This window comes from Pelobates fuscus, chromosome 3, assembly GCF_036172605.1.
Source record: "Pelobates fuscus isolate aPelFus1 chromosome 3, aPelFus1.pri, whole genome shotgun sequence".
Taxonomy (NCBI): domain Eukaryota; kingdom Metazoa; phylum Chordata; class Amphibia; order Anura; family Pelobatidae; genus Pelobates; species Pelobates fuscus.
Window position 1 is genome coordinate 400,461,654 of NC_086319.1, and position 144,179 is coordinate 400,605,832.

The 144,179-nt window shown below is 41.4% G+C and overlaps 4 protein-coding genes across 4 annotated transcripts; all 4 read right to left on the minus strand.

Moving 5' to 3' along the window:
• Window positions 1–15,935: 15,935 nt before the first annotated feature.
• LOC134601916 (vomeronasal type-2 receptor 26-like) lies at window positions 15,936–34,061 on the minus strand. Its single transcript, XM_063446422.1, has 3 exons — window positions 34,002–34,061; window positions 21,870–21,993; window positions 15,936–16,840 (listed from the first exon to the last, which is right to left on the minus strand). The coding sequence occupies exons 1-3, from the start codon at window positions 34,059–34,061 to the stop codon at window positions 15,936–15,938; spliced, it is 1,089 nt and encodes a 362-aa protein (XP_063302492.1).
• Window positions 34,062–35,529: 1,468 nt separating this feature from the next.
• Window positions 35,530–70,009, minus strand: LOC134601917 (extracellular calcium-sensing receptor-like). Its single transcript, XM_063446423.1, has 6 exons — window positions 69,880–70,009; window positions 49,277–49,439; window positions 48,707–48,998; window positions 47,392–48,216; window positions 39,822–40,062; window positions 35,530–36,434 (listed from the first exon to the last, which is right to left on the minus strand). The coding sequence occupies exons 1-6, from the start codon at window positions 70,007–70,009 to the stop codon at window positions 35,530–35,532; spliced, it is 2,556 nt and encodes an 851-aa protein (XP_063302493.1).
• Window positions 70,010–71,124: 1,115 nt separating this feature from the next.
• On the minus strand, window positions 71,125–77,333 carry LOC134601918 (extracellular calcium-sensing receptor-like). The gene is made up of 5 exons (XM_063446424.1): window positions 77,076–77,333; window positions 75,551–76,375; window positions 74,420–74,647; window positions 72,125–72,248; window positions 71,125–72,029 (listed from the first exon to the last, which is right to left on the minus strand). Exons 1-5 carry the CDS (start codon window positions 77,331–77,333, stop codon window positions 71,125–71,127), a joined length of 2,340 nt encoding a protein of 779 aa, XP_063302494.1.
• A 31,418-nt stretch (window positions 77,334–108,751) lies between these two features.
• Window positions 108,752–116,081, minus strand: LOC134601919 (extracellular calcium-sensing receptor-like). The gene is made up of 6 exons (XM_063446425.1): window positions 116,037–116,081; window positions 114,654–114,986; window positions 113,502–114,338; window positions 112,013–112,240; window positions 109,939–110,062; window positions 108,752–109,662 (listed from the first exon to the last, which is right to left on the minus strand). The coding sequence occupies exons 1-6, from the start codon at window positions 116,079–116,081 to the stop codon at window positions 108,752–108,754; spliced, it is 2,478 nt and encodes an 825-aa protein (XP_063302495.1).
• Between the last annotated feature and the right edge of the window lie 28,098 nt (window positions 116,082–144,179).

Below are 144,179 nucleotides of genomic sequence, written 5' to 3' on the forward strand. Positions count from 1 at the left end.
CGAAGTTGATCCAGTGGTAATAGTGTCCATAAAATCACGATATATTGACCGACATCCTCCTTAAACTGTGCAAGGGTATGCACATGTACATACAGATCTGTGAGAATTTTCCACATAATAAAGATCATCAGACCACCTGAGGGGTATTGTACCCATGGTCTATCTCTGGAGTAGGGCTAAACCATAGCCAATACAATGAGTCTCCCTACATAACCTGATAGAATATCAGTGTTGACTGGTCTCCCATACCAGTTGAACCAAGGCCAGGCATGTTGGCTTAAAATATCTGTCATGGACAGTAAAATCATGCCAGAGGAGACTCACTTGGGACTCCATAGCTGGCCGGCCAAAATCTATACTGTGAAACACACACACCTAGCGCCAACCAGCAGTCTGGCTCTGAACAGAGCCTGCGCACTGAGAGTCGTATATACAAGAAACACCCAGATTGAGATATATACTGCCAGTAAACTCCCAGGAATCCGTGATATATACTGCCATAAAGCACACAGAATCAGTGACACATAGTGCCATAAGGCACACAGAATCTTATATATAGTGCCATAAGCACACAGAATCAGTGACATACAGAGCCACAAAGCACACAGAATCTTATATATAGGGCCAAAAGCACACAGAATCAGTGACACATAGTGCCATAAAGCACACAGAAACTTATATATAGTGCCCTAAGCACACAGAATCAGTGACACATAGTGTCATAAAGCACACAGAATCATATGTATAGTGCCATAAACACACAGAAACAGTGATACCCAGGGCAATAATGCACACAGAATCTTATATATAGTGCCATAAGCACACAGGACCAGTGATACATAGGGCAATAATGCACCCAGAATCTTATATATATTGCCATAAGCACACAGAACCAGAGATACAAAGGGCAATAATGCACACAGAATCTGTGAGATATATCCTGTCATTAAAAGATCTGCACTGTCCTACCAACTACAGAAAAACTGATATCTGTAGATAAAACTACAGGAACACATAGAGATCCACCGGGGGATCCCAGCCGGGCAACAAACACCGAGATCCGACCGTGGAAGGAGGAGGGACCGCAAGCAGGCGCCCTTTCTCCAGCCGGTCGGATCCACGTGGCTGAAAGAAACCCGGCCGCGGCGAGGCGGCCACGTGTGTGAGCAGGCCCGGTCGCGGGGTGCTCGCGTCAGACCGCGAGAAAACCCCGGGCGCCGGCAGGCTCACACTAGAGCTCGGTGAGTCAGAGGGGGCAGCCAGGTGGCTAGGCCCTTGACACCCCGAGCGGAGCGCCCGCAGCCCCCAGGGGGGGCTAATAGAACGGCGCCAGGGAGTGGGGTGGGAGGGCGGGGGGGGACAAACCGATAGGCATCCCCAGGGACCCTCAAATAGCGCTAGCAGACGCAAACGTCCCCAAGAAACAGGGGAAGCAGGAGAGAAAAAACGGGTAGAATCCCGATATAAAAAACCCAAAATACAATACACAACTAATAAATAAACGATATGAAGGAAAATCTAATGGATGGACAAAAAATATAGAAGGGAATATAAAAATTATATCAAACAAAGTAAATACAAAAATAAATAGTCTGAAGTAAACTATAATAGACAGAACTAAAAACCAGAAACATAAAATACAATAATAAAATAACACATAAACAAAAAATATAATTCTAAATAAGTCAAACTAAATCCCAAAGCCCCCAAATAATATTAGCAGGAGGCAGAGGTACTCTGACCTGTACTGATGCGGAGCAGCAAAGAAAGAGGGAATGATGCATGGGGAGGGGAGTTTTATAGTACCTAACTTTTTTCTGATTGGTTGTTTTCTGTGCTGCTGTGGAGTTCTAGTAAAGAGAGACTTAAGCAAATACGAAGCCTCCTGTCATGTTATAAAATTGGTATCATAGGATCCTTTGAATAACTGTCCACTATTAAGGATTGTTTTCAAAAGAAGAGAGACACAATTAATCTTTACAGAAGACACATTCAGATTATTGTACAAGATTTGTTGTCCCAAGCTACTCCGACAATACAATGTGAATTAAACATTAGGGTTATTTAAAAAAGTGTGAACAAAAAGTAAATTTAAAGAGAATTTTAAATTATAGTACAAAGTCTGAACGAAAAACATTTTAAATGTACTTCCCTCTACTGGACCAATGAAGTATCGGTATGATCTATCCTAGAAGGATATTGGCCAAAACCATTATGATAGTTTTTTTTCTGTCATACCCACCAAAACAGAGAGTAGCCTCCTTCTGAGTCCATAAAAGGAATACCATTACTTTCAGTAATAACAACATTAAAACCCCAGAATATATTTGAAAGGTTTTCTAATTATTGTTATTCTATTCAAATTCAAAGAATTTGTTATAGGTTTTACTTACATATGGCTGTCCATTTATACTCAGTTTGCTACATTCCTACTACCCTGCTGGAGTGTTCTCCTGAAGTGCTTTAGGGATTTGGAGAGTTTGTTTTAATCTCTCAAAAATCAATGGTTTTACTTATTTGCTCAATTCCTTTTTGAATTAAGGAAAACAAAATGGCATGTCATCATGTCAATAAAGAAAAAAAACATTTACTATGATATATAGAGGAGCCATGTAAAACAATATACAGATTTCCTTCTAGGATTTCAAGGGTTACTCCAAGCACCATGACCACTTCAGTGATTTAAAGTGCTCAAGTGCTAGAGTTGGATGTGCATTGCAGTTTAACCCCCTCTGCTGCCAGAGGTGTTATTCCACCTCCAGCAGAATCATTGAGGCATAAATAGCTAGCCAATATCAATTCTGTGCAAATTGCTATGAACACATGATCATTTACTGGCTGAAAGAAGTCAGCTGACATTCTCAGCCAATGAATGAGCAGCAGGATCAGCATCTGTCTTCTCCAGCTATGTAAATGTCAAAGGAGACCAGTAGCCTGGCAGGAACCGGATAAGAAGGCCAATCTAAGTCTTTATTGCATTTTATAGCAATTTTACAACTAACGAGAGACATACAAACACAGAGTGAGATAAACAAAAAACGACCTCTGTGAGAGAATACTGTCACAGAGCCCGTACTGGCTGCAGGGTCAAGGAGATTGGATCAAGGTTCAAAAGAAAACACATGATTCCAATAACATTATCCACAAACAAAGTAGATATTCAACACCAGTCTAAAAATAGAAAAACATATTTATTAAAAAGGGAATAAATGTATTTGGTAATTTGGCTACTTTATTGGCTCCCAAATGGGGGCAACACATGCAAACACATGACAAACTGTGCATATAGTGTGAAAAAAGTGAAACATTTTTAATAAAATTGTATAGCTACTGGAACTTTATTAGACAAATAGATATTCTCTCAGTATGGAATTAGATTATATGGCTCTATCAGTTACAACGTTGCAATCTAACTAGTTTTAGTTGCTACTAAAGTTATAGTATGAGTACCGAAATGAGGTTGCAACTAATGACAGCTAGATATGCTTACAAATGTAAAGTATTGGAAAGTTATTGTAAATATATAACAGTCAATTTGAAGTATTGTAGTTATTTCATTTCTATAAACATAAAAATAAAAGCAAACCGCTTAGTTGAAACAGGGGTGGTTTTAGCTCCTATTGGTACTCCTGAATATCACAATCCTCAAAGGGAAATTGTTGCAAAACTAACAGGTAATCCATACAAAAGTAGTAAGGATCAATAGTTAGACAATGATAATTAGGAAATATCAGGGACAATAAACTGCAGGAAGTCCCAAGTTAAATATAGATACAACTAGGAAACTAACAGTAATATTAGAAAAAGTACCTATTGTGGTATTAACTTAATAATGTAATTAGAGCATAACATTCTAGATAACTTAATAAGGGTGCCCAATAGGCTTAAATATGAACTTAAAAAAAACAAAGGAAACAGCGCTAAAATAAACCAATACTGTAAATGGGAAGAATAAGAGGCAGTAAACCTAAAAATAGGGTTCCTTCCAAACCCTATTAACAATGCTAGTACAAAAGACAAGACAAATAAAAGGTTGTGCCAAAGCTGACCAGTGTACAGCTACTGATAAACACAGTCCAAAATATGGTGGTAAATCTTAAGAAAAACCTTGAAAAAGAAAGATACCAAAACAAAGTCCTTAATAGTGCCTGATGAACAGCCAACGGCCTATGTAGGGGGATATTCTCCATGTGGACCAAATGGAGACGGCTTTTCTGGATACGTATGTGAAGAGAGGAGAAGATAATGGTGCAATATGTCTAGTACAGAATGTGACATTTTAAGAAATGTTATCCCTGAAAAGCCCAGCATAGTTTTAAGAGGTGCTCCAAATTTTAAAACTATCCTCACCAAGAATTACACAAAAGACCACATAAACAAAAATCCCACCCTTTTATCCAACTCTAAAGGTTTTTTGTAAATGCAATACTTGTATAGTGTGTAAAACCACAGACCACAGCATAAAGACAAAAACCACCCACTTCACATTCAACAAAACAAAAAAATCATATCCTAGAAACAGAAACATATAATGTGACGGCAGATAAGAACCATTCAGGCCAACTAGTCTGCCCAATCTTCTAAATACTTTCATTAGTCCCTGGCCTTATCTTGTAGTTAGGATAGCCTTATGCCTATCCCACGCATGCTTAACCTCCTATAAAAGATCTTGAGTTGCAATGTCCGTGCGGCTTACATAATGTGGGCATGACTTCAAGATGTTTAAAGATTAGACTGGCAGAACATTGCCATCATATTATAAAAGGCTATCCAAGTCACTCCGTATCAAAACATTTTTTAATGCTCGACAAAATTCCTAAATATTTAAAATTTATAGGAATACAAAGATGCAAACTCCCATGGAGAGGTGGGGATATTAAAAAGATTTTAGGTCGGAAAGAAATGTACTGTGTTTCCCTTTTAGAAACCCTTAACCCAAAAGGGTTAAATGCAGATTTTGACCTTTTTAACTTTTTATTACCCCTTATAAGCAATAATGTATGCAATTAATGAGCCTTATTTCTAAGATTTATTTATTAGAAAAACTGTATAATTTGTTTTTATTTATCCCTTATTCATATTCATATTTATTTTATTTCTATTTCTATTTATCTTATTTCTCTGCTAATGGTTCTTATATAAAGTATTATCTTTATTTGTATTCAAATCCACTGTTCACACAGAACATATCTAATTCCCCTTATCACATCCCTCTCTCCCTTACCTTTTATTTATATAATCTTTTTAGGTTTTAATTAGACTTAATAGACACTTTGTCTGTGCCTTATTTCATATATCTTCCCCTCCACGATCTTTTTACACGCCCACTATGTAATCCCTTACCCCAAATCTTCACAGCACGATCTGCTGCATCCTATTCCCCTGCTTGCGGCTGCTCACCACGCCACCGGCCGGAAACCGAGCCCCCTCACTATGCCAATAGCAATACTCTTTCACCCCTCCTCTCTAGCCCGGCCCATCTGGCTGCATATCACTACAATTCCCAATACACTTAGAGGTATGTCACGTGGTCGGCCCGATTCCAAATATGGATGCCGATCACTTGACCGCACAAAAAGACGATTTTAACTTATTTAAACCTTTCATTTAACTCCATATTTATTATTATTATTATTATTATTATTATTATTATTATTATTATATTTCAGGACTTAATGCCCTGCAATGTATTCTTTGTATGTGTACAATCTGTCTTGAAATTTGAAAATGTCAATTGTTTGTTTAGACGTCATTTGGGCGCCAAATCCTTAATTGTTTAAAAATCCGTCCCCCATATAAACCCCACCATACCAAGCATGTTTTTTTCTCCACTTGAGAAAGCTCTCATAGGTGAAATGCACTGTGGATATTTTATATTTTTACTCTGTATTCCAATAAAGGTATTTTGGCTACTTTTAACATACTATGATCGTGCCATTTTACTTTTTTATACATATCTTTTACAGAGGCGGCTCTAGACTTTATGAGGCCTTAGGCGAAACGCAAACATGAGGCCCCACTAACAAAAAAAAGTGTCACATATACACGTTGATGCACTGTCTACCTGTGTATGTGCCTGAGAGTGTGTCTGACAGAGTATCCTTGTGTGTGTGAATGTATGTCTCTGAACATGTTTGCGTTTTTGTCTGAGACCCTATGTGTATGGGGTAGCTGCTTGAAGTGTGTTGTGTGTATGGGGGGGGGTGATGGTGAGAGGGAGAGGCGGGTGATGGTGAGAGGGGGGTGATGGTGTGGGGGTGAGAGGGAGAGGGGGTGATGGTGAGAGGGAGAGGGGGGGTGAAGGTGAGAGGGAGGGGAGAGGGGGGGTGAGAGGGAGAGGGGGGGTGAAGGTGAGAGGGAGAGGGGGGTGAAGGTGAGAGGGAGAGGGGGGGTGAAGGTGAGAGGGCGAGGTAGGGTGAAGGTGAGAGGGCGAGGGGGGGTGAAGGTGAGAGGGCGAGGGGGGGTGATGGATAGAGGGCAAGGGGGGGTGATGGTGAGAGGGCGAGGGGGGGTGATGGTGAGAGGGAAAGGGGGGGTGATGGTGAGAGGGAGGTGGGGTTGATGAGAGGGAGCGGGGGTTGATGAGAGGGAGCAGGGGGTTGATGAGAGGGAGCAGGGGGTTGATGAGAGGGAGCAGGGGGTTGATGAGAGGGAGCAGGGGGTTGATGAGAGGGAGCAGGGGGTTGATGAGAGGGAGCAGGGGGTTGATGAGAGGGAGCGGGGGGTTGATGAGAGGGAGCAGGGGGTTGATGAGAGGGAGCAGGGGTTGATGAGAGGGAGCAGGGTGATTGATGGTGAGAGGGAGCAGGGGGTTGATGGTGAGAGGGAGCAGGGGGTTGATAGTGAGAGGGAGCAGGGGGTTGATGGTGAGAGGGAGCAGGGGGTTGATGGTGAGAGGGAGCGGGGGGTAATGTGAGAGTGAGAGGGGGGTAATGTGAGAGTGAGAGGGGGGTGAGGCTGAGGGTGGTGACAGAGGGTTATGCTGAGGGTGGTGGGAGGGTTATGCTGAGGGTGGTGGGAGAGTGATGCTGAGGGTGGTGGGAGAGTGATGCTGAGGGTGGTGGGGGTGATTCTGAGGGTGGTGGGGGGTGATGTTGAGGGTGGTGGGGGGTGATGCTGAGGGTGGTGGGGGGTGATGCTGAGGGTGGTGGGGTGATGCTGAGGGTGGTGGGGGGAGGTGATGCTGAGGGTGGTGGGGGGAGGTGATGCTGAGGGTGGTGGGGGGGTGATGCTGAGGGTGGTGGGGGGGGGGTTATGCTGAGGGCGGTGGGGGGGTGATGCTGAGGGTGGTGGGGGGGTGATGCTGAGGGTGGTGGGGGGTGATGCTGAGGGTGGTGGGGGTGATGGTAAGGGTGGTGAAGGGTGATGGTGAGGGAAGTGGGGGTGATGGTGAGGGGGTGGTGGGGGGTGGTGAGGGTGGTGAGGGGTGAGGCTGAGGGTGGTGGGGGGTGAGGCTGAGGGGGGTGGGGTGAGGGTGGTGGGGGTGGTGGTGAAGGTGGTGGGGGCTAGGGGTGGTGAGGCTAAGGGTGGGGGATAGGGATGGTGGTGAGGGTGGTGGGGGTGGTGGGGGCTAGGGGTGGTGAGGCTGAGGGTGGTGGGGGGTGATGGTGAGGGTGGTGGGAGGTGGTGGGGGATGGTGAGGCTGGGGGTGAGGCTGAGGGTAGTGGGGGATAGGGGTGGTGAGGCTGAGGGTGGGGATAGGGGTGGTGGTGAGGGTGGTGGGGGCTAGGGGTGATGAGGCTGAGGGTGGTGGGGGGTGATGGTGAGGGTGGTGGGAGGTGATGGGGGAATGGTGAGGCTGGGGGTGGTGATGGTGACTGGGAAGGTGAAAGGGGGTGAGGCTGAGTGTGGTGGGGGGTGAGGGTGGTGGGGGTGGTGGTGAGGCTGAGGGTGGGGGATAGGGATGGTGGTGAGGGTGGTGGGGGCTAGGGGTGGTGAGGCTGAGGGTGGTGGGGGTGATGGTGAGGGTGGTGGGAGGTGATGGGGGGTGGTGAGAGTGATGGGGGGTGGTGAGGGGATGGTGACTGGGAGGGTGAAGGGGGGGGGTGAGGCCTACCTTGATTTCCCTGGTGGTCCAGTGGGCTCCCTGGTGGTCCCGTGGCCACTGCTCACGGTCTGCAGCTCCTCCTCAGAGCTGCAGACCGTGTAAGCTCGCGAGATTTCAGAGCGTTGCCGTGGTAACCCGCGGCAACGCTCTGATTGGCCAATTCTCGCGAGTCACATGGTCTGCAGCTCTGCACACTGCGGAGCTGCAGACCAGTGTCTGCGATGGTGGCCGGGCAGCCAGGAGGGGCCTCGCACCCGGCGGCATACCGGGCAAGCCGCCGGGCCCCCTCCTGGTGTCAGGTCCTCGGTCACTGACCGAGGACCTGACACACTCTGCCAACAGGCGCTTTAGGCGGCCGCGAGGCCCCCGCCAGCGCGAGGCCTTAGGCGGCCGCCTAAACCGCCTAATTAGAGAGCCGCCTCTGATCTTTTATTTTCGATATTGCGGCTTGGTATCCTGATTTTATTCTTCCTACTGAGTATTACTCCAAATAAATCCTAGGTGGGGATTACACCAGTCAAGCCGGAGTCATTGAGCAATCCATCTGCTCAATCATATGTGAGTTTGCATTTTATTACTTATACTCCCAATATATTTTTATACAGCGAGCACTATCAGTTGTCTCTCTTCTCTCTTATCCTTCTTATGGTCTACACATTGACACGGTACTTACCACTCTCCACGTATCCTATAAGCGGGGATTATACCGCTGCATGGTATTCATACTAGAGCTGGTTCAAGCTCTGCTACACGTGAGTAGGACTTAAACAGATCCTGTTGTCCAACTATTTATCCATCTATACTAGACGTATTGCACCATCTTTTCTCTCTTTCTCTCCACATACGGATTAAAAGACCAATACGTCTCTACGTATCCCACAAGCAGGGATTGTACTGCTGTATGCCATCCACACTGGAGCTAGTTTAAGCTCTACTACACGTGAGTAGGATTACTATAGACCCTATTTTTCTATCACCTTCTGTACTAGACGTATTGCACCATTATCTTCTCCTCTCTTCACATACGTATCCAGAAAAGCCGTCTCCATTTGGTCCACACAGAAAATATCCCCCTACATAGGCCGTTGGCTGTTCATCAGGCACTATTAAGGACTTTGTTTTGGTATCTTTCTTTTTCAAGGTTTTTCTTAAGATTTACCACCATATTTTGGACTGTGTTTATCAGTAGCTGTACTACAGTCAGCTTTGGCGCAACCTTTATTTGTCTTGTCTTTTAAATATGAACTTATCCCGTAAATGAGGCAATATGATAACTGAAGTCTTAGAACATTAAGAGGAATATTGACCCTACAGAAATCCCCAGCTGTATGCACCTAGCTCTTGAAAAATATGTTGAACATATCCAATGCTTCAAAAGAAAACTAAGACTTAATCTATATATTTAAAGAGGACAACCTTTCAGATTAAGAGCCTTAGTTCCCTGATATTGTTATGGGCAAATGCAAATATTACAAGTTTTAGAATGAAATGTTGTATTTTTTAAACTGTGTACTTTGTCTTTAAGAGATATTACAAACTGACAAGGTGTTAGAAATGGAACATATTGTTTTTCATAACTGTCTCTTTAAGCAATAACCTCAGTGCATAATATGTTTGCGCCATTTGTCCCAGAGGAATTACAATAACAATAATGCATAAACAAGCTTCAAGGCTATACTACGACTCTTTCAGTACAAAATATACTGTGGTAACCCCAAGTTAATGGAACTTCCCCAAATCTGGGAATCTCCCACGACTGTGCTCTTACGTCTTAGTATAAACAACAGATAAGCTATTCAGACTTTAAGATGCCATCTTGAACTAAGTCAGGAAAATTTCCATGACGTATACACCCTTTAGTTATGGCCTTGTATGTGTGCCAAATTAAGGGAGGTCCTAAAATGAATAAAGTAAAATAAGTGTTACTTTTTCATATATGAACTACGATAACCCTAAAATTGAGACACCTAAGATATAAATAGGTGTACTTTTCAATGTTAAGGAACAGAGGAGAGACTTGGAGACAGACGCTGCTCCATCTTAAAATGACAGAGAGGCTGACATGATGACATGTTCAGAAGGGTATGTTAACCTATTAATGATATTTGCAAGCATTTAATTTCATCTTATAAACTCTGCTATAATGGATTTTATATATTTTATATATATTATATACCGTATATACTCGAGTATAAGCCGACCCGAATATAAGCCGAGGCCCCTAATTTTACCCCCAAAAACTGGGAAAACTTATTGACTCGAGTATAAGACTAGGGTGGGAAATGCAGCAGCTACTGGTAAATTTCTAAATAAAATTAGATCCTAAAAAAATTATATTAATTGAATATTTATTTCCAGTGTGTGTATATAATGAATGCAGTGTGTGTGTATGAATGCAGTGTGTGTGTATGAATGCAGCGTGTGTATGAGTGCAGCGTGTGTATGAGTGCAGCGTGTGTATGAGTGCAGCGTGTGTGTATGAATGCAGTGTGTGTGTATGAGTGCAGCGTGTGTATGAGTGCAGCGTGTGTATGAGTGCAGCGTGTGTATGAGTGCAGCGTGTGTGTGTATGAATGCAGTGTGTGTGTATGAGTGCAGTGTGTGTGTATGAGTGCAGTGTGTGTGTATGAGTGCAGTGTGTGTGTATGAGTGCAGTGTGTATGAGTGCAGTGTGTATGAGTGCAGTGTGTATGAGTGCAGTGTGTATGAGTGCAGTGTGTGTGTGTATGTGTATGTGTGTGTTGCAGAGCCTTGGGGGGGTGGGCAATTTTATTATTATTTTTTTACATTATTTTAATTTTTTTTTCATTATTTTTTTATTTACTTATTATTTTTTTTAATTATTTTCATATTTTTTATTATTATTTATTATGTTATTTTTTTTAATTATTATTTTATTATTAATTTATTTTTGTTTCGTCCCCCCTCCCTGCTTGCTAGCTGGCCAGGGAGGGGGGCTCCTTCCCTGGTGGTCCAGTGGGGTTGGCAGTTCAGTGGGGGGGCTGTGGGGGCTGCAGAGATGTTACTTACCTCTCCTGCAGCTCCTGTCAGCTCTCTCCTCCTCCGCGCCGTCCGGTCAGCTCTTCTGTCAGCTCACACTGTAAGTCTCGCGAGAGCCGCGGCTCTCGCGAGATTTACACTGGGAGCTGACCGAGGTGCTGAACGGACGGCGCGGAGGAGGAGAGAGCTGACAGGAGCTGCAGGAGAGGTAAGTAACATCTCTGCAGCCCCCAGTCTGTATTATGGCAATGAAAATTACCATAATACAGACTATTGACTCGAGTATAAGCCGAGTTGGGGTTTTTCAGCACAAAAAATGTGCTGAAAAACTCGGCTTATACACGAGTATATACGGTATATATATTTATATATATTTATATAATAAATATCTAAAAGACAAAACTATTGCTTCCAAGACAATCCTTATTTTATATTGTATTCTCAATTATTTATATATGTTAAATAGAGGATCTCTTACTAACTATATAAAATTATGGCTAAGATATCTGTATGGTTAGCCCTACTAAGTTCTATGCTTTAAGACATTATAGTGGTAAATAAGGGAACCGCTTGCGGTTACCATATGGATATTTGAAGAGAGGCTACAGCCTAATCTGAGGAGTCTCTTACAAGCTGTGTCATCCCCTATTTTATTCCGGTGTTTACTCAAATCCTCATCTAAGAGATCCACCCCCTATCTGTCTATAGTAACAAAGAACAACTTGTTAGAAGTAAAAAGAACAGGTAATAGCAGCATTGCTTTAAAAGTCAAAATGCTTGGGCTACACACAATCTACGCACAATCCATAGGGCAGAAATGTCTTTTAGAATAAAAAGAAGTCTGCTGGAGGAGAGGAGCTGCAGTGAAAGAGAGTAGATGTCAAGAAAACGATTGACCAAAAATCGGTCAGCTTAAACGCCATGGCTGTGCAGCTAGATAAAAAATGAGATTTACAAAAAAAAAATTCAACATACCGTAATTAATATAAAAATCATTAAAATACATAAAAGTACTAAAATGTTATAAATTGAAAAAATGTTCATGGGAAAAAAAAATATCAAACTGTAGCTGTTTATGTTTATGTTTAATTGCCTAATGTATTCAGATTTAACCTATTGCGTCTGAATTGCAGAGTAAAAGTCTGACATAGCTCAACTCTGTAGTTAAACATTTTCATATTTGGTATTTTGATATATTTTGGTTTCTTTTTTGAATAAAAAAAATCCTTAATTTCTTTTCTTTTTCTTTTAATTTCCACCATACTTTTATAATTTCATATAACTTTTTTACTTTTAGCCTCTCGCAGTTGGAAACTGTTTGCTTAGGGTCATTTGTTTCTTTTCTCAATGGTCCCAAACTGAAAGCATTTCAAAATACTACAAGAAATATAAAAAATGGGGGTTTTATCCAAATAAATATGTTAAGTGGTTTTACATATTACTACTAAAAACGCAGAACTTTCTAAAATACTAAAAGAAAAAACAATGAAATAAAATTGTCTTCATTTTGCATAATAATAAATGGTTAACTGAAGTGTCCCTTTAACACACATCCCTAATATTAAAGTCACCAAAACAGCTTTAGATTAATGAAGCACTTATGGTGTATAGATGGTGCCTCTTAAGTCTCACTGCTCAATTCTCTGCCATTTAGGAATTAAATCACGTTTGTTTCTGTTTATGCAGCCCTAGCCACACCTCCCCTGGTTGTGACTGACACAGCCTGCATGAAAACAAAACGGTTACATTTTTAAACAGATTGAAATTACTTTAAAAAACTTTATCTCCTGCTCTATAAATTGAGCTTCAATCACACACAGAAGGATCCTGCAGGGTCTAGCAAGCTATTAACAGAGCAGGAGATAAGAAGTTCTAAATTAACCCCTTAAGGACCGGCCTGTTTTTTGCGATGTTTGTACGTTAAGGACCAGAGCCGTTTTAACACTTTTGTGGTGTTTGTGTTTAGCTGTAATTTTCCGCTCTCTCATTTACGGTTCCCATACAAGTTATATATTGTTTTTTCAAGACAAGAAGGGCTTTCTTTACATACCATTATTTGTATTATGTCATATATTTTATTTAAAAAAAAATAATAAAATATGGTGAAAAATAAAAAAAAAACATGTTTTTGGACTTTTACTTGAAAAATCTTTTACTTATCTACAAAAGCTAATGAAAAAAATGCTAAATAGATTCAAAATTTTGTCCCGAGTTTAAAAACACCCAGTGTTTACATGATTTATTGCTTTTTTTTTTGCAAGTTATAGGCCTATAAATACAAGTAGGAAATTGCTGTTTTAATATATATATATATTTTAAATGTATCAATAGTGACATTGTAACACCGTTATCTGTCATAAATCCCCTAAACACACCTAACATGTACATATTTTTTTAAAGTAGACAACCCAGGGTATTCAAAATGGGGTATGTCCAGTCTTTTTTAGTAGCCACCTAGTCACAAACACTGGCCAAAGTTAGCATTTATATTTGTTTGTGTGTTAAAAATGCAAAAAACGCTAACTTTGGCCGGTGTTTGTGACTAAGTGGCTACTAAAAAAGACTGAACATACCCCATTTGCAATACCTTGGGTTGTCTTCTTTTGCAAATGGTATGCCATCATGGGGCTAATTCTCATTCCTAGGCTACCATACGCTCTCAAAGGCAACCTAACCAATCTGACAAATTTCAATAAAAAAAGTAAAATCAAGCCTTATATTTGACCCTGTAACTTTCACAAACCCTATAAAACCTCTACATGTGGGGTACTGTTATACTCAGGAGACTTCGCTGAACACAAATATTAGTGTATCAGAACAGTAAAATATATCACAGCAATAATATCCTCAGTGAAAGTGCTGTTTGTGTGTGAAAAATGCAAAAAACTTCACTTTCACTGACAATATCATCGCTATGATATGTTTTACTGTTTTGAAACACTAATATTTGTGTTCAGCAAAGTCTCCCAAGTAAAACAGTACCCCCATTTACAGGTTTTAGGGTGTCATAGAAAGTTACAGGGTTAAACACAGTGCTAGTAAATTAAATTATCTGGACTTTCGGCTTGGGTTTGCAGGCAGGTCCCTCAAATTGCAATCATTAAAATTACTTAATTAGGTAAAAATATTACATAAATACGCACGTAGAATTTTAATATATATACATATTTATATATTTGACATCTACGTGTATATTTATGAAATTATTTATGTAATTATGTATGTGGACATATGTATATTTCGTATTATTTTTATTTATTTATTTATACATAGATATATATATATCATTACATTCTAAGTGTATTTTGATATAAATATATATATATCAATATCAAAATACTGTTAGAATAAAATTGCATATATATAATTTTTTTTTAATTATTAAAAATTATTTTTATTTTTTGTTATTTATTTTTATTAACATATTATTTGTATTTTATAATAATATATATATACCATATATATAGTTATTATATATATTGTATATATTCGTGTGTAATTTAAATATAAGTGTATTTTTATATTAATATACGTATATATAAATATAAAAATACACTTAGTATGACATTATATATATGATATATATACATATATTATATATAGGTGTATATATAGATATAATACATGTATATATATCATATATATATATATATATATATATACACATATTATTTTATTTTTTTACACTGATTGATTTTATTTCACTTTATTTTATTATTTTACAGATGCAGGGAGACTGCCTGTCAGCACAGACAGTCCCCCTGCAGGCAGATACACAGGCACCTATTGCGATCGAGTGATCACGTGCCCGTGGGGTCTTGATCTGCCGAGGGGAGACTGCCCGGGCAGACAGGCAACCCCCCTGGACCGGGAGGAGAGCTGATCGCCGCAGTGGGACCGACGGCAATCAGGTAAGTAGCCCCAGACCGTTATGACGGTTCAGGACCGTCAGCGGTCCAAACGCACGTTTTACCGCTGACGGTCCTGAACCGTCAGCGGTCCTGAAGGGGTTAAACAGAATTTGCAATAAAGGAAGTGTAAACATAAATTAGCTCTTTACAGGAAGTGTTTAGGAAGGCTGTGTAAGTCAGAGTAAGACTAGGGCTGAATAAGTAATTTAACTCCTAAATGGCAGTGAATTGAGCAGTGAGACTGCAGGGGCATGAACTATACGACAAAGCTGCTTCATTAAGCTAAAGTTGTTTTGGTGACTATAGAGTCCCTTTAATTTTCTTTTCAGTAAGCCATTTGTAATAAAATATGGTTAGAATATATACCTGAAAGCATTCCAGATTTATCAATTTCCTAATTCAGTCTTCTAACATAGATATTACATGTGACATACGACTGAGAAAAACATTGAATGTAAAGTTCAGTAATGAGCAGATTAATGAAGAGTATGAAGGATTTAGATTGTGTGGCCCTTGGAATCAGTACATTCATTGAAATGTTCCAACTATGTGGAAATCTGCCCACTCATCCATAGGCCCTGAAAAGGTACCCAATAAATGTATCCATTGAATGTGCCTGTCCATCTGTAGGACTAGAGAGTCTTTCCCCAGACTCTCCCCATGTCCTTGAAATTCTACCTAAAAGGCACACCATGTATACTTAAGAGAAGAGAATATAAAAGAGAAGATGAAATAGTAATTTATGAAGTACCATACTTTAATTTACTAAGAATAAAGGTATACAAAATTAGAATGTAATTTTAATCAAACTAAACATAGTAGACAGTAATATCATGTAACAAAGTAGATGGTAAAATAATGTAACCAGTGTTCAATGAATATAATTTGCAATTAATATAAAAATAAAAATGCTCCACTCCATGCTCTGTACACAGAATCACCAAAGAATAGAAGATTCTTTTCATAGTTTTCCTAATTCACCCTCTAGTGTTTCCCATTAGTTGTTCCTTGGAGTTCAGGTAAGGCCGGAATAATATAATGAAACATTTTGGAACAAACGTACAGGCCACTAATGCCCAACTTGAAGATAGGATGGCAAAGATCTCCATGGCCACCGTGTACTTTCCACGGGCACTGAGAGAAGCTGGGATATAGGACACCCAGCCGCTGAGGAATGCCAACAAGCTGAAGGTGATGAACTTGGCTTCATTGAAGCTGTCTGGAAGTCTCCTAGACAAGAAGGCAACAATGAAACTGATGGTGGCCAGGAAGCCAAGGTATCCCAACATACACCAGAAGGCTGTATTTGAACCTTCGTTACATTCAACAATGATGGTCCCAGATTGCATTTGAGTGTTGTGTTCTGGAAAAGGAGTGGCACAAAGTAACCAAGAGGTACATAATAAAAACTGTAAGAAGGAGGAGAAGACAACAATCATGTAGGCCACCTTGGGTTTTGTCCATTTCTTCAAGCTACTACCAGGTTTTGTAGCCATGAAGGCAAAAACAACCATGATTGTTTTGGCTAAGATACAAGACACACATAGGGTAAAAAACATGCCAAATGCAGGCTGGCGCAGCAGGCATTTCTCAGGCATTGGGTAACCAATGAAAGCCAAGGAGCTAAGAAAACAGAAGCATAGGGAAACCAAAAGAAGACAACTTAGATTGTAATTATTTGCTTTTACAATTGGGGTATTCTTATAACGGAAGAAAAGACCAAATATATGGATGGGGATTATGGAAGAGAAGACACTAAAAGCTGTTAATGTTGCACCCAAAGCTTCTTCATGGGAGAGAAACTCTATGGTCTTTTGGAGGCATCTATTTTTCTGTAGATTTGGCCATTGGTTCCACGGACATTTAAAACAGTCAACTGAGTCTAAAATGTAAACATATTTTTTTTTTTACTGGAAAACAATGTAAAGTAAACACATACATGTTATGCTATTAAAGGGACACTATAGTCACATGAACAACTTTAGGTTAATGAAGCAGTTTTAGTGTATAGAACATGCCCCTGCAGCCTCACTGCTCAATCCTCTGCCATTTAGGTGTTAAATCCCTTTGTTTATTAACCCTAGTCATACCTCCCTGCATGTGACTTGCACAGCCTTCCATAAACACTTCCTGTAAAGAGAGCCCTATTTAGGCTTTCTTTATTGCAAGTTCTGTTTAATTAAGATTTTCTTATCCCTTGCTATGTTAATAGCTTGCTAGACCCTACAAGCAGGCCCGCCACCAGAAATTTGGGGGCCCCTAACTGAGCTCAGGGTCTGGGCCCCTGGGTGCCCGCCTTCAAAACCGCCCACAGAGACCGCCTCCAAATCCCGCCCACAGGAATACATACACAGATGCAAACACATTACTGATACAAAAGGACACAGATACACACACACACACACACTGATACATACTAACAGACACACATACTGATACGCATATATGCATACATACTGACACACACATACTGAGACATACACACATATACAGACACACAGGCGTACATAGTGACAGACACATACTAACATACATACAGACACACATGCATAAGGACATACAGACACAGACACATTCATAATGACATACAGACAGACATTCATACTGACATACACACATTCATACTGACATGCAGACATACATACACTGACATTCATACACACATAATGACATGCATACAGATAGACATGCATGCATACAGACATACATTCATACAGACACTGACATCCATACATACACACATTCATAATGACATACAGACATACATTTATACAAACAGACATACACACATTCATAATGACATACAGACATGCATTCATACATGCATTCATACAAACAGGCATACACACATTCATAATGAAATGTAGACATACATACACTGACATTCATACACACATAATGACATGCATACAGATAGACATACATGCATACATGCATGCATACCTACATACATACATACATACATTCATACAGACACTGACATCCATACATACACACATTCATAATGACATACAGACATACATTCATACATACATTCATACCAACAGACATACACACATTCATAATGACATACAGACATACATTCATACATACATTCATACAAACAGACATACACACATTCATAATGACATGTAGACATACATACACTGACATTCATACACACATAATGACATGCATACAGATAGACATACATGCATACAGACATACAGACATGCATACAGACATTCATACAGATATACATACAGACATACATAGTTACATACATACAGTCATACTGGCATACATACATCCATACATACACACATTCATAATGACATGCAGACATACATACACTGACATTCATACACACATAATGACATGCATACAGATAGACATACATGCATACAGACATACATACAGATATACATACAGACATACATAGTTACATACATACATACATTCATACTGGCATACATACATTCATACAGACACTGACATCCATACATACACACATTCATAATGACATGCAGACATGCATACACTGACATTCATACACACATAATGACATGCATACAGATAGACATACATGCATACAGACATACATTCATACAGACAGCCAGACATACACACATTCATAATGGCATGCAGACATACACTGACATTCATATACACATAATGACATGCAGACATACATACAGACAAACACACACACAGACATACTTACACACACAGACATACACACAGACAGACATACATACAGACAGACATGCAGACAGACATACAGACAAACAGACATACACACACACACAGACAGACACACAGACATACATACATACATACACACATACACACAGACAGACATACAGACACACAGACAGACATACAGACACACAGACAGACATACACACAGACAGACATACACACAGACAGACAGACATACACACAGACAGACATACATACACACAGACAGACAGGCAGGCATACACACAGACAGACATACACACAGACAGACATACAGACAAACATACACACAGACAGACATACACACAGACAGACATACATACACACAGACATACATACACACAGACATACATACACACAGACAGACATACACACAGACAGACAGACATACACACAGACAGACAGACATACAGATATACAGACAAACAGACATACATACACACAGCTCATTTTCCAGCCACCCTCCTGTTTCTTACCTTGTCTTTGCAGGAGGGTGGCTGGCTGGGGGTGATGGGACTGGCAGTCGGCTGGCTCTCCCTCTTCACGTCGGGTGCGAGTGCTCCTTCCGCGCGGAGTGAGCTGGGAGGAAGTGACCACTTCCTCCCAGCAGCACTTGCGCTGCGGCGGCATTTTTTTTTTAAAGGGGCCCGGTCGCGCTATACCACGGGCGCAGCGCTGACCAGGCCCCTGAAGATATGGGGCCCATCGGGTGGCCCTAAGTGCATGGGCCACCCGATGGGCCCCATCAGTGTGCGGGCCCCGGTGCAACTGCACCGGCGGCAGTTCTGTCGCTACACGTGGGGCCCGGACGGCCGGGCCCCCCAGGGCCGCCGGGCCCGTGACAACCGTTATGGTTGTCACCCCCTGATGGCGGCCCTCTCTACAAGAGCCTCCTGTATGTGATTAAAGTTCAATTTAGAGATTGAGATACAATTATTTAAGGTAAATTACATGCAGGCTCTGTCAATCATAGCCAGGGGAGGTGTGGCTAGGGCTGCATAAACAGAAACAAAGTGATTTAACTCCTAAATGACAGTGACATGAGCAGTGACATTGCAGGGGAATGATCTATACACTAAAACTGCTTTATTTAGCTAAAGTAATTTAGGTGACTATAGCGTTCCTTTAATACTATTTAATCAAACTTCTGAAAATACATTAAACAGATTAACAGTTTAAAACTAGAAATGCAATTTTAATTCTGCAGTCTTATCCTAAGCCAAACTTTTGATTTTTCGCATTAAACTCAGTTTTGTGGACTTGTTTGTCTAAAATTATTTAATGACTTATTAACCTCTCTATAAGTGTCAAAGAAAGCCTGTGAAATAAAATGAGCTCTTCAAAGCTAAACAGGCAATCCATGAGTTTTTTATTTTGATTTAGACATGTGAGATTGTTTTACTATACTTGCAAAAAGCATTGCGTTAACTCCCACTGAAATATTACTTTGTAATCTAAATAATGGTGGGTGTCACAACTACAACATAGTAACCAGGATGCTCAGCAAAATATAAAGGGGGGAATTAAAGGGACACTATAGTCACCAGAACAACTACAGCTTATTGTATTTGTTCTGGGGAGTAGAATCATTGCCTTCAGGCTTTTTGCAGTAAACACTGTCTTTTCAGAGAAAATGCAGTTTTTACATTACATCCTAGTGATAACTACACTGGCCACTTCTTAGATGGCTGCTTGACGTGCTTCCTGGGGCAGTGCTGCACAGCATGACTGCCATTTATTGTCTCCACTTTCTGCATGCAGACACTGAATTTTCCTCATAGAGATGCGTTAATTCAATTAATCTCTATGAGGAGATGCTGATTGGACAGAGGTGTGTTCGATTTGTGACCTGCCCCTGATCTGCCTCCTTGACCGTCTCAGACAATCCTGTGGGGAAGCATTGTGATTGGCTCAGACCACCACTTCCGATCTTGAATACAAGTAAGACTTTAGCCTGTAAGATTCCAATGTTGGGAGGAAGTGAGAACTGTCACTTCTTCTCTGGTACATATAGAATGCTACACGGGAGGCAGACAGGAGGAGGAGGCACATACAGCATGGACAGGGAGAACATGGAGAGAGTCGGCTCAAGACCCCTCTCTCCCATCAGTCTCAGCCAGCAGCAGGACCCCAGTGAAGCCACTCTCCTGCACATAAAATGTATGTTAACAGGAGGGTGGCTAAACATATAAGAATTATGATATGTGTGAGTATATGTCAATGTTTGAGTGTGCATGTTCCAGTGAATGTATCTGTGTGTCAGTGTGTGTGTGTATGTGTCACTGTGTTTATATGTGTGTCAATGTGTGTATGTGTCAGTGTGTATATCTATGTGTGTGTCATTGCGTTTATATGTGTGTATCTGTGTGTCAATTTGTGTATCTGTGTGTGTCAGCATGTGTATGTGTCAGAGTGTGTGTATGTGTCAGTATGTGTGTCAATGTGAATGTGTATCTTTGTAAATATGTATGTATGTGGCAGTGTATGTCTATATGTGCATACATCCCAGAAGGGTTATATACAAACAACCTTATATTCATACACCAACACTACACACAGATGTACACCTGAACTTTAAGGGATCCTATAGTGTAAGGAATACAAAATTGTATTCCTTACACTGTAGAGTCCTCTGACCTGCCTTGCCTCGCGGCCCCCCACAGCATTGAGAGGGTAAAAACGCCTTTTAATACTTGCCTGATTCTCTCAAACTGCAATGATTTACATTTTAGGACTAAGTGGGACTGGGACAATGAGCTGAAGTCGTCTGTGTGCCTAGTGTGTCCCTATAAACATTAACACTAACACTATATAAAAACACACCCCTGCATTTAAACAAACACAAAGATTACATAGATGTAAACCACTGCATTCCAATGGCAACAGTACATACAAATACACACCTACATGCACAAACACATACTCCATACAAAAACATGATTACATTCAAATACACAAACAATGCTCACATATACCACCTGCAAGGATGGTCAAATAGTATATACCAAGCTGTCATAGTATTGTGGTTTTACGACAGATGGGGATCGACCTTTTGGCCATCCTTGCACTAGAGGGCAGCCAAATAAAAAAAATATTTTATTTCTTGTGAGGGCTCTCACTACATTAATCCTGCCACTGTTTATAATATTCTCCCACTGGCTATCAGTCTTGGACATGTTGTCCCATATTACCTGTCTGATTGGAGATCTCTCCTTGTGGACAAGGGACACATTGAAAGCAGCAGACAGGCTCTCCCTTTCTCCCCACTCGTCTGGACCCAGGAGGGCAGCTTTGACTGCAGACAGAGACCGGAACCTGGGATAGAATTCACATAGCTTAGCTCACATTTCAAACATTTACAAGCATAACAAACATCTTAATTTTACATCTTTTCTCATCACAACTAAACTCCCCCTTTCGAAATAACAATTAGCAAACACACAGGCTTATACACTTAAGTAAAAATTCAAAGGGCATTCTAAGAGACTAACACATTTAAGGCCAAAATAGCTATGTTCATCTTCATATTCATATTAGATATGGATGTGTAATGGGTAGAAGAACAGATGCTAATCTGCAATGCTGGTATGTAGGTGTGTACAGAGGAATGAGGGTCTACTTACGTGTCCTTATACGGACAGATTTTAGTTAAAATTTCTGATGTCATTATGTTCATAGCTATATAGAACTGGGACAACGGACCAGCTCAGTTATCTGTTCCCTAATTATTTGGACAAAAGACTCTTCCTTCCTGAGTTGGCCAATTAGCATGTGCTATTGAATATCCATCATCCTGTGGCATTCTATGTTATTTTCTTATATATTAGTCATTTTAGCAGAATAAACCTATTGAAAAAGTAAGTCAGATGTGTACTGATATTTTTAGATAACAAACAGAAGAATTATAATATATATGTAGATTAACAACACGGCGAGAGTTATTCAATATATTATGAAAAAGTGTTTTTTTCTTCTTTGGTACTCTTTTCCCAGTATTCATTTTAAGAGAGCGGTATTAGGGGGAGAAATGATTACTGTTTAGTAATATGAACCTATAATAATAAATCTGACTTCAGGTCACTTTATAGAAAATAACATTTTTTTTTTGCATAGCGACAGCCAAACTGCTAATGTATAAATCTATAGGATTATTTACAAAAGAGAGAATTGAAAGGGAATTCAAAATTAATTTAAATTCCTATCTAGAAATAGTCAAAATGGAAACATTCTCTACGTCAGCTATGTTTTCAGTTCTGCTGTTTTGGCCTTAAGTTTTAAAATCATATTGAATTCAGTAAAAAAAAAAAAAAAAAAAAAAAAAAAGAACAATGAAAAGGAGTTTTTTTTAACCTCGGAAAGACTACTAGGACCTAAATATTTGCTAAATACATCACAATAGTTGAATAAAACAACTTTTATTGGTAAAGATAAAAACTAAATAAATATATACAAGCAAAAAAAGAACAATATGTGCATACAGAACCAATAACATAATGTAAATGTCATATTGAATTCACTTTAAATTCTTATTTTAGTGAATAACAATGTAAAAAAAATTAGTTTCCTAGCACATATATTTTAAACACTTTATTTAGGATTTAGTTTGTAAATGACAAGGATTCAAAAGTATCAGATAACATACAATGTCAACCAACACACTGAGAGAAAGAAGAAATAAAAATAAAAACAACTCCAATCTGCCAAAAATCTGAACAAATAAGTGAAAAAAAAAACAGACGGAGAAATGAAGGAGGGGTGAAAAGCAAAACGTAAAGGGACACTATGGGCACCCAGACCATTTCAGCTCATTGAAGTGGTCTGAGTGCAGTAACCCAGTAACCCCTGAAACCTGCCATTATAATTATTGCAGTTATTTTTGAGATTCATTCAATCCGCCTTTTTTATCCCATCTCTGCTAACATTGTGGTTATCTATCGTCCCCCTGGTTCCCCACTTCTCTTCCTTGACCACTTTGCTGCTTGGCTTCCTTACTTCCTCTCCTCTAACATTCCATCTGTAATTCTTGGAGGCTTCAACATTCCCATTAACTCACCCTTGACCTCAGCAGTCTCAAAACAACTTTCTATTACCTCCTCCCTTGGGCTATCACAGTGGGTATTCTAGACCTTATTTTCACTCATGATTGTACAGTCTCTACCATCTGCAACACTACATTTCCTCTCTCAGATCATAATTTCCTATCATTTGCTCCCAATAGCCCCCTCCCCCAAAAACCTCAACTAAACCCCCCTCAACTCAGAAGGAATCTGAGTTCTATAAACCTCCAGCAGCTGTCAGCGCATATCAATTCCCAACTATTATCCATTCCTGCTCACTCATGTCCCTCACTGGCTATCTCCTCATATAACTCTCCTCTCACCTCAGCCCTGGACGCTGCAGCCACTCTCCAAATACACACCGCAAGGAGGACACGACCTCAACCGTGGCACACTAAATCAACACGCTACCTGCAAATATGTTCTCGTTCTGCTGAACGCTGCTGGAGGAAGTCTCACACCGAGTCAGACTTTCTACACTACAAATTCATATTGCGTTCATACAGCACAGCCCTTGCCCTGGCCAAACAGTCATACTTTTCTTCTCTTATTCGTTCATGCTCCCACAATCCCAGGCGTCTCTTTGATACCTTTAACTCTCTTCTTTGCCCTGCTGTGGTCACCCCCCAAACTAACCTTACAGCTTACAGTCTTGCTTGCTACTTTACTGAAAAGATTGAACAGATAAGGAAATTATTCTCATCACCTTGCCCCTCACCTTTTCAATCTCCCCTGGATCATGCCTCTCCAACCCTTCTGACCTTCTCCCAGGCTACTGAACAAGAGGTGGCTGCACTTATCCTTTCCTCTCGCCCCACCACTTGCCCGCTTGATCCTGTCCTGTCTCACCTTATTAGATCTCTCTCTTCTTGTCTTGTGCCCTCCTTACCACACACCTTCAACTGCTCTCTTTCTTCTGGCACTGTTCCTGCTGTCCTGAAACATGCTATTGTAGTACCCATCTTAAAAAAACACATGTCTCAACCCATCCTCCCCCTCTAACTATTGTCCTATATCCCTTCTCCCTTTTTCCTTAAAGCTTCTTGAAAGACTAGTCTTCACCCATCTGGCCTGCTTCCTCAACTCCTACTCTCTCCTTGACCCTCTTCCGCCCCCTCTACTCTACTGAGACTGCCCTTATCAAAGTCACTAATGACCTTATCACAGCTAAATCCAAAGGTCACTACTGCATATGAATTCTTCTTGACCTCTCCGCTGCTTTTGACACTGTTGATCATTTTCTCCTTCTCCAAACTCTTCAATCACTCGGTCTCTGTGACTCTGTCCTCTCATGGTTTTCCTCCTATCTCTCCCAACGCTCATTTAGCGTCTCCTTTTCTAATGATACCTCCACCTGTCTCAGTTGGAGTCCCTCAAGGCTCTCTCCTTGGTCCCCATCTATTTTCTCTTTACACTGCTTCTCTTGGCAAGCTTATTACCTCTTTTGGATTCAAATACCACCTGTATGCTGATGACACCCAGATATATCTCTCCTCCCCAGACCTCTCCACTAATGTCCTGCAACATGTCACCTCTTGCCTTTCTTCTATCTCTGATTGGATTTCCTCCCGCTTTCTGAATCTGAATCTTTTCAAAACAAAACTTCTTGTCTTTCCTCCTTCTAATATTAATCCTCCTCTCTCGCTCTCCCTTCAGATTGGTGGTACCCATATCAGCCCATCCGTACAAGCACGTTGTCTTGGTGTTACTTTTGACTCTGGCCTCACCTTTGAGCCTCACATCTGGTCTGTTGTCAAATCATGCCAATTCCACCTCAAAAACATCGCCCGCATCCAACCGTTTCTTACACAAGATGCTACTAAAGAGCTTGTCCATGCTCTAGTAATCTCTCGCATGGACTATCGTAACTCTCTCCTAATTGGACTTCCCAATAGCAGTATGGCCCCGCTACAGTCTGTAATGAATGCTGCCGCCAGACTGATTTTCCTCTCTAGTCGGTCCTCTCACACCTCACCCCTCTGTCAGTCCTTACATTGGCTTCCTGTATCCTATAGGAGTCAATTCAAAGTCCTAACCCATACCTATAAAGCACTGAATAATCTTAGCCCCTCTTATATCTCCTCACAGATCCATAGGTATGCCCTTTCGCGATCTCTCCGCTCTGCCCGTGACCTTCTTCTGTCTGCTGCTTGTACCCGTATGGCCAACTCGCGCTTGCAGGACTTTTCACGGGCAGCTCCCGTCCTATGGAATAGTCTGCCTACCGCCATCAGACTCTCCCCTAGTCTTCAATCATGTAAGAAGTGCCTAAAAACTAATTTCTTTAGGAAAACCTATGGCCTCCCAGACTAACCTCTGCCTCACATACCCGCCTCTTGCTCTCTCCTAAAGGGCAGCACTCTACTCTCTCCTCCAGCTCTGCTTCACTCCCACCTAATTTGATTTCTATTCCCTGTCCTAATGGGTTTTATACCCCACCTCCTATAGACTGTAAGCTCGTTTGAGCAGGGCCCTCTTCAACCCTTCGTTTCTGTGAGTTTTCTTGTAATTGTCCTATTTATAGTCAAATCCCCCCTCTAATAATATTGTAAAGCGCTATGGAATCTGTTGGCGCTATATAAATCATAATAATAATAATAATAATAATAACTATTAAGAGTACAATTCAAATTTTATTGAACAAACCTCCAAATGATAACAGTATTTTTTTTAAACATAAAAAACTTACAATGCACTGTTCCAAATTATTACGTACAGTAAGTTTCAAAACACTTTATAGGTTGTAAAGAACTGAAAATTGTAATTTGTTGTGTTGCAGCATATTTACTGAAATCAAAAGCTATTTCAATCAAACTTATAACATCTACTAAATTGTAAATATATATATATATATTTCTATTTGAGTGTTCCTTAGTTATATAGAGGAAATCAAATAGGTGGGCTATTTTGGGCTATTTTGAGAGTTACATAGAATGGCTGAATGTTGACAGAAGAAGAATTCCATGTCTTATTATTTTGTTATGTCTCATAGTACTATCAGATAGGTTATATGACATGATAGAGGGAGGTTTAAAAATTAAATAGAGAAAATGTACAAATAGTATGGGATAAAGGGAACAGTAGCATAGTGCAATGGTAAAATATGATCAAACTCAAAACACTTGTCTTCTGAACAGTTATTTGCTTTATCCAATGTCCAATGATTTATCTAAAATCCGTTTTTACAACCTTATGAAAACTCTAAATTTGTGCAAAATCATATTTGTGAACAAACTATGTTAACTATTCGTTACTTGATTGTTTTCTAATATATGAGAGTCATCTTTTTTAAACAAATCTGGCACCTAAACAATGAGACATATAGCACAATTGCAATAATACTCAAGGATACAATCTTTCAATGTAGGGTAATAACTGCTTGATCCAAGGATAAATCTGACTACCATTCTGGGGTCAAGAAGGAATTTTTTTCCTAGCTTGTTGCAAAATTGGAAGTGATTCAAACTGGGTTTTTTGCCTTCTTTTGGATCAACAGCAAAAAACATATGTGAGGAAGGCTGAACTTGATGGACGCAAGTCTCTTTTCAGCCATGTAACTATGTAACTATGTAAAAGTCATACAGTTCAGCTTTTGACATACAAGTTTATTTTGTATCAAAATAGTTATATCTGTTGGTTATATTTTCATTGAATTGCAAAATTTAGGAAACTAATAGTCAAACTATTACTGTTAGTGGAGTTGGAGATTTTTTCTAAATCAACTATTTTTGACAACATTTTGAAATTCAGTTGTCAATTCACACAATTTGGTGTTTGGTCAATAAGCCTTCAATAGTTTATTTTCAGGGTTAATGAGTATCTTTGGTCAATTATAAGTGAAAGATATGTGCATAGTGCATTTTCACTTTTTGGTTTTTGAATTTTGAGTAATTTGTTTTTGTTTAGTTTTTTCTTGCCAGAAAATGGGCATACAAGTAAGCACCATTTAACCCCTTAACGCCGTTACGACGTGCTATGCCGTCACGGATTAAGTGGGCTTTAAAGCCGTTGTGACGGCATAGCACGCCGTAACGGCTGAAGCCCCTGGAGCGCCCGGTATACTCACCTTCCCGGCGCTCCGCTTCGGGAGGACTGCCTCACAGCCCAGGCAGCCCTCCCATGGCAAATCAGGCCCCCAGGGGCCATGTGATCACTCTCAAAGAGTGATCACATGGCCCCCTATAGCTGGCTGTGGATCTGCCAGCAGGGGGACTGTCTAAAATATTAGACAGTCCCCCTGCTGGTAGGAGGTGTAAAAAAAAAATATTAGACAGGTTATAAAATAAATTAAATGCATTTTTATATATATAATATATGTATATATATTATATATATAATATATATGTATATTATATATATTTAACGTCATACATAGTGTATTTTAATACTAATATAAGTACATATATTAGTATTAAAATACACTTAGAATGACGTTACATATATATAATATACATATATTATATATATATAATAGATATATACACATATATTATATATATAAATACGTATAATTACAATAATAAATAAATAAAATAATAAAATTAATAAATAAAATATTGAAACAAAATTTTATATAAATTATATATACATATGTAATTTCATTCTAACTGTATTTTGTTATTAATATATATATATATATAACATAAAACCTGTACATAAACATAAAACCTGTACATGGGGGGTACTGTTTTACTCGGGAGACTTCGCTGAACTCAAATATTAGTGTTTCAAATTGGTAAATTGTATTACAACGATGATATTTTAAGTAAAAGTGAAGTTTTTTGCATTTTTTACAAACGAACGGCACTTTTATGGACTATATTATTGTTGTAATATGTTTTACTGTTTTAAAACACTAATATTTGTGTTTAGTGAAGTCTCCCGAGAATAACAGTACCCCCCATGTACAGGTTTCATGGTGTTTTGGAAAGTTAGAGAGTCACATATAAGGCTTGCATTTCATTTTTTTGACATTGAAATTTGCCAGATTGGTTATGTTGCCTTTGAGAGCGTATGGTAGCCCAGGAATGAGAATTACCCCCATGATGGCATACCATTTGCAAAAGTAGACAACCCAAGGTATTGCAAGTGGGGTATGTCTAGTCTTTCTTAGTAGCCACTTAGTCACAAACACTGGCCAAATATTCGTTTTTTGCTTTTTTAACACAAAAACAAATATGAACGCTAACTTTGGCCAGTGTTTGTGACTAAGTGGCTACTAAAAAAGACTAAACATACCCCACTTTCAATACCTTTTTGTTGTCTACTTTTTCAAATGGTATGCCATTATGGGGGTAATTCTCATTGCTGGGCTACCACACCGTCTCAAAGGTAACATTACCAATCTGGCAAATTTCTATTTGAAAATGGAACGTTCTATATTTGACCCTGTAACTTTCCAAAACACCATAAAACCTGTTAATGGGGGATACTGTTGTACTCGTCGTGAGACATCGCTGATCACAAATATGTGCATTTTTGTGCAGTAAAACAGTATTATGACATTTACAGCTAAAATGTCAGACGGAAATACAAATGTAAAAAAAAATCTTATTTTCTCAATTTTTTTTTAAATTTTATTCATAATGAATTATGTTCCATATATGAATAGTTAATGATAAATTAAAGCCCTGTTTCTCCTGAACAAAATGATATATAATAAGTGTGGGTGCATATAATATGAAAGAGGGGAACTACGGGTGAACAGACATATAGCGCAAATTCCAGTTTTTGTTTACGTTTTGTTTTGATCAGAACGTGCACTATTGACTCTGAAGGGGTTAAAAGTGATTTTTTTCGGTTCAAATGAAATAGCAACATCAGATAGAAAATGAACAAAAGACACGGTTAAAGCGGCACTGTCACCTCTGCCCTTCCCCCAAAAATGAGTGTTAAGGATATCATTTTTATGAAATACTCATATTACCGCATTGGACTACTTTGTCTCTGTACATATTATTATTATGTTATTATTTATATAGCTCAAACAAATTCCACAGCGCTTTACAGTGGGTGGGCGAACAGACATGTAGTTGTAACCAGACAAGTTGGACACACAGGAACAGACGGGTTGAGGGCCCTCCTCGATGAACTTACATGCTAGAGGGAGTGGGGTAAAGTGACACAAAAGGTAAGAGTAGTATTAGACTAATGACAGTTGCAAGAGAGGAATCAGTCAGGAGCTATTAACAGTTTCATTGATACGCTTTTATGAAGAAGTGGGTTTTTAATGATTTTTTGAAGGAGTGGAGACTGGGTGAGCATCTAACGGAGGAGGGAAGAGAGTTCCACAGGAACAGTGCAGCCCTGGAGAAGTCTTGAAGGCAAGCATCAGAGGTGGGAGAACACAGAAGATAGACGTAAGTCTTTAGCAGAGCGTAAGGGCATAGATGGGACATACTTGTTTATTAGGGAGAATAGATAGGTGGGAACAGCATTCTGTAGAGATTTGAAAGCAAGAACCAGAATTGTAAATTGAGCACTATATCTTACAGGAAGCCAATGTAGGGACTGACAGAAGGGTGAGGCATGGGAGGTGCAGGCGGACAGGAAGATGAGTCTCGCCGCCGCATTCATTATGGACTGTAATGGTGCAAGTTGGGAGCACGTAAGACCACTGAGAAGCGGATTACAGTAGTCAAGACGAGAAAGGACAGTGGAATGGACCAGCACCGTAGTCGCATCTGGCGTTAAGTAGGGTCAGATGCACGCAATGTTTTTGGCGATAGACTGAACATGAGGTGTGAAGGAGAGGTCGGAGTCAAAGAGAACACCTAGGCAGTGAGCCTGCATGGTGGAGCTGATGGTAGCACCGTTGACTTGGAGGGAGGCAGACACAGGAGTAGCAACACTTGAGGGAGGAAAGACCAGAATTTCAGCTTTGGTCAAGTTGAGTTTAAGGAAGTGGGCAACCATCCAGTTGGAAAAAGCAGAGAGGCAGTCAGAGACACTAGTCAAGAGGGACAGGGAGAGATCAGGAGAGGACAGGTAGATTTGCGTGTCATCCGCATAGAAATGATATTGGAAGCCAAAGGAGCTAATGAGTTTACCAAGGGAGGCAGTATAGATAGAGAACAGTAGGGCTGACCCTTGGGGGACACCAACAGAGAGGAGTTGGGGAGAAGAAGCAGAGCCAGAGAAAGAAACACTGAAAGAGCACTGGGAGAAGTAGGAGGAGCACCATGAGAGAGCAATATCTTGTAGACCGATATTGCGGAAGATGAGAAGAAGCTGTTGATGATCAACAGTGTCAAAAGCCGCAGACAGGTAAAGGATAATTAGGATAGAGTAGTGACCATGAGATTTTGCAGTGAGTAGATCATTGGATACTTTGGTCAGTGCCGTTTCCACAGAGTGCTTAGCGCGGAAACCAGACTGAAGAAGGTCTAGCAGAGAGTTGGACTCGAGGAAGTCTGTCAATCTTGCATACACAACTCTTTCAAGGATCTTGGATGCAAAAGGCAGTAGTGAGATAGGACTGTAGTTGGATGGGGAGTTAGGGTTAATGTTGGGCTTCTTTAGATGCATGTTTGAAGGGCGATGAAAATATGCCAGAGGAGAAAGAGAGATTGAGCATTTTAGTGAGAGGAGGAGAAAGAGAAGAAGACAGTGTAAGGATGAGATGTGAGGGAATTGGATCTAGGGAGCAGGTGGTGGGGCGGGAGGACTGGAGCAGAGCAGAAACCTCTTCCACTTTAGCAGGTGCGAATGAACATAGAACAGCAGAGGGAGTGAGGTTAGGGGAAGTATTGTAAGGGGAAGAAGAAAGATGAGAGATCTCTTCCCTGATTGTAGAGATTTTGTCAGAGAAGTGAGTTGCAGAGTCTGAGGCAGTCAAATTAGTAGGTGGAGGAGGAACAATAGGGCAAAGAAGAGAGTTTAATGTGTGAAATAGTCGTTTGGGTTCATGGGAGAGTGTGGTTATGAGGGTATTGAAGTAATTTACTTTTGCAGAGGAAAGAGCCAAGCTGTATGAGTGCAGCATACATTTATAGTGGAGAAAGTCAGATGCACAGTGAGACTTTCTCCAACATCGTTCAGCAGTTCTGGAGCATTTTTGGAGGTATCGAGTCAGCTTGGTGTGCCAAGGTTGTTGTTGGGGGCACACGCTGCATTTAAATGTAGGAGGTGTCATGATGTCTAGTTGAGAGGAGATGGTGGAATTGTAGAAGCAGGTTGCAGAGCTAGGACAGGTGAGGTATGAGATAGGTAAAAGAAGAGTTTGGAGATTAGTGGAGAAATGTTCTAGGTCAAGACATTGGAGGTTTCTGTGATGTTCAGACGGTGGTGTAAATTGGGTCTTAGGTATGCTGATGTCAAAAGTCTGCATATGGTGGTCAGATAGAGGAAAAGGAATTTTGTAGAGATTAGATGTGGTACAGAGATTGGTGAAGGCGAGATCAAGAGTGTTTCCCACTGTATGGGTTGCTAAATTGGACCATTGCGTAAAGCTCAAGGAGGAGGTTACAGAGAGCAGACGAGAGGCATCAGTGCAATTGGGGTTGTTGATTGGTATATTGAAATCCCCAAATATAAGGGAAGGAGTGCTAAATGAAAGGAAGCTAGGAAGAAAAGTACTCAATGAATAGTCTAGCAGGGGCTGTAGATGATAGCAATTCTTAACCCCTTAAGGACCAAACTTCTGGAATAAAAGGGAATCATGACATGTCACACATGTCATGTGTCCTTAAGGGGTTAAAGGAATGGGTTTAAATCGGCAGACAGTGTGAACTTCAAAAGAAGAAAAGGATAGGGCAGAGGGAGTTATGATTGGTTGAAAGGTACATTGAGGGGAAAGAAGGATGCCCCCACCAACTCCTTTACATTGATTCTGGGAGAGTGAGAGAATTGTAGCCCACCAAAACATAAAGAGGCGGGAGTAACGCTATCAGAGGGGGACAGCCAGGTCTCTGTAAGTGCAAGCAGTGTGAGTGAGTTTGAGATGAAAGTCGTATATTGCTGTTGATTTTAAATTACTGCAGCTGGAGCAGGCATTCCAGAGTGCACAATGAATGTTGGTAAGTGAGGGTAAAGGGCAGGGTATTGTGATGAGGTTTCTGGGGTTTCTGGTTTTCTTAGTGTGTGTAGAGAAGGTGAAGGGCCCTGGATTGGGAGAGACATCACCAGCTGCTAGAAGTAGGAGGAGAGAAAGTGACAGGAGGTGTGAATGGGTTTTCTATGCATGAAATCATTTGTGGGTAGGAGTGAGAGAGTAGAAAAATGAGTACAAGGCATGAGATGAGAGAAGAGGGGGTACAATGTAGCAAAGAGGGGCATATGTAAATATGGATGGGGATGAGTGAAGTGGATGTAAGGAGATATTTTTATACTGAGGGAGAAGGAGGAAATAAAGAGTAGGAGAAGACAGGTCATTGCTAAACTGTGAAAAAGTAAATTGGAAATAATTGGAATATTAAGAGCATGTGAAGGTAGGGTAAATATTATGTTTTATGGGTTAAGAAAGTGCATGAGTGTACTAATAGGAGGCAGTGTGTACACCTGTTGTTTTACTAATCTAAAATTTGGGAGTGACAGACAATCTATAAATGTAATAATGAGCATGGGGTGGGATGGTGGGTATCAGACTTTCTTACAGCAGTATTGGGGTTTGAAAGTTTGGAAATCAGGCTGTTGAATAAACATTTGTGAGAGTCAGAGAGCTTGCAATAAAGCTGAGGGAGGGGATATGTATCTAGGCACAGAGATGAAGGGATGGTTATTCAAATAAAAACAAACATATCAATTAAAGAAGGGAGGGGTCAGAGGTCAGTCAGAAATCAGAGGGGGAAGAGGAATGCATATAGGTGAATAAAAGAATTACATACAGGGCTAGCAAAACTATACTTTAGCATAACAGACAAGATATAAAGGCAAGAAAATATACAATATATAAAATAAAATAAATGTACAGGGTGGTTAAATGAAATATAAATGATGCTGTGCAGGATAGAGTCTTAGTGTGGTCTTTCAGAAGGCTACCTTTGCTTATTGCAGACGATCAGCTGATGGAGCACTGACTTTCTTACAACAGTATTGGGGTTTGAAAGTTTGGAAATCAGGCTTTGCTTATTGCAGACGATCAGCTGATGGATATTCATGGAATATGTTTTATCACTTTTTACTTAAGTAAAATTTCTCTTAATTTCTGCCAACTACGTTTTTGAAGTGTTTTAATATTTATATTACCTTATAATTATTATACATAAGTATTATACATTATTATATAATTATTTGGTTAGGTTCTAGTGTAAATGTTTCTGTTCATACCTCTTTCAGAGTTTTTGAGGGATCAATGGGTGTTGGGGTACCAGTTGTTAGATAGATCATTCCCATCAGACTAGCAAATTAAAGATACTTTACCTATTCTGAGCACAGCTATCAGAATTTACTAAACAAAAGTTACGAATAATTAAATAGATTGGAATCTCAAGTATAAAATATGATGCCTCTCTACTAAAGAAGTGTTAACATAGGCCAAACTAATGTCAGATCTCAGGTTGAAGTTGTCAAGACCCATATTGGGATTATCCACAGGAAATCTCCCTTACACTCTTAAAGCAGTTCCAGAGGATAGCACACTCCACCATAATACATGCCAGGCCAAAGAACCCATTCCTGGTTTGTGGATTTTCCATAATTACTTTCAAACAAATGAAACATGGCATGCAAGAACCTTCTTTACTGAACAAAAAAATGAGACTGGGAGAACTGAATGTAGCACTGTCAGACTGTACTCAAGAGACACTCATGATTAGTGAGCAGTGTGTGAGCAAAAATGTACATATTAACCATGTATTTAATGTTTCTACACTGTCCAAAGTACCCCTGAGATCCATATTGCTTAATGAATCTGTTTTCTGTCTTCTTTAAATCCATCTATATGCTGTCCAGACAGCAGTTTCTTTGTCTCTTTCTGAGACCCAGTAACGTCACCTCTTTGTGACACGAATAGTTGAATCTCCTGGCTGTTATAAACAATTTACCCTTGGCTTTTGTATTTCGTTGGTAATATTTATGTTACTGGAAATCAATTTTCCACAATCGAGACTTAAAATAGAAATATCAAGTTTATATTGTCGCATTCATCCCGAAATGTTTGATAAATCAGTGAAAGAAACATAAGGTCCCATAAAAGGTCTGAGTCAGTTTGGAATGCTGGGTTCTGAGTTAATGAACAATTTTACAAAATGTTGCATGTGCTAAATCTCAAAATTTTAATAACAAAATGAGAGCAAAATATTTAAACATACACATGAATTTATGAATTAAAATTCACACACAAATGGTTTTTATTTGATTAACATTGTTGTCCTTGTGTTCTTTTACTGCTCCATTAACCTAGGCCTCATCAGTTTGATCCAAGCACAAAAAAACTTTCAAAATTTAAGAAAGAAAACAAACCCAACATAACTTTAATTCTACTATGGTTACTTAGGTGTAAATTTTATAAATTTGTTTTTCAGTTCACCACTAAAGTGAGAATTACCAGGAATTGGGAAAAATATATAAATGAGCTGTGTTTCCAGCTCATCTATTTTGACCTTAAATGTGAAATACCACATTGAATTCCTGAAACAACATCAATTAGGAAGTAACCTTTTGAGTATATTTTCTGGTTTCTTTTTTACACTTTGGCACTAGAAATCAGTTATTCATACATATTTTTGTTGTCAGGAATTTGCAAGACAAAAATTACCATTTAGTGTAATTTGTTTTGGCAATAATGAAGTTGCTTCTTCTTATAGAAAATGGACAAAGGACCTTAATCTTTACAAAGAGTTTTATTGAAATAATGTTAATTTTGTGATTTCCCCATCAGATGTACCTTAGAATTCAGTTCTGGTCTGAACAATATAATAAAACATTTTTGGACAAACATGCAACTCAACAGGGCCCAGCTTGAAGACAGGATGGCAAAGATTTCCATGGCCACCGTGTACTTTCCAGTGGAACTAAGAGAAGCTGGGATGTAGGAAACCCAGACACTGAGGAAGGCTAGCATGCTAAAGGTGATAAACTTGGCTTCATTGAAACTGTCAGGAAGTCTTCTGGCCAAGAAGGCAACAATGAAACTGATGGTGGCCAGGAGACTAAGGTATCCCAGCATGCACCAGAAGGCTGTGGGTGAACCCTCATCACATTCAACAATGATAATTCCTGGTTTGGTTTGTATGTTGTTTGTTGGGAAAGGAGGGGCAAATGAGATCCATGAGATGCACACAATTAATTGTAAGAAGAAGGATACAAAAATTATCATATAGGAAACCAGAGGCTTAGCCCATCTCTTTAAACTGCTACCAGGTTTTGTGGCCATGAAGGCAAAAACCACCATGAGCGTTTTGGCTAAAATACAAGATACACAAAGTGTAAAGACTGTGCCGAATGCAACTTGCCGAAAAATGCATTTCTCACGCTGAGGGTAACCTATAAAAGCTAAGGAGCTGAGGAAACAGAGGGACATTGACATTAGGAGAAGACAACTTAGGGAGAGGTTGTTTGCTCGGACAATAGGGGTATTTTTATAACACATGAAAAGCCCAACAATAGAAATTGGCAGCAAGGATGAGAGAACACTTGTAGCAGCTAGGGCAGCACCCAAAGGCTCTTCAATGGAGAGAAACTCTCTGTTCTTCAGGAGACATGTGTCTTTCTGGTCATTGGGCCACATATTCCATGGACACTTGAAGCAGTCAACTGAGTCTAAAAGAAAAGATACAAAATATAGTCACCCAATTAATATGAAGTATTTGACTAGGCCTGGCATGCTTCTGTAAATAACTGTAGTAAATGCACCTGTTGTGTTGGAAATCTCTCCCAAAGGACACAGAGCACATTGAAAGCAACATACAGGCATATCTCTACTTAACACTTTCCTAAATCCTGCAAGACAACTCTGAGTGCAGACTGAAACAGGTATCTGCAGGACAAGATAGAACATGCATTAAACATCAATTGACAATATATTTTTTTTTAAACCAGCAAGTAAACCCTTAAGCAAGCAAAAATTATGCAAACCAACATTTAGCAAAAATACACTTGAAATTGAGAATGTTATAAACATTTAGAAACTTACTATACACTTGGTCAGATTGCATTGTTGGGCACACCTCTCACTAGCAGAGACTTTTTCAGCCTCCCCCTCTCCCTCTTAAGGACACATGACATGTGTGACCTTCTTAGATTCAGACTAGTTCACTAATGACAGAAACAGGGAATAATTGTGATCCAGCAGAAGAGAGTGAACCAAGACCCGAGCCTGCTCTTTATGATCACACTGATAAGATTCCCTCTCTTCTCCACCTGTCAGGATGTTGCAAGGTGAAGAGATAATCCAACTACACATGTGTAAATCTGACAGGCATGCCAAATATACTTTTCAAACATTCCTAGGGATAGGACACTGATTGGTTAGATCAGTGTCTCATCTGTAGCAACTTAAAGGATCACTCAATTGCCCAAATGGGCAAAAAATAAATAAAGAAAAAATATCACTGCTTAGTAGACATCCTCATGTCTCAGGGGACCTAATGGAAATAGGCTGCAATCCTACCTGGCTGTTTGATGGCCAGTGGGTTGTTCCATAGTTAATTTCTAAAAGTTTAAATTTGTCATGGCCCATCAATTGAAACGATATTAGTGATTATAAAAGAAAAGAAATGTAAAAAACAAAACAAAAAAACATTGGGCAATCCATCTTTCATTACACAAAATAACTAATATCAGATTATTTTCCCTAGAACAGTGGTTCTCAACCCAGTTCTCAAGTACCCCCTACCAGTCCTGGATTTAAGGATTACCCTGTTATGTCTAAAGTGTTTTTGTTTTTTCCTGAAAACACCTTAGACACAACTGGGTAATCCCTAAATCCTAGACTGTTAGAGGGTATTTGAGGACTGGGTTGGGAGCCACTGTTCTATGGATTACCTGGATGAGGTAGCTTGTTGGGGTGAAGGAATCAGAGCAAATAAGAATGAAAGTAGTGTTACTGTTGTTTGTAAATGTTGTTAGCAAGAGAGTGGACATATTGGTCATATGCTGCTCTTAATGGGGGGCACAATTTTACTGAGATTTTCGTTTTCTTTTAATATTAATTCAATTGAATATTGATTTTTCAACTCAATTATCTATTTACCTACATGACAGCCACTAGTTAAGGGATGTCCACTTCTTGCCCAGCTGCTTTACCACAGCAGTATAATTCCTCTTCAAGCACTAAGTAGCACAGAAACTGCATGTATACAGTATCTCAGGCAGCAGTAGCATATTACCCATAAGGTGACCAAGGCGGCCATAAGGTGAACGTAGGGCACAGTTTCAGACAGGTCATTTAGTGTACTTTTCTTGAGTCGCAAGTAGATCAACAGACCTCCCTGCATGGCCCTGTGCTCTCTCACTTCATTGATGGAGGATTGTGGTCAGTACCAATATCAGGTACAGACCACTTTTAGAGCAGTCCCTGATGCTTCTGGATAACATAACAATCATTCTCATACACAATATTCAGTCAACACACTCACCATTTACAGAAACAGTCCAAGGCTATCGGAGGATCCGCAATCTTCCACCCTGCCTAGGGCCCTCAAACCTTAAAAATCCAGCTATGACTTGCAGTGGAGGGCCCTAACTTATCTAATTGATAAGCAGTGCTTCAAACTCTAAATCAAAACCAGCAAGTCCATCACAAAACTCTGTTAGGTCTGTGTTGGCCTTTGTTGTTGTTTTCTATCTAGGCTAACGCTGATTTTTTTTCTGCAAGAACCAGAGCCATGCACCCTGCTTGTCAGATTTTCCTCTTATGTATTATATATAAGTGCTTAAACCACTCATTGTCGATTACCTGGCTATAGGAATAATGACCGACTAATGAGATCAGTATTATTTCTGGGTAACTGCCTGGAACACAGATATTTCAGTGTAATGGATGGAATTACTATATGAATGCAATATCTATGCTCATATTACAACAAGCAGATTGTTTTGGTTTCTGGATAACCATCAGTGGCATTTCTGAGGTGTCTGCATCTGACATCATTTCCCATTGTCACTCTGGATGCATTCCGTCCCTTTTTACAACACCAAGGGTGTTGTGCGTTTTTTTCAAATAATATCTCCTAATTTTATCAGTGACTACGTTTTTTTTTTTTTGCACTGTTCATTTTCCCATATTACGGCCTACACCGCCCAGGGTTTATTGCCATTTTTGCGTTCTTTTAGCTGTTAAATGAACACTTGTGGCACTGTAAACACTTTGTATCATCTTTAACCCCTTAAAGACCAAACTTCTGGAATAAAAGGGAATCATGACATGTCACACATGTCATGTGTCCTTAAGGGGTTAAGGACCACTAACTCTCCTTGCTGTTTGTTTCTCTCATTCCTGTCTTTAATAGTTGATTCTGTGCTAAACCTTAAAATCAAAGTATTCACTGACAGCCTGGAATTGAGAGCTCAGTGCCTGCTGCCCAGTGCCATAAACAGATGATGGCAAAATTAAAATAGCAGGTGATTGCTTCATGATAAACATTATATATATAAAAAAAAATGCTGCCCCACTTAGTTGCAGTCCAGCATGGCTGCTAGGTTTGACTTTAATTTAGCCATATGCAGTATTAGTCATAATTTAGGATAGCTGAAATTGCAGTGCACTTCTTTGTACAACATAGCTATAGTTCCTTTTAAATAGTTGGTGATCATTTATAATCTATTACTGCAATCCTTAAACACAGTGTAGCTTGTAGCGTGCATAAGTCCCTAAAAGTACCCTTATATTTTGTGAAGTCACCTTATGCCCCAGAGGGATTATTAGCTTGCAATATTTTTTTTGTTTACTGTAACTTTTATTTTTTATTTTATTTTAAAACAAAAAAAACTAATGTTGCATGCATTGCTACTATTGATGATTTGTTATCATTGCTAATGATTTATGTGTACTTGATATCAAAATGCTACTCGTTGTGATGCAAATAAACAATTAAAGAAAAAAGAAAAAAAGGTGTGGCTTTCTGGATACCACCCTGCTAGCAGAAGACCTTATGATGGTAACACAGCTTGTTGGAAATGCAAAAGGAAGAGTCCAAACATAATTACTTTCACAGTATACCTGTCCTTCATAAGATGACCATTGGACAGCAGTTGCATTGATATGAAAGACATTCTCTTTAGCCTTTGTGGTATCATAGCCACCAACTTTTATGTGCCTTATTGTGCCATCTGCCCTCATTTGCCAGTTTACAATATCATACACTGCAGGTGGGTCACCATTCATGTCGAAGAAGTGTTCTTGTCCATTGTCAAGCGTCAACCGTACTTGTTGGACATAATATGATAGCTGGAGGAGAGATCAAAAGACTATCATGCAACATTTATTATGAAGTTACATTCTATAAAACTGAAAAACATATCTCTGAATTTTGAAAAGCAGTTAGCAACCAATCATTGTATCCATATTTCCTTTATTCATAGTCTAGTCAATCACATCCAAGTAGGAATCTTTTCCAAAATATTAGAAATACATATTTTGGGTTTGAAGAACTTAATCCTTCAGACTTATTTTAGGTATAGTGAAGGGAGGGCTAGAGTTTTAAAGAGGATGGTGGGGGGCGTTGGTGGAATAGAGGATAATTCGAGGAGGCACAGACTTAGCTAAGACTGAACTGGATCTAAAATCACCAATTTCTTTTGTTCAGTACTACTGCCAGCTGTGATGTTGAACTTTCTTTAAAACTTTTTTTTATCATTTATTTATTTAAATGTGGGAAGAGCAGAATATTCTAGAAAAAAAAGTGTTTTCCATGTTTTATAATTAATTGAGTTAACAACTGTTATCACAGAATTACAGCAAAAAGCAGCTTCTGCCTCGCTGTGTCATTCCCATCATTCTTATCGCAATGAGAATAGGGAACCCACTTATCACTGTGTCAGTCGAGATTTGAAAACCACTGTGCTAAGTATGCCTGTGATAATTAATTGACATGGATGATGAGTGGTTTAATCAAGTTACCAGCAAGGACAGTGCAAGAATAAACCTTTCACTGCCTTGGCTAGACTAGTCTTTGCCATGAGTGGTCACTGGATAAAACCGTCTCTGTTGGGACTGTACAAAAACTATATGTAAGCATTATGAGAATCTGCAACTAATTATATGTCAAAGGAGTAGTCTATGCTCCATAACCACTACATGATGGTGCAATTAGGCTGCAGGGACTGTCCTTTAGTTCCTGGTCAAAATAGTTTTCACCAATACTAGGAGTCTCCAAGGCACCTGAAGCTTAGGCTCCTGCACACAAGCATTGCTAATTCAGAAATTCCATTTTAACATTAGCAGTATTCATTTCATCTTTATTTGTACATGTCAGGGTACCTGCTGTTTCTACCTCTGTGGAGGTGAGAAACGTGGACGTTCTTCCTCGCAAAAGGGTTGAGTCACTCGTTCCTCGCGGTTCCCTCGGTCGTTTACACGCCGGCCGCGAGGGATCCACTTCCTTTTATGACGCGGCGTTCAGTAGCCGACGTCATGACGACAACCCAACCCGATCTGTCAATCAAGACCCAAGCACGAATGAGGATTCGTCGGGGGCGTGATTACCTGTTTAGAATCAGGGTATAAAAGAGGGCTTTCTACGGTTGTTCATTGCCCTGTCGTGGTTCTAGCTTGTCTAGTCACTCAGTGCTCTCGTATTCTGTTAAGTTTCTTTGGTTTTGACCCGGCTTGTCTGTTCTACCTCGTTTACCTCTATTACCCTTTGACTCGGCTTGTCTCTCGTTTACCTGCTCTCTCGTTCCCTCGACCTCGGCTTGTCTTTAGACCATTCTTTTCTACTCTTATGTTAGTCCGGCCATTCTAAGGTCCGGTATACGTACCCTGTACCTGTTTGTACTCTGCGTGTTGGATCTGTCAGGGTACTCACCTGTGAGACAGACGGCCAGACGTGGTCGCTCCTGGAATTCCCAACAGGGGACTTGAACCGGGGTACTTATCTATCCCAGTCCTGCTCTCTGCCTCTGAGCCACAGCAGCTTTACCAGAGACTTCTGATTCCGGTCTTGTTCACCCTGGCTTGGCTACTACACCGGGGGCTGCACCTTGACTTGTCTGCTTCTCACCTGACTCTGATCTTCATCAGCAGGGTATTTAAACCCAGCCTCGCCCTGCACTCATTGTCAAGTCTTTGATCTGTGTTCCTGTGTCGTACCAGTGTTCCTGTTTATTCTGCTTCGTATATTTGACCTCGGCTTGTGACTACGTTTATTCTAACCTCTGGCATCCTTTGACCTCGGCTATCCCTCGACTATCCTGCTGGTTCTGCCTTTGCCTGTCCTGCGAATTTGGTACTGCATCCTGCACAGCCCCCGTGCACAGACCCACAGGCCAGGTGAATTCTTACCTGACCACCTCGGCCTGTGGCTATCTGCAAGGGTGAGCGACATATCTGCGCTACAGACTCCCAACTCAGGTAAGACCCTGACAGGATCCCTGTCCCGATCCTGACATTACGACAGGGCCATGGATCCTGCAGGTACAAACACTCAGGTTGGTCCTTCCGATTCTAGATTTGATGCCATGGATCACAGAATGGACCAGATGGCTCTAGCGCTGCAAGCTTTATTATCTCGATCTAGTAATCCACCGGAGGAGATGCGAGCTACGTCCATCTCTCCTGTAAGTTCAGGTCTAGAAGTAGCCACTGTAGGTGCTTCTTCCCGTATTACACCCCCTGTACGTTATGGTGGTTCTCCGGAGAAGTGCCGTGGTTTCTTAAACCAAATTGGTATTCATTTTGAATTACAACCTCGCTCTTACCCTACAGATAGGGCAAAGGTTGGATTCATTATCACACTCCTCATTGATAAGGCTCTGAGATGGGCTAATCCTCTGTGGGAGAATGAGAACCCGTTAGTCTATAATTATAATGCCTTTGTCGCTGCTTTTAGAAGAACTTTTGACCCTCCAGGTAGAAAGGTCAATGCAGCTAGATTACTATTGCGCCTTAGACAAGATAACCAAACCCTTGTGGATTATGCACTAGAGTCCAGGTCTTTGGCGGCAGAAGTTAAGTGGAATGAACAGGCCTATATAGACGTATTTGTAAACGGATTATCTGATTTAATCCTAGACGAGGTGGCTACTAGAGAGCTCCCTGAAAATCTGGAGGATCTAATTTCCTTTATTTCTCGTATTGACGAACGTTTAAGAGAGAGACAGAACACTCGTGATAATATTCGTAGACCTTCCTTTAAATTAGCGCCTTTATTTCAAAGTCCTAAAACCACTATCCCAGTTTTTTCTGAACCTATGCAAATAGGCAATACTCGCCTCTCAGAAGAGGAGAGACAGTACAGAAGAAAGGAGGGATTGTGTATGTATTGTGGAGTAAGAGGGCACCTTCGCCTAAATTGTCCCAATCGTCCGGGAAACGCTCGCACCTAAGTTTCTCTAGAGGACAGGCCTTGGGTGTTTCTATTTTGTCCTCTATACACAATTATAAGGATCACTTATCACAGGCTTCTACTACCGGTTTCTTTAGCATGGGAGAAGGGAGTAATAAAGACTATGGCATTGATAGACTCCGGAGCTGCTGAGAGTTTTATCGACCAAGTTTTTGTTTTGAAACACTCTATCCCATCTCAGCTAAGAGAAACTCCCTTGACCGTTGAGGCCATTGATGGTAGACCATTATCTGAACCTGTGATTTCTCATGAGACTATACCTGTTATTTTGACTGTTGGTATCTTACACGAGGAGGATATATCCCTTATGCTTATCTCTTCCCCTTCTGTTCCTATAGTTCTGGGGTATCCATGGTTAAAGAAACATAACCCTATTATTGATTGGGAGCTAGGGGAGATAACTTCATGGGGCCAGGGTTGCCAGGACAGGTGTTTACAAAAGTTCTCACCACTTTGTATAGGTAATACACCGGTTAACTCCACCCAGTCTACAGACTTACAAATACCGTCTCGATACATAGATTTAAAGGCAGTCTTTGACAAGAAAAATGCTGATACTTTACCTCCACACAGGTCCTTTGATTGCAAGATTAATCTCCTACCTGGTACTATGCCCCCGAGGGGCAATGTATATCCTTTATCCACTAAGGAGAACTTAGTCTTAGAGGAATATATCCGTGAGAATCTAGACAAGGGATTCATTAGGAGATCATCCTCGCCTGCCGGGGCCGTTTTTTTTTTTTGTGAATAAAAAGGATGGCACGTTAAGGCCTTGCATTGATTACCGAGGTTTGAATAAAATAACTATTAGAAATGCATACCCAATTCCCTTGATTACTGAGCTCTTTGATCGTTTAAAGGGTTCCAAGATTTTCACCAAGTTAGATCTCAGAGGGGCGTATAACTTGGTGAGAATTCAGCAGGGAGACGAGTGGAAAACAGCGTTCAATACTCGATATGGGCACTATGAGTACACGGTAATGCCTTTTGGGCTCTGTAATGCACCGGCAGTATTTCAGGATCTGATCAATGAAGTTCTTAGGGAGTTTCAACAAGATTGTGTTATTGTATATTTAGATGATATACTAATACACTCTAGAGAAATTGAGACTCACCACAGACAAGTCAGAAAGGTATTGCGCAAACTCCTACAACATGGGTTATACTGCAAATTGGAGAAATGTAGTTTTGATCAATCTCAGATAAACTTTCTTGGTTACGTGATTTCTGGGGAAGGCTTTAAGATGGATCCGGATAAACTCCAGTCTATTTTAGATTGGCCATTACCTAGGGGTCTCAAGGCCATTCAGAGGTTTATTGGATTCTCCAATTATTATAGGCGCTTCATTAAAGGATACTCTTCCATTATTGCTCCTATTACCAATATGACCAGACGCCTTAAAGGAGTGGAGACACTTATTGTAGGGGACCTTGCATCCTGTTACTATTCTGACGGATCACAAGAACTTGTCTTATATTGGGGAGGCCAAGCGCTTATCCGCCAGACAAGCTCGTTGGTCCTTGTCCCTTACCCATTTCAATTACGTGCTCACTTATAGACCTGGTTCTAAGAACTCTAAGGCCGATGCTTTGTCTCGCCAACATGAACCTTCTACTATATCTGAGACGGTTTTCTCTTCTATAGTTCCCAAGTGCAATATTATCGCCAACACTAGCCTCAGGATTCATTCTCCGTTGCTTGCCGAGATTATGAAGCTACAACATCTGGCTCCTAGACAGAGTCCTGAGTCACGGCATTTTGTTCCTGCTGAACTCCAACTGGAACTGCTACAATGCTTTCACAATAGTAAGGTGGCTGGGCATCCTGGTATTCGTAAGACATGTTCCTTAATAGCCAAAGATTTCTGGTGGCCCACCTTACGTAAAGATATTAGGGATTTCGTTGAAGCATGTGAGGTCTGTATGAAGACTAAACGACCTCAGACGCTTCCATGTGGGCTTTTGCATCCCTTGGAAATTCCCGAGAAACCATGGACCTGTCTGGCTATGGACCTCATTGTCGATTTACCTGTTTCTAAAAAACAGACTGTGATTCTCACGGTGGTTGACAGGTTTACTAAGATGGCTCATTTCGTGCCCTTACCTAAACTTCCATCTTCCCCTGAATTGGCTGAGATATTCGCTAAAGAGATATTTCGTTTACATAGGATACCTTCCGAAATTGTTTCTGATAGAGGTTCCCAATTTGTTTCCCGTTTTTGGAAGTCATTCTGCTCTCAAATGGGTATCAAATTGAATTTCTCTTCTGCCTATCATCCCCAGTCTAACGGAGCTGCTGAACGCACTAATCAAAAGATCGAACAATATTTGCGTTGTTTCGTTTCCGAACACCAAGACGATTGGGTTGGTCTGATTCCTTGGGCAGAGTTCGCACACAACAATCTCGTTTGTGATTCTACTCGTTCTAGCCCCTTTTTCATGAATTATGGCTTTCATCCCTCCATTCTTCCCTCGGTTTCTCCTTCCCAAGGAGTACCGTCGGTTGATGTTCATGTTGCCAATCTGAGGAAGTTGTGGGATCAGACTCGACAAATTCTTCTGCATAATTCCATGTTGTTCAAGAAACACGCTGATAAACATAGAAGGGCGGCTCCAGTCTTTGCTCCAGGGGACAGGGTATGGTTGAGTACCAAAAACATTCGCTTGAAGGTTCCGTCTATGAAATTCGCTCCTCGTTACATTGGACCTTACAGGGTTCTGACTCGAATTAACCCAGTTGCGTATCGCCTGGCTCTTCCATCTGCCTTACGCATTCCTAACTCCTTTCATGTTTCCTTGTTGAAACCCCTAATATGTAACAAGTTTTCCTCCACGGCATCCTCTCCTCGCCCTGTTCAGGTTGAGGGACAAGAGGAGTATGAAATCAATTCCATCATCGATTCTCGTATCTCCCGGGGGAGGTTACAATATTTGGTTGATTGGTAGGGATATGGTCCTGAGGAGAGGTCTTGGATACCTCAGGAGGATGTGCATGCGCCTCGCCTCCGCAGGGCTTTTCACTCCCGTTTTCCATCTCGTCCCGGTTCCTTCCGCCCGGTGGGCGTTTCTGAGGGGGGGGTACTGTCAGGGTACCTGCTGTTTCTACCTCTGTGGAGGTGAGAAACGTGGACGTTCTTCCTCGCAAAAGGGTTGAGTCACTCGTTCCTCGCGGTTCCCTCGGTCGTTTACACGCCGGCCGCGAGGGATCCACTTCCTTTTATGACGCGGCGTTCAGTAGCCGACGTCATGACGACAACCCAACCCGATCTGTCAATCAAGACCCAAGCACGAATGAAGATTCGTCGGGGGCGTGATTACCTGTAGAATCAGGGTATAAAAGAGGGCTTTCTACGGTTGTTCATTGCCCTGTCGTGGTTCTAGCTTGTCTAGTCACTCAGTGCTCTCGTATTCTGTTAAGTTTCTTTGGTTTTGACCCGGCTTGTCTGTTCTACCTCGTTTACCTCTATTACCCTTTGACTCGGCTTGTCTCTCGTTTACCTGCTCTCTCGTTCCCTCGACCTCGGCTTGTCTTTAGACCATTCTTTTCTACTCTTACGTTAGTCCGGCCATTCTAAGGTCCGGTATACGTACCCTGTACCTGTTTGTACTCTGCGTGTTGGATCCCTGTCCCGATCCTGACAGTACATTGGTTATTGGCTGAGTGAGTCACCTATCAAAATGTAGATGAAAATGATAGTGTTAATGCAGAAGTGGAATGTTGCCATTAGAAATTCCATTGAGATGCCTCAAAAAATAATTGAACCAAGGACTATAGGATGGTTCTTGCTGCCTAATGACAAAACATTCACATGTAGTGGTTATTGTGCCTATACTTTCCCTTTTAAAGGAAAGCTGTAAGCACTATAACCATTTCAACTCATTAAAGTGGTTAAAATGGACAGTGATAGACTGAATATGGTCAAATGACACTCTCAGACGATCACTGCCATTGTTGCTCAGGAGAATGCTTCCTCAGTAGGACAAGCTACACAGAGGGGATGGGCTGCTGATATATCTCATTAAGCATTAAAACATTAAAAATAGTTTAATGTTCAAATGATGGCTGGCACCATAGGACTTCAGACACAATAAGCAATTCAAAGTGATGAAGCAATTACAGTGACTACAGTGCCCCTTTAATGATTAATTTACACAAACCCAGGCAATTCTGCAGAATGTTAAGTTATTTTCGCACATGTAGAGATCTGTACCTGCCATGGTTTAAAGTCATGAAAGTCAGGGCAGCTCCCATTATAAAATGGTCCTTTGTCTTTTCTGCATTTTTTCATATCATCTAAAGATTTAGCTATGACATGAACTGCCTTATAAAGGTTATAGGCACTTCGTAAGTTAGATACATCGTAGAAGCTGTCCTGGATACTCTCCATACTCTCATTTCCTGTACAGAATGTGAAATTATCCCATGAAACTGTGACGTTTGTGTGGTCACATTTTTTACACCCTAAAGCTTTTTTCCAGAATATGTTTGTCCATGGATCCTCTGTGTTTTTAAAGGGGTTAATGGAGTTCACAAATTGTCCAAATCCTGGGATTGTTGAGCTTTGGAAGGATAAACCAATAGCTCCAGACAGCAGTGAAGAATATTTGTTCACTGATAACATTTTTGAGATGGACCAAGCTTCACTGGCCACAAAAAGTTTGCTTGTTACATTTTGCCTCAACATCTCATCCAGAAGTAGCATAGTCTCACCATCTGTAGTAAAAACAATCACAACTTTTGCTGTTGATTCTTTCACAATCTTTGTTAAGTGAGGAATTTGTTCCATACGATTAGTTGTTATATATTCTGTGAATGCCACACAAGCTCCACCCCTGAGGATTTCCTGCTTAAGGGCTGGAATGCCTTGATGCCCATAGTCATCATCCACAGCCACTAACCCAACCCACGTCCAGCCAAAGTGTAACACCAACTGTGCGAGACCCTTGATTTGAAAGGCATCACTTGGGACAGTACGGAAGAATGAGGGGAAGTGTGTTTTGTCACTCAGGACAGAACTGGTTGACAAGTAACTTACCTAAGGCAACAAATAAAAAAAAAATTCAATTATACCATGTTCATTGGTGCCATATGATATTAAAAGTTTGTGCAATGTACCCAGTTTAGAGATATCTAGTAAAACTTGCTATTTTTGTCTAAATACACATAGATATAAATAGATGTTTAATGCAAACATTTGACAGTACGTATAATTAAAAAATAGATTGTTTAATGCAAGTCAAGAGAGGTTAGCTTTCTGTATAAGATAGAATAATACAGGAATTATCATATAAAGACTACCAAAAAATTATTTCCACTATATAGTTATTGGTTTAATGATTTTAAAGTTTTTTTAGGCCTTTTTGATGTGTTAATACAACTGACTAGGCATGGTTCTGCCTTTTTTCCACGTGATATTTGGATCCAGAATAGATCACTAAACCATTGTTATAACTGATAAAATAGCAGTTTGAATAAAACAGAGCTGGGTATGTCACAATCATAATATACTATTATTATTCTAATACCTGTGGGTATCGGTATAAGCCCAGCACGTGAGCATTGAGAATAGAGAAAGAAGACATGGAATGTCCAATGATGGAGGACACAGGGGATAATTTCTTGCAAAGGAAATTTGGGACTCCCTGCTTCTGACCTGTTAACATCTTTAAAGTTCCATCCAGCTCTTCTTGGATTCCTGAACATGAATCATAGACTTGGAAACCCAGAGTTAGGTTAGGAAGTAGAGTGGGGCTCCGGTTGATCTCGTCAAAAGCAAACTTCATGGCATGAAACTGCTGAAATACTTCAAAACTAAATCTACGAATATAATGAGTAAAATTTCTTTATACTCTGCAAACAATATTATTATTTGGGCTTTAGAATAAGTATTATATCTAGAATTACGCCATGGGTAGACAAATGGAAAATTAATGAACTACTATGTCCTATGGGGTTATAACAATGTGTACAAAAAAAGTTGAAATAAATTAGAAAGGAATGTGTTACAAAATAAGGACATGGTTAGGTGTTAGGGGGAGTGACAATGAGCCAGAATGGAGGAAACAAAGCTGTACAATACAAGACAGAAGTCTTACATTTTGCAAGATCCCTGTGGAGGACGTTCCGTAAACATGATTTTATGGTATTCTTTATAAATATGAAAAGGGAGCACTACACCTATTAAGATATCACCTTCCTCCAACATCTCAACCAAATCAGATCCGTGAAGACTGCATCCTTGAATGTCATAATGGGATGCTGGAAAGAGGTAGGACAGGATAATGGACCACATAGACATAAATATTTTAAATTTCACCCTGAAACAGATTTAAAATATAAGTGTGATATGGGTGCAACGTTTTATATATTCTCTATGACCACACTTTATGTGTAAATACTGTCAGTCTACCTAACAGTTATGCTAAAGAACCAAGCCCACTTCATTGTTCAAAATCAATCTCTTTATTCTTCTGTATTATTATGTCTTCTCCATTGAATTCTTTACATTCTACAAAGGTGTGGTAAAGTAATACAATTTCTTGAGCATTCAGCGCGTCCTTATTTAGTTTGCTTAGAAAGTCCCAGCCACTTAAGTATGAAAGACCTAGACACCTACCTTCTTTTTACGTTGAAAACCTTATTATTTATGATTTCAACAAGGAAATCCAAACAATAACTAAAAACAGCCTAAAACAATGCAAGTTATATGCAATATATCAGCCTTAGTTTCCCTCACATTCCAGCCCTAGTGTACTTTTGTCTGGAAAACAAATGTGTCTACTGTAGTTCTACTCTTTATCTCTTTCTCACACAGAGAGGCCTCACCAGTTTCCCAGCCCAAACAACTGCACAGGCGTACATTTATCAGTGGGCTCTGGTCTCCTGAATGGAGTGAGTACACCCCTTACATTTTCGTAAATATTTTATTATATCTTTTCATGTGACTACACTGAAGAAATGACACTCTGCTACAATGTAAAGTAGTAAGTGTACAGCCTGCTTAACAGCGTACATTTGCTATCCTTGCTAAATAACTCAACACACAACCATTAATGTCTAAACCATTGGCAACAAAAGCGAGTACACCCCTAAGTGGACATGTCCAAATTGGGCCGAATTAGCCACTTTCCCCCCCTAGTGTCATGTGACTCTTTAGTGTTACAAGGTCTCAGGTGTGAATGGGGAGCAGGTGTGTTAAATTTGGTGTTATTGCTCTTACACTCTCTCATACTGGCCACTGTAAGTTCAAAATGGAATCTCATGGCAAAGAACTCTCTGAGGATCTAAAAAAAAAAAAGAAGAATTGTTGCTCTACATAAAGATGGCCTAGGCCAGGGATAGGCAACCTTCGGCTCTCCAGATGTTGTGGACTACATCCCCCATAATGCTCTTACACACATAATGCTGGCAAAGCATCATGGGAGGTGTAGTGCAAAACATCTGGAGAGCCGAAGGTTCCCCACCCCTGGCCTAGGCTATAGGAAGATTGCCAAGACCCTGAAACTGAGCTGTATCACAGTGGGCAAGACCATGAAGTGGTTTCACAGGACAGGTTCCACTCTGAACAGGCCTCGCCATGGTCGATGAAAGAAGTTGAGTGCACGTGTTCAGCGTCATATCCAGAGGTTTTCCTTGGGAAATATACGTATGAGTGCTGCCAGCATTGCTGCAGAGGTTGAAGGGGTGGGGGGTCAGCCTGTCAGTGCTCAGACCATATGCCGCACACTGCATGAAATTGGTCTGCATGGCTGTCGTCCCAGAAGGAAGCCTCTTCTAAAGATGATGCACAAGAAAGTCCACAAACAGTTTGTTGAAGACAAGCAGACTAAGGACATGGATTACTGGAACCATGTCCTGTGGTCCGATGAGACCAAGATAAACTTATTTGGTTCAGATGGTGTCAAGCGTGTGTGGCAGCAACCAGGTGAGGAGTACAAAGACAAGTGTGTCTTGCCTACAATCAAGCATGGTGGTGGGAGTGTCATGGTCTGGGCCTGCATAAGTGCTGCCAGCACATGGAAGCTACAGTTCATTGAGGGAACCATGAATGCCAACATGTACTGTGACATACTGAAGCAGAGCACTATCCCCTCCCTTCGGAGACTGGGCCGCAGTGCAGTATTCCAATATGATAACGACCCAAGCACACCTCCAAGATGGCCACTGCCTTGCTAAAGAAGCTGAAGGTAAAGGTGATGGACTGGCAAAGCAAGTCTCCAGACCTAAACTCTATTGAGCATCTGTGGGGCATCCCCAAACGGAAGTTGGGGGAGCGCAAGATCTCTAACATCCACCAGCTCTGTGATGTCGTCATGGAAAAGGACTCCAGTGGCAATCTGTGAAGCTCTGGTGAACTCCATGCCTATGAGGGTTAAGGCAGCGCTAGAAAATAAGGGGTCCAATTTGGACATTTTCACTTAGGGGTGTACTCACTTTTGTTGCCAACGGCTTAGACCTGTGTGTTGAGTTATTTTGAGGGGAAAGCAAATTTACACCGTTATACAGGCTTTACACTTACTACTTTAAATCGTAGCAGAGTGTCATGTCTTCAGTGTTGTCACATGAAAAGATATAATAAAATATTTACAAAAATAGATACTGTAGGTAGCCTTAGAACAATGACTCGTGAAACAAAGATTCCATTATTTATACAGACGACCATATTGAGTTTATGTTCATGTAAAGTCATATTTGGTTATCTGCGTTCACCAAAAGGCCATCATATACCTTACAAATACCCACAGTAGGGTATCTGAGCATGGTTTTAGCATCTAAATTAGATTACTATTGTTACAACAATGTGTCATTCTGCGATTATTTTAATATTAAACTATTTATGCCAATGATGAACACACAAATGAAAAACGTAAATTATATGAATTTTTATTGCTTTTATGTATCCCTGGACACAAATCAATACATAAATGTGTCCTAATTGTACAAGTTAGCTGTGAATAACATATCTAAAAATATACGTAGGGTTCTCTGGAGCTCTCTGGAGCTTCATACAGTCTTCATCTTTTAGAATATGCGAGACACAGACAAAGATACGCACATCAACTCATCTCCACATTATCCTCAATATATATCATAACTTCATTAAACATCATTCATACTTACTTCATGTTATCCTCTGCCTGGATCTCTGTCACTTTTGGCATGGTTGAAATGAATTGCCATTTTATATAGACATAAATTCCCTTGATGCTGTAAAGTAACTTGTGCTCATCTGTTAATTATGTAATTTATGCTATAATTTCCCATAGCGATACATGTAAGGGACTCCGGGATAGCTCAGTTCACATGAGTAAAAAAATGGGCAAAGATGTGGAAATGAGCAGTGTAAGTGGCATATAATAGAATGATGTTCATATGTCCATGTTTAATAAATTGCATGATTTGGTTTACTCATTATACATTTTAGCCATCAGTGACCTTGCATGCAGGGACTCCATAATATTTAATGGACTTGTGAACTTGTTGAAGATTTGGCTCGGTCCAGACAGTTTTTCTGAAAATAGAATATTTTTTGAGACCCCAGTATTTTGGCCAAATGTCAGTACAGTTTGGCAGAATTTCAGAACAGAAATTCCGATTCGGAATTTGAAACAGAAGAACAAAAGAAGACATGCAAAAGGGCAAAATTGTGTTTTGCTAAATGTATACATGACATTTATTTTGCAGTACAATGGTAGGAGCATTTTACCCCATTTTGGTCACAGATCAAGTGAGAAAAAGTAACCAATAAAGTGAAAAACAGAAGGAGCAGTGTGTTAGTGTGTGTGTGTTTGTTAGTGAGTGTGAGTGTGTCTGTTAGTGTGTGTGTCTGTTAGTGAGTGTGTTAGTGATTGTGTATGTCTGTTAGTGAGTGTGTATGTGTCTATCAAATAGTGTGTCTTTCATGTTTTTGTCAGTAAGTGTGTATGTGTGTTTGTCAGTGATAGTGTATATGTGTTTGTCAGTGAATGTGTTTGTCAGTGTGTGTATGCCTGTCTGTCACTGAGAGTGTGTGTCTGTCAGTAAATGCATATGTCTGTCAGTGAATGTGTATGTCTGTCAGTGTGTGTTTGTCAGTGAATGTGTGTGTCTGACACTGAGTGGGTATGTGTCTGACACTGAGTGCAGGGACGTTTTAGCCGCGAGGCAAACAAGGCATTTGCCTTGGGCGGCATTTTCCAGGGGGCGGCAAAAAAAGCCGCCCCCAAATGCCCAGGGCAAATGTCTTGTTAGCCTTGCGGCTGGCGAGGGAGCACTTCCTCAGAGCTGTCTGCTCAGCTCCCTCGCGCGCCGCAGAGTGAGGCTGGGAGCCGGAATATGACGTCATATTCCGGCTCCCAGCCTCACTCTGAGGTGCGCAAGGGAGCTGAGCAGAGTGCTCAGGGAAAGTGCTCCCTCGCCAGCGTCGCCCGACCGACAGCCCAGCAGCCACTGGACCCCCAGGGAGATAGAGAACCCCCCCCGCATTCCCAAAGGTAAGGAGGCTGGGGGGGTAAATAAAAAAAAATAATAAAATGTGTTAATGTGAGTGTGTGTATGTATGTCTGTTAGTGAGTGTGTCTGTTAGTGAGTGAGTCTGTTAGTGAGTGAGTGTGTGAGTGTGTCTGTTAGTGAGTGAGTGTGTGTCTGTGTGTGTATATGTCTGTCTGTTAGTGAGTGTGTGTGTATGTCTGTTAGTGTGTGAGTGTGTCTGTTAGTGTGTGAGTGTGTGAGTGTGTATGTCTGTTAGTGTGTGAGTGTGTCTGTTAGTGTGTGTAAGTCTGTTAGTGTGTGAATGTGTGTGTATGTCTGTATGAACAAAATGTTCATAAATTTAAGAATCGATAATTGGATAATTTTGCAAATGTTGAAATCAATTAATCCAATAAAAAAACTATTCTTGGCTCATAATCAAATTCTCTCTAAAGCTCCTCTAGAAACGACTAAACTATTTATAAGGGACCTTGAGTTAACCGAGTGGCTAAGAAAAAATATCGTAAAAATTGGCCAACTAGGATCTAATATTTCTCCTAATTCTTTTTATGAACTCCAACAGAAATACGATCTGCCTAATAAAGAAATATTTACATACTTAAGAATTGTCAACTTTCTTAAATCAATCCAGATAATAGATCAGTCTCCTTTGGATACGATCTTGTATGGATAGCAGCCTTTAAGATCATCCAAAATCAGACAGATCGTTTATAAATCTACCCCAAAAATAAATACTATCCTAAAATGGGAAGAAGACCTAGATTTTACCATCCCTCACCACTTATGGACAGAGTCTATAGACTATCTCAAAAAAGTCAGTACATTGTATAAATATCTTAGAAAATTTCTGTAAAATTCTAGAGATGGTACTTAGTCCCTTCCAGACTATATAAATGTATGCATCAACATACAAATCTTTGTTGGAGATGTAATGGGGAAGTGGGAAAACATATATGGTGGGACTGCTCAAACTTAAATTCGATAAAAGACTTTGTACTACACCTTTCTAAAGAATTAGACCTAAAGATATCAGACTTGACTATTGAGAACTTTCTCTTCCATATAAATATTAAAGGTCTAAGGAAATATGAAAAATACCTAATGATAAACGTACTAATGGCAATAAAGGTTTGTATCTCAAGATATTGGAAGAATACAAATATTCCGTCTGTAACAGAAATTTTTGCTCAAATTAACCATCAAGGAGTTATGGAAAAAGCTATTTTTTTAATAACAATAATATTTTGAAATACAATAAAATTTGGTCCAGATGGTTTGAATATTATAACAGATTTGATCGATCTTAAGCTATCCAACTGGGCACGAAAGGTAAACTTATAGTCGCGTCTGGTTTTGATCTTAATCAATCTTAATTATTTAACACCACTAAACGATATTCTTCTCTTTTCGCCCCCGCAGCGTGCTAGGGGGTCACCCCTCCCCCTCGACAGATGTTATCTAAGGCACATTATATCCATGTTCTGTTGCCTATTTTGTATTTTATGTGTGTATGACTCTGTGTAGCCTCTATGACAATGAGAAGCATAACAAGAAAAACTGTTACAGTCCCTCCTTGTTATAGGAACTTGGAGGAACCGTAGTCATATAGCCTACTCTTATTTTAAAAAGTGTCAAATAATAATTTGTACATTGCCATTATTGTATGTATAGGTAGTTATTCATGTCATGTAAACATTAATGTATAATGCAAAAAGAAAATGTTTACCTAAGAATTATTACTGTAACATGGACACTTTTGATTGTTATGTTTTTTTATATGGAAATATAACATATAATACAAGAGTACATGAAGCATTGCCACTGAGGGCATGACTTTCCAATATTTTACAATGTATGGGTATACTAAGATACACCCTACACCCACCCGGTTCGGAGCTACCAACGACCTCGAACCTACCAACAGGGCCGCCATCAGGGGGTGACAACCATAACGGTTGTCACGGGCCCGGCGGCCCTGGGGGGCCTGGCCGCCCGGGCCCCACGTGTAGCGCATGCTGATGGGGCCCATCGGGTGGCCCACTCACTTAGGGCCACCCGATGGGCCCTGTATCTTCAGGGGCCCGGTCAGCGCTGCGGCCGTGCAATAGCGCGACCGGGCCCCTTAAAAAAAAAAAAAATCCCAACCGCAAAGTACTGCTGGGAGGAAGTGCCCATCACTTCCTCCCAGCTCCCTCCCCTCCCCTCAGCACCGCGCGGGAGGGAAGAAAGACAGGCCGCAGCCCGCAGGAGCCACGCCGACTCCCATCAGCCACAGCCTTCCACCTGCAAAAAAAGGTAAGAAAAATTAGCTGTATTTGTGTATGTATGTCTGTGTGTATGTCAGAATGTCTGAATGTCTGTATGTATGTCTGTATGTCTGTATGTATGGCAGAATGTCTGTATGTCTGTATGTATGTATGTATGTCTGTATGTCTGTATGTATGGCAGAATGTCTGTATGAATGTCAGTATGTATGTTAGAATGTCTGTGTGTATGTCAGAATGTATGTATGTATGTCTGTATATATGTATGTATGTCTGTATGTCAGTATGTATGTTAGAATGTCTGTGTGTATGTCTGTATGTCAGTATGTATGTTAGAATGCATGTGTGTATGTCAGAATGTCTGTGTGTATGTTAGAATGTCTGTGTGTATGTCAATATGTCTGTATGTATGTCAGTATGTCTGTATGTATGTCAGAATGTCTGTGTGTATGTCAGAATGTCTGTGTGTATGTCAGAATGTATGTGTGTATGTCAGAATGTCTGTGACTATGTCTGTGTGTGTGTGTATGTCAGTATGTCTGTATGTATGTATATATGCCAGTATGAATTAATGTATGTATGTAATGTCGTTGTATGTATGTGTAACTCCTCATGCATGTGTGTCTGTATGTATGGTAGTATGTGGCTATCTGTCACTATGTATGCCTGTGTGTCTGTATATGTGTGTATGTCTCAGTATGTGTGTTTCAGTATGTATGCCTATATGCATGTATTTCTGTTTCAGTATGTGTGTCTGTTAGTATGTATTTTTGTGTGTGTCTGTGTCCTTTTGTATCAGTGTGTGTTTTTGTGTCTGTGTGTATTCCTGTGGGCGGGATTTGGAGGCGGACCCTGTGGGCGGGATTGGAGGCGGGCCCCAGGGGGCCCAGACCCTGAGCTGAGTTAGGGGCCCCAAAATTTCTGGTGGCGGCCCTGCCTACCAATACCAATTCCAACTTAACTGTTCTTAGTGAACTAAAACTATCGTACCGCTGAACAAGCGACCTACACCCAAACTTTTCTGTCCATCCCCCGCCAATGTGAACAAATGGGTACTCCATACCAAAAAGGGGAGTGAGGGTGGAACAACAACAGGTAATTGAGGATTAGTTAGGATGGCCTCTAATCTAAAATGGCTCCTACATATACTCCCATAGCCAAAACTCTTTCTCTACTTTCTCTTAGCCCACCCCAAGCCTTAACCACACTCTTTGCCTGTCTCCTAGCCATGTCAAGACCCATTCCCCTTAGCTATGCTGCTCCATGTGCTACATTCTTCCTGTAATATTGTATAATTGTCTCATTTATTGTTAATATAACATATTATTGCAATACAATATTGTAAAGTGCTGCGGAATAAGTTGGCACAATATAAATGTTAATGATAATATTAAAAATAATAATACATGTAATTGCCTATTAATTGAATTTGTAATTCACCTCAAGATAATATTTTTTTTTAAATATTCACACTCAAATACTTCAGAAAACCGCACTGTTCAAAAGTAAGTTTATTAATTAGAAAAAAATAAATCTAAATCCTTTTAACCCACTGTATTGGACTGTGCAACAATAGCTTTGTGAAACCATTTAGCAGTGTGGGATTGCAATAATATTTAACATTTAGTTCCTGGGATATGAATCCAAGAGTGTCTGTAGGGGGCAGTGTTTTTTTTTTTTTTAAAGCGGCACTGTCATGCCGAATCCCGTTTTTTTTTTTTAACCCCCCTCCCGCCTCCACTACATCCAATTGACCCGCTAGTCACCCCAAAATGCCCCAAAGCCCCCCACATTACCTATTTTTTATTCTTTATTTTCTGCCCCGATCTTTATTCAGGGCGCCGCCATCTTTTTATGGGTAGGTGAAGTCCCTGTGGGACACGTCATCTGCCCACACTAGACAGACTGTGAGATTCCGGCACATGCCCAGTGAAACACCTGGACATGCGAACGGGAATTTCACCTATTCATTCATTCATCAGACAGACGAATGAATGAATAGAAAAAATCAAACGAACAAACAAACACCGAATATCAGTGTTTGTTTGTTTGTTTGTTCGGTTTATTACAAGGAGGGAGCTACCGGCGTGCAGCTCCCTCCTTGTAATATGTAAAGATAGAAGCGGCAGGGAGCTCTGCTGCCCACCACTTCATAAGCCCCCAGGTCCCCCCCTCACTCTATGGGGGTCAATATGACCCCCATAATAGCATAAGGGAGATTAAAATCTCCCGAATGCCCCTACACGCTATACCGCGAGTAGGGGCATGTCCACTAAACAGTGAGCAGCCTGTGACTGCTCACTGTAAAACAAATGGTAATAAGGGGGGGACCTACTGTCCTCCCCCTGGCCCCCACACCTGGGCGGCGGGTGGGGGCCATAATAGTAATAGGGGGGGCTACTGTCCTCCCCCAGGCCCCCACCCCTGGGCGGCGGGTGGGGGCCATAATGGTAATAAGGGGGGGACCTACTGTCCTCCCCCTGGCCCCCACACCTGGGCGGCGGGTGGGGGCCATAATAGTAATAGGGGGGGCTACTGTCCTCCCCCCGGCCCCCACCCCTGGGCAGTGGGTGGGGGCCCTAATAAAACAATAAGGGGGGACCTACTGTCCTCCCCACCTGGCCCCCACCCCTGCGCGGTGGGTGGGGGCCCTAATAAAACAATAAGGGGGGGACCTACTGTCCTCCCCACCTGGCCCCCACCCCTGCACGGTGGGTGGGGGGCCCTACTAAAACAATAAGGGGGGGACCTACTGTCCTCCCCCCCTGGCCCCCACCCCTGCGCGGTGGGTGGGGGCCCTAATAAAACAATAAGGGGGGGGACCTACTGTCCTCCCCCCTGGCCCCCACCCCTGCGCGGTGGGTGGGGGCCCTAATAAAACAAATAAGGGGGGGACCTACTGTCCTCCCCCTGGCTTTGGAATTTTCCCACGCTGTGCAAAATGACAAAGAGCACTCTGATTGGCTTAAACCCACCAATCAGAGTGTTCTTAGCCTAATTGCAGGGCGGGGCAAGGCTTTATAAGCCTTCCCCCCCCTGCGGAGCTCAGTATGCGCGGAGCCCTCCATGGGTGAAGATGGATTATTTTTTTTGCGCTCTGGTTTTTTCTTTTTCGTCAGGTTTTTTTTTTGCGCTCACGTTTTTTATTTAATTTTTAGTTTGACGGCTATGATGGATTTTTTGGGGCCTTTTTGGGGGCTGAAGAAAGAAGATTTTAGAAAAAAGAAGACGTCAAATGGTAAGTTTAATTTTTTTTTTTTACAGGTTAGTTATTTTATTCCCCCCTCACTATTTTTAGGGTGAGGGGGGTAGGTAGGGGATAGTTTGTTTTGGGTGGGGGGGTGACTAGGGGCTTGGGACCCCTAGTCACCTTGATTGGGGGGGCTGTTTCATTTAGGGCCCCCACCCACCGCTCAGGGGTGGGGGCCGGGGGGAGGACAGTAGGTCCCCCCCTTATTGTTTTATTAGGGACCCCACCCACCACGCAGGGGTGGGGGCCAGGGGGGGGAGGACAGTAGGTCCCCCCTTATTGTTTTATTAGGGCCCCCACCCACCGCTCAGGGGTGGGGGCCGGGGGGGAGGACAGTAGGTCCCCCTCTATCTTTATTTAGGGCCCCCACCCACCGCTCAGGGGTGGGGGCCGGGGGGAGGACAGTAGGTCCCCCCCTATCTTTATTTAGGGCCCCCACCAACCCCTCAGGGGTGGGGGCCAGGGGGGAGGACAGTAGGTCCCCCCCCCTTATTTGTTTTATTAGAGCCCCCACCCACCGCGCAGGGGTGGGGGCCAGGGGGGAGGACAGTAGGTACCCCCCTTATTGTTTTATTAGGGCCCCCACCCACCGCGCAGGGGTGGGGGCCAGGGGGGGAGGACAGTAGGTCCCCCCTTATTGTTTTATTAGGGCACCCACCCACCACGCAGGGGTGGGGGCCAGGGGGGGTCGACAGTAGGTCCCCCCTTATTGTTTTATTAGGGCCCCCACCCACCGCGCAGGGGTGGGGGCCAGGGGGAGGACAGTAGGTCCCCCCCTTATTGTTTTATTAGAGCCCCCACCCACTGCACAGGGGTGGGGGCCAGTGGGGAGGACAGTAGGTCCCCCCCCTTATTGTTTTATTAGGGCCTCCACCCACCGTGCAGGGGTGAGGGCCAGGGGGGAAGGACAGTAGGTCCCCCCATCTTTATTTAGGGCCCCCACCCACTGCGCAGGGGTGGGGGCAGGACACCAGCCGCGCAGAGGGGGGGGGTATTAGGTTTTTTGTTTTTTACAGTGAGCAGCTATAGGCTGCTCACTGCTTACTACACATGCCCCTACTCGCGATATAGCGAGTAGGGGCATATTATTTACTAATACTAAGTAATCTTTACTTAGTATTAGTAAATTTGGCTGAAAGACCAATTTAGGTCTTTCAGCCTTTTAGTAGATAGCTCCCTGATACCGTGGGAATTAGGGAGTTATCTACTAAGCGGCTGCAAGATGCAGCCGCGGCAATGAATAGGATCGGAGTTTCATTCATTAGAATGAAATTCCGATACGAACAAAGTACCGAATTGCATCCTAACACCAATGGAGAAACTCTTCTCATTCTGTTAGGATGGAATTCGGCCATTTTGCCGGCGTTCTGTCTAAGTGACAGGATGTTCGGCAATACTGACAGGAAGTATTGTGGGAACTGGGAGGAAAGCTAGGGATCATGGGAAAATTGCTCTGACCAGTGGAAATTAAGCACACTTTGCTCCTCCGCTGGTCAGAGCTGTTCAAGTGGAGGAATCCTCCATAAGGCAAAGAGTCCCTACTTTGTCTTATGATTTTAAAGAAAACTAAAGAAGACAGGAAGAAAAGAATAACAGATCCCGAGAGAGGGGGAGAAGAGGAAGAGATTGAGGAAAGGTAAGTTCGGCATGACAGTGCCGCTTTAACTTTACTTAGGGATTTCACTGTATATCAGGGTTCCCCCTTCAATTATCGCTATTGCATAGCCACAGGATTTTTCTGCAGGGTCTATTTATCTTGGGGCTAGTCATAGCTTGGCTGACATACTGTAAAATGTCTTCAACGGATATAGAAGCACTCTGGGTTGGGAATAATGAAGACCTCAAACATGTCTCTGCAATATGTATGACAGTATGTGTTTGGATATGTGTAACAGATTATGTGTATGAGTAACATGTTGTGTGTATCTGTGAATCAATGAGTGTGTACATGTGTAATATTCTGTATGTTATATTATATATAATGGCAGATTAAGAAACATCATTAACAACAATTGGCACCTTTTGTTGAAGGACCCAATATTACACAGCTTGTTACCCGCCCAACCAAAAATTGTACATAGAGGAGTCCCAAATGTTAAGAATATTTTGTCATTTAAACACGTTAAAGGGGTTAACAAGACTTTAGGGTCATAAGAAAAATTTGCAGGACTGAAAAAGGGTTTTTATAACTGTGGGACATGCAATGCGTGTAAAGCCACAAGCTCCCATAGAACTTTTAAGGACCATTTTACATCATCAACTACAATTTATAAGATTAAGGATTGTATAACATGTCACACCAGCAATGTAATCTATATGCTTATCTGCCCGTGTGGATTAAGATATATAGGTCGCACGACACGCCAGCTACACACTAGAATAGGTGAACATGTGTACAACATACGTAGGGGTTTTGCATTACATCAGGTGTCAGTACACTTTAAAGAGCAACATAACAGTGACCCCTCTGGTCTATCATTTGTTGGAATCCAAAAAGCACTTTTTAACTGGAGAGGTGAAGATCATATAAAGAAAGTAGGCCAAATGGAAATGAGATGGATCTTTGAACTCAACACTCTCATTCCATTTGGCCTCAATAATGACTTTGAGTTGTGCCACTTCTTATAGTTTTTTTAATTAATATTTTAATTTTTTACCTATATTTTAAGGAAAAAACTGGTTTATATTTTATGGTTTACATTTTATATTTTATATTTTGATCCAGGATAATGTTAATATTTTGTATACTAACATACTTTGTATTTAAATCATAGTACCTTATAATTGGGTTTGGTCACTTTAATTATGTGCATGTCTTATGAAAAGGGGCACTGTAGTTAAAAAGGATCTAAACTTGATACAAACAACATGTTTAAATTAAGTGTCAACACTAATTCTCTTTATTTCTCTTTTCTTGAAAATTCCCAGATTTTACTAGTAACATGACGTAAAGTCATGATTTTATTGAAGACACGGAGGCGAGTATTATGCATAACTCTTTCTTTATTTCCTCAGCAGCAAAGATAGAGGAATATAAATATTATCGAAATTGAAAGCAAAAAACTGTACAGGCATAACAGGCAGCCAATCACATAACAGAGGAAGTAGCTATATAAGTCCTGTGTCTCCCACAATCCCCCTCTTTCTCGCGAAACCGAAGACCAGGTAAGACGAACGATGCTCCATTAGATCCAAACAGGAAACGGGAGACAATGCGAAAACTTCAAGCTACAAAAGATAGAAAAATATGGTAATTTCCAAACTCAAAACTGTAGACTTACCAAACATAACTGTGAGGAGCCATACATAAAACTGGATTCTGAAATATAAAATATATAGAATTAGAAACCAGCAAAAGCGTTCAAAATCATCCAAAACATGATAAAATACATGATACAAATACATGATCTAAACACATGATATAAATAGAGACCTGATTGAAAAAACATACCTGAATCGTATCGAAGCATCTCCTATCCCAGATCCACACCAGGAGGGTGGGAGGGAATAATACTCGCCTCCGTGTCTTTAATAAAATCATGACTTTACGTCATGTTACTAGTAAAATCTGGGAATTTTATTAAAGACACGGAGGCTCATATTATGCAAGTTCAAAGCTGTGCCACCACTCGAGATGCGATGTGTTCAATAGGTCTGAAATAGAAGTCTCGAAAGGTCGATTCTCGGGACCAATCTGCCGCTCGCATAATATCTTCCAAACGGCATCCGACTGAGGAAGCTTTCGAAGCCATCGCGCCTCGCACAGAATGAGGCGTAAATACAGAGGTGTCTATACCCGCAGAGGCTAACAGCCAACGCACCCAACGTGCCAGAGTAGGTGTCGAAACTGGCCGATGAGGAGACTTAAAAGATACAAACAAATCGTGCAGATCGGCTGAGCGAAGAGAGCATGTAACATCCAGGTAAACTTTGATGCAATCCACCGGGCAGAGCGCCGGACACTCAGAAAATCTGGGGTATGAAAATTACTTGGATGCAGATTTAGTCCTCCTGGATATGTCAAAAGTAACACCCTCTGGGGTGAATGCAACGGCGTCCCACTCCATGGCCCTGATGTCCGAGACCCTGTTGCAAGAGATCAAACAGAGTAGCATCACCAACTTGGATGACAATCGTTTTAAAGTCAGTTCTTGGTTAGGGTACCACGATGAGAGGAACTGCAACATCACGTTGACATCCCAAAAGGCCGAGAAACGAGGCCAAGGAGGACGAGCAAGGCGAATACCCTTTAGAAGACGACATACAAAAGGATGTCTGCCTACAGGGGAACCATCCAAACCCTTGTGGCCGGCCAAAATAGCCGAACGGGAGAGATTGATCGTGCGGTATGCCTTGCCCGAGTCAAACAGGGATGTGAGGAATTCCAGGATCAATTCCAGCAGATACGGGATCCACTGCCCGTTCCATGCACCAACCAGACCACGATATCCATGAAGCTCGATAGGCTGTACGGGTGCCTGGGGCCCAGGCGTTATCGAGGAGCAGGAGAGTTGCCTGCGGAACGTCTGGGACAGTCCAAGGTCCCCTGAAAGGAACCACGCTATCAGGGGTAGCTGGTGTTGCAACACCAGCTCGTGTGAGTTCCCATCCGGATCCAGAAGGAGGTCCTGGAAGACAGGTATCAGCCGAGGGTAATCTATCGATAACTCCATCAAGCGAGGGAACCATGGTCGAGATCTCCATAGAGGGGTGACCAACGCCAAACGACAGTCATGGCGAACCATCTTCGAGATCGTGCGCGCGATCATGTTGAACGGGGGAAAAGCGTACAGATGACCCCGTGGCCATTCCTGGAGAAAGGCATCTGTCGCTACCGCTGCTGGGTCCGGCCTCCAGCTGTAGAACTCCGGCAGCTGAGTGTTCAGCCGAGATGCGAACAGATCCATCTGGAATCTTCCCCACAGCATGTCCAGGCTCTGGAACACCGAAGCGTGTAAACGCCAATCTCCAGAGTCTCTTAAGTGTCTGGAATTCCAATCCGCTCCCGAATTGTCCAGACCCGGAATGTATTCCACTGTTACCGAAACGTTGTTGTAGAGGCAGAACTGCCAGAAATCTTTTGCCAGAATCGCCAACATCTTGGACTTCGTACCCCCCAGGTGATTTATGTAGCGGACCGCCGATACGTTGTCCATCTTGAGGAGAACGCAGCAATTCGCCCGTCCTGGGGTAAGGCTGCGGATCGCGAACGCCCCTGCCAGGAGTTCCAAGCAGTTGATGTGTAACGACTTCTCCATGTCGGACCGTCTGCCTCCTGTGGAAACGTCGCCACAACGAGCACCCCAGCCGTGCAAGCTGGCATCGGACTCGATCACTACGTCTGGGATGGAGCCGAAAATTGCTCTCCCGTTCCAAGCCTCCATGTGTGCCAACCACCACACCAATTCATCCCTGGACTCCGCGTCCAAACGTATCTGAGACTCGTAGGAGTGACCTGACCGAAGGTGTGACCCTTTGAGCCGTTGGAGGGCCCGGTAATGTAGCGGGCCTGGGAAGATCGCTTGAATAGAGGCCGCGAGAAGGCCAATTATTCTCGCCAGTTGTCTGACGGATAAGTCTGAGACACGAAGAGCCCTTTGAATTTCCTTCTGGATGGCTCTTACCTTTGAACACGGTAGGAACAGAAATTGTTGGACAGAATCCACTCTGAAGCCCAGGAACTCTATGGACTGGGCGGGAACTAGGACCGACTTGTCCCAGTTGATCAGAAAACTCAGCTTCTGTAGCAGGTTGGTAGTCCACTCCAGATGTAGGAGGAGGTCCTCCTTTGATTGGGACAAAATCAGAATGTCGTCCAGATAAATAATGAGGCGAACCCCGCGGGTTCGGAGGAACGCCACTACAGGCTTCATGAGCTTGGTGAAGCACCAGGGAGCTGATGAGAGACCGAAAGGCAGGCAAGTGAAGCGCCAACGAAGCCCGTGCCATGTGAAATGGAGGTAGTCTCTGAACTCCAAAGCAATGGGTACCGTGAAGTAGGCGTCCTTCAGGTCCAGTTTGGCTAGCCAGTCCGACTGGCGTAGAAGGTCTCTGAGGCAGTGTATACCTTCCATCTGGAAGTGTTGGTAACATAGGAAGGCGTTGAGGGGACGAAGATTTATCACAGGGCGAACTCCGCCCCCTTTCTTGGGCACCAGGAACAGATTGCTCGTAAAGCCTACGGCGGCGAACGGCAATTCCTCTATAGCGCCCTTGGACAGCATTTCCACGACTTCCGTGGAAATCATCTCGTCCTGATCCGGTGGAAGAGACAGTTCTCTGGGGGAACAAAACTGGACAGGCATGGAAACAAACTCTAGGCGATACCCCTTTACACATTGCAGAGCCCAAGCATCCGAGGTGATATTTTCCCACTCTCGGTAAAATAAAGCCAGCCTCCCTGCCACTTGAACGGGAGGGAAAGAAAGGGTACTCACCGTAAGGACGTCTGCTGGGGGTACCACCGCGGGGGTATCTGGAGCCCCAAGCCCGGCCTCTGGCTGGGAAGAAGGGAGGGGTTCTCTGATCCTGAAATCCCCGGGAGGGAAAAAAGGAACCTCTGGTTGCGCGGAATGCGCCTCGGAAACCACGGCCGGGTGGACGGTTCCTGCTACGCCCGGCCCCTCCGAAAACCTTAGGCGCGAACACGCGCTTCATGTTCGCCTGCGCCTTGTCAATAGCAGTGAAGGTCTTGACATACGACCCCATGTCCTTAACGAAGGAGGTGCCGAACAGCAAACCCTCATCGGTCGGCTCAGGCTCTGCCACATTCATGGTGACCAGCTTAGGGTCGATCTTTAAGAGAATAGCTTTATGCCTCTCAGTAGACATCGCCGTATTGGCGTTCCCCAGTAAGCATATGGCCCGTTGGACCCAACCTATGGCCACATCAATATCCAAGACCGAGTCGCCAGTCCTGGCAGAATCGAGAAGCTCGTATAGCTTCGAGAGGGGTCCTAGCGTATCCAGGATCTTGTCCTGGCATCCCTTCAGGGAATGGTCAAGGCCCTTCTTGGGCTTCCAGCCCGACTTATTTAAAAACTGGGCAATCTGCGGGTCAATGTCTGGGGTCTTACAGGCAGCGCCCGGGAGGGTAGGGCGTGGGCATTCGGCGCGCAGTTTATTGCGGCCTTCTCTAAAAAGGGGCGTGCGGATGCGCTTAGCCACATACTGGGCAATATGGTCCGGGGGGACCCATTCAGCGGACCTGGGGTGACGCAGGTCGTCTGGATCAAACAGGGGGTTACCCTGCGGGTCAAGGATTGCTTTGTCGTCCCCAGAGGGGCCTAATATCTGACCCCGGGCCTTGGCAGAGGACCCCGAGGGGTTCACGCCCGTAAGGGGCAAATCCTCGCCAGATACCTCATCATCAAAGGAGTCATACTCCATAGCGTCGGATTCTTCCTCCACACTCCAGTCGGTATCCGACCCATCATCAAGGGCTCTAGCCCGTTTCCACAACCTAGCCTTTTTTAGCCCGGCCAGGGGCTCTTTTGCGCGTGGGGTGCGCGCCATCTGTGACCGCCTCTAGCGTGTCAGTCATGGCAGGCATAGCCTGCATCGAGGAGTGGGAGCCGACATTTTTAGCCTTGGCCCTAGCCTTACGGGCCCCAGGCACAGTCTGGGCAGGTGAAGGGGACCCCCCACCCTGGGGGGCCGGGGAGGCCATTGCAGGCAAAACCATAGAATGGAGGGAGTGGGTAAAGGAGGAGGAGACAGCCCCCATGGCTGAGGCAATAGCCTTCTGCAATGAAGAAGCCATAGTGGCCTCAAGCAAGGCTTGAAATTCCTGAGAGGCCATAGCACTCCCAGTATTCTCCAAGTTAAATTCCCCAGAGGGACTAGTAGGCCCATCATCCCTATCCTGCATAATGGCAATCAATTGTAAAGACCAGAAATTGAAAACTAGTGAAGTGGGGCAGGAGAGAATTGAAAGGGTTGAGTAACCCACAGCACAGAAGAACAAATATTAGCAATCAGACCGTTAGTGTGCCCAGGAGAGATCGAGGCGACCGACCGCACGGCAGCTAGGATGCAGACCTCGTGGAGGACCGTCCAAGATGGCCGCCGCATGCGAGGGAAGTGCTCGCGGTCGTGCACCCGTGGGGGAAGGGGCGCGTGCACTCAGCCCGCGCGGGAGTCCGTGAGCGGGTAGGGGAGTGCACGGAGCCGCGGCCGCGAAGAAAAGAACGGCCGCGGCAAAAGAACCACTGCAGGTACCCGCGGAAGACGCGGGGAGCAGGGGAGGGTAGGGAGAGAAACTCCTGGCAAAGGGGGAAAAACCCCGGGGTCCCCAAGGCACACTAAGGTGTGAAAACGAACAAATTATGATAAGAACAAAACAAATAACAGTCAATAATAAATAATAATAATAATGATAAAGGCAAAATTCAGTAAAATAACAATAATCACAAGCACAAACACTATGATAAATTGCAATGAGTAAGAGAGCTAAACAGGATACTTAGCTGTCTGAGGAAGCAGCAAAGAAAGAGGGGGATTGTGGGAGACACAGGACTTATATAGCTACTTCCTCTGTTATGTGATTGGCTGCCTGTTATGCCTGTACAGTTTTTTGCTTTCAATTTCGATAATATTTATATTCCTCTATCTTTGCTGCTGAGGAAATAAAGAAAGAGTTATGCATAATATGAGCCTCCGTGTCTTTAATAAAATTAGGGTTCAAGGTGTAAAACAAAAGTTTTTTATATGTTTGCTAGTAATGTATCAACTAGCTATGTGCAATGTGCATTTTATCAATTAGCTATGTGCAATGTGCAATGTGTATTCTTTGTTGGTTAAATATAGGGTTAACAGAGATTGCAATTTTAAATCACCATGTTTTAATAGAGACTATTAGAAACGATCCAATTAGGAATGAGAGGATCGTATAAAATAACGAACAATTGACAAGATAGCATCACTGCATCACGTCCTGAGGAAGCTTCGGCGACGCACGCCACGCACGCTGATCACGTAGTGACGTAGAGACGCAAAAGGGGCGGAGCACCCGGGAAGCTCGGAAACCCTTACTGACGCCCAGGACTACCAAAGTGGTCTGCTTTCACCGCGATATCCGTGGAGGAAAGAGGAGAAGCCGGCTGCCAGCTAACATCATACCTGGGCTCAGACAATTTCAAAGCGTGTGTGAGTAGCAGCTGGGACTGCATAAAACTCACTTACCTTTATCTTGTAAGAGGCTTACAGTTCATTTATTCATTGTTTATTTTGTTCATTTCTATTTTGTATAGTATGTTTTAAGTATTCTATTTGAGATTGAATTATATCAATCCTCTTCAGTGCTAGGAGTGTTTTATGTCTAGTTAATAAAATTGTGTAATTATTTGAAACTGTGCTTCACTATTATATGCACTTTATCTATTTTTTCCATATATTCATCTGAGCTGAAACGATTTAAAGGATCATATGGGAATGAAGATCTGACTTTGCGCTCCACCTTCATAAGTATTTTAATATTCTGTATGTGGTTGTATATGTGAGTATGTGTAACAAATAGGGTTTCAACTTTTTCAGGGCCCACACCACGGCCAGGCATTCCTTCTCGATGGTGGCGTAGCTTACTTCTCGAGGTAACAGCTTGCGACTGATGTAAGCCATGGTATGTTCTCTGTCATCGGGCCCGACTTGGCTTAGTACTGCACCCAATCCAAACATAAAAGCGTCTGTGTGGACGAGAAAGCGTTTAGTTGGATTGGGGGAAGCCAAGACAGGGGGATCTACAAGTGCTTGGTTCAACTGTTGGAATACCTGCTCACACTCCGGGACCCAGACTACTTGGCCGAGAAGGTTCTTACGGGTAAGGTCGGTAAGGAGTTTGGCCAGGTAACTATAATTTGGCATAAACTTCCTATAGTACCCTGCCGTCCACAGAAAAGCACATGTGTTTTCGTCCTTGGGGTTGGCGACTGGGACATTGACTTAATTTGAGTAGGCTCGGGCTCGGGATGCCCGCACCCCACTCGGTGACCTCGGCCATGCCTATATGGCACTTAAGGGTTAAACCGCTTCTCTAATTCTATCTAGGACTGCTCCTACATGGGCGAGGTGTTCCTGCCAGGTATGGCTGAAAAAGGCAATATTATTGAGATACACACAGTCATAGTCCTGGAACCCATCTAGGAGGCGGTCCACCATCCGCTGAAAAGTAGCTGGAACATTTTCCATCCCAAATGGCATGACCTTAAATGGTACAGGCCGAATGGTGTGACAAATGCCGACTTAGGGATGGCTTCGAGGGTTAGAGGGATCTGTCAATACCCCTTACAAAGATCAATTGTAGTGAGGTATTGGCCCCTAGCCATCCGGTCTAAGAGCTCATCTATCCTAGGCATTAGATAGGCATCTGAAACAGTCTTGTCATTTAACCTCCAGTAGTCCACGTATAACCGGGTTGTAGCATCCCGCTTCGGTACTAGGACTACTAGGGAGGCCCAGGGGCTGGGAGAGGGCTCAATCACCCCCGGTTGGAGCATCTCTTGGAACTCCTTTTGCATACTCTCCAGAACTGATTCTGGGATTTGGTATGGTGGTTGGCATAGTGGGAGTTGACCTTGTGTCTCTACCCGGTGAGTGGCCAGAGGGGTGTCCCCGGGTACATTGGAGAAGGTGACTTTATTCTCCTATAATAGCTGTTGTACTTGGGAGCACTCCTGTGGGCTCAGCCGGTCTCCCAAATTGACCTCCTCTATCTCACCTGATTGACTCCCATCCCTTAGGAGGTTGGGTAGGTGAAGGATGTCAAAGTCCTCAGAGGCAGGGGCACAGATCACTGCCACCTCCTCTGCTCGCTTATGGTAGGGCTTCAGCATGTTCATGTGGAGCATGCGTCGCCCTCTCGAACCAGAGCAAGGGCCGATCACTTAAGTGGTATCACATTTTTGCTCCACCACTTGGTATGGGCCCTGCCAGGCAGCCTGCAGCTTGTCATTCTGGACAGGTTTTAAAATCAAAACTAACTTAAAGCTACGGTCCCTGGTGCCCTGATTGTACAAGGTGCGCTCGTGGCTCTTTGCCGCCTAGAGGTTCTCTCGTACTGACCTAGTCAACTCCTCCAGACGGTCCTAAACTTTCACCTGCAGTAATATCTGATACCAAATCTCCATTTGTTAACACTAAATCTAGTATGGCTTCTTTACAAGTTGGCTCCTCAACGACTTGTTTTAGAGACAATCCCAGTAGGGAGTTTAGAATATGTGTGCTCCTGGCACAAGCAGCTATTTTGGTTTTCAAGTTCACATCAGGAAGATAAAAGTCACCTATGATGATAACTTTCCTCTTCATTGTCATTTTAGCTATTTCCTCAACTAGTAGATTATCTAACTATTCTATTTGTCCTATAAGCCCAGCAAACCAATCTGGCAAATTTCAATGTGTAAAAGCTGAAATGGGCAAGCTCTTCATTTGATCCTGTAACTTTAACAAATATCATTAAATCTGTACATGGGGGGCATTGTTGTACTTCTGGGACTTCACAGCATACTAATATGTGTGTTTTATTCTAGTAAAAGCTACATTCACAGTTAAAACCATGAACCTGGAAAATAACACACTTAATTTCTCACACTTTTTTAGATTTTATTTATATTAAATTGTGTGCCATATATAAATATTTGATGGGAAAAAAGCCCTATTTCTTTTGAACAAAATGATATGTAATAAGTGTGCATGCACTTAATATGAAAGAGGTAAATTATGATTGAATATACATTTAGTTCTAGGTTTTATTTTGGATTGGTTTTGGTCAGAACGTGAACAATTGCCTCGATCCTTATGGGGTTAAGACTTGGTATCTGAGAAATTCCATTTTAAAGAGTAAATAAGTAAATATTTGTGCTGGGATTTTTGGCAATAATAAATAAATTATCTATTTTTTCTTTATGTAGAAAAGCTCCAAAATAGTTTAATCATAACATATTTAAAGAAGATTATTGCAATGATGTTAGCTTTTGGATTTCCCCAAGAGATGTTCCCTTGAGTTCAGCTCTGGTCTAAGTAATATAATAAAACACTTAGGGGCAAACAAGCAAACAACCAGGGCCCAGGTAGAGGACTGAATGGCAAACACCTCCATGGCCACCGTATACTTTCCAGTGGAACTAAGAGAAGCCGGGATATAGGACACCCAGACACTAAGGAAGGCCAGCATGCTGAAGGTGATGAACTTGGCTTCATTGAAACTGTCAGGAAGTCTCCTAGCCAAAAATGCAACAATGAAACTGATTGTGGCCAGGAGACCAAGGTATCCTAACATGCACCAGAAGGCTGTGGGTGAACCATCGTTACATTCAACAATGATAATTCCTGGTTTGGTTTGTATGTTGTCTATTGGGAAAGGAGGGGCATATGAAATCCATGTGATACACAAAATGAATTGTAAAGAGGAGGATGAGGTAATAATCATGTAGGAAACCCGTGGTCTAGCCCATCTCTTTAATCTGCTACCAGGCTTTGTGGCCATAAAGGCAAAAACCACCATGATGGTTTTAGCTAGAATGCAAGAGACACAAAGTGTAAAGACTGTGCCAAATGCAACTTGTCGTAAAAGACATTTCTCAGCCTGAGGGTTACCTATAAAAGCTAAGGAGCTGAGGAAGCAGAGAGACATCGACATTAGGAGAAGACAACTTAGAGAGAAGTTATTTGCTCTGACAATTGGAGTGTTCTTATAAAGAATGAAAAGTCCAAAGATAGAAATTGGCAGCAAGGATGAAAAAGCACTTGTGGCAGCTAGAGCAGCACCCAAAGGCTCTTCAAAGGAGAGAAACTCTCTGTTCTTTTGGAGACATCTGTCTTTCTGGGTGCTGGGCCACTGATCCCATGGACACTTGTAGCATTCACCTGAGTCTAAAAGTAAACATAACAGTAGCATGGTCAACCAATAAATATTTTTTTATTTAAGTGGGTTAAGCATGCTTTTTCAAAAATATTAGTAAACGTACCTCTACTGTTAGAAATCTCTCCCACAGGACATGGCACACATTGAAAACAACAAACAGGCATATCCCGCCTTAATACCTTCCGAAAACCCGCAAGGCAGCTCTGAGTGCAGACTGAAACAGGTACCTGCAGTTATGGATTAGAAATATGTAAAAGGGATTACTTTTGTCACTGCAATGCAGAACATTCTACGTTTGTAGTTGACATGTATCATGTAGTTGACATGTATCACTGTTTTGTTACTGGGAAGATCATAAGTAAAAAAATAAGCCTAGTACGGAGTTTTCTTTTTATACTTAGTGTGTAAAACATACCATTTAACTTAAGATCAAGTTAGTCCTGCTATAAATAGAAGTGTATGAAAAGATTTCAAAGTTGGTGCATCGACCAGCTGAGCTACATCTTTTGCCCATTTGGAACTTCATATCTCAGCGAGGTCTAGCTTTCTAGAAATCATGTGAAATTAAAACAGCTGTTGTGTTTCATTACGCTTTAATCATCCATCAAAAAACAATACATTAATTTAGTAAAAAATGCTATATTTTGTATAGTAAAAAAAAACTAAGTATATGGCAAAAAAGATGAATAATAGCAGCAATGGTACAATTATACCTGTGTATACAAGCTATGGAGCAAATCAGAAGTCATCCAAATTTATGCAGATTCGTCTATTTGTCTTAATTGCAAACGAACGAACAGTGAAGTGAACAAAAAACAGATCACAGCTGTTAAGAGCCATTCATTGTATTTATTCATTTGGATGATGGACCTGAAAAGCTAAGCTTTCAACCTTAACCAATAATTGTGTTGTGCTTATGAATTATTAAAGTGCAATAAACACTTTGTGTAAAATAGTGAAGATAACCGGATGTTGTGAGTTTCATTCAGACTGAGCTCACCACTCCCCAGTATAAGCCTTTTTAATCTTTTTTATAAGTTTAAATAAATTGAAGATATTACACTATGTGGGAACCCTGGGCTTGAAGAGTGGACATTAGCTTCCGATCATTATATTAATAGTAGAGCACTCACTTGTCACCAATGGGGGCTTGGATCGGGACATTAGGTACCTCAATTTAGATCATTGTTAGATCCATCTTCCAAGGCTTTTTTTCCTTCCATATTTTTTATGTTATATCTTCTAGTTAATCTGTTTAGTTAGGCAGATAGTTAAGAGAGTTATGATTATTTTTTGCTAGAAATTTATATCTTCTAAACACCAAATAACAAATACAACTAAAACGCCAATACACATTGCTCCGTATTTTCACAAATATGCTATGGCACAGATTTGATGCAATTAAACTCTTAATAATACACCTACATTCAACATAATTTCAGTACTCTCCATTTCAAATGGGAATGGATCCCCAAGAGAGTCAACTGTCATTGAAAAAGGCCAAGATTATGTCCCCCACTTACATAACCTACCACCAAGAGAGTAACTAGTCAACAAACTTTAGATCTTTCATGTACTTGGCACTTTGTTTTACTTGTTATTATTTGTAGTTATATTTTCATGTTCTTATGTTAAAAACACTAAGCTGATACCAAACATGCCGAGAACACCTGGAAACCACAGCTCTCTCTCTGTTCATTCCGCTCTAGAATTCGCAACTCAGGCCCACACACCTGGTATATACAGTGAATGGGGTTTTCTTTTGTATCTCTTTCATTAACTACTGCAATGAACACTTTGTGAATTAATGCAATGGGTTTTAACGGTACCACTTGTCACGTATGTAATTTGTACTTACCTGATGGAATGTAACCACCTCATATTCTCTGTTATAATTGTACACATTTCCTTATTTCGTGTGAAAACAATAAAAAGATAATGAAATAATAATAATAAATAATAATAATAATAAAGAGAAAGTAACTAGTGGTAGGTTATAAAGGTGGAGGCCATAATCTTGAGGTCCTCAAGAAATTGTATGGGTTTAGTTGAGCATTAAGACCTAAAAGTTTTCATCGACTTAAAATGATATGAAAAAAATTAAATCATATAATAGAAAATATGGGAAATAAAGAGTTTACAGATTAAAAATTACAGTTCTTTATGCATTTCACTAGGGGATGTATGTTCAGTCCAAAGGCGGAGTGGAAGTCGGTAAACTAATGGTCATATTTCTCATTCGTTTGCAAATTCTAATTCTTATTATTTGTAAAACCTAAAGAGAGTTAAATTCATGTTTTTTATTTTATCAATGATCAAAACTGCCTTTAAACAGTGTGCTATATTAAAATCTAGTCTAGGAGCAGAATACATTATAATGATTCTTGTAACAGTATACCTGTCCTTCGCCATATGCCCATAGGACAGCATTATGGTTTATTTGAAAGGAGTTCTCATCAAACTTAGTGGTATCATAGCTGCCCACTTTGACGTGCCTCGTAGTGCCATCTGAATTCACCTGCCAGTTTACAATATCATACACTGCAGGCGGGTCACTGTTCAGGTCAAAGAAGTGTTCTCGCCCATTGCTCAACTTCACTCGAGCATTTTGGATGTAGTATGACAGCTGGAGAACAGAACAAGTGCATATATTATTGTTTAACGGTTCCACATGCATATTATCAGTAGATAGAAGTTGCCTAGTCTGCTCCTTGCTCTATAGAGGTTTTATTCTGATTTATCCGATTTAGAAGCAAATTAACAAGTGCTGGGGCTTTAAATGCAGAATGTAAAAAAGACATGTTAAGTATATAAAAATACTAATAAGAGTTCTGCACAGAGAAAACATTTGGTTACTTTTTTGCATCTAGATGAACATTCCGTTCATCCTTGTGGTCCTTCCTTGTGGCTTTTCAATTTGTCAGAATTTTGCCCATGTGATAGTTTCGGGTGAAACTAATTCAAATCAAACAAATCAAAAATATCTTAAAGGCATTAGCGTTAATCTTGTAGCAGGTGGCCAGTGCTTGATAACAAGCCACAACATTACAATTAATATTTAAAAAAAATAATATTAAAAAAACAAATAAAAGCCTGTAGCAGTCAAAATGAGGGAAGTGGACTAGTATAGTATAGGGAAGGTATGCTTGCTGCCATATCCAAATCATGAAACAAGCAAAATGGCTCATCTATGGCACATTTTGTTTGTTTCATGAGATGACCATATGGCATTTTGGAGGTATTGAATTCGAATGAATTGATGATCTTCCAAAACTAAATGCATAAGTCTCATAATAATGTATATAAATCAATAGTCAATATTTGCACTAGTGTCAAATAGCTTCATCCAACACAATATTTATCCTTTCCTAATATAATTACACAATATTTAGTCTTTCCTGTATGTGTTTTATGTGTATATATATGCATTTATATATATGCTATGTTTGTGTTTACAGATATAGTCAGTAGGATAACAACTCTATACATCACTGTTATTTTGTGTATATATTTATTTTGTGATCCGTACCTGCCATGGTTGGAAATGATGGATATCAGCACAGCTTCCATTGTTAAATGTTCCTTTATCCTTCTGGCATGTTAGCATATCATGTAAAGATTTAGCAATGACATGAATTGCAGTATAAAGGTTATAGGCACTTCTTAAGTTTGATACATCATAGAAAGTATTTTGGATATTCCCCTTAGTCTCATTTCCTGTACACAATGTGGAATTGTACCAAGAACCTATCAGGCTCATTTGTTGTAAAAATGTACAACCAAAGACTTTTTCCCAGAAGATTTTAATCCATGGATTATCTCTAGTGTTGATGGGATGAATATTGTTCAGGAGCTCTCCAAATCCTGGGATTATTGAGCTATGGAATGAGAAACCAATAGTTCCAGAGAGTAGTGAAGAATATTTGTTCACTGTTAACATATTTGAGATTGACCAAGCTTCACTGGCCACAAAAGATTTACCTGTTACATTTTGCCTTAGCATCTCATCCAAAATTAACATCGCCTCTGCATCAGTAGTAAAAAGAATCACAACTGTAGCTGTTGATTCTTTGAGAATTTTTGTGATGTGAGGAATTTGTTCCATGCGATTAGTCATTATATATTCTACAAATGCCACACAAGCTCCACCCCTGAGGAGTTCCTGCATAATAACCTGAATGCCCAGACGTCCATAGTCATCATCCACAGCCACTAACCCAACCCATGTCCAGGAAAAGTGTAACACCATCTGTGCTATACCTTTGGATTGAAAGACATCACTTGGGACAGTCCTGAAGAAGGAGGGGAATTGAGTTTTATCACTCAAGATAGAGCTGGTCGATAAGTAACTTATCTAGAAATAGATTGAATACTCTTTAAATGCAATGTGTAAAGTTTATATTAATTATACAAATATAGATATAATTATATGTAACTTTCTTGATTTATGCAGAATTAAGTCAGCATATACATATCAGTGTGAGTTGCTTCTTAGAAATATAAATGTAAAACATTTATAAAGTAAATAAAATAAAGTTTGTTGCAACTGTTCTCTAAACATTTAATTAACCCCTTAGTTGAAAAACAATGTCACATCCCTGTATATATATATATATATATATATTTCATTTTCCTAAAAGAAAATTCTTGAATTTTTAGGAAATAGTTTTCCGAAAAAAAAAAAAATATATTAGAAACAAAACAAAACCTCCATATTAAATTTTAGAAAATTAATTGTTGGTGTCATTTTCCATAGTGTACTTGAATAACAGCACAGTAATAATTATTTTATAAATATTTTAAAAAAAAAATACACATGCTTCTACATTTAAAATAATATTGTCTTCCCAAAAATTTCAATGAAAATTTCTATACTGATTTTTTCAATAAAAAATAGTAATTGAAATGTGTTATTTTGAATTTTCATCATCTACAAATGTATGCTAAATATGCACAGGAATAAAATATCTATAAATACAAATATTGCAGGCAATTTGAAAGTACAAAACAAGCTACATTGTATAACTATCAACAGTTGGCAATATTATTTATACCTGTGGGTATCTGTATAACCCGAGTACATGAGCATTGAGTATAGAGAAGGTGGAAACGGAGTGTCCGATAATAGAGGACACACGTGGTAATTTTGAGCAAATGTAATTTGGCACTCCCTGATTTTGACCTGTTAGCATCTTCAGGGTTCCATCCAGCTCTTGCTGAAGCCCAGCACACGAGTCATAGACTTGGAAGCCCAGCGTTAGGTTAGGAAGTAGAGTGGTGTTCCTGTTTATTTCCTCAAAAGCGAACTTCATGGCATAAAACTGCTGATATACTTCAAAACTAAACCTAAGAACAAAAGGAATTAGTTTTTGTTTACATTCAGAAAATAAAAAGTTTTTTATCTGAGAATGATATATAATAAATCCCTAAGGCTATGTGAGAATAAAATAAGAGATATATGAACAACTTAAAAATAAAATGAAATTTAGAGAAAATTCCAAGAGTGGAAAACAAGAAAGCAAACATAAATAAAAGGATTAAGAATGTGAGAAGAAATCAAATGACGATGGGTTGAGAGGAGGTTCCAAAGAGCTTGTACTGAGGAGAAAATAAAAAATGAACTGTTACGCTATAGTCTTACATATTGCAAACTGCCTGAGGAGGGCGCTCTGTGAATAGAATTTCTGGGTATTCTTTATCAAGGTGAAAGGGTAGAATTGCACCGATTAAGATATCTCCATCCTCCAACACTCCAACCAGATCAGATCCGTGCAGTCTGCACCCCGAAAAATCATAGTGGGATGCTAGCAAGAGGTGGTACAGGACAATGCGCCATATAGTGATATACATTTTGGATTTCAGCCTGAAACAGATAATGTATACATGTAGAACACACAGAACAGTGATTTTAACAAACGTACATACACTGCTCAAAGGAGGACAACTAAAATGGTCTAAAAATCAAACTTACGAAGTGAGAAAGGTGATATTGTAGAAATTTTCAAGTATATTATTATGCTTGAAACCAATATTCACAGAGATAGCAATACCAGGACAAGGTGAAATGCAAAAGGGAATTTAAATATTCCAAGGATATGGATGAAGATAGCCTGTGTTTTGTTGTTTTTAACATTCAGCTAGTAATTAGTAATGCTGTTTTGCTGTCCTACAGACATTTCTAGTCTCTGTTTTTACTGAATTACTTCTTTACTTGACTTCTTTAAAAATAAAACCTGCTTTTCTTTCTTTTGAATTATTATACCTTGCATAGAAATATGGCTATTTTATTATGTTTAATAACGAGAACTTGGTACTGAATGGGTTAATTTAATGATGTTTAAAGTCTTAGCCTTTGGGCAATGATTGCTCTGTATGCAGCACGTAACTGTACCTATTCTCTCTCCAGGAATGATCCGTCCATCCTGCTTTGTGTCTGCCCATCAGATCTTTTTTTTTCTCATTATTCTCTTTGAGAAACAGAGATTACTCTCTGTTTATCAAAGTAATGTCTCATTCAGAAAGCAGTGTATGTACAGATGATACTCGAGAAATTAGAATATCATGCAAAAGTTCATTTAACTCAGTAATGCAACGTGAAAGGGGAAACTAATATATGAGATAGACACATTACATGCAAAGCAAGATGGTTCAAGCTGTGATTTGTCATAAGTGCGATGATTATGGCTTACAGCTCATGAAAACCCCAAATCCACAATCTCGGTAAATTAGAATATTGTGAAAAGGTGCAATATTCTAGGCTTACAGTGTCCCACTCTAATCAGTTAAGTAAGCCATAACACCAGGAAAGGGTTTCTGAGCCTTTCAATGGTCTCTCAGTCTCTCAGTCTCTCAGTCTGGTTCAGTAGGAATCACAGACTGCTGACCAGACACTTGTGGCGAAAACCATCATTGACACGCTCCATAAGGAGGGAAAGCCTCAAAAGGTAATTGCGAAGGAAGTTGGATGTTCCCAAAGTGCTGTATCAAAGCACATTAATAGAAAGTTATGTGAAAGGGAAAAGTGTGGAAGAAAAAGGTGCACAAGCAGCAGGGATGACCGCAGCCTGGAGAGGATTGTCAGGAAAAGGCCATTCAAACGTGTTGGGGACTTTCACAAGGAGTGGACTGAGGCTGGAGTCAGTGCATCAAGAGCCACTACACATAGACGGATCCTGGACATGGGCTTCAGATGTCGTATTCCTCTTGTCAAACAACGTCAGAAGTGTCTTTCCTGGGCTAAAGAAAAACAGACCTGGTCTGTTGCTCAGTGGTCTTTGATGAGAGCAACTTTTGCATCTCATTTGGAAACCAAGGACCCAGAGTCTGGAGGAAGAATGGAGAGGCACACACTGCAAGATGCTTGAAGTGCAGTTTGAAGTTTCCACAGTCTGTGTTGATTTGGGGAGCCATGTCATCTGCTGGTGTTGGTCCACTGTGCTTCATTAAGTCCAGGGTCAATGCAGCCGTATACCAGGAGATTTTGGAGCACTTCATGCTTCCTTCCGCAGACGAGCATTATGGGGATGCTGACTTCATTTTCCAGCAGGACTTGGCACCTGCCTACACTGCCAAAAGCACCAAAGCCTGGTTCAATGATGGGATTACTGTGCTTGATTGTCCAGCAAACTCGCCTGACCTTAACCCCATAGAGAATTTATGGGGCATTGCCAAGAGAAAGATGAGAGACATGAGACTGAACAATGCAGAAGAGCTGAAGGCCGCTCTTGAAGCATCCTGGTCTTCCATAACACCTCAGCAGTGCCACAGGTTCTATTGTACATTGTTCTATATACACACCTTGTTTTATTGATTGCATGTAATATTTAAATTTACTGAGATTGTGGATTTGGGGTCTTCATGAGCTGTAAGCCATAATCATCGCACTTATGACAAATCACGGCTTGAACTATCTTGCTTTGCATGTAATGCCTCTATCTCATATATTAGTTTCCACTTTTACGTTGCATTACTGAAATAAATTAACTTTTGCATGATATTCTAATTTTTCGAGTATCAGCTGTATAGGTGTAGGACAGGGTTTACAGTGTGAGTTAAGCCCGGGTGGAATGCTCATGAAACATGGACAGAGGGATTTAATTGAAAGAAAATCTCTAAAATAATCACACATTGAGCATTGCCCGTTATAATAATGCCAGCTGTGTCATTACCCCATGTCTGGCTTAGCAGCTCAGCAAAAACAGCTATTTCTACTCAGCTCTGACAGCTTCACTGTCCTAATCTTCCACCTGCACCCATCTCTTCCTAGTCCAAGTAAATCAGAATAAAACATTTAAGTTCAACATTTAAACTCCTTCATCAGCAGATAAACATCCTGGGTGTCAAATTATTATCTAAATAATCAGAGATTAAGAATATATGTCATTTTAAAATAATTTACCCATTAATGACAAATGTTATGAAATAAACAATTTTACATGATCCTAGTCTTTAGAGAAATTATTACATGTGTTTGCTAGTGAGGAATTAAGTATTAAACTAATTAATGAGTTGCCTTTCTAGCCCTCGATATCTGTGGTTTAATAGCCCTGTTTTAGATCCTGTGTATCGTATAAGTGTGAGATGTCAATAGCATAAAGTCTCTGCTCTAAGAAAGTGTGATCGAGCCAGACAGACATACAGATGTTGATATTGCGTGTAACATCATTCCACTTACTTCATGTTTCCTGCTCTCCAGATCTCTGTCTCCTCTCTCCGTGGAATGAAATTTCCTCCAGTCTTTATACAATAGTGAAACCCCTGTGAGGCACAAACATTTTAATTATATCATCACTGTCATTTTCCACAACGATGTATGTGAGGGACTTAGAGACTTCCCGGGACACACAGTTATAAAATGAGAGAAAATAGGATAATTAGCAAAGTGAAGTTGCAGACAGGGCCAAATGTTCCGGCTGCAGAAACTTTTCATTAGAATAAAGATGTCCTAAGGAGCTATCTATTCCACCATGTTACCATCACCATGTTACCATCACCATGTTACCATGATTATTTAACGTTATGTGAGTGTTTCATGTCTATATCTGCATATTTTTTTTTACAGTATTTTCTAAATACTAATACAGTATTGATTAGATTTGTTTTGATTTAAAACAAATCATGATTTGGCCACATTTTGGACAATCAGTGACTGTTCCAAATTTTGCTACTCCATAACAACATCTGGACGTATCACAAAACAGGAAATGGATGAGCCGGAATTCTGTCCTGGCTGTCTAAAATAGAGGTAGGAAATGGAAAAGGAGCTGATTTTTGGGGGGCAAACATGCAGATTAGTTTGCCATGATGGGCAAGAGATCTGCCCAATGACGTTGGCTGTATTACCTGAAGTGAAAAAAGATCATTGATGGGGAAAAAAGATGAATGATGGTTAGGGGACAACCACTAAGTGTGCTATAGAGGGAGAAACAAGAGGAGCATTAAACAAATATATATTTTTGCAAGCAGAGTTCTTCCAGAACACTTTGACTTCAACTATTTAGGGATACAGATCAACAGTGTGTTTTACCATTGCTATGACTGGGTGGGTGTGTAGCCATTAGCCCCGGCATTGATAAAATTCCTGCAAACCAAACTGCCACATGGACAAAACAATTATTTTTCTTATATTTTGCATTGCACAAGTCCAGTTGTGATGCGTATAACATTGTATCACAGAGACAGTACCATCAAATGCTGGACCATTTTCCTATTGAAAGGTGATATTTGTTGGCAGACTTCCAGAGTAATTTTAATCTCTTGAGAAGCAGAACGGCTGCAAAAAGATATGCCCATCTCTGGTCTTTAATAGAAGCAGGCTCTTTCTAGAAAATAAATTACAACACTATCCTTACATTGGGGATAGTAAGGAGAATCCATGCCAGCATATTTGAATCCTTACTTATGTGGCCTGGCGTTTGTTACCTATGCCGGTGGGTTGCTCCTTTTGCTATGGGGTGCTGATCTAGCACTACTGGTTTCCTATGATGGCCTCAATTTATATATTTTTGAATACGTTTATTTGGAATAGAAGTTCTCGACAGTCTGGAGTCTACTTACCTCTACCACTTGGGGAGCTCTCCTATCCAGTTCTTGCAAAGTATATTTTCTTCATCCTTAATGCTTCACTTAAATGATGACAGTGTATTTTACAGTGTATTGAAGGGCTACTAAACTGGTTTATGGATCGCAGGATAACCAGGATTTAACCAGGAAAGGTTAAAGGATCTTAAAATGTATAGCTTGGAGGAAAGACGAGACAGGGGGGATATGATAGAAACATTTAAATATATAAAGGGAAGAGAATCAACACAATGAAAGAAGAGACTATATTTAAGTCAATTTACAATAAGAGGACGTAGTCTTAAAAGAAGGGCAATGGTTGAAAAATAATATCAGGAATTATTACTAGTGGTAGTGGACGCATGGAATAGCCTTCCAGCTGAAGAGGTAGATGTTATCACAGTGAGGGAGTTTAAGCATGCGTGGAAAAGGCATGAGACTAACCTAGATATAAGATAAGGCCAGGGACTAATGAAAGTATTTAGAAATTTGGGCAGGCTAGATGGACCGAATGCTTCTTATCTGCCGCGTCACATTCTATGTTTCTATATTTCCATGTATTTATTTTGTTTTCATGTCTCACTACTAGAGATGTCCCGAACAGTTCGCTGGCGAATAGTTCCCAGTGAACATAGCTTGTTTGCGTTCGCCACGGATGGCGAACATATGCGATGTTCGGTCCGCCCCCTATTCGTCATCATTGAGTAAACTTTGACCCTGTACCTCACAGTCAGCAGACACATTCCAGCCAATAAGCAGCAGACCCTCCCTCCCAGACCCTCCCACCTCCTAGACAGCATACAATTTAGATTAATTCTGAAGCTGCATTCTTATTTTTATTTTTATTTTTTAGACAGAAGTGTGTTATATTTGAGCATGCTAGGCTGAACGTGCGTATATCATGGCTAGTTGCACTGAGGGTATGAGTATATAGCAGTACATTGTTGTGAAAGATGGCTGTCATGTTTAGGGTGTAGCTTGCACGTTATCAACTGTGTATTTATATCAGCAGCTCCACCACTAGTTATAAATCAAGTGTGAGTCGCCCCATGAGATGAGACTAGTGAATAACATAATACATGAACGGTTAAGGTAAAGGCATGTAAGGAACTACGACAACAAACTCTTTAGGAGGGGAAATAATTACATGTTTAAACACTTGCTATTTTACGATTAGTTAATGTGCAGAGAGCAGTTCATGTGATCAAAGGCATGGTGTGGAGGATCGGCTATAGTGGGACATTCTTGGCAGGCTGCTGTTTACTGCTTGCGCTCATCCAATCCCTTCTGGGCACCAGGTGCAGACCCTGGGAGTCCCTGATACCTGGAACAACAAAGGCAAGTCTGAGTGCTGGGTTCACGGCTTGAGGTGGTGGAAGCTTGTTTTGTGGGTGGTCGGTTCTGTCCCGGTGTTGCTTCACGTCCGGTGCGGGATTGTGGTGGCTTAAGGTGGAGGCGAGTGCTTGACGTGGGGCAGGCTCTGCATTTCTGTTTGTGCCTCCAGTCCCGTCTTCGACGCCTTTTGCATTGGTGGATTTTAATGGGGACTGCTTCGCTTAGCTGTGGTGGAGCTTGTTGGGGCTGTGGTGGAGTTTGTTGGGGATTCCTGCTTGTTATTTGCCTCCAAAATTGATTAAATAGTCTGTCCAGCTTAGACTCAATATCCTGCCATGCTTTGCTGGTACCAGGAGGAAACGCGGCTGCCGCCATATTGGGAGAGTCGCAGATGAGTATGTCAGCCTGGGTGGCTGTGCTCTGTCCGTCCATTAGCTCCAGACAGCCTCTCAAGGGTGGACCGGGATAACCCCCACCGGTCCGAGGGGGGGGGGTAACGGAGCTCCTGCCGGGAAGTAGCTGCTCCTGGGCATCCCAGGATCGGGAGATCGGCTGCCTCTCCCGCCTGGTGAGCACCAGGCCACACTTGCCACGTGGAGGTAAGTAAGATTCTGTCGAGTTGCTGACGGCTATTAAGCATGTCGGGTCGGTCAGGTAGGAGCAACATTGCTGGGTCATCCCCTTCTGGGGTGAAATTCGCTTGTTGATAGCTGCTTAACCCCTTAAGGACCAAACTTGTGGAATAAAAGGGGATCATGACGTGTCACACATGTCATGTGTCCTTAAGGGGTTAAAGTGAGATATTGAGGGAGCTCACACGAAGTGCGTCTTTCCTCCATGACAGCTAGGCCCCGTCCCCCGGAAGCTGCATTCTTAGTTAGAGGAGGGACAGTGTAGCTGCTGCTGATTTAATAGGGAAATCGATAGCTAGGCTAGTGTATTCAGTGTCCACTACAGTCCTGAAGTACTCATCTGATCTCTGCTGTAAGGACAGCACCCCAAAAAGCCCTTTTTAGGGCTAGAATATCAGTCTGCTTTTTTTTTTCTGTGTAATCTAATTGCAGTTGCCTGCCTGCCAGCATGTGTGTCAGGCTCACAGCGTATACTGTTCCCACTTGCCCAGTGCCACCACTCATATCTGGTGTCACAATAGCTTGTATTTAAAAAAAAAAAAAAACTTTTTTGACTGTAATATAATAGCAGTCAGTTTCCTTCACACGTGTGCGTTTCAGGGCCTGCCAGGACACAGTGTCACACAAGTGCGACTCATATCTGGTGTAAAAGTAGTGTAAATTTAAAAAGAAAATACAGGGGGCTTGTTGACACCTTTCATTGGACCCTTGGTGTTGTACGTGGCTGGGTGGAGGAAGAGACCTTCAATGACATCAGTGAGGACAAGGAACGGGACATGGCTAGCTTGGTATCCAACCTTGTGCAAATGGGGAGTTTGCGGTTGTGCCAATGGACTGTTTGCGGTTGTTTGCAGTGCGTTAAACGGGGAGTTTGGTCTGTCACTGTGAAGCGGGCGTAACCCTTACACTACCTGATCGATACAACATCATACCTGATATTTTAAAGCACGTTATTCCAAACAATTTAGGAATGTTAGGTGATTTATGCCCTTTATGGATTAAAACCAGACTCTGCATCAACTATGTAATTTTCCATGGGAGTTTTGCCATGGATCCCCCCTCCGGCATGCCACAGTCCAGGTGTTAGTCCCCTTGAAACAACTTTTCCATCACTATTGTGGCCAGAAAGAGTCCCTGTGGGTTTTAAAATTTGCCTGCCTATTAAAGTCTATTGCGGTTCGCCTGTTCGCGAACATTTGCGGAAGTTCGCGTTCGCCATTCGCAAACGGAAAATTTTATGTTCGCGACATCTCTACTCACTACGCATTTGAGTTGTTTAGTTTAAATTAGAACTATTGCATGTGGGGGCAAAATAAAACCTGGTTCAGTTTTTTTTCTTATATAATTTTGTGTATACATGTATGTTTATGTATATGTGTGTGTGTGTGTGTGTATATATAATACACAAAATCCAGTCTTTGTTAGTAGCCACTTAGTCAGAAACACTGGTCAAAGTTAGCGTTAATATTTGTTTGTGTGTGAAAAATGCAAAAACCTAATTTAAACGCCAATTTAGTTTGTGACTAAGTGGCTACTAAAAAAGACTGGACATACCCCATTTGCAATTTTCATTCCAGAGCTACCATACGGTCTCATAGGCAATGTAACCAATCTGACGAATTTCAATGTGAAAAAACTGAAACGCAAGCCTTATATTTGACTCTGTAACTTTAAAAAAAAAAAAACCTGTACATGAGGGGTACTGTTATACTCATGAGACTTCGCTGAACACAAATATTTGTATTTCAAAACAGTAAAAAGTATCACAGCAATAATATTGTCAGTGTAATTGCCGTTTGTGTGGGAAAAATGCAAAAATTTCACTTTCACTGACGATATCATCGTTGTAATACATTTTACTTTTTTGAAAAATTAATATTTGTGTTCAGCGAAGTCTCCCGAGTAAAAAAGTACCCCCCATGTACAGGTTTTATGGTGTCTTGGAAAGTTATACGGTTAACTAGTGTTGTCGCGAACCCGGAATTTTCGGTTCGCGAACGGCGAACGCGAACTTCCGCAAATGTTCGCGAACCGGCGAACTGCGCGAACCGCCATTGACTTCAATGGGCAGGCGAATTTTAAAAACAACAGGGACTCTTTCTGGCCACAATAGTGATGGAAAAGTTGTTTCAAGGGGACTAACACCTGGACTGTGGCATGCCAGAGGGGGATCCATGGCAAAACTCCCATGGAAAATTGCACAGTTGATGCAGAGTCTGCTTTTAATCCATAAAGGGCAGACATCACCTAACATTGACACCTGTCCTCAAAGCCCAGCCCTGATACACACTGACACAGAGCAGAATAGAGACTGTTCCCCCTACATAGGGTCACTTGGCAGATATGGATTGACACCTGTCCTCAAAACCCCTGATACACACTGACACAGAGCAGAATAGAGACTGTTCCTTGTCCACAGAGACCATGATACACACTGACACAGAGCAGAATAGGGACTGTTCCCCCTACATAGGGTCACTTGGCAGATATGGATTGACACCTATCCTAATGATCCCTGATACACACTGACACAGAGCAGAATAGAGACTGTTCCCCCTACATAGGGTCACTTGGCAGATATGGATTGACACCTATCCTAATGATCCCTGATACACACTGACACAGAGCAGAATAGGGACTGTTCCTCCTACATAGGGTCACTTGGCAGATATGGATTGACACCTGTCCTAATGATCCCTGATACACACTGACACAGAGCAGAATAGAGACTGTTCCCCCTACATAGGGTCACTTGGCAGATATGGATTGACACCTGTCCTCAAAACCCCTGATACACACTGTCACAGAGCAGAATAGAGAATGTTCCTTGTCCACAGAGACCATGATACACACTGACACAGAGCAGAATAGGGACTGTTCCCCCTACATAGGGTCACTTGGCAGATATGGATTGACAAATCCCTGACAAACAGCTACCACATGCAAGGAAGGCAGCAGGGGCGCAAATGACCCACTCCCGACGCAGGAAGGTAGTGACGACAAATAACAATACAGGACTCTTTAGAGGCCCTGTGATTGTAATCAGTCCACTTGAAATCCTTTAACTTTGATCAATTGGAGGGAAGTCTGGTGCAGAGCCACTGACCCATGCACAGGGCCAGCCTTAGGCCTTTGGGCACCCTGTGCAAGAAATCTTCCCGACGCGGGAAGGTAGTGACGACAAATAACAATACAGTACTCTTTAGAGGCCCTGTGATTGTAATCAGTCCACTTGAAATCCTTTAACTTTGATCAATTGGAGGGAAGTCTGGTGCAGAGCCACTGACCCATGCGCAGGGCCATCCTTAGGCCTTTGGGCGCCCTGTGCAAGAAATCTTCCCGACGCGGGAAGGTAGTGACGACAAATAACAATACAGGACTCTTTAGAGGCCCTGTGATTGTAATCAGTCCACTTGAAATCCTTTAACTTTGATCAATTGGAGGGAAGTCTGGTGCAGAGCCACTGACCCATGCGCAGGGCCAGCCTTAGGCCTTTGGGCGCCCTGTGCAAGAAATCTTCCCGACGCGGGAAGGTAGTGACAACAAATAACAATACAGGACTCTTTAGAGGCCCTGTGATTGTAATCAGTCCACTTGAAATCCTTTAACTTTGATCAATTGGAGGGAAGTCTGGTGCAGAGCCACTGACCCATGCACAGGGCCAGCCTTAGGCCTTTGGGCGCACTGTGCAAGAAATCTTCCCGACGCGGGAAGGTAGTGACGACAAATAACAATACAGGACTCTTTAGAGGCCCTGTGATTGTAATCAGTCCACTTGAAATCCTTTAACTTTGATCAATTGGAGGGAAGTCTGGTGCAGAGCCACTGACCCATGCACAGGGCCAGCCTTAGGCCTTTGGGCGCACTGTGCAAGAAATCTTCCCAACGCGGGAAGGTAGTGACGACAAATAACAATACAGGACTCTTTAGATTTTCCAGACCCTGGGGTTGACATTAGTCCAGATTTACATCTTGTGACCCATGAGGATGTTCCAGGCACTACTTGTGAAATAAAGACAGATAATAAAGTGAATGATCCTTCTCCTTGGGACTTGCACCCTGTTGTTGAAGGTGGAGTAGGCAATGGCAAGAGCATGCTGTGGGTAGTCAGTGCAAACACTCTCTTCCCGGTGAATAATGAGGAGACTAACTATGATGACGTTATTTGCGTTGAAAGTAATGATGCCAGAGATCTTTTGAAACCATATGGAAGGAACAAATTGGTTAAAAGAAAGGCAAGAGACCACCTGCATATAGACAAGAATACGCATAAGAGAAAGAAGAGAACAGGTGAAAAAGAGAAGCTGCAGACTGCCTATCTGCAAATAGTTGAGTTATGTCCTGAAGATGTCCGTGTTACCACAGTGCAGACTCTGTTTGATACACTACTGAGGAGAGTCAGAGAAACCCCAGATCTTCACGTATTGGATGAGTCGGTGCGTGGAGTTGCAGAGAACGTAGAACAAGAAATATTTAAACTTTTCCTGTGTACTGACAGCAGATATACATAGGGTCACTTGGCAGATATGGATTGACACCTGTCCTCAAAACCCCTGATACACACTGACACAGAGCAGAATAGAGACTGTTCCTTGTCCACAGAGACCATGATGCACACTGACACAGAGCAGAATAGGGACTGTTCCCTCTACATAGGGTCACTTGGCAGATATGGATTGACAAATCCCTGACAAACAGCTACCACATGCAAGGAAGGCAGCAGGGGCGCAAATGACCCACTCCCGACGCGGGAAGGTAGTGACGACAAATAACAATACAGGACTCTTTAGAGGCCCTGTAATTGTAATCAGTCCACTTGCACCAGTGGGCCTAAAAATTAGGCATGTACACATGCCTGAAAAATTTGGTATTGTTGCAGCCGCTGCTGTAGCAGCGTCCAGAAAAATTGATGTTTGTTTCACAGGCAGAAAGTGCCCTAAAACATGGCGGCTTGAACCCTAGTTGGTGGCGGATAAGTCACGCAAGTCAAACGTCATTCAGAGCTAAAATACAGCAGCGTGTGGACAATTTTTAGCCCAAGGCAGCTCATCTCATCAGGCCTTTTTTAATCGAATGTATCGCCCAGTGTCAGTCCCTTCGGGATCCATCCCTCATTCATCTTAATAAAGGTGAGGTAATCTAGACTTTTTTGACCTAGGCGACTTCTCTTCTCAGTGACAATACCTCCTGCTGCACTGAAGGTCCTTTCTGACAGGACACTTGAAGCGGGGCAGGCCAGAAGTTCTATCGCAAATTGGGATAGCTCAGGCCACAGGTCAAGCCTGCACACCCAGTAGTCAAGTGGTTCATCGCTCCTCAGAGTGTCGATATCTGCAGTTAAGGCGAGGTAGTCTGCTACCTGTCGGTCGAGTCGCTCTCTGAGGGTGGATCCCGAAGGGCTGTGGCGATGCATAGGACTTAAAAAGGTCCGCATGTCCTCCATCAACAACACGTCTTTAAAGCGTCCTGTCCTTGCCGGCGTGGTCGTGGGAGGAGGAGGAGGAGGATGACTTCCACCTCTCCCCCTGTTAGATTCCCGTTGTGCTGTGACATCACCCTTATACGCTGTGTAATGCATACTTTTTAATTTATTTTGCAAATGCTGCATCCTTTCCGACTTGTTGTAATTGGGTAACATTTCCGCCACTTTCTGCTTATACCGGGGGTCTAGTAGCGTGGACACCCAGTACAGGTCGTTCTCCTTCAGCCTTTTTATATGAGGGTCCCTCAACAGGCAGGACAGCATGAAAGACCTCATTTGCACAAGGTTGGATGCCGAGCTACTCATTTCCCGTTCCTCCTCCTCACTGATGTCATTGAAGGTATGTTCTTCCCCCCAGCCACGTACAACACCACGGGTACCAGATAGGTGACAACGAGCACCCTGTGATGCCTGTTGTGTTTGGTCTTGCTCCTCCTCCTCCTCCTCAAAGCTACAATCCTCCTCTGACTCCTCTTCCTCACAATCCTCTTCCAGCGTTGCCGCAGGTCCAGCAAGCGATGCTGATAAGGCTGTTTCTGGTGGTGATGGTGACCACAACTCTTCCTCTTCCTCTTCACGCTCATCTACAGCCTGATCCAGCACTCTTCGCAGGGCACGCTCCATGAAGAAAACAAATGGTCTGATGTCGCTGATGGTGCCTTCGGTGCGACTGACTAGGTTTGTCACCTCCTCAAAAGGACGCATGAGCCTACAGGCATTGCGCATGAGCGTCCAGTAACGTGGCAAAAAAATTCCCAGCTCCCCAGAGGCTGTCCTAGCACCCCGGTCATACAAATATTCATTAACAGCTTTTTCTTGTTGGAGCAGGCGGTCGAACATTAGGAGTGTTGAATTCCAACGTGTAGGGCTGTCGCAAATCAAGCGCCTCACTGGCATGTTGTTTCGCCGCTGGATATCGGCAAAGTGAGCCATGGCCATGTAGGAACGCCTGAAATGGCCACACACCTTCCTGGCCTGCTTCAGGACGTCCTGTAAGCCTGTGTACTTATGCACAAAGCGTTGTACGATCAGATTACACACATATGCCTTGCACGGCACATGTGTCAACTTGCCCAACTTCAATGCCGCTATCAAATTTTTTCCGTTGTCACACACCACTTTGCCGATATCCAGTTGCTGCAGAGTCAGCCACTTTTCCACCTGTGCGTTCAGGGCGGACAGGAGTGCTTGTCCGGTGTGACTCTCTGCTTTCAAGCAAGTCAAACCCAAGACGGCGTGACACTGCCGTATCCGGGATGTGGAATAGTACCTGGGGAGCTGGGGGGGTGCCGTTGATGTGGAGCAAGAAGCAGCGGCACAAGAGGACTCAGCCGAGGAGGTTATGGAAGAGGATGGAGTAGGAGGAGTAGAGGAGGTGGCAGCAGGACTGCCTGCAATTCGTGGCGGTGTCACCAACTCCTCTGCAATGCCACGCATTCCTTGCTTGTCAGCCGTCAGCAGGTTTACCCAATGCGCAGTGTAGGTGATATACCTGCCCTGACCATGCTTTGCAGACCAGGTATCAGTGGTCAGATGGACCCTTGCCCCAACACTGTGTGCCAGACATGCCATGACTTCCTTTTGCACAATCGAGTACAAGTTGGGGATTGCCTTTTGTGAAAAGAAATTCCGGCCGGGTACCTTCCACTGCGGTGTCCCAATAGCTACAAATTTTTTGAACGCCTCAGACTCAACCAGATTGTATGGTAAAAGCTGGCGGGCTAATAGTTCGGACAAGCCAGCTGTCAGAGGCTGGGCAAGAGGGTGACTTGGTGACATTGGCTTCTTACGCTCAAACATGTCCTTGACAGACACATGACTGTGGGCAGATGAGCGGGAACTGCTCAAGGCGGGAGACGGAGTGGCGGATGGTTGAGAGGGGGCAAGAAGGACAGCAGTGGTTGACGTGGCTGAAGATGCTGGACCAGGAGGAGGATGGCGGCTTAGAGTAGGCGTGCTGCTTGTACTCATGTGTTGATCCCATAGGCGTTTGTGATGTGAGATCATGTGCCTACGCAAAGCAGTTGTACCTAGGTGGGTGTTGGACCTCCCACGACTCAGTTTCCTTTGGCACAGGTTGCAAATGGCATCGCTGTTGTCAGAGGCAGACACACAAAAAAAATGCCACACTGCTGAGCTCTGCAATGACGGCATTCTGGTGGTGGACACAGCATGCGTTGATTGGCGTGCTGTCGGTCTGACCCTGGGTGCCAATGCATGCTGTCTGACTGTGCCACTAGCTCCTTGCGACGACCCCCCCCTGCTTCCAACTGGTCTCCTCCTCCTCCTCTCTGTCTCCCCATCTGAACTTTCGCCCTGTTCTTCTTCTCTTCTAGCGGGCACCCACGTGACATCCATGGACGCATCGTCATCATCAACCGCTTCGCTTGTATCTGACAATTCAGAAAAGGAAGCAGCAGCGGGTACAACATCATCATCATCACACCATACCTCCATGTGTTTAATGCTGCCTGCCTGAGACATATCCCTGTTATCTACATCCTCTAGCAATAATGGTTGCGCATCACTCATTTCTTCAAACGGGTGTGTGAATAACTCCTCTGACATACCAAGTAAAGCGGCTGTGGTGCTAGTTTTGGTGGTGGCGGCAGGCGGGTGAGTGCTATCTTGAGAGGTGCCTGAAGCTAAGCTGGAGGAGGATGGTGCGTCAAGGTTCCGAGCGGAGGCTGTACAAGATTGGGTGTCCTGTGTTAGCCAGTCAACTATGTCCTCAGAACTTTTCAAGTTCAGGGTACGTGGCTTCTGAAAACTGGGCATTATTCTAGGGCAAAAGGGAATCACAGCACCACGACCACGACGGCCCCTGCGGGGTGGCCTGCCTCTGCCTGTCATTTTTTTGGGGATTAGTGGTACTATGCGTGCAAGCTACTGTGAGACCAGATATGATTGGCAATGTGAACTGTAACAGTTCTGCAGAGCAAACACTGTAGGCCTGAGACACCCGCTTGAAGACAAGTAACTGCTATTCAATCTATAACAGTGAAAAACAAATTTTGTTTTTAAAAGCACGCTATAGAGACACCAGATATGATTGGCAATGTGCACTGGAACAGTGCTGCAGAGCACACGCTGAAGTAGGCCTGAGACACCCACTTGAAGACAAGTAACTGCTATTCAATCTATAACAGTGAAAAACAAATTTTGGTTGTAAAAGCACGCTATAGAGACACAAGATATGAGTGGCAACTGTCAAAGCACACTGGCACAGGTCTGCAGAGCACACGCTGAAGTAGGCCTGACACCCAGACGCTTGCAGACAACTAACTGCTCTTCTATTACAGTGAAAAAAATTATTTATTTTAAATCTAAAGCTTAAGCTATTGTAAAAACAGATATGAGTGGTGGCACTGGGCAAGAGGGCACAGTATCCACTGTGAAACTCACACAGAAGCTGGCAGGCAGGCAACTGCTCTTCTATTACAGTGGAAACAAAGTTTTGGTTTTAAAAGCACGCTATAGAGACACCAGATATGAGTGGCAACTGTCAAAGTACGCTGGCAGGGTTGTGCAGGGCACACGCTGAAGGAAGGCCTGACAGAGCCGCTTGAAGGACACTGACTGGCTGCTATTAGCTTACACTGGAAACCTTTTTTCTTTGTAAAAGCACGCTAAAGAGACACCAGATATGATTGGCAACTGTCAAAGCACGCTGGCAGGGTTGTGCAGGGCACACGCTGAAGGAAGGCCTGACAGAGCCGCTTGAAGGACACTGACTGGCTGCTATTAGCTTACACTGGAAACATTTTTCTTTGTAAAAGCACGCTAAAGAGACACCAGATATGATTGGCAACTGTCAAAGCACGCTGGCAGGGTTGTGCAGGGCACACGCTGAAGGAAGGCCTGACAGAGCCGCTTGAAGGACACTGACTGGCTGCTATTAGCTTACACTGGAAACCTTTTTTCTTTGTAAAAGCACGCTAAAGAGACACCAGATATGATTGGCAACTGTCAAAACACGCTGGCAGGGTTGTGCAGGGCACACGCTGAAGGAAGGCCTGACAGAGCCGCTTGAAGGACACTGACTGGCTGCTATTAGCTTACACTGGAAACCTTTTTTCTTTGTAAAAGCACGCTAAAGAGACACCAGATATGATTGGCAATTGTCAAAGCACGCTGGCAGTGTTGTGCAGGGCACACGCTGAAGGAAGGCCTGACAGAGCCGCTTGAAGGACACTGACTGGCTGCTCTTAGCTTACACTGGAAACCTTTTTTCTTTGTAAAAGTACGCTAAAGAGACACCATATATGATTGGCAACTGTCAAAGCACGCTGGCAGGGTTGTGCAGGGCACACGCTGATGGAAGGCCTGACAGAGCCGCTTGAAGGACACTGACTGGCTGCTATTAGCTTACACTGGAAACCTTTTTTCTTTGTAAAAGCACGCTAAAGAGACACCAGATATGATTGGCAACTGTCAAAGCACGCTGGCAGGGTTGTGCAGGGCACACGCTGATGGAAGGCCTGACAGAGCCGCTTGAAGGACACTGACTGGCTGCTATTAGCTTACACTGGAAACCTTTTTTCTTTGTAAAAGCACGCTAAAGAGACACCAGATATGATTGGCAACTGTCAAAGCACGCTGGCAGTGTTGTTCAGGGCACACGCTGAAGGAAGGCCTGACAGAGCCGCTTGAAGGACACTGACTGGCTGCTATTAGCTTACACTGGAAACCTTTTTTCTTTGTAAAAGCACGCTAAAGAGACACCAGATATGATTGGCAACTGTCAAAGCACGCTGGCAGTGTTGTGCAGGGCACACGCTGAAGGAAGGCCTGACAGAGCCGCTTGAAGGACACTGGCTGGCTGCTATTAGCTTACATTGGAAACCTTTTTTCTTTGTAAAAGCACGCTATAGAGACACCAGATATGATTGGCAACTGTCAAAGTACGCTGGCAGGGTTGTGCAGGGCACACGCTGAAGGAAGGCCTGACAGAGCCGCTTGAAGGACACTGACTGGCTGCTATTAGCTTACACTGGAAACCTTTTTTCTTTGTAAAAGCACGCTATAGAGACACCAGATATGATTGGCAACTGTCAAAGCACGCTGGCAGGGTTGTGCAGGGCACACGCTGAAGGAAGGCCTGACAGAGCCGCTTGAAGGACACTGACTGGCTGCTATTAGCTTACACTGGAAACCTTTTTTCTTTGTAAAAGCACGCTAAAGAGACACCAGATATGATTGGCAACTGTCAAAGCACGCTGGCAGGGTTGTGCAGGGCACACGCTGAAGGAAGGCCTGACAGAGCCGCTTGAAGGACACTGACTGGCTGCTATTAGCTTACACTGGAAACCTTTTTTCTTTGTAAAAGCACGCTAAAGAGACACCAGATATGATTGGCAACTGTCAAAGCACGCTGGCAGTGTTGTGCAGGGCACACGCTGAAGGAAGGCCTGACAGAGCCGCTTGAAGGACACTGACTGGCTGCTATTAGCTTACACTGGAAACCTTTTTTTTTTGTAAAAGCACGCTAAAGAGACACCAGATATGATTGGCAACTGTCAAAGTACGCTGGCAGGGTTGTGCAGGGCGCACGCTGAAGGAAGGCCTGACAGAGCCGCTTGAAGGACAATGACTGGCTGCTATTAGCTTACACTGGAAACCTTTTTTCTTTGTAAAAGCATGCTAAAGAGACAGCAGATATGATTGGCAACTGTCAAAGCACGCTGGCAGGGTTGTGCAGGGCACACGCTGAAGGAAGGCCTGACAGAGCCGCTTGAAGGACACTGACTGGCTGCTATTAGCTTACACTGGAAACCTTTTTTCTTTGTAAAAGCACGCTAAAGAGACACCAGATATGATTGGCAACTGTCAAAGCACGCTGGCAGGGTTGTGCAGGGCACACGCTGAAGGAAGGCCTGACAGAGCCGCTTGAAGGACACTGACTGGCTGCTATTAGCTTACACTGGAAACCTTTTTTCTTTGTAAAAGCACGCTAAAGAGACACCAGATATGATTGGCAACTGTCAAAGCACGCTGGCAGGGTTGTGCAGGGCACACGCTGAAGGAAGGCCTGACAGAGCCGCTTGAAGGACACTGACTGGCTGCTATTAGCTTACACTGGAAAACTTTTTTCTTTGTAAAAGCACGCTATAGAGACACCAGATATGATTGCCAACTGTCAAAGTACGCTGGCAGGGTTGTGCAGGGCACACGCTGAAGGAAGGCCTGACAGAGCCGCTTGAAGGACACTGACTGGCTGCTATTAGCTTACACTGGAAACCTTTTTTCTTTGTAAAAGCACGCTAAAGAGACAGCAGATATGATTGGCAACTGTCAAAGCACGCTGGCAGGGTTGTGCAGGGCACACGCTGAAGTAGGCCTGACACCCAGATGCTTGCAGACAACTAACTGCTCTTCTATTACAGTGAAAAAAAATTATTTATTTTAAATCTAAAGCTTAACCGATTGTTAAAACAGATATGAGTGGTGGCACTGACTGTGCAAATGGGCAAGGCATCCAACCTCACACAGAAGCTGGCAGGCAGGCAACTGCTCTTCTATTACAGTGAAAAAAAAATATTTATTTTAAATGTAAAGCTTAACCGATTGTTAAAACAGATATGAGTGGTGGCACTGGGCAAGTGTCAGGGTACCTGTAGTCTCCACCTCAGAGGAGGTGAGAGACTTGGACGTTTATCCTCCCAGAAGGACTGTTTCTCCCGTTCCTCGTGGTCCCCTCGGTCACTTACACGCCGGCCGCGAGTGATCCACTTCCTTTTATGACACGACGCTCAGTAGTCGACGTCATGACGCCAACCCGGACCGACCTGTCAGTCAATTGTCAGAGACTAATCAGGACTCGTCGGAGGCGTGATTATTCTCTAGAGCCAGGGTATTTAATAGAGCTTCTCGCTATTGCTCATTGCCCTGTCGTGGTTCTAGCCAGTCTAGTCACTCAGTGCTCTTGTATTCTAGTTATCTCTTTGGTTCCAATCCGGCTTGTTTGTACTACCTCGCTTTCTCTGTATCCCTTTGACCCGGCTTGTCTCTCGCTTACCTGTCTTCTCGTTCCCTCGACCTCGGCTTGTCTCTGACCATTCTCTACTGTCTATGTACGTTTGTCCGGCCATTCTAAGGTCCGGTATACGTATCTGTCTACTGTTTGTACTCTGCGTGTTGGATCCCTGTCCCGATCCTGACATTACGACAGGGCCAATGGATCCTGCAGGTACAAACAGTCAGGTTGGTCCCGCTGATTCCAGGTTTGACGCCATGGAACACAGAATGGATCAGATGGCCTTAGCACTACAGGCGTTATTATCTCGTGCTAATAACCCACCAGAGGAGACTCGGACTACTTCTATTTCCTCTGTAAGTTCAGGCCTAGAGGTAGCCACTGTAGGTGCTTCTTCCCGTATTACCCCACCAGTACGTTATGGTGGTTCACCTGAGAAGTGTCGTGGTTTTTTAAACCAGATTAGTATCCACTTCGAACTACAACCCCGCTCCTATCCTACTGATAGGGCGAAAGTTGGATTTATTATCACCTTACTTGTTGAGAAAGCTCTGAGATGGGCCAATCCATTATGGGAGAATGATAATCCGTTAGTATATAATTATAATGCCTTTGTAGCTGCTTTTAGAAGAACTTTTGACCCTCCTGGCAGAAAGGTCAATGCAGCTAGATTATTGTTACGCCTTAGACAAGAGAACCGAACACTTGTGGATTATGCACTAGACTAGAGTTCAGGTCCTTGGCGTCAGAGGTTAAGTGGAACGAACAGGCTTATATGGATGTATTTTTAAACGGGTTATCAGATGTAATCCTTGACGAGGTTGCTACTAGAGAACTTCCTGAAAATTTGGAAGATTTAATTTCGTTCATCTCTCGTATTGATGAACGTTTAAGAGAGAGACAGAACACTCGAGAGAGGAGCCTTAGACCTTCCCTCAGACTAGCTCCCTCATTTCAAATTCCTGAATCCACAACCCCACTGTTTCCAGAACCTATGCAGATAGGCAATACTCGTCTCTCAGAAGAGGAGAGACAGTACAGGAGAAGGGAGGGATTGTGTATGTATTGTGGAGTTAGAGGTCATGTACGCCTAAATTGTCCTAGTCGCTCGGGAAACGCTCGCACCTAAGTTTCTCTAGAGGACAGGCCTTGGGTGTTTCTATTTTGTCCTCTACTCATAATTATAAGGATCACAGGCTTCTGCTACCCATTTCCTTAACTTGGAAAAAGGGAGTACTAAAGACTATGGCTCTGATAGATTCCGGAGCTGCCGAGAATTTTATCGACAAAGTCTTTGCTACTAAACACGCTATCCCATCCCAGTTAAGGGATACTCCCTTGGCCGTTGAGGCCATAGATGGTAGACCTCTACTCGAGCCTGTCATTTTTCGTGAGACCATGCCCGTTAACTTAACTGTTGGTATATTACACGAGGAAGACTTATCTCTTATGCTTATTTTGTCTCCTTCTGTTCCCATAGTCCTGGGGTACCCATGGTTAAAGAAACATAATCCTGTCATTGATTGGGAGTTAGGGGAGATACTCTCATGGGGTCAGGGTTGTCAGGAGAGATGTTTAAGGAAGGTTTCTCCATTGTGTGTAGTTAACACACCAAGTAATTCTATCCAGTCTACAGATGGACAGATTCCGCCTCTGTATCTGGACTTAAAAGCAGTATTCGACAAAAAGAATGCCGATACTCTATCTCCCCACAGGTCCTTTGACTGTAAGATTAATCTACTACCTGGTACTATGCCTCCGAGGGGCAATGTATATCCTCTATCCACTAATGAGAACTTAGTTTTAGAGGAATACATCCGTGAGAATCTAGACAAAGGATTCATTAGGAGATCTTCCTCTCCTGCCGGGGCTGGGTTTTTTTTTGTTAAAAAGAAGGATGGTACACTAAGACCTTGCATTGACTACCGAGGTTTGAATAAGATAACCATTAGAAACGCCTACCCGATTCCTTTGATTACCGAGCTGTTTGATCGTCTAAAAAGCTCTAAAATTTTCACCAAGTTAGATCTCAGAGGGGCGTATAACTTGGTGAGAATCCAGCAAGGGCACGAGTGGAAGACAGCGTTCAATACCCGCTATGGGCACTATGAATACACGGTCATGCCTTTTGGTCTCTGTAATGCACCTGCTGTATTTCAAGATTTGATTAATGAAGTTCTTAGGGAATTTCAACATGATTGTGTCCTTCTGTATCTGGATGACATACTGATACACTCTAGAGAGATTGAGACCCACCACAGACAGGTCAGAAAGGTATTACACAAACTTCTGCAACATGGGTTATACTGTAAATTGGAGAAATGTAGTTTTGACCAGTCTCAGATAAACATTATTGGTTACGTGATTTCTGGGGAAGGCTTTAAGATGGACCCTGACAAACTCCAATCTATTTTAGATTGGCCATTGCCTAAGGGACTCAAGGCTATTCAGAGGTTTATTGGGTTCTCCAATTATTATAGGCGCTTCATTAAGGGATAATCTTCTATTATTGCGCCTATTACTAATATGACCAAACAGGGAGCTGACACTAAGACTTGGTCTACCGAAGCTCTAGTTGCTTTCAAAACTCTCAAGGAACTTTTTGCTTCTGCCCCAATTTTAGTCCATCCTGATACGACTCTGCCGTTCCTACTCGAAGTTGACGCCTCTGAGACGGGCGTGGGTGCTGTCTTGTCGCAAAGGTTAGGGGTGGATAAACCGTTACACCCGTGTGTTTTTTTTTCCAAGAAACTATCTGGGCCTGAGAGCAGATATGACATCGGTGATAGGGAACTGCTAGCGGTCATTATGGCCTTAAAGGAGTGGAGACATTTATTGGAGGGGACCTTACATCCTGTTACCATCTTAACGGATCACAAGAACTTGTCCTATATTGGGGAAGCTAAGCGCCTGTCCGCCAGGCAAGCTCGATGGTCTTTATTCCTTACTCACTTCAACTACATGCTTACTTATAGACCTGGTTCGAAGAACTCTAAAGCCGATGCTTTGTCTCGCCAATATGAACCTTCTACTATATCTGAACCGGTTCTGTCTTGCATAGTTCCTAGATGCAATATTATCGCCAACACGAATCTCAGGATTCATTCTCCGTTGCTTGCCGAGATCATAAAGCTACAGCACCTGGCTCCTAAACAGACTCCTGGGGGTCGACACTTCGTTCCTCCTGCTCTCCAACTGGAACTGCTACAGTATTTCCACAACAGCAAGGTGGCTGGGCATCCTGGCATTCGCAAGACGTGTGCTTTGATCTCTAAAGATTTCTGGTGGCCTGCTTTACGTAGGGATGTTAAAGATTTCGTCGGTGCGTGTGAGGTCTGTACTAAGACCAAACAACCTCATACGCTTCCATGTGGATTTCTACATCCCCTAGAGGTTCCCGAGAAGCCATGGTCCTGTTTGGCTATGGACTTCATTGTTGATTTGCCTATCTCTAAGAAACAGACTGTTATCCTCACTGTGGTTGACAGATTCACCAAGATGGCTCACTTCGTTCCCTTGCCTAAACTTCCATCTTCTACTGAATTGGCAGAAATATTCGCGAGGGAGATTTTTCGTTTACATGGGATACCCTCTCAAATTGTATCTGACAGAGGTTCCCAATTTGTTTCCCGTTTTTGGAGATCCTTCTGTTCTCAACTGGGCATCAAATTGAATTTCTCATCTGCCTATCATCCTCAGTCTAACGGAGCTGCCGAACGCACCAACCAGAAAATCGAACAATATTTACGTTGTTTTGTTTCCGAACACCAGGACGATTGGGTCGGTTTGATTCCTTGGGCGGAGTTTGCTCACAACAATCTTGTCTGTGATTCTACTCATTCAAGCCCCTTCTTCATGAATTATGGCTTTCATCCATCCATTCTTCCCTCGGTTTCTCCTTCCCAAGGAGTACCGTCGGTTGATGTTCATGTTGCCAATTTGAGGAAGTTGTGGGATCAGACTCGACAAATTCTTCTGCACAATTCTATGCTGGTTAAGAAACACGCTGACAAACGTAGAAGGGCGGCTCCGGTTTTTGTTCCGGGCGACAAAGTATGGTTGAGTACAAGAAACATTCATTTAAAGGTGCCTTCCATGAAATTCGCTCCCCGTTATATTGGGCCTTACAGGGTCCTGACTCGAATTAACCCGGTTGCGTATCGTCTAGCTCTCCCGTCTGCCTTACGCATCCCTAATTCCTTTCATGTTTCATTGCTGAAACCGCTGGTCTGTAACAGATTCTCCTCCAAGGAATCCTCTCCTCGCTCTGTCCAGGTGGAGGGTCAGGAGGAGTACGAGATCAACTCCATCATCGATTCTCGTATCTCCCGGGGGAGATTACAATATCTGGTCGACTGGAAGGGATATGGTCCTGAAGAGAGGAGTTGGGTACCTCAAGAGGATGTACATGCTCCTCGTCTCCGCAGGGCTTTTCACTCCCGCTTTCCATCTCGTCCCGGTTCCTTCCGCCCGGTGGGCGTTTCTGAGAGGGGGGGTACTGTCAGGGTACCTGTAGTCTCCACCTCAGAGGAGGTGAGAGACTTGGACGTTTATCCTCCCAGAAGGACTGTTTCTCCCGTTCCTCGCGGTCCCCTCGGTCACTTACACGCCGGCCGCGAGGGATCCGCTTCCTTTTATGACACGACGCTCAGTAGTCGACGTCATGACGCCAACCCGGACCGACCTGTCAGTCAATTGTCAGAGACTAATCAGGACTCGTCGGAGGCGTGATTATTCTCTAGAGCCAGGGTATTTAATAGAGCTTCTCGCTATTGCTCATTGCCCTGTCGTGGTTCTAGCCAGTCTAGTCACTCAGTGCTCTTGTATTCTAGTTATCTCTTTGGTTCCGATCCGGCTTGTTTGTACTACCTCGCTTTCTCTGTATCCCTTTGACCCGGCTTGTCTCTCGCTTACCTGTCTTCTCGTTCCCTCGACCTCGGCTTGTCTCTGACCATTCTCTACTGTCTATGTACGTTAGTCCAGCCATTCTAAGGTCCGGTATACGTATCTGTCTACTGTTTGTACTCTGCGTGTTGGATCCCTGTCCCGATCCTGACAGCAAGTGGGCACAGTATATGCTGTGAGCCTGATACACAGGCTGGCAGGCAGGCACCTGCAATTACATTACACAGGAAAAAAAAAAAAAAAAAGCAGCCTGATGTTCTAGCCCTAAAAAGGGCTTTTTGGGGTGCTGTCCTTACAGCAGAGATCAGATGAGTCCTTCAGGATTGTAGTGGACACTGAATACCCTAGCCTAGCTATCAATTTCCCTATGTAATCAGCAGCAGCTAAACTTTCCCTCCTCTCACTAAACATGCATCTTCCGAATGAATCGAAAATGGATGCTGGGAGGGAGGTTGGAGGGTGTGGAAGGGAGGGAGTGCTGCTGATTGGCTGTAATGTGTCTGCTGACCGAGAGGCACAGGGTCAAAGTTTGCCCAATGATGACGAATAGGGGTCGGATCGAACTGCGCATGTGTCCGCCCGCCGCGGCGAACGCGAACAAGCTAATTTCGCCGGGAACTGTCCGCCGGCGGACAGTTCGGTACATCACTATGGTTAACTATAATGCTAACAAATTAAATTCCCTACACTTTAGGCGTGGTTTGTCAGGCAAGTCCCGCAAATTATAGTTAATAAAATTACATAATTACGTAAAATGATTACATAAATATATACATAGAATTATTATATATATATATACACATGTGTGTATATATATATGTGTATCTATATATGTATATGATTTTGTAAAATTATTTTTATATATGTATAGGTATATATATATATATATATATATATATATATATAGTGATATACGCATATACTTATGCATATAGATATATATATTATTTTGTTCTACATGTATTTTGATATCAATATGTGTATTTTGATATATATATATATATATATATATATATATATATATATATATATATATAATTAGACTATGTATGTGTATTTATGTATATGTGTATATATATACTTAGATCATATATATAACAAATATATATATATGATCTAAGTATATACAAGTTAATTTTTAACTGTTTAACTTTTTTTATTTCAGGCAGCAGGGGGAGTACCTGTTATTACAGGCACTCCCCCTGCTGGCACTGCCTTGGACAGCTATGCCGTCCATGTGAACGTGAGGTCCTCGCAAGAACCTCGCAATCACATGACCCAGGGGGGCCGGAGAGGAAGGAGGGGGACTTCCTGGGCTCCCAGGTTAGTCCCCAGACCGTGATCGCCAGCGTGGGATCGCCGGTGACTGGGTAAGTAGAAAGGATGGCGGGTACGTGCTATGCCGCCCCCCCGGTGTTTAGAGCCGGGTCCCCAATAACGGCATAGCACGTCCTCTGTCCTTAAAGGGTTAACAAAAGAACAGAACATTAGTAAAAACATGATTCCTTCTAATAAGATAATAGGCAATATTCCTTCCTCCTTCAAAACAATATGCACTTTAATAATGATTTATAATTCTCATTTTGTGGTTTTGAACATAGTTAAGATTATTAATGGGTTTATGTAGCTCACTAATTAGAAAGTAAAACTGTTTACCAGCATGTCTACACTACGAAATTAAGAAATAGATATACCAAATTTAAGATGATAGTGACATTATCGGTATGTGGCACATTCACATTGTATTAAAGCATTAACGCAAGACTGCTTTTAGAGGACAACGTTTATTTCTTCTTTAGGAGAAGTGCATCAGAGTAGTTCTCATGGACATTCAGAATCACCGGCAGGAAAAAGAATCAGCGAGAAGTGAAGACGGCTGCTACAAACAGATGATTAACAAATCCAGAGGACGGAAGAAAGGACGCCCCCCTACCCACCAATGAGGACTTAGGGGTTAGCCCTATATAAAGAGAACTGTGGGGATGGGTAGTTAGGCTGTGAATTATCTTGTATCATATTTTTTTCTGTATTGGATGGTAATTGGTTTTATGCGTTAGATGGGTCCCTGAGGAAGTTCTCAAGACAGAACGAAACACGTAAGACAACCATATATATTTTTTACATTTGTTATAATATTTTATTTTTACACAATATATATCCTGCTTTCGGAAGAATTCTCTGGTTAATCATTTGTGGTGACCCAAAGGACTAGTCCAGAGAGGAGTCCAAAGGAGGAACTCAAGCCCCCTATCATAATCGAGCGTTGCACCTTTAAGGCGTTTATATCAACTTTACCCATGAGTGCAACCGAGAATTTGCGTTGTCTGTTTATTAGACGATATTGCATATTATTATTGTTATTAATGCTATTATTATTTTTCTATAGGTACATCAGCAAGATCCCTAAATTTTGTATATACACACATTTGTGGGGAGTGGTAACGAAATGTGAGGTAACCCTGAGAGGCTGTGTCCTATAAATTAAGTTGTTATTTTATTTCACTGGTGTCAGGTGGAATAATCACATGTTGTATTCTCTTTGAGACTGTATGCTCCCCTCTTTATACTACTCATCTTATGCTCTGCATTTCTATATTACTCTCCAACAAGCTAATGACTAGGACTAATTGTATATCATTTATAGGTAACTTATGCCTTTTCTGTGGCTTAACATTGATTCGGAAAGTGACTTCTAATGATTAAGTGGCTGCTAAAAAAGACTGAAAATACCCCATTTTGAATACCCTGGGTTGTTTACTTTAGCAAATGGTCATGCTTAAATGGGGATAATTTTAAATTTAAAGCAATAAAACACACATATTTATGTTCAGCAATGTCTTACGAGTGCAACAGTACCCGCATGTGCAGGCTTTATTGTGTTCTGTAAAGTTACAGTGTCAAACCCTTTTCTCTTTTCAGTTTTTACACATTGACATTTGCCAGATTGATTTGCTGTAGACTGCTTTGCTTTGAGACTGTATGGAAGTCCAGGAATAAAAATGAACCTTATAATGGCATACCATTTGTAAAAGTAGACAAGCCAACTTATTCAAAATAAGGTATATCCAGTCTTTTTTGTAGCCACTCACAAACTCTGGCCAAAGTTAGTGATCATATTTGTTTTTGCATTTTTACTTATGATATAATCATCATGCTACATTTTACTATTTTAAAATACTCATATCATATTATTTTAAATCTCCCAAGTACAACAGCACCCCCATGTACAGGTTTTTTGGTATTGGGGAAGGTTACAGGGTCAAATATAGGGCTTGCAAAATAAACAATCTGTACTTTCTGTCTGGGTTGTCCCATAAATTAATTAATAAAATCAAATAATAACTTTGAGGGAAAAAAGTATTTGATCGCCTGCTGATTTTGAACATTTGCCCACTGACAAAGAAATGATCAGTCTATAATTTTAATGGTAGGTGTATTTTAACAGTGAGAGACAGAATAACAAAAAAAAAAATTCAGAAAAACGCATGTCAAAAAAGTTATAAATTGATTGGCATGTCAATGAGTGAAATAAGTATTTGATTCCCTATCAAACAGCAAGATTTCTGGCTCCCAGGTGTCTTTTATACAGGTAACAAGCTGAGATTAAGAGCACTCTCTTAAAGGGAGTGCTCCTACTCTCAGCTCATTATCTGTATAAAAGACATCTTTCCACAGATGCAATCAAATTCCAAATGCTCCACCATGGCCAAGATCCAAAAGCTGTCCAAGCATGTCAGGGACAAGATCATATACCTGCAAAAGGCTGGGATGGGCTACAAGACCATCAGCAAGCAGCTTGGTGAGAAGGTGACACCAGTTGGTGCGACTATTCACAACATGACTGTCAGTCTCCCTCTGTCTGGTGCCCCAAGCAAAATCTCACGGTGAGAACGGTGAGGAATCAGCCCAGAACTACATGGGAGGATCTTGTTAATGATCTCAAGGCAGCTGGGACTATAGACACTAAGAAAACAATTGGTAACACACTATTCCGTGAAAGACTGAAATCCTGCAGCGCCCACAAGGTCCCCATGCTCAAAATTGAGCTCTTTGGCATCAACTCACCATTTTTGGAGAAGGAATGCTGCCTATGATCCCAATAACACTATCCCCATCATCAAACATCAAGGTGGAAACATTATGCTTTGGGGGTGTTATTCTGCTAAGGGGATAGGACAACTGCACCGCATCAAAGGGATGATGGACGGGGCCATGTACCAGCATATCTTGGGTGAGAACCACCTTCCCTCAGGGTGGACATTGAAACTGGGTCGTGTATGGGTATCAGGGTAGTGGAGAATCTCACAAAATAATTGTTAAAGGCATTTGCTACATCTAAGGGAAATTGCAGGGTTTGGTTATCCACTTTGACAGTGAAGGGTTGGGAGTGGATTGGGGGAGTTTGTAATGTATTTATGACTCTCCAAAAGTTTCTAGGGTTTGATAAGTAATTGTTCAGATATTCACAGAAATATTGGACCTTGGCCAATTTTGTTTTGTGCCTATATTTCGCTATCCCAGGGCACTATTTAGCCTTGTACTGCATAGAGCCACAGATGTAATGTTTTCCCCAAGTAAGTGGGTTAATCTCATAAGAGCAGACATTAGGCTGTTATAGTAGGACCTGCCAAAGATGGGGTACATTGACATTGTGTCAGGCTTCTGTATGATCATATAATGTAACTAAACCCCCATTATTTTTGCCTAGATTAGGTGTTCTTAAAAAAACAAATACAATCTTTCAACATTGAAGTTGCTGTTTAGTGGATAGGTGAGTGCGCTGTATCTTGTGTATTATATATATATGTGTGTAATTGATTTTCTCACCCCTCCTGGGTGGTATGTTTATTCCTCATTCTTGGGTCCTCTACCAGAGGCATGGGAGTTTGAGGGTTCTGCACAGTATCTTAGCTGTTCCTAGAACTGCACTCTTCTGGACAGCGATCTCAGATGTCCCACCTGGAATCTGTTGAAGCCACTCCCCCAACTTGGGAGTCACAGCCCCAAATGTTCCTATCACAACTCAAACTACTACTGCCTTCACTTTCCACATCCTTTGTAGTTCTTCTTTCAGTCCTTGGTATTTATCCCCCTTCTCATGTTCTTTCTTATTGATGTTATAGTCACTGGGTATTGCCACATCCACCACGGCTGCAGTCTTCCGTTCCTTGTCTACCACCACAATGTCAGGTTGGTTGGCCAGCACTTGCTAGTCTGTCTGAATCTTGAAGTCCTACAGGATCTTAGATCTGTAGATCTGTCATTCTTGACTACCCTTTGTGGTCTCTCCCACCTGGATTTAGGCAGGTCCAATCCATATTCTGTGCAGATGTTCTGGTACACAATCCCAGCAACTTGATTGTGTCTCTCTGTGTATTCTGTTCCTGCTAACATCTTCCATCTGGCTACTAGGTGCTGTACTGTGTCAGAGGCCTCTTTGCTGTCCTCTACATCCTTCTATTTGGCCTTCTGGAACTTCAACTCCTTCTGTCCTGATCATCTTCCCTATTTTTGCTATCATCCGCCTGCACTTCTCTAGTCCGAACCTCGGAGATACTGTACCGCTGCTTGCTCTGCTCACAGTCAAGCCAGGTAGTGTTTTTTTGGGGAAAAAGACTTGTTTGTCTGAGGGGAGCATTTGCTCTCTAAGAACTGGGGAAGCATTCATTTGTATTTGTGCAGGAACTCCCAAAAGTTGACCGACAGCTTCCTCTTTTTCCCTGGAACTATTTTGGAATACCACCTTGTGGCCGGTCAGAACTTCACCCGAATTGCGATTCTGTTACACTGAATGGATCTGAGCACTATTTGGACAACTTGGGCACTCAGATCCAGGCTGTTCGGGGATATAACACATGTGGGGTTCCTGTATAGTTTGAATGTAGTTTTGGGGTGTTTTATGTATTTTTTATCTGGTTTCCTGTAACTGAAATATAATTGTGTTACCATTCTTTGACTTGATTATCTCCCAGACACAGGGACGCCTGGGAGGGGTTTATATTCTGTTGTATGGAGACCCCATGCTGGGAGTCTGTGTATAGAAAGCCGAGTGTGGCTCAATAAACCTCAGTTGTCTCCCAGAACTGCATGTTGTCCAGTTACTGGGGGAATGGGCTATCTTCACTAAACAGTGCTCTGCTACATAATCCTAATTATAATCCAACTCCTAATCCTACCCATACTCCAACACAAAATTCTACACATTATACTATCCATAATTCTGCTACTAATTAAACTCCTAGTCTCATCGCTTAATCTCACAATTTAATCCTATTCAGGATTCAGTTACTGACATCAGCAGAGGGCTCTCCTCTTCACACTTTACAGACATCATGATGCAGTTCCTGAAACTGTGATCTGCGCTGGGCAGCTGGCAAAATGTAGAAGTTCCATCAGGAAGATCTCATTTCAGACACTGGGAGTCTCCCGCATACTGGGGGCAGACTCAAAATCATTGTGTCTAAGAGATTTAAAAGGCTATGTGTAGCCATCACTTTCAGCTCCGCACATAGTTTATCTGTCAGTCTGTGGCCACTAGTTATGGCCCCAGCAGACAGAGAAAATCGTAAGATATCCAATGATGCCAGGGGCAACTTTGGACTAGCAGGTATTGAATAGAATACACTGTACAGGGCTGTCTATGCCACCCATGGTTGTTAAAGCCTTGTACCTTAAGATGTCATATGATCATTACTTTTGTTAATAGCCCAGGTCTTTTTAATAATATCACCTTTCAAGGTGACTTCCAAAATCATCTCTCATGTAGGTAAATAGAATAGGTATTGCTGCTAGGCTCTGTATAGCAAAGGCTTGAAAGGGACTAGTTCAAGCAATGGACCATATAATTAAAAAGTATACTTTGCATGTACAATGGAAAAACTGATGGCTGCCCTAAATAATAAAATGGAAGCATGTATTAAGATCTGGGAAGCAAGACATGAAACACCCAGGTATATTCACACTTATCAACTTATTTATGCCATATCCTCAGTGACCACTATGTTCTCTTAGATCAATATCCATGACATAGGTTTTAAATAAATGTTGTGTTTGTTTTATTTATTTAACTATCTATTTAAATTTACTTTTTCCCCCTTTAGGGTTGTTTAGTTGTGTTTGTGCGTTGTTATTTAAGAATAGGTATCAGATTGATTAAGTTGAATATGTATGGTTTGATATGTTGTGATATTTGATGTATTTTGATAAAAATCATTAAACTTACTTTTAAAAAAATTGACACATATTTACACATATATTTTATGTTTCTAATCTATATGAACAAAATATAAGCAATATTCTCAGAGAGAACGTTTTACTTTATTTTGTTTTTATTTTGTGGTTTTAATTGTAACTTTTACATTGTCCCATAAGATGTTCCTTTGAGTTCATGTCAGGTCTCAACAATATAATAAAACATTTTGGGACAAACATACATATAACCAGGGCCCAGCTTGAAGATAGGATGGCAAAGACCTCCATGGCTACTGTGTACTTTCCTTTAGAACTGAGGGATGCTGGGATATAGGACACCCAGACACTTATGAATGCCAGCATGCTAAAGGTGATGAACTTGGCTTCATTGAAACTGTCAGGAAGTCTTCTAGCCAAGAATGCAACAGTGAAACTAATGGTGGCCAGAAGTCCAAGATATCCTAACATGCACCAGAAGGCTGTAGGTGAACCCTCATTACATTCAGCAATGATAATTCCTGGTTGGGCTTGGATATTGTCTGTTGGAAATGGAGGAGCAAATAAGACCCACGTTATGCACAACACTAATTGTAAAGAGGTGGATAAGGCAATAATCATGTAAGAAACCCGAGGTCTGACCAATTTCTTTAAACTGCTTCCAGGTTTTGTGGCCATGAAAGCAAAAACCACCATGAAGGTCTTTGCTAAAATACAAGAGACACAAAGTGTAAAAACTGTGCCAAATGCAACTTGTCGTAAAATACATTTCTCAGGCAGAGGGTAACCTATAAAAGCTAAGGAGCTGAGGAAACAGAGGGACATTGACATTAGGAGAAGACAACTTAGAGAAAAGTTGTTTGCTCTGACAATTGGGGTGTTCTTATAACATATGAAAAGTACAAAGATGAAAACTGGCATCAAGGATGACAAAGCACTCGTAGCAGCTAAAGTGGCACCCAAAGGCTCTTCAAATGAAAGAAACTCTCTGTTCTTTGGGATACATCTGTCTTTCTGGGCATTGGGCCACTCATCCCATGGACACTTGAAGCAGTCAAGAGAGTCTGAAAGAAAACTTTAAAATGAAAAAACTGAACTGTGTCTCATGTTTAATTCTTAACAAGTACAAACTATATTTTATCTTTATTCATGTTGTTTTATTTTTACTTTTATGTTTGTTTTACATTATAATATTTGAGTGCTTAATTGATATCTGTTATGAGTCTGACTGATTTTATCCTTTTTTTTTAAATATTATATTTAGAAGATCAGTAGATCTGAATACTAGAAACTAAAAATTCCAACATTTTTGTTTATAATGGTTTCTTAAATACACCTACCTGTCTTGTTGGAAATGTCACCCTGGGGACAAGGAACACATTGAAAGCAACAGACAGGCAAGTCTTTCCTCAGAACCTTCCTAAAACCCGATGGGCAACTCTGAGTACAAACAGAAGTAGGAACCTGGAGGATAATAAGAATAATGTTATGTCACTGATTCCTAATGCTGATTGATCAAATGATCCTGGGGCTAATACCTGGAAAATTCCAAACCAGAGCATGAGAATTTTACATCTAAAATACATAATTTTTTTCCAAATATGCCCTTAATTGAATATTGTTGGATACATTTGCAGATTATTTAATATTTTGGATACACTTTAAAAATTATTTAATATTATGAAAATATTTTAATTGTGTGATATTTAGATTTGTTTATATATTGAAATATATATTATGTATGTTTTGATATTTTATTTTGTTCAAAAAGTGATTTGAGAAGTTTATCCAAAAATATTAAATCATTTGGAAAGCGTATCCAAAAATATTAAATTGAGGCCTATCTTTCTAAAATGCTAGGAATAACTGTAAGAACTCTAGAACTAATCCAGTTTTCTCCTCAGCTTACTGTGGTTTTGATGCTGTTGAAGGCAGTATTGATTTTTTTTACTCCCATGACCAGGGTGATATGATTTGAATACATTTGTGAATAATTTAGTGGAACATACATTTCAGTTCATTCAGTTTTTTTATTTTTTTCCTTTGGGTTAAAGGCAAGCCAAAAACGTCAATCACACAAAAATAAATTCGGAAGTAAAGTGATAATAGTCCAAAAGCAGTTCTGTTTGTTTATCTCCACATATACACGGACGGAAGAATTTATATTTACACCTGTATCCTTGAGTGGGGATCATACCACTTCAAGCGCTATCAGAGGAGCCAGGTTTTACGGCTCCATTACACGTGAGTGCACATTTTATAGTTTTTACCTACCCTTGCTTCATAGCTCTACATACATAGCTCTGTTTTTATCCACAAACTTAATTGCCTTGACATATAAGAGGCCCTTAGAATAACTCCAAAAAAGTAATCCAACAGAATTTACAGGCATAATCAGGCATTTTTTTTCAGATTGCTCAATCATTAAAGGTATGCTATTACTACCTAATCCAAAAGGAACACTGTCAGTACCAAATCTACTACAGTTTAATGTAGCAGTTAATGTGTCTAGGTGCTACACTTTGACAATTGTAAGCCCTGCTGTTTCTGTAAAATGCCAATGTTTACATTGTCAGCTAGAAGCCTCTAGTGGCTACCAGTCAGACAACTAAACTGTCAAGCAGTCAATCATGCCACTAGAGCCATTTCCTAGTGAAAACATAAACAAATAATATTTTTTTCAAATTTGGTGTCATGATGATGCTGAAGGCAGTGCAAACTTTAAGAGAGTTATTATGATGCTTTTTGATGCAGATTGGCGATTGCCATGCATGCACAGTAGAGCCCTCAATGCTACTCTACGTGGAAGAACCAGATTGGAATGAGATAATCACACTGATTATTTCAGAGGAAGGCAGGTAAGAAAGGAATCCATCTTCACGAGAGAAAGGAATCCATCTTCATGAGCGATGAGTTTAACTTTATTTTGTAGAAGTATATTGATCGATCGATACATAGATAGATAGATAGATAGATAGATAGATTTCCTATCAGAGAGCTATAAATAACTTTTAATAATTACTTTTGCAACATCAATAAAGTAATATTATGTAAACAAAGTCTGGTATTATCATTCTTCTTCTTTAGATGCAATCTCGCCTTCTTTGCAGTTTAATTTCATAGGGTAGGAGTCTCACAAGGATTTTCACTTAAGTGTGAAATATCAGAAATTTAATTTGAATTTAAACTTAATTGAGTATTTTAGCAAAATCAAAACATAGCTGAATTCAGGCAGTTTGTCTTATTATTTGAAATTCACTTTGAATGCACTTTGGCTATTTACAATTTGGTAAATAATCCTAGCTGTCCTCAACTCCTGTTCTATATCTCTCATTTTAATATTGCCAGCCATTTTTATATCATCTGTCAACATTATACAATGTTATGAAATATATTAGTGATTTATGAACTTACCTGGCCTTGGTCAGTTGCCCACATCACAGCACTTGCATTGATAAGAAAGGGATATCCATCTACTTTTGTCGTATCGTAGCTGCCCACTTTCACATGCTTCATTGTGCCATCTGCGCTCACTTGCCAGTTTACAATATCGTATATCGCTGGTGGATCACCATTTTGATCAAAGAAGAGTTCTCTTCCATTGTTTAGCTTCACTCGTGAATTTTGGATGTAGTAGGACAGCTATTAACCAGAAAAGTCAATCTATCATTCAGAATGTTAAAAAATGACATAACCAGAAAAGTTAATCTATCATTCAGAATGTTAAAAAATTACATTGCTTGTTTAATACAAAGATCACTAAATAAATGGTTGGATTCAATATGTGTGTTTGGTAATACACCATCATGTGACAGACTGTGGTCTAGAGCAAAACAAACACAGCTTGATAAAATCCCCACATTATAATGTTTTAAAACATAAAGTGTTGATATTATCATTTGGGGTTATCCATGTGTAGCCTTCGACTTAACACAGTTGACATTTGCTTAAACAAATATCTTGTAAATGTAATACTTACACGCAAGGCCCCTGGACTCTACTGTAAGACCCTTTACTTGAAATATATAGATATGCACACACTTTCAATTCATTAGTAATTTTAATCCCATCCCAACATTTGTTTGCCCCCCAGGTGCATATTGATCACACCTGGAATATGTCACCCACCAACATACCTAATCTCCTATAGTCTTTCAAATTTGCCAAATTTACTGATTGACTCTTTCTTCTTTATGCAACTGATCTTCTGTCTTTCAGCTACCCTTGGGTCCCAGGCTTGCCTTGTGTTACTTGGTCCCCTGTTTTTGGTCCCCTTCCATAGCACATTTTATTTATCTTCAAGGCCTCTCCCAGGATTTCTTAACCTAATCTTGAGTATATATACCTAATTTCCTTGAGCCCTCTGTGTATTTCATCTATTCCCCTAGTGTTTGAGCCATTGTTGCCCAGTTACACACCATTTAATCTTGTTAGCTTCTTCTTGTCACCCACTTAAGCCCTCTTGATCATATATTCACCCACAACCTAATTGCCTTTAATACATCCCTCTATGTTAATCTAATGTTAGCCATCCAATCCCTTGAGCTGTATCTCATGTGTTTGTCCCTTTGCTTTTTCCTTTCCCAAGGGCTATCCCGTTTTTACATTTACTGTCCTTTGACTGTCTCAGGAGATAAAGCTGACTTCATTTCCTTTGGAAGAAAGAAGGGTTTGGACAAAAAGTACTGTAAAGTGGTGGATTAAACATGAAGGAATCACTGTGAGAAATTTTTGGATAGACCATGTTGAGATGCCTGATTATTGTCATTTTATATTTGGTAGGGACTTTCCACTCATCATCATGTAGCCAATAATCAAGCATACCAGGTTTGGGACTTTCACAGGCTTCGAACTTAAAAACATTATTGGTCACCGACAATAAGAATCCAACAAAGATCCTTACCTGCCATGGCTTAAAGTTCTGGAGATCAGCACAAGTTCCATTTGTAAATGGTCCTTTACCCTTTTGACAGGTTTGCAAATCATGTAAAGATTTGGCAATGACATTGATTGCATTGTAAAGGTTATAGGCAGTACTTGAGCTTGATAAATCATAGTAGCTGTCCAAAATACTCTCCATGCTCTCATTTCCAGTACAAAATGTGGAATTATCCCATGAATCTGTAAGGTTTGTCTGGTGGTTTGTCAGGTCTAAAAATTTACAATCAAAAGCCATTTCCCAAAATATTTTAGCCCATGGATCTTTCCTGGTGTTGTTGTGACGAATAGTGTTCAAGAACTCTCCAAATCCAGGAATTGTTGTGCTATGAAGTGAGAGGCCAATAGAGCCAAAAAGTAGTGAAGAATATTTATCTACTACTAACAAGTTTGAGATTGACCAAGCTTCACTGGCCACAAAAACTTTACCCGTTACATTTTGCCTCAGCATCTCATCCAGTAGTAAAGCTTTATCAGTATCTTGGGTAAAAGAAATTACAACCTTGGCATTGGATTCTTTAATTATTTTTGTCACATGGTAAATGTGTTCCAGATTGTTAGCAGTTATATATTCTGAAAATGCCACACAAGCTCCATACCTGAGAAGCTCCTGCATAACGACATGAATGCCCTGATGTCCATAGTCATCATCTATAGCCAATAGCCCAATCCAAGTCCAGCCAAAGTGTAACACTAGCTGTGCCAGCCCCTTGGATTGGAACAAATCACTTGGGACAGTTCTGAAGAATGAGGGGAACTGTGTTTTGTCACTCAAGATAGAGCTGGTTGAATAGTGACTAATCTAAGGTGACAAACAACATAATAAGTGCAAAGTGTACCATTTACTGAGATTATAAATATTTTTTATATCTTTTTAATGGGAATATAGGCTGACAAATTCATGGATGATATGTAATATTTAACAGAATATATGTAATATGTAAATATTTTGTGACTGTGGAATGTGGTACAATGATTGTATACCGATCTAAATATGGACTATACAGCATTAACATCACAGCATTGCTCCTAATTCCTATCATTTTCGTCTTTGTAATATAAACAAAACAGTTCATTGTAGTTCAGTACCACAAACTGATATCATTATGTTTCTCACCTGAGGGTATCTGTATAATCCCAATACATGAGCATTGAGTATAGAGAAGGTAGACGTTGAATGTCCAATGACTGCAGAAACAGGAGAAATTTTCTTGCAATTGAAATTGGGGATTGATTGCCCTTGGCCTGTTATCATCTTGAGGCTCCCATCAAGTTCTTCTTGTGCTCCCACACATGAGTCATAGACTTGGAAGCCCAATGTTTTGTTTGGGAGCAAAGAGGGGTTTCTGTTAATCAAGTCTACAGCATATATTATGATATGGAACTGCAGAATCCTTTTATACCTAAAACTAAGTTGGAAATTAATCAAAATAAACTTTAAGTCCCCATTCTGAAAATTTTGAGTGTACAAAAAAATAGCACAAAAGGGTATGGCATTGGAAATCATAAGGTGGGAACATTCTGGATGACTTCAATGAATGTTACATGAAGAGTGGAGATATATGAGAAAAGTTAAATGGAAATGTTGAAAGAAAGGAATCAAAATGCAAGACATCATGACAAATAATGATCCTGTGTTAGAGGTGGATATTAAATGTACAAGAATAATAAAAGTTGGGACTGAAAAAACTTACACTTTACAAGGTCCTTGTCGAGGGAGCTCTGTAAATGTGATTTTAGTCCTATCCAAATATTTATCTGTATGAATGGGGAGCACTGCACCGAATAATATGTCTCCATCCTCCAAGTATCCAGTCAAATCAGATCCATGCAGTCTGCATCCGAGATGATCATAGTGGGAGGTTGGCAAGAGGTAGGACAGGACTATGTGCCATATTGACCTATAAACAATAATTTTCACTCTGAAACAAACAGAAAGTAAACACGGTTATAATGTGTCAGGTATCATTGTAAACAAGGTTAAGATGTAGATGAGCAAAGCAAAGAATAATATGAAAAAGCTAAAAGGTATTCAGCGTTAAGCAATAGCAATGAACAGTCCAAACGGCAGCTAAATCACCAGATCCCGTCCACAAACAGATGAAAGTACAAGGAGTGATGCAGTGCCTAAATTGTCCTTAAAAAATATATATAAAAGCAGGGAGAAAAAAAAGGAAACTATATAGTGTAGTATGTCACTGTCCAAATAAATAGAATAAAACAAAAGAAACACACTCACAATTTCCTTGAGCTAAAATTGTAGCTCCAACTGGAACGCCTGGGTGGAACAATCCCCTGTATAAAAATATAAAACAAGAAACAATGCACTCAAAGTGAGGTAGATAATAATAATAAATACACTTAACGCGTTTAACCTGGCAAAACACTTTTGAGAAAGCCTCTTGCCAGGTGAAATGCGTTAAGTGTATTTATTATTATTATTATCATCTAGATCACTTTGAGTGTATTTTTTCTTGTTTTATATTTTTATATTAATTACCTTTAAATAAAAGTACTTTATTATTGGACCAATCTTTGCTGCCATTCTGCTTGAATTACCGTATCAGTGGTGGGGATTGTATAACCCAAGCACGAGGGATAGAACAGTCCACATCTGCTCCATCAAATGTGAGTAAATTTCTTACCACTTTAATTGTATTCTGTGCCTTACGGTAAACACTATTATGTTTTTACTTTTTACTTTTTCTACTATTTCTGTTTCTGGAGGGAAAAATTACCATCTATAATTAAAAGTGGGAACTACACTATAATATCCTAAGCCCATATCTGCAGAGCTGCTTATGTTTCCACCATTTGAGTGACCACAACCACCAAGAACCACACTATATCCATAGGCGGGGATTGTTCCACCCAGGCATTCAAGTTGGAGCTAAAATTTTAGCTCCAGGAAATTGTGAGTGTGTTTCTTTTGTTTTATTCTATGTATTTGGACAGTGACATACTACACTATATATTTTCCTTTTTTTCTGCTTTAATATATAGATTTTTAAGGACACTTTAGGCGCTGCACCATTCCTTGTACTTTCAAAGAATAATATGACCTTGTTTCTGTTCTGTACTGTTCAGCTTGGGATTTACACAAACAGGATGAATCTAACATTGGGTAACATTTTTATAGTTAGATCAGACTGTAGGTCATAAATACATAGAGAAATGCAAATCACACATGTCAGATATGAGTCTCATCAGTAAAATATGCACTTTTGTTTTCTGTAACTTTTTGTAGATAAGTCACAGTTGTCTTCATAAATGTGAATAAATACAGTTATGTAACCAATCTAGAGTTGAAAGAGGAAGTTGAAGGATCCTCTGAAAACTAACCTAGGATAAGTATACCTAACCTAGGTCAAGTATGATGTCCATTTATTTGGTTACTGATCCCCAAGCTGCTGATCTAATGTATCTTCCCCTGCTGCAAACATGCAAACACATGCTTAGACATCCTTATATACAGACACTTCTAAAGTTGAATACAGATACTGATCATCATGTTGTTAAATTACCAAAAGTATCCTGACATTGGACAGTCCAGCCTTGCATATCAAAGAGTAAAACACAATTTAGAAGATATGGAATGATGGGACATAACATGAATGAACAATTTAACCTGTGTCAAAGTAATATATTGAAGAAAAAAAAAATGCTATTTACAATTTACAATTTACATATGGACCAGACTAAAAGGGTGCTATTGGCTGGTGAGATAAGTTAATCGATTTCAGAATTGGAGACTACATTTGAATGGGAAATTAGTGGTGATATCTTGTTACTTCAGATCAGAATAGTATGTTAGTAAGTATAGTTAGTTAGTATTACACTCCATAGATGTTATCTGCAGTCTGTGAATCTGAACAAATGTCCTATTTGAAATACTAAATATCTAAATCACCTCAGTTTGTATTAATGGTCCACAAATGCCTCACTTGATGTGAATATATTATAAGAATGAGCACTAGTGATTTTCTGAAAAAAACAAGGTTACTTGGATATTGTATCAGTAATTCCACCATAGCTATACATTTTAGTGTTGTAGTATTATAGGGCATCTAATAGACAGGTGTTAGTAGGTATATGCAGAGATTTCTGACTATGCAAAGATCAGCTGATTGTGCAGCAAGCATGTATATGTTATAGATATATGTATAAAAGCACTAATATATGCAAAAGAACTGGTAGAACTGCCATAGAGCACTGAACATATACAGTGCAGCATATACTCTGAACAAATACAGTACATGCACTGATAGTTTTTAAGTTATATATTATTTCTTACGTTTAGAATATATATCTGCAAAGGATTGCACTATGTTTGTATAAATGTATTTTACATTTTTCTTTAAAAAAAAAAAACCTTTCTGGATTTTCTTTGTTTAAGCATATCATAATTAATATATTTCACATTTTCTTTGCTGAAACATTTAGCTATAGACTTTGTATTATAACACATTTACTTCAAGCTGCATTGGCTCCTTGATTATCACTCTCCGTAATGTGCTATACGAAAACATATTCAGGATCCTGGACACACAGTTTTCATAGGAATATAGATTGGGAATTCTGTTTAGTGAGTTCTAGTTAGTTTCTAACAGTCAAACGTATCAAATTCTTCACTTATTTAGTATATAATTACTCTTCAGGATAAGTCAGATGTTAATAGTCTTTTATTGAATTAAAACCCTGCACAATTTTTGATTGAGACACATACCAAAACACAAACCAAAAACATTACTATAAGGAACTTACGCAATCGCACTGCTCACCCATACAATATTATCTTTCTTTACATATATTTGCTGTTTTTGAACATGTAATGAGGTAAATAACCCTATTTTTCTAATGTTTGAGAAACAATAATACTGAAGAAAATCTCTGTAACCTTTCTGCCCTACAAAACACAAGTCCAAGACGATGAGGCCATTTGTAAAAGTCCATGAGATCATCTCATCCTTTGAAAATCCAAGATACTTCCTATATTATCTGTAAACGTAATAAGAATTTTTACTGATGAGATGTCACCAGTTGTGGTGGCTGGTGTCTTAATCTTGATGAACAACTCTCAGTGTATTTTTTCTATTTAATAGTCTAGTCCTGACAGAGACAACAACGTCACATTCTTATCCTAAGTATAAAATAATCTGGATCAAAATGTCTGTTCCCACCTTGGTGCTGATTTGTGGCATTCACATTTCAATAAATATCCTGGTATATACCTATTGATTTATGTATTTTCAGCAGCGTGGACTGACTGTAGGTTTGGTATTAAACAAGGCAGACATGTCAATGAATATCTGCAAAGAAGGAGACTCCTGTATAAGTGAAATTATTGTTTTTTTTGGCTGCAAAACTGGTTCATGAATTGCTGGATATAATTTACCAGGAAAGGTTAAAGGATCTTAACATGTATAGCTTGGAGGAAAGACGAAACATGGGGGATATGATAGAAACATTTAAATACATAAAGGGAATCAAAACAGTAAAGGAGGAGACTATATTTAAAATAAGAAAAACTACCACAACAAGAGGACATAGTCTTAAATTAGAGGGACAAAGGTTTAAAAATAATATCCGGAAGTATTACTTTACTGAGAGGGTAGTGGATGCATGGAATAGCCTTCCAGCTGAAGTGGTAGAGGTTAACACAGTAAAGGAGTTTAAGCATGCGTTGGATAGGCATAAGGCTGTCCTAACTATAAGATAAGGCCAGGGACTAATGAAAGTATTTAGAAAACTGGGCAGACTAGATGGGCCGAATGGTTCTTATCTGCCATCACATTCTATGTTTCTATGTAAAACTGACCTACCTCAAGTTTTAATTTTCAAGTTTCAGATTGCAATTATACAGGGTTTAGTGTCTGTACACATTAACATTTATGAGAAATATTTTTCGTACTTCATACTTCCTTTCCTGCGAATCCCTGCAGCCTCTGTGCAAAGTATTGATGCTAACATTTTTATACTGAGCTAAATCCCCTGATACAAACATAGCAACCAATGCTAAGCTGCTAGTTGCTTTCTTAAATGAACAGCTTAGCAATAGAATTGTCTTGAGGGACTTGGAGACAGGCTCACACACATAATTATGAGGAAACATAATTAAATATATAAAAGACATGAGCACAGAGGAAATTTTCAATGTTTTTGGTCATTCGGCCCCTTCACCCTTCGATCATTCCCTTCTGATATAAGATTATTATACCGATAAATTACCCTATTTATTTCAATTAACATCGGTCTCCTATCTGAAAATATTTATCCCAAACCTTTGATTGGGGTGTGGGTCTGCAATTTTCCAATCTTTTAGTATTTTTTTTTTTTTAAAGAAAATTGTAGTATCCTACATATATTCTCTAAATATTCCCCCCCAATACTCAATTTTTCTCATAAACATGGTTTTGCTAAACAAGGTATCTTTATCTGTTTATCCACATTAGAACTAATTTAGAGGGATACTGGCTATACCTCACTGATGATGCCTAACAAGGTTGAAACGATCGTCTTGGGTTGCTGTATCTCTCGTGCAGAGAGAGAGGGCCTGTATTTTGGATCTGTTCTGCCCTTTTGGGTGGAATCAGTCTGAGATGCATGGCCTGGTTCTCTCTGTAATGGCACAAGATGAGCTAAAACCAGCTTGAGAACTGAGCGGGGACCCACTGAAGGACAGGCTAATTGAGCTGTTGTCCGTTCTCAGCACTTTCTTGCAACTATTTTTTTGCTCTCCTTAAGGTATCTCTATCTGTTTCTCTACATTAGAACTAATTTATATTTCAAGGTATCCAGCTCATGGGTTACACTGGGAAAAAGGACCTACAGTTTACTTTTCAGATGATGATTAGGATAACTCCAGTTCTCTGCTGGTCTCACTCATTGCACCCCCATCTGGAACTCACAGAGAAAATTATCCTTAGATGGCATGTAGTTCCTGCAAGGTTTACACACATTAATCGTCCACAGACCACTCACTGCTGGCTTAAATGCGTTTTCATATATCTGATGTCCTGAGTGCTCCAGTTGTGGCACACAGCATTCTCCCTTGATTCTGCAGTTAAACAAACTGTGCTATACCCTTCAATCTGATCTGGTTACTTTGTTGTCACTCTGTTTTTGTAAGTTAAGGAAGTTATGTCAAGCAATTGAAAGTTGGATTTGATTCCATCACTTGCTAATAGGCTATAAAACAAAAACATAAAACAGGAACAAATGGCTCACTCTGCCAGTGAAACTATAGGTACCTATGATAAAGTTTGGGTTACATGGAATATGCGAAGAGTTCTGTTTGGTTCCTTCCAATCTCAGCACTTTTTTTTATAACTTTTTGTTTTGGTTTTGTTGTGTTTTTTTTTAACATGTTTTAAGTCCAACTGGTAGCAAAATTCCTTATGTGAGTGCTACAGAATTTGTTGGTGCTCTGTAAATTATAAAATAATGATAATAAAATAATAATATCAATAATAATAATATGGGGTTGAAAGGTTACTTTGTTTTTCTTGTCTAACCTTTTCTCTTGTCTTTTGGTTTAATTTTCTTCTCATACTTTTTCTCTCTTCTTTTTCTTTTCTGATGTTATTCTTTGTTTTGTTTTCTTTTGTATGTAATTGTTGTTGGATCATTTGTGTATTTAATTTGTCTCACCACCAGTGACATCAGATTTTAACTTTTTTAATTGTTTATTTCATTGCTTAACTACACATGATTATAATTATTTGTTTTATGGTGGGGATATTTATTTAGAACAAAAAATAGTCACAGTGCACACATAAAATAGATGGCAAACAAATTATTTAAACCAACAACAGTTAAAAATAATAAGAAGAAATAAACAGACAATCCTAATGACTCACATTGCTGTTATAGTAATGGTATCTTCCCTCCGACAGAGTACCATTAATGCTCACCGTAATTAGATTTGACTTCCAGTGAGCATATGGCTCAATTGCATTCCATGGACTTTATACCCTTTGCCCCATTTCAGGATTCTTAGTCGGCCCTGAGGAGGTACAGGGCGGAGGTTAGACATAACAGTAAGAACTCTATGTTTCCTACACCTTCTCTCTCACCTTGTGGCCTATTCAAATGGTCTGCTAAGAGAAATGAAGCAAAGTGTGTGTAGTCAGAAAGTCTGAGTAAGAGTGAACTTGAATTCTTTGTGGTGCAGAATTTAACACCTGGGCACATGGACTAGTTTGGGTGCCTCCAAGGAAGAACTCTAACTAACAAATCTTTTCCTGTGATCTGACATATAGCCAAGTTAACCCTCCCCATGTTCTAACCAGTCATACTACTTCTACTAGATAATAATTTTGCGTATACACTACGCATATCACCTATATTAATAATGTCTCTACAGCAAAACAATGAATATGCATGGCATTGGGTACCTACATTTAATTGGTGTCTCTGAACTGAGCATTTCTAAACTAAAGTGTATTTTTTTTTTATTCAGTACTTGTATTTACATAGGAGTTTGTTACATTGTGTCACCAGTCTCAAAATATCACAGAATATTTAATAACAGCATTTTGTAACAAATTTATAATCCTGAATTCATGATCCCATTTTTTTGTAGTAATATCTCCAAAATAATAATATCTCCAGCTAGATTTCTCCAGAAATGTTCCATATGTTTATCATTTATTAATTTTTGTGAAATTACATGGCCATATTTCACAAGTTTACTTTGGCCTCAAGTGGCAGCTTAACAGGCCACTATAGAAACTAGTATAGGATAAATGCCAGGCCTTAAAAAAAAGTGAAATGATGAAGGCTTGTTCATAAAGCTCAACAACAGTAGTCAAAGGGAAACTATAGGCACTCAGACCACTTCAGCTAATTGAAGTGGTCTGGGTATAGTGTCCCTATTGTTCTTAGTGCTGGAATGTTAAACATTGCAGTTCCAGAGAAACTGCAATGTTTACATTGCAGCAATAAGTCTGTCTCTGGTGGCTATCTCCCAGACAGATACTGGAGCCGATTTAGACATCGAAACGGCTCTTTGTTCTGGTATCTGACGATTAAATGCTTTGCTTTCCTATGGGGAGGTATAATGCATGCACGCAGTGACGCCGGCTCATTGTGGGATAACTAAGTGACAAGAGACATTACCGCCGGGGTAAGGTACATTAATAAAGGGTTTTTTAACCCTTTATCTACCATGGAGGAGGGTGTGTGGCGGGGGGGGGGGGGGGGGTGCGAGGCAGAGGGAGTTATAGTTCCAGGAATCCAGCTTTGTATTACTGGCACTTATAGTATCCCTTTAAGTGAAAGCTAATTTTAGGGGTAACTATAGATCATGGCATTGATTGTTTCAATTTGAGGGATAAGGATGGCAACTGTACCGACTGATGGGGACAGTGAGTAGATTGAAGGGACTCTAAAAGCTACCAGATAATTCCATCACAATGAAGTGGTCTAGTTACCATGTACCTGTAATTTTAACCATGCAACTGAAAACATTGCCACAGCTCCAGGTGGCATTTTGATGCCCCTCTACACTTTAAGGTGCCTGCTGTGGAGCCTAGGCCACCTGTCATGTTCTTGAGCAGGTCAGGTAAGAGACTTTGGCCAGTGTTAACAACAGATGCTTTATTGGTGAGTTTGGACATATTAGAATACAGCAGGTCATCTTATAAATTAAATAATAGGGAGAAGGAAAATAAGAGAAACACAGGTTTAGGCAATATGCCTTATGTAAATAATAAACCGAATGTAGGTAGATAATAAGGGAACCTATAGATTAAAGTATAGGAAGAAGATAGAGGGACAAGTATAAAAGAATAGAACGGAATGGAACAACAAGGTTTCAGAAAACTAGGAAAAGAAGACTTTAGAGAATCAGTCCCCTCGTGGAAGGAGGACTAATAACGTATGGAAATAACACCTTGTAATATTAGAGGTAAAGTCCAGATTGGTGTTATACAGGTTGTTGTAAATATAAGCAGAGCATAAGTTTAAGTTCCAAATTTTTTATTTCCTTGTTCTCAATCACAGTGAAGTGGACATCCCACTCCCTTGACCACTACATAGCTCAGTAAACGTGTGTTTAAATATGTTAAAGGGAAAGGATGGGGCAGTGAGGTTGTAGGGGCAGAGTCTTAATATATTTACATACAATAATTTATAATAAATGACATGCCAGTGCAGTAACTTGCCTTCAAAAGAGAGTTCACTGTGACTGTACTATAATTTGTCGTAAAGTTTTTATCTATTTCTATACTCTGTGCTACATTTAAATTAGTGGGATTTTTTTTCTACTTGTCAGCTATACTGGAACTGCACATGTTTAGTTAATGCTTATTTAAACAACACAGCGTTTACTTCATTTTATTTTGAAAAAATACATATATATTTCAGAGTTACGTAGCTGAAAAGAGATTTGCATCCATCAAGTTCAGCCGTCCTCACATATGATTTTGCTATTGATCCGAAAGATATGTACATGTTTCTCTTTAGTAACAGAAGCTGAAGTTGTAGTCTCTCGGGGTATGCATTAAATTCAAGAATTTCAAAGGGGGTATTTTTAACATGTTATGTATTTTTTTAATTCAATTAAAGTGGATCTAGGGCTTACAGGGCCGGACTGGCCCACCGGGATACCGGGAAATTTCCCGGTGGGCCGTGGCACTTGGGGCCGCACAGTGCAGCAGCCGTTCCTCTCCCCACCCAGTACACACACTCACATTAGAGGTACTGGGGAGCACAGGTCTCCTCTTACCTCTAGAAGAGGCTTTCCTTATCCACTCGCGAGCAGCAGGTGCAGTAAATAGAACTTCCAATGCTGCTCGCGAGTGAGACAATGAACAAACAGCCAGCAGGAGCCTGGAGTGAGTGCTGTGAGTGTGGCAGTCTCTGTCCCTGCCTGACAGCCTTCACACACAGGAAGCATGTGACCTGGCAATCAGGCAGAGCAGGGCAACCCACACGGGTCTTCCGAAGTCTTGCTTCCTGTGTGTAAAGTGCTGTCAGGCAGCGAGCCCTGTGAGAGAGCTGGAGGGAAGCTGCTGGGAAGGAGCAAGGTAGGCTCAGTGAGCAGAGGCACCCAGGCATTTCATTTTAATTGTACTGATTCTTAGAGTGTTTATATTTGAGGGTGTAGTTGTGAGTGTGTTTGGTGTGTATTTTTGAAGTGTGTGTGTCAGTATGGATCAGTGTGTGTCAGTATGGATCAATGTGTGTGTGTGTGTGTGTGTGTGTGTGTGTGTGTCAGTATGGATCAATGTGTCAGTATGGATCAATGTGTCAGTATGGATCAATGTGTGTGTGTGTGTGTGTGTGTGTGTCAGTATGGATCAATGTGTCAGTATGGATCAATGTGTGTGTGTCAGTATGGATCAATGTTTGTGTGTGTGTCAGTATGGATCAATGTGTGTGTGTCTCAGTATGGATCAATGTCTATGTGTGTGTGTGTGTGTGTGTCTCAGTATGGATCAATGTGTGTGTGTGTGTGTCAGTATGGATCAATGTGTGTGTGTCTCAGTATGGATCAATGTGTGTGTGTGTGTCTCAGTATGGATCAATGTGTGTGTGTGTGTGTCTCAGAATGGATCAATTTGTGTGTGTGTGTCTCAGTATGGATCAATGTGTGTGTGTGTGTGTGTGTGTGTGTCAGTATGGATCAATGTGTGTGTGTCAGTAGGGATCAATGTGTGTGTGTGTGTGTGTGTCAGTATGGATCAATGTGTGTGTCAGTATGGATCAATGTGTGTGTGTGTGTGTGTGTGTGTGTGTGTCAGTATGGATCAATGTGTGTGTGTGTGTGTGTGTGTGTCAGTATGGATCAGTGTGTGTGTGTGTGTGTGTGTCAGTATGGATCGATGTGTGTGTGTGTGTGTCAGTATGGATCAATGTGTGTGTATGTCAGGGAGTGTGTATGCATTAGTGATTGTGTGCCAGAGTCTGTTGATGAGAATATGTCAATATGTGTGGGCATTAGTGACTACACGCCTGTGTGTGTGCATGTGAGTATTCATTAATTAAAAATCCATGTGTCTGTCTGTTTTTTTTATTTATTTAAAATAAATTAATATATATATATATATAATTTGGCTTTATCTTTGTGATTTGGTGATTTGTGGGAGTATTATGCATCTATATATTTGCACAAATGTATATTAATATATGTGTATTATATCAAAATATATATATTTATATGTTCAGCACCCACGGTGATCGGCTGCCTGAGAGCAGAGGCAGGCAGTGGGATCACTGAGGACTGAGGCAGGCAGGCTGCTGAAGGAGGGCGGGGGCGGCTGGCTCATGGAAAGCTGTGGGAGGAAGGCAGGCGGCTGACAGAGGGAATTGGGCAGGCGGCTAATTTATTGCAGAGGGAGGGAGAGGGGTGGCCGGCCCATGGAGAGCTGTGGTAGAAAAGGTGGGCAGCTGACATAGGGGAGCAGCTGGGTAATGGAGAGCAGATGGAGGCGGGTGGCTGACTTAGTGCCACGGCGAAGGAGCTGTAATCTCCCTGCTCTGCTCCCTTGGGCGGCTTGCAGTAATGCTCGGAGCTGGGTTATGATGTCCGGCCCCCGGCTCACTAAACAGTGCACGAGAGGGAGCTGAGTAGGGAGATGACAGCAGCCCTACTGGACCCCAGGGAAAACATATCCACTCCAGATCTCTAAGGGTAGGGAGGCTGGGTGGATTTAAATCTAAATAAAAAAGTAATTACTTGTGAGTGAGTGTGTCTGAGTTTGTGCGTCTGTCTGTGTGTGTGTGTCTGAGTGTGTTTGTGAGTATGTCTGTGAGTGTGTGTCTGTTGGAGTGTCTGTCTCTGTGTCTGTCTGTCTGTCTGTGAGTGAGTCTGAGTCAGTCGGTAAGTGTGTGTGTTCCCTCCAATTACATGGGAAAGGTTTTTTTTTTGTTTTTGTTTTTTTTACTCACTTTTTTTCCACGCTGTGGCTGGCCCAACCTCCATGGCTGAAATTTTCAATCTTGACGACCCCAGTCAATCCAATGCTTCCTCATAGCAAAGCATTGGGAGACTATTGCGCATGCACGGAAAAATGACAAAGCGCCAATTTAACTTCTTATAGAGATGCATTGAATCAATGCATCCATATTGGGAACATTAACGTAGTTGCTGCACAGTGTGAAGCACTGACCCAGGAAGCACCTCTAGAGGCCGTCTGAGTGAATGTCGCTAGAGGTGTCACCAGGCAGCAATGTAAACACTGCCTTTTGTCTGAAAAGTCAGTGTTTACATTTAAAAGCGTTCAGGGACAGGATATAGACTTCAGAACAACTACATTAAGCTGTAGTGATTCTGGTGATTATAGTGTCCCTTTAAGAATTGTATTTTTGACGTTGATTTCTCTGGCTCCTAACTTTTCTAGCTGGCTGCTAGATTCCAAACTAATTTGTCAAACCCTGTGTGTGTGTGTGTGTGTGTGTGTGTATATATATACACGCACACACAAACTTAATCTTATAAGGATTAATTTAAATTAGACATGCAGCAGCTATCAGTCAATGACTTCAAGTTTTGGGGATGAAACGTTGGGTAAATAATTTTCAATCTTTTGTGTTTTTCCACCTGTATGTCTGTCACAGTTGGCACAATTAATGTTAGGGCTGGTGTAAAAAAATTCCAGGGCTGCTTTTTATTCCCAGTCCGGCCCTGAGGGCTTAATTCCAGTGTCCCTAGAAATAACAGAGATTTAATATTCATATGTACGATTTCATAAATGCTACTAGATTTAATGTGTAGTCTTTTATATTCATGTTTTAACCTTTCCCATGAGATGTTCCTTTGTATTCATCTGAGGTCTCAATAATATAATAAAACATTTTGGAGCAAACATGCAAGTCATCATGGCCCAGCTTGAAGATAGGATGGCAAAAACTTCCATGGCCACCGTGTACTTCCCAGTGGAACTGAGAGATGCTGGGATGTAGGACACCCAGACACTGAGGAAGGCCAACATGCTGAAAGTGATAAACTTGGCTTCATTGAAGCTGTCAGGAAGTCTCCTAGCAAAGAAGGCAACAATGAAACTGATAGTGGCCAGGAGACTAAGGTATCCCATCATGCACCATAAGGCAGTAGATGAACCCTCATTACATTCAGCAATGATAATTTCTGGATGGGTATGGATGTTGTCATTTGGAAAAGGAGGCGCAAATGATATCCATGTGATGCACAAAATTAATTGTAAAGAGGTGGATAAGGCAATAATCGTGTATGAAACCCAAGGTTTGGCCCATCTCCTTAAAATGCTACCAGGTTTTGTAGCCATGAATGCTAAAACCACCATGATTGTTTTGGCTAAAATACAAGATACACAAAGTGTGAAAACTGTGCCAAATGCACCTTGTCGTAAAAGACATTTCTCAGCCTGAGGGTAACCTATGAAAGCTAGAGAGCTGAGGAAGCAAAGGGACATTGACATTAGGAGAAGACAACTTAGAGAGAAGTTGTTTGCTCTGACAATTGGGGTGTTCTTATAACACATGAAAAGTCCAAAGATGCAAATTGGCAACAAAGATGAGATAACACCTGTAGCAGTTATTGCAGCACCCAAAGGCTCTTCAAAGGAAAGAAACTCTCTGTTCTTTGGGAGACATCTGTCTTTCTGAGCATTGGGCCACTCATCCCATGGACACTTGAAGCAGTCAAGTGAGCCTGAAAGAAAATTTTAAAATGAAAAAACTGAAATGTGTCTTGTTAATTCTTAAAAAATGCAAACAATATACCAAGCATACTCATATTGATTTATTTTTACCTTGCTATGTTTAATAATAATATTTTATTTTATAATATTTGAATACATTATTAAATCCATGGGGCATGATTTATCATTGCCACTTTTATATTACATTTAGAAGATCAGCAGTTCTGAATAATAGAAACGAGAAATACCAACATTTTTTATAAATAATGTTTCAATAAATACACTAACCTGTTTTATTGGAAATGTCACCCTGGGGACAAGGCACACATTGAAAGCAACAGACAGGCAAATCTTTCCTCAGCACCTTCCTAAATCCTGCTGGACAGCTCTGAGTACAGACAGAGACAGGAACCTACAGGATAATGTTCAACAAACTGTTATTTTATAATATGAGTTTTGTTATGTCCCTGATGACTAATTCCTGGAAAATTCCAAAACAGAACATGACCATTTAACATCTAAAGGACATCTATCTGATCTTTCCAAACATGTTCCTAAAACTTTACGCTAACTTTGTTTTTGTTTTTTTTTGTCTGCTTGTTGTTGATTTTTTTTTTTTTTTTTTTTTTTTTTTATGGAGAGGGATAAAAGCAAACATTGTCAATTCCTTGACATCTAGGAGGCCATCATAAACACTACCAAAAAGTAATTCAACAAAATAATGAGAAATTTGCCATATTGGTCAGGAATTAAAGGGACAATTTTCTACAGTTTATTGTTGAGGTTTTTGGTGCCAAGCACTCTGACAATTGCAAGCATTGCTTTTTGTGAAAAAAGACAATGTTTACATTTGTCAGTCAGAAAATAGTGGCCGTCAGTCAGACAATCAATTGATCAATCAATCAATCAATCAGATCAATTCTGGCAAGCTGCTCTATTTTTGCCTGCACATTTTACAATGCTATGGATGATATTAGTGAAGCATGACAATATTTTTTAGCATCTTACCTGCCCTTGGCCAGTTGCCCACATCACAGCACTTGCATTAAGAAGAAAGTAATTTCCATCTGCTTTTGTGGTATCGTAGCTGCCCACTTTCACGTGCTTCATGGAGCCATCTGCGCTCACTTGCCAGTTTACAATATCGTATATCGCTGGTGGGTCACCATTTTGATCAAAGAAGAGTTCTCTTCCATTGCTTAGCTTCACTCGTGAATTTTGGATGTAGTAAGACAGCTATTAACCAGAAAAGTGAATCTATCATTCAGCAAATTCACACTTTAAAAAAAAAAAAGACTGCATTGCTTGCATGGTGCATAGATAAGTAAATAAACAAATTTAATTTGAGTAAAAAAGTAAAAAGGTGTGTGCGCTTATCTTCAGTAAACGTTTAATAGGCAATGTACAATGTGTGTGGGGATACAGCTGTAAACCTGCAGAAGAAATATAGTGTAATAGATTTTTGAAAAAACATCATAATTTGCTGTTTTAAAAGAACTCACAAGATGGAATGTTGATAAAGGTGACTCATCTAGAATTCTTGGGGGGGAGGGGGCAGGCTATCCAATGTCATATGCGTGCTAGATTGTCACCTTTATAGCAGCAACAATTGTGTCAGGATAGGTATCAAATAATTAAATGTATTATAAATTTTCAAAAATAAAAAAAACAAATATTAAAGTGCAATGGTCCTATTAAAGTGTTAATAGGGAATAACGAATAATCCTGGTAAGTAAACCTTATGAAGTAAATTTGATTTGGAAAAACAATTTCTAAAGGTTAGCTGGCATTTTTTTTATAAGTTCTGAGATATATATGTTTCTAATCCACACGATGTTAGCAGAGCATCGCAATATATTGACAAATATAGTGGAGGAAATGTTTATAGCAAGCATTGTTTTCTGATCTATACAAATGTCAATGTGTTTCTGGTCTGCTAGATGGCAGTGACTTTGAGAACATACTCCTTCTAATAAACACGCTCATTTAAAGGTCTTCACCAACACTTAATTATTATTTCATCTTCACACATTACATAAAAGAAAACCACTGTGAGAAAATAAAATACAAAAGCTATTTGAAATAACCATCAGTGTACTATACCAGACTGGTCTGAAGGTCCAATGGATAAAACACAGGGATATTTATAAGGACTTGTTGAATATTCTCCACAGTCCGTCAGTGTCAAGACATCAGCGAACGTACTTCAACCAATCACAAGGAACCGCAAGTCTCTCCTTCCCTCTGCCTCCTCTTATGGCATTTCAGATGCCAAATGCTGCCTCTCTGTCTTATTACAAAGTCGATATCATCGCTCTCCTCAACGCCTTCCTATGTTGTGGGTGTGTGGCTATGGAATAAGGTGCCATGACCAGTGTTAATTGCCCTCTTGTGCAATTAATTATCATGTACTATTATTCCTTGACCCATTTAGTGTGTGTCTTTTATTGTGTTTTTGACCCAGCTATTCTTTTGACCATTCTGACCTCTGAGTAACTTGACCCTTCTTTTCTCATTTATCGTTTTTATTGAGCAAAATTTACATCACATATCACGATAAGTAATTCACAGTACATTACATTACAACTGCGCAGACAGTATTTAGAGATGTCTTCGAATTGTCTTTTGCGCCTGTACAGAAGGCAATGCATTGTTAGGTGACAATAAATGTGATACATTTCGTATTAACGTTGCTTGTCAGAATTTTCTAACTGGGACAGGGATAGGGTACAGAAGAGAAAGGGATGGGGATAGGGATGCCCTGGGTTCATTCCATCGATCACTAACATTAGCAGCTCATCGACCTAGCGTTTCTTTCTCTAAACCTTTATTTTCAATGTTTACCGGTTTTCATTTACTTGTCGTCCCTACTTTATGGCCAACATTCCCATTCCCGAGTATATTTGTCTAGGCAACCTCTCATCTTACTAGCCATTTTCTCATATGCACTAATTGCATTCATTTTGGCGATAATAGTTTCTATTTGGGGAGCTTGCTTGCTCTTCCAGTTGCCCGCCAGAGCTACCTTGGCCACCGTCAAGACATTTAGAATTACTTTTTTGTGGGGGTGTGTGTCCATATTTGGTATAACGTGCAATAGGTATTTATCTGGTTGTAGGGGAATGCTTGTGTTAGTTTTGTGTGAAATTAGGGATTGGACCTGTGTCCAAAAGTTGTTTAAAAGGGGACATGTCCAAAATATGTGGAGCAAGGTACCAGTGTCCGACTCACACCTCCAGCATAGGTTCATTGCACCTGAGTACATAGTCGCTAATCTCTGTGGCACTAAATACCACCTCATAGTTATCTTGCTGTATGCCTCCCACAGCGAGAGACTGCTCGATGCCTGTTTAGTGTGCATCATAGCAGACTGCCACTCTTCTGGGGAGATTTGGTGACCTAGGTCTTTTTCCCATTTTGTCATATAGGGTAGTTTTTCTGGTGCGTTACCTGCTATGATTGCATTATAACATACGGATAGCGGTTTCGCTAGCTTGTTTAGGGATAGATGGTTCGGCTGGAGTGTTGGAGCGAATTTTCTAGTGGCTGTTTGCTTGTTACGAGTAAGCATGATATTCTTAATTCTTAAGTACATAAAAAGATCTTTAGTGTCTAATCCTAACTCGCTTTGTAAGTCAGCAAAGTGTTTTATTTCATCTCCAGACATTAAGTCCTCTACCAGTACCGCTCCTTTGCTTAGCCATTTACATATTTGTAGGCCCGGGGAATAGGCTGCTAGTGCTGTGATTGGCGCTTTCCTGAAGAGTTTCGTCGAGTCTAGCACCATCGGGCTCCAGGCTTTCCACGCCTTGAGCATGGTAACCGAGCAACGGATGTGCGGGCCTGTAGATGTTTGGGGCACGGCATTTGTCCACAAATAATGGGCAGTGTCATGCGTTTCAAGGCATGCATTCTCTAATGACAGCCAAAGTGGGTTGTGTGAAGGGTTGTGATTTCTGAGAAGTCTTATTCCCTGCGCTAAGAAGGATGCTTTGTAGTATGCATTGATGTCAGGCATACCTAGTCCGCCTCTAGCGTAAGGGAGTCCCAGGCACCCTTTAGCTACCCTTGGGGGTTTTCTTTTCCAAATGTGTGCGTTTACCGTACTTTGGAATAGTTTAATCAGAGAGTTCGGAAGTGATATGGGCAGGGTCCTAAAAAGATACAAAATGTGTGGCAGTGTCATCATTTTGATAAGGTTGATACGGCCTAGCCAGGATGTATTCAAGCCTTCCCACTTTTCAAGGGTGTTCTTAATCTTGTTTATTATGGGATAATGATTCTCTTTGGCCACAGTCTGGAGGGTTTTGGTCAGTTTGACACCTAGGTATTGTAGGGAGTTTGTGCGCCAGTCAAAGGGATTTTGCGGTTTTAAATTCCCCAACACATTTTTCGACAGATTTATTGGCAAGGCCTGCGTTTTAGTGACATTGTTTTTGTAGTACGAAACTTTCCCATATTCTACCAACGTTCTCATGAGTGAAGGTAAGGAGGACTCTGGTTTTGTGATAAATAACAGTACGTCATCGGCAAACAGAGCTAGTTTTTTGGTGCCCCCTGGTGTGCTCAGCCCTTGTTTGGCAGGATCCTGTTTCACTATTCTAATTAGAGGTTCTAAGCATAGAATGAAGATTAGGGGGGAGAGAGGGCATCCCTGTCTGGTGCCGTTACGTATGGCCAGTCTTTCAGAGATGAATCCTGTGCTAAACACCTTAGCCGAAGGGTTTTGATACAGTGCCATTATGCTAGACCTGAATGTCGGAGGAAACCCCATTCTGGTTAAAGTAAGTAGCATATACCCCCAGTGCAGTCGGTCAAAAGCTTTCTCAGCATCAAGTGCTAGTAAAAGTCCTGCCTGGTGTGAGGTGTTTGCCCAGTCTATCAAGTTCAGGAAATGCCTAGTATTGTCGCCGACTTGTCGGCCTTGGACAAATCCCGCCTGCTCCTCTGAAACGAGAGCTGGGAGGATCGGTTTGAGTCTAGAGGCAGTGAGTTTGGCATATAGTTTAGTGTCAGCGTTCAGGAGTGAGATTGGACGCAGGTTTGCGCAGTGTGTGGGGGGTTTATTGGGTTTGGGTAGTGTCACTATATGTGCTTCTAACATTTCTGGTGGCATGATTCCTGTCAATTTTATGTGGTTAAACATTTTGGTAAGGGGTGTGATTACTTGTTTGGCCAATTTAATGTAATAATAGATTGACATCCCATCCGGTCCTGGGGCTTTGTGTTTAGGCAGGGACCTAATTGCAGATTCCACTTCGTCCTCCGTGAAGGGGCTCTCCAGTTGGTCGCATTGTGTTTGTGTCAGACTATCTAGGGGAGCTTTGTCTAGGAAAAGGCCTATCTCTTCCTCTGTCGGTTGATGTGTGGCTGAGTCATTGTCTAGTTGGTAAAGTGATGCATAGTATTTTGCTAGTTCGTTTACTATGTCCTGAGGGTTATACAGTTTGTCTCCTGTAGCGGAGGTTATGTACGGGATTTTGGATTGTAGTTTTGTTTGTTTCGCTTTGCTGGCCAATAGTTTCCCAGCTTTGTTGCCCATGATGTAGTACGATTGTTTTAAAGACCTCAAATGCTTCTCTGTGGTTGTGAGATGGAGGCTGTGAAGTGTTGCGCGACGTGTCATCAGTTGTGTGTGCGTTGCTAGCGTGGGTTTTGTTTTATTAATGTGTTCTGCTATGGCCAATTCTTGCTCGGCTGTATGCAGAGCCGTGTTGTGGAATCGCTTTGTTCTAGCCCCTAGTTGGATCAGTTCACCCCTCATGACCGCCTTATGGGCTAGCCATTGTGTGGTAACAGACGACGAGCACTGGGTATGGTCAGCAAAAAAATCCTCTACCCGGGCCCTTAGTCTTCGGAGGTGCTCTGGGGTGTCCAGTAGGCTATCATTTAGGCGCCATGTACCCCTACCCCTAGCAGGATACGGGATACGCATTGTGATGACAAGTGGGGCATGGTCGGACCACGTGATCGGTCCTATGTTCGCTCTCGTGGCAAAGGGCAGGGTTTTGATATCGAATAAGCATAGATCTATTCTCGTGTAAGTTCTATGGACCGGTGAATAAAATGTGTAATCCCTCCCACTTGGATTAAGATTTCTCCAGGTGTCATAAAAGTCATGTCCATGCATCAAATCCCTAAGATGCAGGCCTAGTGAAATCGAGTGCTGTTGCGGACGTTTGTCATCTTCTCTCCTAATGTCTACCTCTGGGTCCGGGGCACAATTAAAGTCCCCGCTTATGATCGTGTGACCTACTTTAATCTCGTCAATTTTTCTAAATACCTTGTTAAGGAAGGATTTTTGTCTGTCGTTGGGCGCGTAAATTGAGGCTATAGTCACCGATAACCCGTTCAGGGAGCCCACTAGTATCAATAGTCTCCCGTCCTTGCTAGCATACTGTTTGGTTGGTGTGAAGGCCCAGTCTCTGTGAAAATAGATGGCAACACCTTTGGCTTTAGTCGCGGACACAGCGTGGTAACCTTGGGGGTATGACTTGATATTGAATTTCGGAGGTTTGGTGATACAAAAGTGCGTCTCTTGTAGACTCACAACTGCTGCCTTGGATTTGGTCATTTCTTGTACCACCAACCTCCTTTTATGGGGACTATTGAGGCCTTTAACGTTTAATGACATTATAGTTAGAGAATCATCCATGACCCTGGTGGGAAACTATGCTGTACCAGGACATTGGGGTGACATTCACGCCTTGCAACCTTTGGTGAGAGACCATTCTAGGGCAAGGAGAAGGGGTGGAGTAGAGAGTAAACAGGGGTGTGGAAAGGGGAAAGGGGTAACCAAAGTATGTACAAAGCGCCTTTGAGGAAACTGGCGCTCTACGTGGGTGAGGTGCGAGCGGGCAAACTTTTCCCCTCACACTTCTCATCCTGGGGTCGTACCTAGATAGTACGGCCGAGTGTAAACAGCCTAATTCCTTATAAACTTGTATTTACCCTAACATTCTGAGGTTTCAAACATATGCCCTTTGAATAGCTGTAGTGAGTTCCCATACTCCTGTCCCACCACTCTCTTGACATTGCACTGACATGATGCATTTTAACGTCTTGTCGCTGAGGTATGGCTACCTTGTACCCCCCTCGTGCTACGTCCCATGAGGGAGCTGCGAGGCTCCTGTCGCTATGTGTCTGCCCCGAACCTTATCCTCACGGGTGGTGCGAGTTGGGTTAGCCCCGCACCATGGAGTCCCGCTACCTCGGTACTAGGGTATAACAGGTATTGTGCAGTCATTAACATGGTACAATATACACATACTCACGACCAGTTACGTTAGCATGTCAGGTATCAGAAGATTAGCCATGGGCCAGAGAGTCCTTTAATTGTTCAGTATTTGCCGTGTGGTGGCGGCATAATTTTGCTGGAACAGGACCCAAAGTCTTAATGCTTTCCACGTGGTGAGCATGCCATCTGCCATTCCGCCTGCGGCCTTTTCGGAGATGCTGTGTTCGAAGCGTCCTGTGGTGGCAGTGGTAGCGGGAACAGGCCCCATTCCTTTAGTAAGCGCATTCCCACCTCTGGTTCGTTGACAGTGTGTGTCTTGGCATTCCTCCAAACAAGTAGCTTTGTCGGGTACCCCCATCGGTATGAGATGTCGTTGTTCCGCAATGTCTTTGTTACATTGATGAACTCCCTCCGCCTGCTCATAGTCATAGCCGACAAGTCTGCGAATAGTTGAACGCCTGCGTACGGTTCAGGCAACGTGGCGAATTTCCACGCGGCTTGAAGAAGGGAGTCTTTAGTTTTGTAATAATGGAACCGCGCTACCACGTCTCGTGGCGTATCTTGACGCAGATTTTGCGGCTTCGGTAGCCTGTGGGCCCGGTCCATCAGCCAGTCTTGGTCCGGTGTGTCTGGTATCAGGGACTTGCAGAGAGATAATAGGTAGTGAGGCAGTTGTTCCCTTGCGATACCTTCTGGAATTCCGCGGAAACGAACATTGTTCCTGCGGGAGCGATCTTCCATATCCGCCATCTTCCTTTTCAGGATCTGTTGGTCTTCCACCAAAGACTGTACTGTGTCCGCCAGCGTATCATGTGCAGCACAGATATCATCAGTGCGGGCTTCTAGGTTGTTAGTTCTTTCACCCAGATCTGCAATTTCCCTTTTAATGTCATTAGTGGCTTTCTTTAGATCAGACTGCAGAATAAGCCTGAAGTCTTGCAGCATTGCGTAAAGTTTCTTCTCTGTGACTGGGGCGTCGGTGTAGCGCTGCTCCTCGTGCTCTATATGAGGGTTTGAGGCCTGAGCTTCCTCCAGCTCCTCGCCGCCGCCATCTTGCGCCGGCCGCGACCGGTCTTTTTTCGTTGATCGGATCGAGTCCGTCAGCTTTGTCTGCTTCGCTCGAGACATGATAGGTAGGAGAGACAAATTGCTTCAAAATTACCCCTTGTGCTGGGGGTAAAAGCTGCTTTTAGTCAAGCTATGGCTGTTTCGGACCGGGAGCTCTCACTCCATGCGTCCGTTCACCTCGGCAGTTGGACACGCCCCCTTAACTTGACCCTTCTTAGTTATCTTGTTGTCCTGCTTTCTGGAATCCCTTGACCATGGTGAGTTATTCTGTGACCTAAGGACCAGTTCCATGACAGCCAGTATTCCGTGAGCTGATTTCACTGAAATTGTCTCTTACATTGTTACATAGTCACATAGTTACATAGTTACATAGTTACATAGTAGCCTAGGTTAAAAAAAAAAAGACCAAAGTCCATCAAGTATTACCTTGATACCCATTCTTTTGTGCTGTTGATCCAAAAGAAAGCAAAAAAAAAAAAAAAAAAACACTTGTAGCCATTTAAAATGATGCCACAAAATGGGAAAAAAGCCTTCTTGATTCCATATTGGAATTCAGATTTATCCTTGGATCAACGACCTGTTCACATGCATCTAATTTATCCAAGCCTTTTTGTCTTATATCTGATTATCTGTTAATACAACTTCTTTAGGCAGCGAATTCAAAATCTTTATTGTTCTTATTGCAAAGAACCCTTTCCTCTGCTGTAAGCGAGACCGCCTCTCCAGTCTTAATGGGTGACCTTTAGTCTGTTGTATATTCCTGCTAGTGAACAGAGTAGCAAATAGCTACTATTTGTATAGTTGTTATACCCACTCTGAGGGGCCTTTTTTTCTAAAGAAAATCAATGCAGTTGTTCGGGCCTTTCTTAATAACTAATATGTCAGAACATTTGTGTGAAGATGCATATATGAATTTGTTTGATGATATATGAATACGTATATATCAAGATGGTTGACATTATTTAATTTCCAATCAACCTAATTGGGAATTAAAGTGTTAAGTATTTTGTGAATCTGCTTTCAATTACTTTTCTCAGGGTCAAAGTTGTACTTGAGCATAGTATAACAAAACTGCAGCACTGTTATTTGATCCTGAAAATTTGAGTTTCTGTAGGACTATTTCAACCAAAAACAGTGGACAATTGTCTAGTCTATAAACAAGCTGAAATGTTCCAATGATGTCTATTATTTCTACTCTAGGACACTAAATACGTAGAACAAGATACCTTGTGTGGACATAAAGTTCGTAAACAAAGACACGTAAATTGACTCAGGATCAGACCGTTACAAGGGGATAATGACTTATCAACAAGTGAAATTCTTGATTTAGTATTATATTACTGATAAATTATACTGGCTCTGAAAAAGGAAAACCCCAAAATATGCCACCTGCTCATAAAATGGTTGGCATATGTTACCACCATATCTGCCAAAGGTAGATGAGCAGGTTATGTGAATACAGAACTACCAGAAGGCAGGCATCCCTGACCAACCAAAATCAATACTCCCATTAGTAAAAATATTTTGAGTGTCTAATGGGAAAATGGAGGGGATTTTGAAGTGAATAAAAAGAAGTAGGGAGAATCTAATAAGGAAGATTTGTGGGTGAGAGGTCTGGAGAGCTAAGGAGCAAGAGCAGGATAGTTGAGGACTCATAGGCATGCCTAAATATGCAGACATCTTCCATTCCGTCCACTTTGAGAAAACCAAATTAAAGGATCATGAATCTTTGGTAATGTATATCATTTATAATATGACTAACTGGTATAACATTATTGCCTTTGCTGATATTTTTGTATTATGTTGGATGGTTAACCTCTTAACATCGTTAGGGTTTACCATGCCACCCTGAAAAAAGTGCAACGTCAAAAATAGCTTAGTAATTGCATCATCATTTTTTTTCACATTGTTTCTTTAGCGTCACCGTAGTAACAGGATGCTATCACTAAGTGATTTTTGACATTGCACGCATCACGTCATCACGTGCACGTCCTCCCCGCATGCGCAGTCACTCTCATTGCACTACACGGCGCCAGGGCACAGACTGAGGTAAGAAAAACACCAGCATTGGGTAAGTTATTACATGTTACACTTGATGCCTTATAAATTCACTGTACTTCTGTTTTAAAGACCTGCGGATTGAAACGTCGATTTCCATCACTTGCTAAAATATTATTTAATATTTTTTTTGAAAATCCATTGACTGTTCTCATCTCTTCATTATTTTTATATATAACCCTAACGCTGTGCAACACCTTGATTATTTGGATCCAGACCATTTGAAGGTAGAGTGCCAGATCTCTCAATTTTGTTTTTTTATAATATATATATAAAAAACTCTTGTCATAGCAAGAAAAACAAATACATACATAAATAAATACATAAGAATGTTGATACACTGATCATCCACAACATTAAAGCCACTGACAGGTGAGGTGAATAACTTTCCTTATATCATTTAAATGGCGACTGCCAAGGGGTGGGATATATTAGATGGCAAGTGAACAGTCAGTTCTTGAATTGTATGTATCGGGCGCAGAAAAAATAGACATTCAAAAAGATCTGAGTGGCTTGGACACGGGTCAAATAGTGATGGCTAAACTCACTCGAGTTCCCCCGTCACCCCACCACCAGAAAAAAAAAAACTTGCATGCATATATAAACACGTACACACACACTCAGGTGCACACATACACTCACAGACACACACACACACACACTCACAGACACACACACACACACATACTCACAGACACACACGTACACACACACACATACATACACTCACATACACATACACTCACAGACACACTCCCAGACACACACACACACACCCAGACACACACACACAAACACACCCAGACACATACACACAAACACACCCAGACACATACACACACACACATACTCCCAGACACACACACATACACTCACAGACACACACACACATACACTCACAGACACACACACTCAGACACACACACACACACTCAGACACATACACACACACACTCACAGACACACAGACACACACACACATACACACACACAGACATGCACACATACACTCACAGACACACACACACACTCCCAGACACACACATACACTCACACACACATACACTCCCAGACACACACACTCAGACACACACACTCACAGACACACAGACACACACACACACACAGATACACACACACACTCACAGACACACACACACTCCCAGACACACACATACACTCACAGACACATACACTCACAGACACATACACACACACATACACTCACAGACACACACTCACAGACAGACACACACACACACACACACACACACTCACAGACACACACACTCACAGACACATACACACACTCAAACATACATTCACAGACACACACACTCACAGACACATACACACACTCAAACATACATTCACAGACACACACACTCACATACACAAAAATAATTTGTATATTTTTTTAAAATTTAAAAATGTCCACCCAGCCTCCCTACCTGGAGAGCTGGCGTGGACCTGTCCCTGGGGTCCAATGGGGCTTCAGTGCGGCCGGCTCTTGTCTCTCTGTGTCAGCCGCGGCGAGGAAGCTGTGTCCTCTCTGCTCCCTCTCGCCGCGCGGGCTGTCTGCTGATGCCGGGAGCCGGAAATGACGTCATATTCCGGCTCCCAGCATCAGCAAACGGCGCGGCGAGAGGGAGCAGAGAGGACACAGCTCTGACAGAGAGAGACAAGAGCCGGCCGGGTGGGTCCTTCAGGTGGCCATTAGGCCACCTCTTGGGCCCCCCATGTCAGGGGGAACACGGAGCGCATTTGGGGGCGGCATTTTTTGCCGCCCCCATGAGTGCCTGCAGGACCATAAACGGGAACAGCGTTCCTGCACTAAAAAAAGTGCAGGAACGCCGTTCCCACGCGTTCCTGCAGGACTCGAGCCCTGCTTTCCATTTTATCTCCAGTTGTCCAATGCTTAACCGAAAGAAGGAGCTGGACAAAATTGTAATATGAAGAGATAGATAAAACATGGTGGGAGCACTCTGAAGAATGTTGGAAGTAGAGGAAGATAGACCATGGTAAGATCCCTGTCTATTGTCATTTTGTATCTGAAAGGGACTTACCATTCATCAGCATATATCCAATAAACATAGCAGGTTCGAGACTTTCACATACATGGAATTTACAAATGTTTCCCTTATTATTTCTAACTGTCCAACACAAATCCTTACCTGCCATGGTTTAAAGTTCTGAAGATTAGCACAGCTTCCATTAGTAAATGGTCCTTTACTCTTTTGACAGGTTTGCATATCATGTAAAGATTTGGCGATGACAAATATTGCATTGTAAAGGTTGTAGGCAGTACTAGAGCTGGATAAATCATAGTAGATGTCCAGAATACTCTCCAGACTCTCATTTCCTGTACAAAATGTGGAATTAACCCATGAACCTGTAAGGCTTGTCTGGTCAATAAATGTACACCTGAAAGACATTTCCCAGAAAATGCTAGTCCATGGATCTTCCCTATTTTTGTTGTGATGAATAGTGTTCAAGAACTCTCTAAATCCTGGAATTGTTGTGCTATGGAAAGACAAGCCAATTGTGCCAGAAAGTAGTGAAGAATATTTATCCACCGTTAGCAAGTTTGAGATTGACCAAGCTTCACTGGCCACAAAAACTTTACCCGTTACATTTTGCCTCAGCATCTCATCCAATAGTGAAACTTTATCAGTATCTTTCATAAAAGAAATGATAACCTTGGCAGTGGATTCTTTGATTTTTTTTGTCACATGGTAAATGTGCTCCAAATTGTTAGTAGTTATATATTCTGAAAATGCCACACAAGCTCCTCCCCTGAGGAGCTCCTGCATAGTGACGTGGATGCCCTGACGTCCATAGTCATCATCTACAGCCAATAACCCAATCCACATCCAGCCAAAGTGTAGCACTAGCTGTGCCAGACCCTTGGACTGGAAAGAATCGCTTGGGACAGTTCTGAAGAATGAGGGGAACTGTGTTTTGTCACTCAGGATAGAGCTGGTTGACAGGTAACTAATCTAAGGTGACAACCAACAGAATAACATTATGTTAGCATTAGAATGCAAATATAGGCAGATTGCTTGAAATAAAATAAAAACAAAACTGAGAATATGTAATGCAATATACTTATACAATATTTGCACACTATTGAATGCGGTACAGTGCTTGTGTTCCAATCTAATTATAGATTAATATAGAGCAGAAACATCACAGCATTACTTCTATGTTTATTTTTTATTTTTTTACTTTGGTACTAAACAAAACAGTTCAATGTATTTCAGCACCACAAACTGATATCATTATGTTTCTCACCTGAGGGTATCTGTATAATCCCAATACATGAGCATTGAGTATAGAGAAGGTAGACGTTGAATGTCCAATGACTGCAGAAACAGGAGGAACTTTTTTGCAATTGAAATTGGGGACTGATTGCACTTGGCCTGTTATCATTTTGAGGCTCCCATCCAGTTCTTCTTGTGCTCCCATACAGGAGTCATAGACTTGGAAGCCCAATGTTTTGTTCGGGAGCAAAGAGGGGTTTCTGTTAATCAAGTCTACAGCATATATTGTGATATGGAACTGCAGAAACTTCTTATACCTAAAACTAAGTTTGAAATGAATGAAAATAAACTTTACTTCTCCGTTCTGAAAATGAACAAGAGTGTACTATCATAAATAACACAACAAGGTATGGCATTGGGAATCGGAAGGTGGCTAAAATTCTGTATAACTGGAATGAATGTTAGATGAAGAGTGGAGATATATGAGAACAAGTTAAATGCAGACTTATAATGAGAAGAAATTTCTATAATAAAAAATGTGAAAGTAAGTGAAAATTCAATTAAACGGAATGCAAAATATCATATTAAATGTGAATTCTGTGTTAGCGATGGACATGAAATGGTACTGGAAAACCTACATTTTACAAGGTTCCTGTCGAGGGAGCTCTGTAAATGAAATTTTATTCCTATCCAAATATTTATCTATATGAAAGGGGAGCACTGCACCAAATAATATGTCCCCATCCTCCAAGTATCCGGTTAAATCAGATCCATGCAGTCTGCATCCCAGGTGATCATAATGGGAGGCTGGAAAGAGGTAGGACAGGACTATGTGCCATATTGACCAATATACAATATTTTTCACTCTGAAACAAACAGAAAGAAAAACAGCTGAAATACATCAGGTATCATCGCAAAAAAGCGTAAAACATAAATGGGCAAAGAAATTAATAATATGACCTTTTTGCATAGAACATTTTTCAGGTGTATCCTGTGTAGGATGAATCTAACTTCCAGGAACATTCTTTTGGCAATGTCAGACTGTAGGTCATAAATACAACGAGCAATGCAAACCCAACATGTCAGACATGGATGTTTGAAATCTCATGAGACTCATCAATACACAGGGGCATAACTAGGAATCACAGGGCCCTGGTGGAAGAATCAAACAATAGCCCCTCTTATGCTCTCACTGGTACACATACAATGACATACAATCACTGACAGTCACACAGTAATTGGCACATATACAGATACACACATTCACTGATACACATACACTGTCAGTTACTGTACGTGTCAGTGGATATATGTCAGACACACAGTCATTGACGCACACACCAAATAACCAACACACTTTTACTGACAGACATACACACACACACACACTCACTGACAGACACACACACTTCCTGAAAGACACACAAATTCTCACTGATGCACACTCACTGACAGTCGCCTAAACACTCATTGACAGACACACACACTCTCTTCAATAGAAAAGAATGTATGTGCACACTCAGCTCAGTTGTTCCAGTGAGCAAACTTTATTTATTGGTCAAACCAGTGGTTCAGCTCTCACAATGACCCTTTTTCAGAGTGTACAGAGTATGCCACACATATAATTATAACTCATACAAATTGATTAATTAAACAATTGAATTACATGAACTAATTACAAAACTGAGACTCACCATAAAATTTGGTACAGCCGGTGCAGAATGAGGTACACAACGAAAATAGAAACAAAAGTGATGTCATATGTAATGATTACTTGAAATATTGCTTTAGAGCTATACCACACCTGTCTAGCTGCACCTGATTTTGGATTCTTTGTGTAATACATGTGCATTACCCTCTTTTGCTTTGATACACACGCACCCACACACTTAATGACAAACTCAGTTACACATATACATTATCTCACACACATTCACATTTCAATTTAATTTATGGTATTTTTTACAACAAAATTGAAGCTCACTCAGGCTCTACCTATCTCTCCCTGGGGTGTAGTGTGGAGCTGCTTAAATCTTCTCGTTCTTCCTCGATGCTCTCTCGCATGCCATTTAGTGATGCCAGCGCCAGAGTGGGTTTGTTAATGACACTACCCCTCTGGCAACAGAGAGGTTAAACTCAGAATAGGCAGCATTTCATAGTGACTTCACATACAGAATCCCGGCACCATGACCTCTTCAATTTATCGAGTACTGTAACACCTTTTTTGTTTTGTGTGGGATATAGAGAACTCACAGAACCCACTTCCCTCGGGTGCCAATCCAATTAGTCTACTGTTACTGATCCTAAGGCAGATTTTAGTGGAACATTTTAGGTAACTAATCAAGGGTTGAAGTTGGGAGTAGAAAGCTCCTCTGATAACTAACCTTGAAAAT

What these genes read in the sequence shown, in the direction of transcription:
- LOC134601917 (XM_063446423.1), bottom strand. Translation starts at nt 70,009, where the DNA reads ATGCTCCACATGAACATGCTGAAGCCCTACCATAAGCGAGCAGAGGAG. An exon ending in AAGGGATGGGAGTCAATCAG is followed by an intron (nt 49,440 to 69,879) that starts GTGAGATAGAGG and finishes ACCTCTTTCCAG; the next exon opens with CATCCCATTATGACATTCAA. An exon ending in GCTTATACCGATACCCACAG is followed by an intron (nt 48,217 to 48,706) that starts GTATTAGAATAA and finishes TTGTTGCCTTAG; the next exon opens with GTAAGTTACTTGTCAACCAG.
- LOC134601916 (XM_063446422.1), bottom strand. Translation starts at nt 34,061, where the DNA reads ATGATCTATCTAACAACTGGTACCCCAACACCCATTGATCCCTCAAAA. An exon ending in CCTCAAAAACTCTGAAAGAG is followed by an intron (nt 21,994 to 34,001) that starts GTATGAACAGAA and finishes ATTCTATCCCAG; the next exon opens with GTTCCGGTCTCTGTCTGCAG. An exon ending in AGAGATCTCCAATCAGACAG is followed by an intron (nt 16,841 to 21,869) that starts GTAATATGGGAC and finishes TTTACATTTTAG; the next exon opens with ACTCAGTTGACTGTTTTAAA.
- LOC134601918 (XM_063446424.1), bottom strand. Translation starts at nt 77,333, where the DNA reads ATGAAGTTCGCTTTTGAGGAAATAAACAGGAACACCACTCTACTTCCT. An exon ending in GGTTATACAGATACCCACAG is followed by an intron (nt 76,376 to 77,075) that starts GTATAAATAATA and finishes ATCTATTTCTAG; the next exon opens with ATAAGTTACTTATCGACCAG. An exon ending in GGGCATATGGCGAAGGACAG is followed by an intron (nt 72,249 to 74,419) that starts GTATACTGTTAC and finishes CCATAACTGCAG; the next exon opens with GTACCTGTTTCAGTCTGCAC.
- LOC134601919 (XM_063446425.1), bottom strand. Translation starts at nt 116,081, where the DNA reads ATGGCAGCAAAGATTGGTCCAATAATAAAGTACTTTTATTTAAAG. An exon ending in TAAAGTACTTTTATTTAAAG is followed by an intron (nt 114,987 to 116,036) that starts GTAATTAATATA and finishes CAAAATTTTCAG; the next exon opens with AATGGGGACTTAAAGTTTAT. An exon ending in TGACATTTCCAACAAGACAG is followed by an intron (nt 109,663 to 109,938) that starts GTAGGTGTATTT and finishes GTTTTCTTTCAG; the next exon opens with ACTCTCTTGACTGCTTCAAG.